Source organism: Hirundo rustica, chromosome 25, assembly GCF_015227805.2.
Source record: "Hirundo rustica isolate bHirRus1 chromosome 25, bHirRus1.pri.v3, whole genome shotgun sequence".
In the NCBI taxonomy this organism is placed as follows: domain Eukaryota; kingdom Metazoa; phylum Chordata; class Aves; order Passeriformes; family Hirundinidae; genus Hirundo; species Hirundo rustica.
Window position 1 is genome coordinate 3,757,627 of NC_053474.1, and position 107,321 is coordinate 3,864,947.

The 107,321-nt window shown below is 55.8% G+C and overlaps 6 protein-coding genes and 1 long non-coding RNA gene across 9 annotated transcripts; 3 read left to right on the top strand and 4 right to left on the bottom strand.

Moving 5' to 3' along the window:
• Positions 1–10,520: 10,520 nt before the first annotated feature.
• WASF2 (WASP family member 2) lies at positions 10,521–40,989 on the top strand. The gene is given in 10 exon segments (XM_040086343.2): positions 10,521–10,551; positions 27,221–27,369; positions 31,206–31,340; positions 31,834–31,987; positions 33,046–33,163; positions 33,946–34,076; positions 35,430–35,585; positions 37,386–37,749; positions 37,751–37,907; positions 38,325–40,989. Coding segments are annotated over 9 exon segments (1,503 nt in total). The 5' UTR covers positions 10,521–10,551; positions 27,221–27,239; the 3' UTR covers positions 38,483–40,989.
• A 6,697-nt stretch (positions 40,990–47,686) lies between these two features.
• GPR3 (G protein-coupled receptor 3) lies at positions 47,687–50,288 on the bottom strand. Its single transcript, XM_040086435.2, has 2 exons — positions 50,163–50,288; positions 47,687–49,694 (listed from the first exon to the last, which is right to left on the bottom strand). Exon 2 carries the CDS (start codon positions 49,547–49,549, stop codon positions 48,563–48,565), a length of 987 nt encoding a protein of 328 aa, XP_039942369.1. The 5' UTR covers positions 49,550–49,694; positions 50,163–50,288; the 3' UTR covers positions 47,687–48,562.
• A 395-nt stretch (positions 50,289–50,683) lies between these two features.
• Positions 50,684–56,711, top strand: CD164L2 (CD164 molecule like 2). Of its 2 annotated transcripts, none has more exons than XM_040086163.2 (6): positions 50,684–51,099; positions 53,620–53,724; positions 54,055–54,132; positions 54,308–54,373; positions 54,965–55,133; positions 56,385–56,711. In XM_040086163.2, the coding sequence occupies exons 1-6, from the start codon at positions 50,730–50,732 to the stop codon at positions 56,389–56,391; spliced, it is 795 nt and encodes a 264-aa protein (XP_039942097.1). In that variant the 5' UTR covers positions 50,684–50,729; the 3' UTR covers positions 56,392–56,711. The 2 variants fall into 2 exon arrangements, with proteins under 2 accessions (XP_039942097.1, XP_039942096.1); XM_040086162.2 differs by lacking the exon at positions 56,385–56,711 and adding an exon at positions 55,515–56,369.
• A 467-nt stretch (positions 56,712–57,178) lies between these two features.
• SYTL1 (synaptotagmin like 1) lies at positions 57,179–61,566 on the bottom strand. Of its 2 annotated transcripts, XM_040086227.1 has the most exons (14): positions 61,346–61,566; positions 60,902–61,047; positions 60,723–60,831; positions 60,098–60,137; positions 59,739–59,838; positions 59,504–59,592; positions 58,859–58,978; positions 58,605–58,771; positions 58,418–58,520; positions 58,147–58,308; positions 57,998–58,076; positions 57,829–57,928; positions 57,545–57,750; positions 57,202–57,446 (listed from the first exon to the last, which is right to left on the bottom strand). In XM_040086227.1, exons 1-14 carry the CDS (start codon positions 61,564–61,566, stop codon positions 57,307–57,309), a joined length of 1,782 nt encoding a protein of 593 aa, XP_039942161.1. In that variant the 3' UTR covers positions 57,202–57,306. The 2 variants fall into 2 exon arrangements, with proteins under 2 accessions (XP_039942162.1, XP_039942161.1); XM_040086228.2 differs by lacking the exon at positions 57,545–57,750 and having other exon boundaries at positions 57,179–57,446; positions 61,346–61,484.
• Positions 61,567–66,921: 5,355 nt separating this feature from the next.
• Positions 66,922–73,489, bottom strand: TMEM222 (transmembrane protein 222). Its single transcript, XM_040086378.2, has 6 exons — positions 73,363–73,489; positions 71,684–71,768; positions 71,322–71,353; positions 70,553–70,649; positions 70,121–70,251; positions 66,922–69,191 (listed from the first exon to the last, which is right to left on the bottom strand). The coding sequence occupies exons 1-6, from the start codon at positions 73,476–73,478 to the stop codon at positions 69,104–69,106; spliced, it is 549 nt and encodes a 182-aa protein (XP_039942312.1). The 5' UTR covers positions 73,479–73,489; the 3' UTR covers positions 66,922–69,103.
• A 5,107-nt stretch (positions 73,490–78,596) lies between these two features.
• WDTC1 (WD and tetratricopeptide repeats 1) lies at positions 78,597–103,503 on the bottom strand. The gene is made up of 16 exons (XM_040086120.1): positions 103,362–103,503; positions 97,549–97,696; positions 95,143–95,226; positions 94,075–94,121; positions 92,827–92,938; positions 92,223–92,410; positions 91,380–91,562; positions 90,988–91,082; positions 89,768–89,883; positions 88,614–88,689; positions 87,896–87,992; positions 86,410–86,583; positions 82,846–83,081; positions 82,303–82,471; positions 81,716–81,908; positions 78,597–81,582 (listed from the first exon to the last, which is right to left on the bottom strand). Exons 2-16 carry the CDS (start codon positions 97,654–97,656, stop codon positions 81,385–81,387), a joined length of 2,076 nt encoding a protein of 691 aa, XP_039942054.1. The 5' UTR covers positions 97,657–97,696; positions 103,362–103,503; the 3' UTR covers positions 78,597–81,384.
• A 333-nt stretch (positions 103,504–103,836) lies between these two features.
• LOC120763164 (uncharacterized) lies at positions 103,837–106,574 on the top strand. Its single transcript, XR_005704031.2, has 4 exons — positions 103,837–103,964; positions 104,273–104,339; positions 104,854–105,052; positions 105,154–106,574. It is a non-coding gene; the product is annotated as an uncharacterized LOC120763164 (long non-coding RNA).
• Positions 106,575–107,321: the final 747 nt, after the last annotated feature.

Sequence of the window (107,321 nt, forward strand, 5' to 3'; positions counted from 1 at the left end):
TTCCTTCCCCCGCCCCCCCCACCCCCCCTCAGCTGCCCTGTGCAGTGCTTGTGCTGCCCTGGCCAGAGGGGCCCCCCCGTGAGCCCCCCCGGCCCCCGCTTTGCCCCTCAAACGGTCTTTTTGTGTTATTTAGGAAGGAATTTTTAATAGGCACTTTTTTTATATTAAAAAGAAACCTATATATTGAGCGATGCCCGCTGCTTTCTTGCTTCTATTTTTTTTTTTTTGGGGGGGGGGGGAGCACGGCCTGGCTGTGCCGGGGGGTTGGGGGTTGGAGGGGTGCTCACCCTCCCTGCGGTTAGGGGGGATGCCAGCATCTGGTCCAAGGTGGGAATTGCCTCAAGAAAGCCGAATTTTTGGTTCGAATCGGGATGCGCTGTGACCTTGCGGGGAGGAGGGGGGGGGGGTCCCTGCGGATGGGTGGTGGATTTTTGGGCAGGAGGGGTGCCCGCCCCTCCCTGGCACCGCTGCCGGGGCGTGGGGGGGAAAGGGGCACGGGAATACCGGCGGCTTCCCGGTGATGGATGGGAGAAGCGTCACGGCCAGAAAGGAGAAAAAAAAAAACAAAACAAAAAAAACCACCACACACACACACCAAAAAAAAAAAAAAATAAGGACAAAACAAATAAAATTCAAAAAAAATTCCACCAACTTCCAGCCTGGGAAGATGAAGGCGGCAGCGTCCTCCGGGCGAGGAGAGGAGGAGGGGTCGCGGGGTGGGGGGGGCGCAGCTACCTGTGGGTGGGAGAGGTGAGCGGTGGCGGCGGGGTCAGGGCTGCGGCAGGGGGGGGTTTGGGGGGGCCGGGGGAGCAGGGGGGGGTTGCTATGGAGAGGAACACGCGGCGCATACTGATGGACGGGGAGGGCGGGGGGGTGTCGGGGCTGCCAGCGCCGCCGCGGAGATGCTTGAGGGGATGGGGGGATGCTGAGGGACCCCCGCTTTGCTGGGCTGCGAGGAGCGCGGCGCGATGCAGCTCCGCTCTCAGAGAGGGCGAGGGGCGCTCCCAGCACCCAGGTGGGCTCACAGGACCCCCCCCCTTCCAACCTCGGGGTGCTGGCGGGGAGCGGGGAGCACTCCGTGGTCCGGGTGAAGGTGGCTGGGAATTTGGGGGGAGGTTTTTTGCAAGCCCCCAATCCAAGGGGCGCAGACTGGGGGCTCAGGGCGGCTCCAGAGCCCCCCACGCCTGGCTGGGGCCGTGTGTGGGGATGGGGTGAGATGGGTCCCTCAGTACAGCCGCAGGATGTGTCCCCCCACCAGGAACCCCTCACAGCACCCTCAGGGTGAGCTGAGGGGTGATAGGGGAGGGCTGGGTGCTGTCCCTCCACCCCGGGGTGCCTGACACCCCCTCCTCAAGGTGGTCACAACACCGGGGGGCTGCTGGTGAGGGTGGGATGAAGGCTGTGGCTCCTCCTTCCCACCATCCTCACACACATCCTCCCTCCTTCCCTCACATCCTCAGGGCTGGGGGGAAACGGGGGGAGCACCCCGAGGTTGTGCTTCCACCCTGCTGGGCACCGAATGTCCCCTGACTGTCACACAACATAGATGGAAACCGAGGCATGGGGGCAGGTCGCGGGGTCCAGCCATCCCTGGAGCTGAGGGTGCATCCCAAGGTGCTGAACCCCCCCTTGGCTCCTCCACGACCCCTCTTGGTGGGTTTTTTGGGGTCCCTTTCATCCCCAGCTCGGCTCCAATATGATCCTTCCCCAAAGCGTCACATTTCCTCTTTCCCGCCCCGTTCTTCCTCTCTCCCATTTCAGGTCGCAACAAGCAGCACAGAAAGATGCTGAAATTCCGCCCTCCCCAGTGGGTAAATCCCACCAGGACGCATCACCTGGCACAGAGTACGACCGGCTGCTTGGACCACAGCTGGATTTCACTTATTTTATTTTATTTTTTTTTTTTTTTTGTCTTGTTTTAAAGCCTCAATTTTATATCTCGAGCAGCATGAGCCACTCCGGAGCCTGAAAAACCTCGTGATGGAGCTGATTGTTGGGGATTGATCGGCACAGCCCAGCATCGCCTGGGCTTGCTGGGGGGAAAAGGAGGAAAAAGCTCCAAATTTGGTGGGGGAAATGATTGATTTGCTATGATTTTGTTTGTTTAGCATGGGTTTTTTGGAAGGTTTCTGGGAGCTCACTCGGGGTGAGCTCGGCACAGCCACGTGGTGAGCAGGGATGTGGGGTCCTGGTGCCTGGCTGTACTTCGGGGTGGAAATGATGATTTTAATTAAGCAGCTCTGCCGGGAGGAGGGTTCTGGCCTCTCAGGATGCTGGAGCTCGGAGACCAGGGATGCTGCAGGACCACGGGATGAGGGATGCTCCACGTCAGAGGGCTCCAGGGCTGTGCCAGCACGGAGCCAGAGCGCTGTCCTCTCCATCCATGGGGATGTAAGGACGCTCACGAGGCTGTGCCAGGATCCAGCACGCACCTGGCAAAGGCAGCTCTGCCCCCATTTCCACTCTTCCCCATCCCCTCGGAAACACGGCAGGAATTTGCCCTCCTCCCTTCCGCTCCTGCCCATCGCCTGGGGCCGGAGCCGGGGGAATTCCTCATCCCCGGGACGATGTGCCGGGGCACAGGACGGTGCTCATGGACGCACACATGTTGCACATCCATGCGCACCGTCACCGCGGCACGGGAAGCACATGGGACGCCTGTGCCGGTGCCAGGCTCTCCGCGAGGGTCGTGCCCCCCACCCCAGCAGCGGGAGCCGCCCTCACTCCGCAGCGCTGGGGCCGGCGGATCCGCCGGCAGCCGCCGGGAGGTTTGGACACCCCCTTCTCCTTCAAATTAATGGCTGTGCCGTGAAGAAAATTGAAGCCATTATTCTTCGCTCGCATCCTTTATACCCACCAACTTCAACCACTTGACATGCTAATCACAGCTAACGAGGGAGGGAGGCGATTTCCCACGTCAGACCTGCAATCCAGCGCAGCCGGGTGGGGAACGGCTCCGCGCCGGGGGCACCGGCACCCCAACAGCGGCACGTCTGTCCCCACCAGCAGCCCCCCGGCGAACAGCTCATTCAGCCCCACTGGAGCCCCCCGAGGCTGGTGTCACCCCAGACTGTCCTTGTCCCCAGGCCAGGACAGCAGGGATGGGTGTGTGGGTGCCACGGTCCCCCCGCAGGACCGGCCCCTGCTCCGGCAGCGGGGGCGGACAGCCCGGCTGCAGCACCAGACCACCGCTGCTTTTCCCAGAGGAGCGGCCAGGCCCTCGGAAGATGCTTCCAACCCCCCGTGCGTCTGTGCCCCCCATCGTCCTTCCGCTCGGCCGTGTGCTCCGGGGTCCAGCTGAGCCCTGACGCACTCATTGCACCCGCCCGTCCATCCAGGGCTGGATCCATCCCAGCCGCCAGCCGGGCAGAAAGCTCTGGAGTCCATTAACATTCCCCGGAGCGATCTAATCCCCCTCTCTGCCCTGGCTCTGGCTTTCGCTTGGGTTTTAATCAAGCCCAGCCTGGCGCCTCTTAACTAAGGGGGGGGCGGATGGCACCCAGCTCCCCACATGGCACATGGGTGCTGCTGGCCCCGGGGTGCGTGCCAGGGAGGAGGGGGCAGCCGGGGGCAGGGTGTTCGCCGGGGTCTCCACTCTCCGGTAATTTTAAAAGGCATTTTGGAGCCAGAGGAGCTGAGCTCAGCAGAGCCAGGGCCAGCAAAGCCAGGGAATAAAAGCACAGGCGGTTTGCAGGGTTGTTATTAATATTTGCTGGATGGTGATGGAGGGAGGGCTCGGCACCGGGGGGGAAATAGCAGGCTGGGGTCTCCGGGAAGGGAGGGGGATTCAGCAGCTGGATGCATGGGTTCCTTCCCAGCACCCCAGGGATGGGTAGGGGGTGCAGGATCTGTGCCAGCGCCCCTGGGGACTCGGCTGGGGCAGGACGTGATGCTCCCCACACCAACATCCCTAAAACAAAGCACTGGGGCTCAGCTGGGGTGTCTTGGGGGGCTGCAGGACCCCCCCAGGGTGTCTCCCTGAGGGACAAGGAGGGTGCAGAGGGGGGACACCCATGGCGTTGTCCCTGGGCAGCGGAAGGCGCAGGGGCACCAGGGGTGCTCGGCTTCCTGGGGCTTTGCCACATCCCTGCTGCAGAGGACAGAGCCTCTATGGGGGTCTTGAATGGGGCAGAGCCTCCATGGGGGTCTTGAATGGGGCAGAGCCTCCATGGGGGTCTTGAATGGGCCCCCTTCGGCTGAGTTTGGGGGCTCTGCAGGGTCACCATGGCCTCGCCAAGGGGAAGGAACCAGGAGTGATGCTGGATCCTCCCAGGATGGCAGAGGGGCTGGATGGGGGAGTCTGGGGATGTTGGGAGAGGGAGCCGCAGGGCAGCACATGGAGTTTTTGGGGGGCAACGTGTGAGCCGAAGCGTTTGTTTTTCTGGGGGCCCCGGGTGTGAGTTATCAGCAGCGGCAGAAGCACGGTGCTTCCCGGCCGGGAGTGCACGCCAGCTCCTCGGGGAGGGATTAAAGGGATTATATTATTATTTGTTATCATGGAGGGGTGGGGGGGGAGGAAAAAAGAAGAAACCTCCGTTGCTGGGAACTCTGCCTAATCAGAGCACAGATTAGCTTCCTGCCTCCGACCAGCCAGGATGGGCTCCCCTGCGCCCATCCCACTGGCAGTGGGAGCCCAGTGGGGTGATGTGGGGTCACGGGGTGCCCAGGGATCCGCCTTGCCTGCGAGCCACGTGTGGGACCGGTTTTTGGACATGCCAGTGGCTGCCCAAAGTGGTTATCAGGGGGAATGATAACCTCCAGCTTCCCCCAGGACTGTGGGGACCATCACCATCATCCAGGCGTGGTGACACTCATCCTGGGACATCATCCCCACGGGTCAGTGCAGGGCCAAGCAGGGCAGGCTCTGCTCCAGGGATGATGAGAGCCATCTCGAAGGCTCTCGGTGAGGGTGAGCTCATGGCTGTGGCCAAGGTTTTCCATCTCCTCTGGTCGTGGTGGGGGGATCTTGGGCGGTTTGTGGAGATCTTGGCAGGCTCAGAGGGAGCTGGAGCTCAGCTTGGCAGCACGGGCAGGGGACTTGTGCCCCCCTCAGCAGAGGGATGAGATCCCAGCATCCCCAGAGGATGGGGACAAGCTCAGCCCTGATGAGTCCTGTGCTGCTCCCTGCACATCCTGAGCATCCCCTGCCCCCAGACACCTGACACAGAGGAGTCACCCTAGTCCTGCTCCATGGGTGCAGAGTGTCACACCACAAGGCAGAGGAGGTGTGGGACCACCCTGGGTGCTCCAGGAGCTGCTGCTCTCCTCTCAGGAGATCCAGCTATTTTTTCCTCCCCCTTTAAGCCCCCATCTCTATCCACAGGGCCAGGAGTCCCCCCCAAACAGCCTCACACATGTACATCTTGAATTTTCCTTCCCCAAACCCCCAGTTCCCAGCAAGCAGGGGCCGAGCCAGGTTCACACATGGGGTGCAGGCATTGGGACAGCCTCTCTCCGATCTTCCCTCGCCTGGAGCAAGGCTGAAGCCACCACCCCACTGCAGAGAGCCCATCATTAGAGCCCCTTCCACACACCCCATCCGCTGATGGACCCACGATTTCCTTTAGTCTTTTATTTACACTTTATTGCTCTTGTTTTTGCACTGGCAAAGCGCTGCTGGAGAGCACAGAAATCCTTCAGATCTCGGCTGGCAGCAGAGCTCTGCCTAATCATAGTCATTATCTGGAAGCAGGTAATGGGCATCTTTCCCATGTTAATTTGAAAACAGAATCAGCGAGAGCAGGACACCGGGGACGGAGCGTGTTCCCAGCACCAGCCACTCCCTTTGGATGGTTTTTTTGGGTGGATTCGTGGACGTTGGGGTGTGGGTTTGGGATGGGGGAACACAGAAACGCAGGCAGAACCACGTGCCGAGCCTCATGGCTCAATAAATCAGCCAGGAAAGGGGCTGCTGGCTGGAATCCCGCATGGATGGAGCCTGTCCTTGCTGCCACAGCAATAAAATCCCCCGGCCTTGTTTTTTTGGCGGGCGAGGAGGATGATGGTGGCTCTCCCTCCTCCCCGCACCACCGTCAGAACTTGCCCCCGTGGCTGGGTCCTTCGCTAACAAGGACTCGTCCCTTTTATCCCCAGCGGCAGGAGGGGATGGGGATGGAGGTGAGAGGCGAGGATTTCTCCCGGGGCCGGGAGGGGAAGGCTGGGTGGCGTTGGAGTTTCTTTTGCTGAGATACCATTAACGAGTGAGCAAAGGTTGCGGAGTCTCCATGGAGACAAGACAGCAAGAGAAGGGAGCGGGTGTTCGCTGGGTGAGAGCTGATTAGTAAATGTCAGCGGCACAGCCACTGCCCGCGCCACGCTGGCGCGGGGACGCGCCGGGCACCCCCGCACCCGGGCACCTCCTGAGCATCCCGGACAGCCCGGGCACTTCCTGAGCATCCCAAACACCCTGGGCACCGTGTGTTCATCCCGGACAGCCCAGGCACCTCCTGAGCAACCCAAACACCCTGGGCACCTCCTGAGCATCCCGGACAGCCCGGGCACTTCCTGAGCATCCCAAACACCCTGGGCACCTCCTGAGCATCCCGGACAGCCCAGGCACCTCCTGAGCAACCCAAACACCCTGGGCACCTCCTGAGCATCCCGGACAGCCCGGGCACTTCCTGAGCAACCCAAACACCCTGGGTACCTCTTGTTCATCCCGGACAGCCCAGGCACTTCCTGAGCATCCCAAACACCCTGGGCACCGCGTGTTCATCCCGGACAGCCCAGGCACCTCCTGAGCAACCCAAACACCCTGGGCACCTCCTGAGCATCCCGGACAGCCCAGGCATCTCCTGAGCAACCCAAACACCCTGGGCACCTCCTGTTCATCCTGGACAGCCCAGGCATCTCCTGAGCAACCCAAACACCCTGGGCACCGTGTGTTCATCCCGGACAGCCCAGGCATCTCCTGAGCAACCCAAACACCCTGGGCACCTCCTGAGCATCCCGGACAGCCCGGGCACTTCCTGAGCATCCCAAACACCCTGGGCACCTCCTGAGCATCCCGGACAGCCCAGGCACCTCCTGAGCAACCCAAACACCCTGGGCACCTCCTGAGCATCCCGGACAGCCCGGGCACTTCCTGAGCAACCCAAACACCCTGGGTACCTCTTGTTCATCCCGGACAGCCCAGGCACTTCCTGAGCATCCCAAACACCCTGGGCACCGCGTGTTCATCCCGGACAGCCCAGGCACCTCCTGAGCAACCCAAACACCCTGGGCACCTCCTGAGCATCCCGGACAGCCCAGGCATCTCCTGAGCAACCCAAACACCCTGGGCACCTCCTGTTCATCCTGGACAGCCCAGGCATCTCCTGAGCAACCCAAACACCCTGGGCACCGTGTGTTCATCCCGGACAGCCCGGGCATCCTGTCCATCTTGGACAGCTCAGGCATCTCCTGAGCATCCCGGACAGCCCGGGCACCTCCCATCCACCCCGGGCACCTCCTGTCCATCCTGTGCATCCCAGACACCCTGGGCACCTCCTGTCCATCCTGTGCATCCCGGACACCCCGGGCATCCCGTCCCATGTGGCCGTCCCCGGGTACCCCATGCCCCCCTTCCATCCCGTGTGCCCCACTGCACCCGTGCATGCCAGGCACCCTGGGCAGCCCGTCCACCCCGTGTGCGTCATTTCATCCTGCTTCCTCCGTGTATCCATGGCACCCTGCGCATCCCAGGTGTCCTCTGCATCCCAAGCACCCTGCCCATCGTGCGAGCCCTGTTCCACCCCCGCTGTCCCAGGTGTCCTTGTGCATCCCAGGTCCTTGGGAATCGATGTTTCCAAAGCATCCTCACGGCTCTGGTGCTGACAGCCCTGGCTCCTTTCCCACAGGGAGCAGGGATGCAGCTGTGCCTGCTGGGATAGGGGCAGTTGGCCAGGGAAGAGACATCCAAGGCTTCAACAAGCTGCCATCTCCTCCCTCCCGCGGAGAATGCCCCCTTTCCCAATCCCTGAAGCGTGCAGAGAAAGGATGAGGCTGGACCTGTTGGATCCCACCTGGTTTCCAGCAGAATCCAAGCCCAGGCTGAAGGAATCAGGACTGGGATGTGCCAGGGTCTGTCTGTGGCTATCAAGGGCTTGGACACAGCTGGAACTCACCTGGGAGGGAGGTGGGAGGCAGGAGCAGCCTGGCTGCCCTTCCCCATCCCCTGGAGCATCATTTACCTCCAGCAGAACACGGGAAAGCACCTGGCAGGCAAGAGCACCAGGGAAAAAAGTGTCTGGGGGCACGGCAGCGGGGAGGGGGGGCTGGATCCTGCAGTTTAGCAGGTTTTATTCAGCAGCTATAAACAGAGCAGGAGAGATAAAGGTTGCAGTGCAGATACAGATTAGGTAGGTCCCTCGAGGCTGTGACACCTTGAGATAGAGGCAGATCTTCTTCAAGGGAACGGCTCGCTGGCAGCTTGGAAAACATGGAGCTGAGCGGCCTCCAGCAGCACCTGAGCCCCTGGTCCACACCCACAGGTGAGAGCTGGGGGTGCTGGGGCAGCATGGGGGTACAGGGGCAGTTATCCCACGTACCCCACCCATCCCTCGTGCCCCCAGGTGCCCTGGACATCCCGTGTGTCCCGTGAATCCCAGGTGCACCCCAGGCTCTGCGCACCCCATCCAGCCCCTGCGTCGCATTTCATGCTGCCAGCACGCAGCACCGCGCAGCAGGGAGCGCCGGGAAGCGCGGACCATCCTACAGAGGTGGGACTCAGGGAGGAAAGTGGTGCAAAAAACCAGGCAAGAAATGGCTGTTTCGGTATGTCCGCGTGTCCATCTCTCCCAGCAGGATCCGGAGGGATGGCAGCGGTGCCAGAGAGACCCCCGGGGCAGGCACAGCCAGTGTCACAGGGCAGAGGAGGCACAGACACTCAGGTGAGCGACCCTGGGACGCTGGCTCTGCCCTCACGGCTCCAACATGGATTTGTTTGCTTCCCGGCGGGAGCGCCGGTGATTTACTCCCTGTGGTTTGGTTTAAAGCAGAAGCACAGAGCAGGAGGGAGATGGATGTCTGTGCCAGTGCCCTTCATCCCGCTCCCTCTTCTCCATCAAGCCCACAGGCTTGATCATCAGGCAGAGAGGGAGGATTTAATATCCAGGTGCACCAGCAGAAACATGGCATGCCATGTGGTGGAATTTCTCATCAGACCTCTGCTCCTGCAGTTTCTGGAGGGCATTAGCATCACCCCGGCTTTGCCGAGGAGCAGGATGAGTCACAGGATGGAACTGGAAGTGCTCAATGCCACACTGAACTGGGCTTGCAGCAACCTGGTCAGTCAAAGATGAGCTTTAAGATCCCTTCCAACCCAAGCCATGCCAGGACTCTGCTTCTACGCTGCATTGGAGACAGGGCAGGAAACAAAACAAGGCTTTTGGAGCCCTGGTGTGACCCCCACGTGCTGCGATGTCCCTGTGGGACTGGGATGCAGGACAGTGCCCACCCAGCAGGGCCTGTCCCCTTGCCCCCAACAGCTCTATACGCTGCCCCAGGCTCTTTTAATCCCTGACTCCGTTCCCAGCTTCATGAAGTCATGTGGGGAAATCCAGGCGGGAGCCAAAGCCAGCATCACACGGCGGATTCCAGCGGCCATGGCCAGCCAGGAAGGCGGGGGCTGTCCCCATGGGCCAGCTCGGGGACCCCCGCGATGGGAACCCGCTCTGGGGGCTGGGGGCGGGCAGCGGGCTGGGGGTCCTGCGGCAGGACTGGCAGGTGCCAGGCTCCCGTCCCGGTGGCCAACCCAACACTGTCCCTGTCACCTGCACCCACTGCCATCCCCCGCCTCTCCCCAAGGCCCCCCATCCCTCCAGCTCTTCTCCTGCAGCCCTATCCCCTAACCCCTCCTCCCCTTGTCCCGTAACTCCCACCCCCAGGCCCAAATGCCAGCCCGCAAACCCCCGACCCCACATCCCAGCCCGCAAATCCCCGACCCCAAATCCCAGCCCGCAAACCCCCGACCCCACACGCCAGCCCCCGCCCCGCCCTGGTTTGACACCCCCGCTCCCCCAGGTGGAACTTTCCTCCCAGGGCGGGAGACCATAGAGGCGAGAGCAACACCAAAGCGAAGCGCACCGGGGGAGGTGCGGAAGTGACAGACACGCCTTTCCTCCGATGCCACTTGGAAGGATATCAAGTTCTGACTTTCACAAACGAACAGAAATATTTTTAAGATGTCGTAATCGCGACTGGCGGCGCGGTTCTCCTCTCCGTCCCTGCAACCTGTCCCCAGACAGCCCAGGATTCCCCCCGTCTATCTCCCCTCATTGTACACTCCTCCTTATTTACTCTCTTTGCGCGGCCGGCTTGGGTGCGGTTCTTCCGCTGCGCCAGGTCCGTACGAAAGTGGCGTAGGACGGCTCTGATTGACAGAGAGTCGTAGCCAATGGCGCGGCAGCAGCTGCTGGCGGGCAGCCAATGGCGCGGCGGCCCGGCTGCCGGGGGAGGCGGGGCGAGGGTCCGCCAGGGCAGGGAGGGGGAGTCGTGGAATGGCGGACGGGCGGGCCGGCCCGCCCTGGTGGTAGTGAGACCGGGGGCGCGGAGGGGACAGCCGCGGACAGGGTGAGTGCGAGAGGGGCGAGCGGGCCTCCGCAGCCCCCCCGGGCTGTCTCTTCCCGGGGGAAAGAGGCAGAGGTGCTGGAGTGGGCCGCAAGGCCCTTGCCAAATAGTGAGTTTGCTGGTGGAGGCGGGCGGTGTTTCCTGCCACATAGTGAGCCGCTGGTGCTGTGGTCCTGGGCGGGGGTTTTGGGGGGGTTTATCCCAGTCTGGGGTTCCATCCCCGGCTTGACACTTCCCCAGCCCCTCCCGGAGGCCGCGGTTTGGTGCGGGGTGTGTACCCGGGCCGGGCTGGCCTGTGGGGAATGGGGGTGTAGGGGCGGGCTGCCCGGCGGCGCTCCGAGCCCCGTGCAGGGTGAAGGAAATGTCGCCTGCGGGGCTCTCCCGAGGCCTGGCCGGTGTCTGCTGTCCTGGGCTTGTCCCGGAGGTCTGGCATAGCGGGGAACGCTGGGGGAAACAAGGGCGTGCTGCAGGGTCCCTTTGAGGGGGAGCAATGGGACTCTGCTGGGGGAGCAGAGGGGGACCTTCCCTTTCCAGACATCTGCTGCCTGAGTTTGACATTGCGACTTGTGAAAACGTGTCCGGAGTCTGTCTGGGACGGAGCTGGGTGCCCTCAGTGCAGGAAGCCTCTCTGTTCCAGCCCCACTCCTGGGTGCGCCCCTCGATCTGTCTGGGAGCACTTTTAAGTGTGTGTGTCACCCCCTTGTCTATGAACCATGCACAGCACATAACATCCAGAAACACTTGATGCGACCCCCTGTGGGTGCTGGAGTGTGCTTAGAGGAATGTTTGGGGGGTTTTTTTGTTTTTTTTTTTCCCCTGGAAAGAAAGGTTTGGGATATGGTTGGATAGTTCGGTTTAGTGTGCTGACCTCCTGGTGGCCTCAGACCGTTTTTCTTCTAGAGAAGAAATAAGTTATATGGGAATGTCCTTGTGGTTGTACTTCACCAGCGTTTAGGTTAGTGTTGGGGTTACTTTGGGATACACGTAGTCTGGAGAAAGGTGAGTGTTGTTAGCTGTCCCCTGACTTCAAGGACCTTCCTATGGTAGGATTTTTTATTTCCCTGTCAGAGTTTCACATTTGGCCTTGCTGTTTTGCTTTCTTTAGAAGCAGCAACAGAATTGGGCACCTCTCCATAGGTCAGAGCACTGGTGGGGCTGAGGGATGTGCTGATGCTGGGAGTTCAGCACTAGGCAACACGGAACGTCTTAAATCTTTCAGCACTGCAGATGCTGGTGGATGTGAAATTCTATTAATAATGATAAAAAAACCTTCTGTTAAATACATCAGCTGCAGACAGAGTCATAATTGATGGAGCCCTCTATAACCCTCACACTTTTGAGTCCTTCCTGAAGACTCCTGAGAGGGAGAAGTTGAAATTCAAATATGTTGGGAGCAAATTCAGGGGTACAGATGTGCTTCCCTGAGACAAAACTGATGCAAAAAATGTTGCTTTTATAGAACCAAGGGAATGGTTTGGATTGGAAGGGACCTTAAAGACTCTCATTCCACCCCTGCCATGGGCAGGGACACCTTCCACAGACCTGGGAAGTCCCACTTTATGGGAAGTACCGAGTCTTGTGCCCTCGGTCACATGAGGAAGGGCAGTAGTTATGTTTTCCACTCATTTTCACCATCTGCAGAATCAGTTGCTGCTAAACACTGCAGGAATTCAAAACGCTGCGTTGCGACACTTTTCGTTCTGATTTGTCCCTTCCTGACCTTGAGTGGGTTTTGCCATAGAAACCGGCTCGTAGTTTAATCCCAAACTGAGTTAAAAACAAACCAAAACTCCCCACGAGAGCGCAGCCAGCAAAGTCAGGAGAGTGACTTGGAATCCTCCTCGTGTCCAGAGCCAGGCGGGAGCGTTACCCCAGCAGTGGGGCAGAGCACACCAGGCACAAAGTTCTGGGCTCTTCGGGGGTTTTATTTCTTTTTAAGGAATGTGCTTCAAAAGATGAAGTTTGAGTGACAGAGCGTGACCTGAGCTCGCAAGAGCCGCCTGACACTGATCTCGGCTCAAGCTGCAGTTGTCACTGTTATCCCTGGGCGTGTTGGCGATGGTGGGATCAGACTTGCTGGGATTTACCTTCCAAAGCCTCGATTTCTACACGATTTAAAGCCTGGAGGAGTGGGTATAGCAGCTCCCTTGTAGCCCACCTGACATGAGGTGAAGCCTTGCTGTGCTTTCTAAGCGTGCATTGTAAGAGGATAAAATTTTTCTATATATTTTTCCCCTGGTTCTAAAAAGATCTGTGATAATTTTTTTTTTTTTTGTCTTGTCTGGTAATGAGATCAAAAAGTAAATGTCCCAAATTCCATTATGTTAATTTAAAGAAATAAAACCCTCCTGATGGCTCATGCCAGTATAAAACTGGTTTCCTCTATGACTCATGTGACACACCACACAGAAATGGTGTATTTTTGTGAGTTACAACTCAGAAGGTATTTGCAGACAGTGATTCATGACAGGGAATACAACCGTTCTGATCAGTCCCAACCCAGTTTCTCAGCGTGCTTTGAATATATCTCATTCTTCAGGGCTGGTCTAGGAAAAGTTGATTTCATTCACCAAGGTTAGATAATCACGGTGTGTGGGTGGAGGGCTTAAAACTTCAGTGATTGCCTCATGTGCATTAAGTTACAGCAAGAAATCCCTCTCCTGGGTTTATTTTTTTTATATATATATTTTTTGTGGTGATAGAAGAACAAAGGTTGGTAGGATTAACGTTTTTCAAAAATTCAAGTTTTCTTTGACAGATTGTAGTAAAGAAGATTTCAGCCAATGTTAAGACTTGGCTTTAATCCTTCTGGATAGTTTCTCTCTGTGGGTTTTCTGGACTCAAAATGTTTAATAACGTTAAATGCAAGGTTTTGGGATTGCCTCTGCTTAGTGTGATGATAATACTGAGCCCTTGGTCATTCAGCTGAGTAAAAATATGTTGCTCATGAGTCAGTCAAAAACCAGGAAAGGGATTGAATAGCGATTGTGTTTGCATGTGCTGTGGATAAAGTTCCTGCTGTCCTCATGCAGAATGGGACACCAGGAAAAAACACTGCCAAAAGCTCCTTCTGAGGGTTCCAACAGCCACAACGGGCCCTGTCCAGTGGCTCAGCTCTGCCCTCGCTCCTTTGTACAGCTTCTACAACAAATGCACAGGAAACAACCCAAAAGTGACACGCTGTGAAAACCCAGGAAGGCAAAATGCAGCTATTTTCCCAGCCTGTCTTCTGGTGTTTTACTGTTTTCGACAACACTCTGGCTGAAATGGGATCTCTAGTAAGAAATTTGTGTATTTGAGTGTTTATTCTCACTGTGCAAGGATAAATATTTGTGAGATCAGGGCCTTAGTTACCGCAGATTAACATTTATTTAAATACTTTAGGTATTTATAAACACAGGATTAAAAAAGGCGTGTGGCAATGGCTTCTGGGTAATAAGCAAATGACTGCTCAGAACAGAACCACCCTGGTGACATTTACTTCCTTTTGTATTTTTTGCAACTCCGTGTAATAAAAAGATGTGTTGGCTCTCTTTTGAGGATGGGAAGCAGATCAGGCTTCCCTGGGAAGGGAGTGCTTGGTAGAAGGTGATCAGATTGAGGCCTAATTCCCATTTATATGACATTTCTTTTTCCATCTGAAGGTTTGCAGGATATTTTTTTCCCTGCCTGGGAGGCAGTAGGAGGGGAGGTCCCTTCCCAGAAGAACTTAAATGTGAACTTCCACGTTATTTTCTCGAGCAAGCAGCGTGAGCTGTTAATCACATTCTCCATCCCAGCTCCATCCCCACAGTAATGGGCCTGAGAAATAGTTCATCTAGATCCTCCCCTAATTCCTGAAATTGCAGGAAAGCTCTCTGGTGTTAGGTTGCTGCTGGAGAAGTGGTGGAGCTCAGATATCTAAAGTATGCATCTGCCAGGGGCTTTGATGGAGGAATTTAAAGCACCAGGGAGCTCTGATGGATCTCTCACAAATGGGTCAGTGGTGACCTGCTCTGTTCCTTCAGTGCCCTCTGTCAGCTCCCCTTCCACTGCAGTATCCCAGACTCTTTTTGGGGAGAAGTGGCGCTTTAAGGGCTGCTGGTGCTGAGAGAGGAAGGCAGGAGATGCCTGTGAGGCAGCAGCAGTTGGCATTGGCTCTTGAGGGCTGGAAGTTCTGCCTGGGAGGCTGTTGCTGTGTCACTGCTTCAGGTGAGCTGTTCCCAGGTCACTGGTGACTTGTCTGTGAGGTTTGGGTTCTCCTGCGTTACTGTTAGGAGCAGTGCACAGTCCAGAATGGGTCAGACACAGAGCTGGCCACTAAATATGGTTTGTTCTCACTGCTGCTGGAAATCGAACCTAAACCACGAAGTATTAGTTTGGTTTGTACTGAGAGGGCTTTGTAAGAGCTGAGATACTCTCGTATTTGATTATAGAACCCAGAACAATTTGGGTTGGAAGGGACCTTAAAGCTCATCTCCTGTGCCATGGGCAGGGACAGCTTCCTTAGAAGCTTGGTTTCTCCAAGGCCTGTCCAGCCTGACCTCAAAGATGCAGCCTGTGAACCCTCTAATGGGAAGGGGCTTGTTTTATATGGATGGTGATGAATTTATTTGGACAACTCCTTTGTAAAGCAAGGCCACAAATAGATTTGAGATGAAAATCCCCTAATTGTGAAGTGAAGGGCATAAAAGGAAGTGTCTTTCCACCTGATGTGATAAATACGGGATTTGCTGCCCCAGGATCTCATGGATACACTGTTCAAGATGAGTGAAGGAGCTGATCAGATCAGTTTATGGAAGTGAAATCCATGAAGGACAGTTAAATGATACTGCTTGTTTCCACATGGTCTTAAGGTGCCATGGGGTGCTGCAGCATGGAAAAGCAGGGAGCAGGGGAAGAAAGCAGGGAAAAGCTCTTACTCTGTGCTTGCCTTGTTCCTGTGCTCTTCTCCTGCTGCACCTGTTACCTGGCCATGGTGGAGAGAGTACACGGGGTGTCTGGAGGCTGGGTGATCCAGCGTGGCTGTTCCAAAGTCCTGTGACTTGTCGTCATTCACTGATGTTCCCAGTGATGTTCTAGAGTGCCCTGCCCCTTCCAAGCCTCCATTTCTCCCCGCTCATCAAACTGGGCTAATGACTCTGACCTTTTGTTTGTAAAGCAAAAGGAAAAGGATCAACAAAATACTGAGCTTATTTACTATCATTACTGAAATGATGAGCAATGCCACTTTGCAGCACTTCAAAGAGGCTGTGCTCATAAGATGCTGGAAGTCCCTTGAGAGAGAAAATGTTTCAGATGGAAAAAGAGGAGCGGGAGTATTCCTCACGTTCTCCTCTCCTAAGTGTACTCTCCTGCAAGGCATGGAGGCACCATCCCCCTTCAGCCCTCTCCCCTCTCAGCTGGGCACTTTAAAATAGTGCTGACAAAATTTGCTGGGTTTGGTAAATGTGAAACTCGCTGGTGTCACTGCTCCGAGTTCTGCATAAATTGTTCCCATGCTGTGGAGTTGTGCAAAGTACTCTTGTTGACCTATTGTATTACCACTAATAAGATTGAATGTGGTTTTAATTTCTCATTTCCTCTTTCTCTTGGATGCCCTTTTCCTACTACTTAGAGTCTTACTTCAGGTCTCTCTGTAGCAAAAGTCTCTTTCTGTTGCTCAAAGAATGAACGATGCTTTGCTTTCAGAGCGCTCTGCACTGGGGGGCTTTAAGTGGCATTCAGAGGAGGCTATCAGCCACAATATCTGATGTATTGGTGTGGCTGCAGTTCATGCATGGAGTGCAAAAAATGGGATTTAATTGGGAGGGAGGGGGAATAGCGGCCTTGGCTGAATGGATGGGTGAAAGTTCCCCGACCACCCCTTAGCCCAGCAAATAGTTGGTTGAGTGCTTGCCAGAGCGGAAGCGAGTTCCCTTTCAGGCACCCTGCCTTTGTCACCGTAAGAAAAAGCACACACGCACTCGGATGGGTTTGGCCTTGCAGCTGCAAAAAAAAAACCAACCAGGCGAGAGAGAACCGTGCACACACCCAGATCCTGTTCTTTCAATACCAGCAGCTGTGGAGCCGGTGCTTTGCTGGAGGAAAGCATAGAGCTATAAACACAGCTTGTGGAAAACCTTTACCTTCTGTCTAGGGCAGCATGAAATCACTGGCCGCTTCCCTTCTGCAAGCTAAATTAAAAACGGCTGTAATTAACTTATACAAAATAGCCTTTTGGTTGCTATTGAGAATTCAATATTGTATCAAGGAGGTTACATCTAGGGGCTGGCTTCACATGAGAGGTTTCCATAAAGCAGCTTATTATAGACCTTGTGGTAAGCATGGCTATAAAGGCCTGCATCCTTAACATCCCTAATGCGGTCTAATCTCTCTTTTCCCAAAATGATCGGTCCAGTAAAGTGATGATTCCCTCTGTACTCTGGTATGTGGTGCACTGCATCCAGCTCTGGGCCCCCAACACAAGGATGGAGCTGCTGGAGCAAGTCCAGAGGAGCCCATGGAGATGTTCTGGGCTGGAGCCCCTCTGCTCCGGAGCCAGGCTGGGAGAGCTGGGGGTGCTCACTTGGAGAAGAAAAGGCTCCCAGGGTGACCTTAGAGCCCCTTCCAAAGCCTAAAGGGGCTCCAGGAGAGCTGGGGAGGGACTTTGGGCAAGGGCCTGGAGGATGGTACAAGGGGGAATGGCTTCAAACTGAAAGGTTCAGGTTAGATTTTTGGGAAGAAGTCCTTCCCTGTGAAGGTGGTGATTCCCTGGCACAGGCTGCCCAGAGAAGCTGTGAAAGTGTCCAAGGCCGGACTGGACAGGGCTTGGAGCAACCTGGGACAGTGGAAGGCGTCCCTGCCCAGGGCAAGGGGTGGCATGAGATGCTTTTTAAGGCCCTTTCCAGCCAAACCATTCTGGGATTTTATGGTTTCAAACACCCTTGAATAGTTTTGGATGGTCCAGAGCCTGGAGTTTGCACTGGAGATTACATAAGGTGAGATCACTGCTGGGCTCAGAACATGCAAAATGGAAACAACTACAGTTTAAACTGAGTATTTTTCTGCCTGTCCCAAGGAGATTTCACAGGCATCTGTCACCACAGCCAAGCTGAAACCTGACCCTGCTCTGTCAGACCAGGGGGGCTGATTGAAACAGTGGGGCCTTGCTGGAGTCTGCTGGAAGGTTGTTCGGTCCCACTGGCTGCAGGGATGGAGAAAGTGAGTCCAGGGATTGTCATGCTGTTGAGCAAAACCAGAGGATTGCTCCTCGCAGCTTCCTGCAGCTCTGCCTGCAAATCCCAAATGGCAGCCCGGGATCCTGGGCCGTGCCTGTGCATTGCACAGATGGCTTGTGCACACACAAACGCTGCATTCAGCATTTCTGTGGGATCAACCCATGGAAGAGCTGCGTAATCCCAGATGTGGAGCAGGCCCTTTCTCCCCCAGCCCTGGTTCCTCTCCCCACCCTTGAACAGCACAAACCATAGGTGTGGGGGAAAAAAATCCCAGATATGTGATGGCTTTTGGTAGTGGTGTGATGGGATCCTGCTGGTTCCCTGAGTTCACAGAAGTGCCCATCTTGCTGGGCTGATGAGATCCCAGAAGCACATTCTGCCTCTTTGTGTGGCATCGTGTTTATACATTTATTTTTTCCCTCCACAGTGGAAAGCCTGTGTATTATTTTGATGTTATTAAGATGCTGTTTATGAACCATTTCGATTTAGATGCTCAAGGCTGTTCTCTTGGTTTTTTGTGACCAAAATCCCAGCAGATAGAACACTTCTGGAAAATATCAGGAAGTCAATGTCTTTTTTTTTTTTTTTTTCCCCTCTCCCCTCATGTCAAAGGTTGACTTAAAATATTAATGCTGCAAAGATTCATTTAAGATATTAAAACTGTTCAGGCAAGAATACATGTACATATTGTAATTACTTCCTTTTTCTTACAATTAAAGTAATTGGATTATATTTAATGAGCTATTTACATTTAATAATTAAGAAAAGACTTATCTTTCCAGTATTCCCCAAGTGCAGCAGAAGGGTGGGGGCACTCAGAGCTGTGATATAATTATCTAGGCGTGAGTTGAAACTGAAAGAGCAGTTGAGCTCTATAGAAAACACTTGGAACTGGTTTGTTCCTACTCTTTCATTAATCAAAATAGTTTAGTGTGTGGCAAAGAAGGGAAGGCTGAGCTTAGCTGCAAATGAGACAGAGTTTATCTGCTGAAAAGGAAGGTTAAAATATGCTCGAACTTAACGAATAAGTCATTTAGGGGGGAAAAAAAGCACACCCTCTCTTTCCATATTAATTACCGAGCGCTGCCCGGGAATGAGAATGTGCTGCTGTATTGTGAGCTGGGCTTTGTTAGTGCGACAGGCACAAGCCTTTCCTCTGCCTGGGGAGGCTGGTGGGAAGCAGAGGAAGCAAAGCCGCTGTGCTCATTAGCGGGAATTCAGGCCGGGATGGAGGGAGGCAGCTCCGTTCCGGCAGCGGGGCTGGATTTCTGCAATTCCCGCAGCCAGAGGCTCCTGCAGGACCTCCACGGGGAGCTCTGGGCAGGAGCGCTGCTTGCCTTCCCACCTACATTGTGTCTCTTCTAGACAAGATGCTTTGAAGTGAATTCGGCGCGGTTACAGACTGAGGCTCGGAAAATTCTGCCCCGCTGTCGCGCCCTGGTGACCTGCAGCGCTGCCTCCTGCTCCGGGGTGCTCAGCACAGGAGGGACGTGGGCCTGTGTGAGCGAGTCCAGAGATGTTCTGAGACTGGAGCCCCTCTGCTCTGGGGACAGGCTGGGAGAGCTGGGAATGTCCAGCCTGGAGAAGGCTCCAGGGAGACCTTAAAGCTCATTCCAGTGCCTAAAGGGGTTCCAAGAGGGCTGAAGGGGGACTTTGGACAAGGGGGAATGGCATCCCACCGAGGGTGGGGTTAGGTGGGAAATTGGGAAGGAATCCTTCCCTGTGAGGGTGGCGATGCCCTGGCACAGGGTGCCCAGAGAAGCTGTGCCTGCTTCATCCCTGGGAGTGTCCAAGGACAGTTTGGACAGGGCTTGGAGCAGCCTGGGACAGTGGAAGGTGTCCCTGCCATGGCAGGGGTGGCACGAGATGGTTTTTAAGGCCCTTTCCAACCCAAACCATTCTAGGACTGAGCCCTGCCCAGGCCTCTCCCTACATACTCCTGAAATGGTTTAGAACCTATTGTGGGTGTTCAGTACCCAAGTACACCAGAGCTACCTGTTGCTTCATGCTCGTGATGCCACTCTGTGTTGTCACTGACCTTGTATCCTTGCCCAAATTCTTCAGAGGTTTAGTAGAGAGCATTCTGCTCCCTTTGCTGCTCCTGTTTCCTAGGAAGCAACAAAGCCAGAGCTCTTGTGGTGCTGACGGAGTCCTGCCTCTCTCTCCTGATGTATACCCTCACAGCAAAGACCTTGAAACCTTTCTGTTCTGGAGCTTTAATTCCTGTTTAATCAATAGTTCTGTATTCTGAGAATCAAATCCCTGTGACAGCTCTCTTTAATTGAGCTAAACTGCCTTTCTCTTGTCACGTCTCTTCTAGAGTTTTATTTAAATGCATTTGTTCTGCCTGTATCCTAGTCAGGTATTGATAGGAGCACCAGGTGACCCTCTTTGTTTAACTTGTTTTTCAGCTAAATGAATGGAAACATTAATTAGTGCAATGGTTTGTTTTGTAGGAATTAAAAAAAAATAAAAGTCTAGGTCAAACTGCTGGCTCTATCAGCACTCCAGCAGAAGCCAGGAGGATCTGTATGTTCCCCATTAGTGACACCCCCATCCTTCCACCCCCAGACAGATTTCTGACAACAGCTCTGAGCGAGTCCCTCTCCAGGAGAGCAGCCTGGTATTTATTCCAGCAAGATCATCTTCAGCAAAGCTGATAACAAAAAGTTTAAAAGGAAGAGCCAAATTTTCAGTCACACCTGTGCAATCCCCTTGAGGGCAGTAAATGATGATGATAATGCATGAGCCAGACAAAAAAACCTGCAGAAAATGGCTTTCTGAGCCTCTTTTGCATTTTTCAGAGCCAGCAGACTGGAGGGGGGGTGGGGGGGGAAGAAAAAGGCAGGGGAGGAAAAAAAAAAGGTGTATTTTTACTCTGGGATTGGAGCGAGCTGGATGTTTGTTGTCTCAAGGACTCCACGCTGTACAGTCCTCGTCGTGCTGCGGGATCAGGGCTGACGTTCCCGGTGCTGGAACATCTCTGTGGAAAAGGGCAGCGCTGCTCTTGCCCCACATTATTGCCCAAACATCCTCTTTCGCAACGCCGGCAGATCGAGCCTGCAAAGTTCTCCACTCGGCGACTGGAGTATGTTATTAACACACAGAGGGCTTGTGGATGTGGATTTTTGGTGTTCTAAGTGTGTTCTCCCAAAGGTCCTGGATTTTGAGTAGATCCTTCTTTAGGAGAGCTTTTTACGTGACGGTGGGTGAAAACGCAGCGTGTGCTTCCCATCCCACCGGCTGCTGAGAGATGGTGGGCAATGTTTTCCGCTGTGCCCGGGGCGGGTTTTACCCGTCCGTCTCCCCCGTGGCTTTTTGGGAGAATAGACCACTGTGAAAGGAAGCAGCCCTGCAGCTGCCCTTCACTGCTGACTCCTGCTCAGCTGCTGGCAGGCTGGGCTGGTAATGACAGATGAGCCTGTGATGCGTTTTTGGGAATGAATACTTGTTACAGCTGGCGGGATGGAGTAGTTTGTGGCATCACATGGCAGTTTGCTCTATAATTTCGCTCCCTATTGCTCGGATGCAGCACTGATTGCTGGGTCTCTCTCCGAGCGTGGAACTGGAGCATTTCTGATTGCCGCATCCCACTTCTCTGTGGCTGCATTGTGAGCTTGGATATAGCCCTGAGCACTCAGCAGAGCTTTCTGCTGATTTTTTTTTTTCCCCCTCAGTTCTCCCTCTGTGTGTGTGTGTGTGTGTGGCTGCTGCTTCCCTTTCTGCAAGTCTTTTGGGGTTACATAAAAGCCAGTCTCTTTCTGGCCATTACAGCTACATGGGGGAGTAGTTACTGCTGAGAGAAGCTTGAAATTTGAAGCAGAGTTGTCACAGACATTAGAAAGAACAGTCGGTCTGCGTTGGCAAGCTACTGAGTTAAGTCTTATTTCATACTGATGGGAATTTCAGATCTGATTATCTCCTTTCCCCCTCATTCCCGAGCCTGCTGGTGTGTCTGGTCCCCCGATGGGCACTCCTAGAGGCGGCTCTCCAAAGCGCTTCGCTGAGGGCTCGGTCTCCTTGGCTGTGCTGCCTGTTTGTGTCCAGGCAGAGGATTTTGTAAGCCCTGCCGAGGGCAAGGTGGTTGGTCACCCTGACTCACTTGGAAATCAAGCCTAAATTCCCTTCCCTTCCCCAAAAAAAGCGCTCTGCCCTCCTTAGGTGCTTTGTGCTACACCAGACACTATGACAGATGATCTCACTGCTGGGGTCCAGATTTATTTGCAGATGGTCCCTGATCTAAGAGGTTGTGTGTCACATTGAGCGGGGAATTACCCAGGTGACTCCCAGTAACGCTATGCTAACTGGTCAAATACCAGTGAGGAGAACCTTGCCAGATCTCTCCCTCCAACTCACCTGTTATTTACAGCTCTTTGTGTGCGTTGCATCCGCAGGGCTCGCCTTGGAGTCCTGCCTGCCTTCTCTGCACCACCACAGTGACTGTGCTATCTGCCTGCTCTACAAAAAAAAAAAAAAACCAAAAACCAGGTCTGGTTCCTCTCTTGCTGTGCAAGGCTGTTTTCTGGTCCGCTCCAAACCACTTGTTAAGGAGTATTTGCTCCACGTTGCTGTTTTCAGTTGACAGAACTCGCCTTGGAAAGCAAACACTCAATCCTAAAACGCCCCTGTATTGCTTCTCAATGGTTGTAATCAAAGTCTGTCTCCTTTATTGTTCCTAACAATTGTTCAATTTTACTGTGCCAGCCCTATTTATTAAAAATAGTCAATAAGACGCAGCTTTGTGCGAGGGGTTTATGGACTGGCAGTCCTTGTTTGAAGCAAACCAATTGTACTTGATTCTAATCCAGAACTGGGATTCCTGAGTGATCTGCTGCAGCAGAGCTCATGGGGAGAGCGGTCGATGGCTTGCTGATAAGAAATCTTGGAGCGGCACGCTTATCTTGGATTTACCTCGGCTTTGCTTAAAGTGCTGGATTCCAAAAAGCAAGAATTGCAAGTCCCACATTTTCTCCCCCTTTTCGAGCCTGTGTTGGGCCACGCTTGTTCCCCAGTGCCCAAGAGTATTTGCAGAACTAATTGCCAAAGTCAGAATCCTCTTAAAAGCTGGTGAGCAGGACGTTCAAGGTGAGAGCTTATTGTGGCGGGAGCAGGGTGTCAGATCAGCAGCCATGGGAAGAAGCTCTACCCATGGATCCTGCTCTCTTGGAAGAACATGAGGCATCCAAGACCACGATGTGTGCAGTGAGAGGAGAGGACAGGAGTGGTCAGGAAGGATGACGGGGAGCAAAAACCCGGTGAATCCTGGAAACAAGGTGCCAGTTGAGGCTGGAAGATCAGTAGGAATGTAGGAGCAGTGAGTTCAGCTTCCAGGGCTTTTTCATGCTCGGCAAACTTTTTTTCTGGGCTGGAGCAGGCCAGGGCTCGGCAGTGCCTGTGTAAGCATTTTGGGAGAGGGGAAATTATGAGGCATCCTGGCAATGCCCAGCTGTAGGTGGGGCAGCAAGGGGAAAAGGAGCTGCGGGGCAAAGCTGGGCTTTTCACATGGTTTGGCTTTTAGTCACTGCCGTCACAACATCATCGAGGCTCTTGGAGCCTTCTGTGATTCAAGTCATGACTTGGAGGCTTCAGAGGAAGTGCTTGGGAGCAGGTGGGAAGGCTCTGGTTCAAGTGGGAGAGGGAGATCATTTGTTTCTTTGTTTTTAAGAAGGTGTGAAGCACGGTGGTTGGGAGGATGAGTCTTTTGAACGTGGATTGATGCAGCAGGGTTTGTGGCTTTTCTTTTCGGCTCTTCCAGCCAGCAGAGATCACTGAACTTCTTTCCTTGCACTGTTTCAATTTGACACTTTTCTTTGTTTTCCATATTCATTAGAAATCTGTTGCAGAGTTTTCTGTTTCTAGAGGCGGTTTCCTTTTACTTCTAACATACTTGATCTCCTCTCCTGTTACACTGGGATCAGGGCACCTCCTCTGTGCCCATCTCATTCTTGCAGCTTCTTTAAAAACAGTGTTTGCACCCCTAAAGTCTACACTCCTGAAACAAATCTAATCTCCAGCATTCATAAGCAAATGGAAACGTTTATCTTCGCCCCAAAGATAAAGATTTTCGGCCTTGCAATTCATTTAAGTTGCTTCTGAACGGTAGGATTTAGTTATAATATATGGTCTGCGGTCACTGTGTGACAGTGACTAATGCCTGATGACCAGGCTGGCCAGCCAGGTGGGATTCTGCTGTGCTGTCATGCCCTGAGCACGGGAGGGGAAGGGGTCCTGGATGGCACTGCGCTGTCAGTGGCCTCCTTAATGACTCTTAAAGAATAACAGCACAAACCTCCCAGAAAGCTTCTTTAGCTCTCGCCCTTCTTTCATTTACTGTGTCTCCTCCCTGCCCCCAGCTCATGCCTCGTGCTGCCTCCCGTGTTTTGCTTCCTCTTCCCCCTTCCCCCTTTGCTCTCATACCTTGTCTCTTCTCCACACCTGGTTTTCTGCCCTACCTGACTCCTGCTTTTGAAATACACCACTTATTTTCCAATCCACACTATTAATCTTTGTCCCACCTACTCACGAGGCATGAAGGTTTTACAGGAGCCCATTAGCTGTTATCTCTATCCCTACTCTCCAAACACTCCAGGAAGAAGCAAGGTCTTACAGTGTTCTCATGGGGGCATCACCTGCTCTTTTTGCAGGTCCCAGATTTCCTTCGTAAAGTCTGGAAGCTCCTCATCCTTCTGCTCAGAAGAGAGGAATTTTTGCTTTAAAATGCCTCTTATCCAAAAGCTGCTGGGAGAGCGGGGTGGTTGTCCACAGCCCATCCTGCCCTTCCTGCCTTGATCAGCTCTGATGCTCCACAGGGTTAATTTAATCCCTTCGTTTGCTGGATCCTGGCTGGGTTTAGGGGCAGCAGAGCTCTCCCCATGGCCTTGGGAAGTGCTGCTGTGATGACGAGGGCAAAACTCTCCTTCTGCAGCGGAGTGTGGCTGGGAGGGTGGAGGTGGCTGCCAGGAAGAGCTGGGCTAGAAAGGGAGTCTTTTTCTTAGCCTTTATCTCTGCTGTCTTGCACCAGTGCAAATTTGTGCTGTATGTGTGCTCTGCCTTAGTTTTTCTTTTAAGAAAAGCAATTCTTACCACTACTCCTTGCTTTTACTTTCAAAAGATGCTTTAAATGCAAACACTTCTGGGGTGTCTGTATACAGGCAACGTATTCACAGCCTTTTTTTGTTGGTATTTGAGGCACTGCTCCCATTTTCTGCCCTGTTTTCCCCATCCTTGCAGAGATCAGTGTTACCTGCATTTATCCAACCATGCTACCCATCATCTTGGGGGTTTTTTTTAATCTCCTCTTATACAGTACGCTCACATCTCATCCCCCACTTGCAGGCTTATTTTTCCTCTTGCTGTTTTCCTTCTGTCTGTCCTCCACCTTGGAAGGTTTCCAGCCAGGCTGTCCACTCCAGCTCTGCAGATCCCACCGTGTGTGCTCCCTGGCCGAGCCCTGGGGAAGCACAGGGGAGAAGCTGGATGCAGGCAGCCTGCAAATGCTGCCTTGTTTATGAGAGCTGCTTGTTGGTGCAGACTGCAGTCTGGTGGGAGCTGGGAAAGTTTGTCTGGCATGAGGCACTAAAGCTGACAAAAGATTGTAGGGCTTGGGCTGGAATCGATAAAACACGGGGTGTTGGGAAGGGAAGGTCAGAGCCCTTCCTTAGTTCACCCTGTTCTTTAAATATCCCAGCAGTTACCGGTGGCTGCAGTGGACACGGGGAAAAACAACACGGACTCGATCCTCGGAGGGTCTTGCTCTTATTTATTTGTCTGCAGATCTGGCTCCCCTCTTCCATGAGGTGTTTGGTTTTGAGGACCCTTTCTGTGCAGCCCGGTCTCATGGCAGGAGGTTGGAACAGGATGAGCTTTAAGGTTCTTTCCGACCCAAATCATACTGGCATCCTGAGATGTTGTGAAATCCCTCGTGTAGAGGCGTTGCAAAATGGTAGCAACCTACATCTGCTTGTCTGGGTGATATCCCAGCACCCGGGTGCTGCGGCTCTTGAACTCCTCTGCCTTAATGGGTCAAATTTAGCAATTCAAAATCTGGCTTCTGAGGTAATTAGGAGGGATAATGCCCACTTCTTCCTCTTAACACCCTGATAGAAAAGCATCCAGGAAGGACTCCTGGACCTCAAAGATAAGCTGCCAGCTGCCACAGAGACTATCAAAGGGTGGCTCAAAGTCAAGAGCAAACAGCTGATTTTTTATGGTTCTTGGGTTTTTGCTGGTGGTGACAGGAAGCCATGTTCCCCAAGCTGTTCGCTTCCTGTTTTATTTTTACACCCAGCCCGAGCAGATCCGCATGCCTATCACATGGGAGCTGCCTGCTTCTCTTGGGTTGTTCCTCAGCTGACCTAGAAAAGTGATTCTTTCCCCTTCTAAATTAATCAAGAACTTGGGATGTATTTGCTTTCACTTAGTCCTAAAGATTTCAGGCATGTATGATGCTCCTTGTAGTGAGCTGGGCACACAGGTTTCCTTCTCCCTCTTGGAGCTGCATGATCTGGGAGGGAGCTGTTTGATGCTTCAGCGTTTGGGCCTGTTAGCAAAGGAGATTTTTGTTACTTCAAGGCACTGACCTGCATGTAAAAGCGTTTTTTGTCTAAAGCATAACTTCCGGACACTTAGGTTTTTCTTCAGGTTTTTTATTTTATTAGTTCTTTTAAAGAACTGGAAGTTTGTCCTGCCTGTTGTACAATCAATCCTGACTTGTTTCTGAGCACACTCCAGTCCCGCATCCTGATTAGAGCTCCCTCAACCTTCAACTGCTCTAGCACGAAAACAATGGTCCAGTGTAAACCTCATCCCCGGGGGATTTCCCAAGGGAAGAGGAGTGCAGCCTGCAGGATAAGGAACAGTCACCAGAAAGTTTCCTGGTCAGCTGCAAGCGCTTCCTGTTGTTCCAGGAGAGCCCCGTGTGCTGCTCCAGGAGGGAGGCACCGCGCGTGCTTTGGCGTGCTGTTTTGTTCCTTCTCTCTTTTTTATTTTTTTTTTTTTTTTTCTTTTTTTCTTTTTGTATAACAACGTCTCCCGTCTTCATCTCCGTGGTTTAAGCAACTATCGATTGCAAGTTCAAAATGTTTCTGAAGAGGAACTCTGTAAGAGTCACGCCAGGCGCTGAGTGAGCGCGGGAGGCAGGAGCCCTGTCCGGGCAGCGGCCGGGTGGGAAGGGAACAACGGCTGCGGCGTTGCCAGCGGCGCTGGGAACGTGGGCGAGGATGTGGAGCTCTCCCTCTCTGCCTCTGTACCTGGGCTGGTGGGGCTCTGCTGTCACTGCAAGTCAGAGAACAGGAGGATCTTTATTTCTGATGAGCCAGTTTTCTCAGGGTGGGGAAGAGGGGGAAAGAAGGCTTATAAGTAAAGCCATTTGAGAGCAGGAAAAACGAACACCATGGCTCTGGTGTGCCTGGAATTTGCGGTTGAGTAATCCTTTCCTGTTTCTTTTTTGGGTTGTTTTTCATCTTTCAGAACAGTGCCTGAAGCAGGTCCACCATGCCGTTAGTAACGAGGAACATTGAGCCAAGGCACCTGTGCCGTCAGACGTTGCCTAGCGTTCCGAGCGAGCTGGAATGCGTGACCAACATCACCCTGGCAAATGTCATTCGACAGCTGGGCAGCCTGAGTGAGTACCATGGCGAGCCTGCGCGTTGCCCTCAGGAGTCGCTACTGCTCTTTATTTAGCTCCCTTTCTACTCTCGTGTTCCTATTTCTCCCCCATCTGCCTTCCCTGGGTAATGCTAAAATGTTTTCCTAAAGAAATCCGATGCTAATTTCATATCCCTGGTCCCACTGCCTTCCTATCTAAGAGAAAATGGGGAGGGGGGTGTGTGTATGTGTGTGTGCATGTGAGAGGCTGCAGTGAAACTGCAGATGGAAGGATGGAGCACAACTCAGGCTTGTAAAATGGGAGGCTCTTCGGAGCAGGCAGGATCTTGTGTCAGAGAACGTGCCTGTAATTGCATGCGCTACTAAATGGAGCTTGACTCTGTTGAATCTACACCATGTCAGTAGTCTTATTTTTAATGAAAGATAATTAAAGCCCCCACGCAGAAGCTCCTGTTTGTCCCTGCCGCTGTTTGTTGCGTTGTGAGACCCAAAGACCCGTGTGAGCCGAGTGGTGCCTCCAGAGCGTCGGTGCTTTGGGCTGCTCACTCAAATGGCAGCGTGAGCTGGAGCGATGCCTGGCTCAGCTCTCCAGTGGGCTGACCCGTAGCCTTGGAAAAGCTGGAGGGAAAACACAAGCCTCCACGCCACAGGAGAAACGAAGAGTTAATTGTGGTCTCTCCGGGATGACTCCGTACTGGGTTCTGATTAACCACCTTCGTCCTTGAAGCGAGACTTTGATAATCAAATTAATCTATTGTTTAGCTTCTCTGGGGTGTTTGCAAGCCCTTCTGCTTGCTCTGCAAAGCAAGCCCTTGCCTTCCGCCATGTGGCAGGCAAAGTTTGGGTGCAGGCTCTTTCCAGCAGTGCAAAGCATGGCTGTCACTGAAATCTGGGCCCGTGTTTGCTGCCAGTCGGTGTCACATTCTGTTGGGTTGGAGAAATGTCACTGCACAGGCGAGGCCGGGCTCTCTGCTCGTGTTCAACTGGCCCTCGTTGTTCATTTGTTAGGTCTGGTAGCCAAGATGGTTGCGGAGTGTGAGCGAAATCCATCTCGTGCATGTGAAATGGTGAGGAAGGAGGCAGTAAAGCTGTGCAAAGCCCAGCTGCAGGGAAAGCTCATCCCTGTTCAGAGACATGCTGTGGGTTAGTGTGACAGCCCTGGCCAGATCCCACAGGTTTAGAGCTTCTTTGCACAGATATTCAAAGCTGCTGTGCTTCTGAAGCGCTGGGAGCCGTATCACAGCCTGGTTTCTTCTTTGGGAAGGTTCCCTGGGATGTGGGGATGCAGGGAGAAGCTGTGAGCTGCTGCACCAGTCACAGGTACCTGGGGAGGCAGCTGAGGAGAGGTGCCTCCTGCTGACACTTGGTGTGAGAGGGAGAGCAAGGCAGGTGGGAGGGAAATGCTGAGCACCATCCACTTCCCCAGGATCTGCAGTATTTTAAATAAAGCGACGTTTAGACTATGCTCGCGCCCAAGTGACCAAACTCCTGCCCCCTGCCCTTTCCTCTCTCCTCCAAAAAAACAAATTCTCTCTCTCCTTGTACCTTGGCTATTACAGGAACGTAGAGCAGGTTCACTAGGCTGTGACAGCCCTGTCAAGTGAATAATCAGCCATGCCTGGTGCACCACAGTCTCTTTACAAAGATGCAAACATAAATCTTGTCAAACTTTCATATTCCAGTGAGTTTACCCTTCGTTACTATCGCAGCTGGGAGCACTTTGTATAAGTCAACTGTGCGGTTTTGTGTGATTTTACAGAATCCACAAGCTAAAGATGGAAGGACCTATTAAATCACGCCGTCTGTCTTCCTGCCAGTGCATGACAAAGATAATTCTGATTGTGAGCTGCACTTCTGCAGTCAAAGTAACTAAACTAAAGAATTAATCTGTGTCTTACCCCATCTAAAAGTGTTTGTGAGGCTCAGGCGACGTGTGAGATGCTGGGTGATAACTCCAGGTGCACTTACACAGGCAAGGGAACACAGACCATCTCTTCTCTCTTCAGGGTCAAACCGGTACAGAAAATGTTATATAATATATATAACATTATATATAAAATATATAATGTTATATATATTATTTTATACTTGAAATATACTTTGCAAACCAAAGACCTAATTTTTCCCCTAGCGCTTGTTGCGGTTCCTTGTGAAATTCAGAAATGTTTTTCACTTCTTGTGAAAGTAGAAACGAAATTACAACTTTTCTTTTTTTGAGCTATTTCTGGGAGGTTTCACATTTTCCCACAGATAAATTTTTACTCTCTTTAGGTAAATAGGAGAGCTGGTCTGTGCTGATGTTGAAAATGGAGATTGCTTCATGAAACATGGCTACAGCAAGAGCTATCTGGCCCTTAGATATCCAAACATAAAATCCTTCTCACGAGTTTGGGGTTGTTAATGGAGCCTATGTAGAGTCTGCGTTGTCTGGGAGGGTGGAAGGAAGAGGTCAGTTGAAGTTAACCTTCAGCATTTGCTTTCTACAAACACTTGGACCTGGCATTGCCACCAAAAGGGGTGGAGAAGGTTGAATTTTAACCTGGCTTGTTCCCCGTGCTTGGCAGTGTATAGGAGATCTCCTGGGAGCAGGAACAAGGAGTTGATATGTCGGGTTAGATAGCTGGGAGTGTTTGTGCAGCTGGGCTTTGGGGGATGCCCTCGCCTTGCCTCCTCGTGCAAGGGGCGCTTTGTCTTTCTGACTCTGTAGGCAACCACTTTTTCCAAAATTACTGCTGAAATCAGACTTCCAACTGGTTTTTCTTTCCTGAATGTCGGGGAGGATCTTTAAGAGTAACAGATTCCAGAACAAACTGTTGACCATATGATGATGCACTTCAAAACCAGACTGCTTATTGGGAGCAGCCTTGTACTCAGCAGCCGTGGCTGGAAATGTTTCCCATCAGTGGGAACACCACGGGCCCATGTCTGTGCCCGGCGCCAAGTCTGCTCTGCTCCGCGCTGTCCTCGGCGTGCTCGGGGCTCCCTGCCTTGGGTTGTTCCCAGGAGCAGAACAAAAAGACAGGACTCGCTGGAAGTTCTTGGGTTTCTTCCATCTCTCCCACCTCTGTCTACCTGTGGCCATCTCTTGTTGCACTGGAGGTTTTAAACTCGGTGTTTTTGTTACTCCTGTAAGCGGTGCAGCTCCTGATCTGAGCCCCGGGCGCTCAAATGGCCCAAACCATGGATGGTGCTTGTTGAAGCAGCCCACTGGGTAGTCCAAGATGTTCCAGAGAGAATGTCCCCGATTGAGAAGTTCCCCTTTGGTTTTGATGTGGAATCAATGTGAATGCATCAATTTTTCAGACACTGCCACCTGAAGGAACAGCAGGGTCAGTGCTGTCAGCTGCGGTTTCAGCTCCAGCTTTGGGATCCAGGACTGGGTCTGCTCTCTACTTCCAGAGCTCTTTGAGCTTGTAAATCTATGCCAGCTCCCCTGGAGGCAGGTCTGCTGGAGACTGGGAGCCTTTGAGATTCTCCAGAGCAATAAAAATCTAACTGTATTTCCTTGTCTAATAAACAGAACAGCAGAGAATCTTAAAGGACCTTCAGATCCATCCACATTCAGACCAGTGTAGTGTTGTCAGCCCTCTTTACTTTGTTACTTTAATAGACTTTAAAGTATGTCTCAATTGTTTCCGTATTGCTTGAAGATCCCTTGGAAATACCAGGTTTTGGTGGAACAAAGCACTTTCTTCCTGGATGTTAAACTCAGCCCTGATAAACTTGAAAAAAAGAGTGGTTGCTTCTTTTCTTTCTTGCTTGCTTGCTTGCTTTCTTCAAGAAGACCAGCTGGGAGACTGAGTATGGTCTGATGTGGTTCATGAGGGTAATGTGGCCACTTTAACATTGCAGGTAAATCTGCAGAAGACATATTTGGAGAGTTGTTTACTCAAGCCAACACCTTTGCCTCTCGGGTGAGCAGTCTTGTCGAGAGAGTTGACCGCTTGCAAGTCAAAGTCACTCAGCTGGATCCCAAAGAGGAGGAAGGTAATGGAGTGGAGCACGGGCCGAGCGTGGTGAAGGTTCTCCTTGAGTCAGCGTGGTTGGTTCAGCGCCGTAAACCCAGCGTGACGCTGCCGTGCCTGTTGGAATGCGTTCTCTGGAGCTAAGAGGGACTGTTTCCCTGCCTCCCAGTAGAACATTTGTGGACAGCCTTTTTGGCTTTGCTCTTCAGTGACTCTCCATGTGGGAACTCGCTCTGCAGCGGTTGGGTGGCAGTGGATGAGCTGCCTGGGCTTGGTTGCAGGGGTTCCAAAGCCCGTGGGCCCTCGAGGGAGAGCTGTGGTGATGGAGCAGTGGATCTTGGCAGCACACTGGAGATTTGATGGGTTTCCCAAGGGATCTGTGGGAAAAGGACCCTGACCTTAAGAACTGTAAAGCATGCCAAGAACTCCAACTGAAATCATGTTCACTGCTTGGGCTTCAGTGTCGTTGGCCTGAGTCAAGCTGTTCTTCACTTGTTCTTTCCTCTTCCTTACAGTCTCCTTGCAAGGCATTAACACCAGGAAGGCCTTCAAAAGCTCCACCACTCAGGACCAGAAGCTCTTTGACAGAGATTCTCTCCCTGTGCCTGTCCTCGAAACCTACAGGACTTGCAATACCCCTCCACCTCTCAACATGCTCTCACCTTACAGGTAGGGGTGCAATACCTTCTTGTTCCCTTGCAGAGAAGAATCTCTTCCTCCCAACCTGCTGGGGAGGTCCTTTCCTGTCCTGTGCTGGACTGAAGTAGCTGTTTCCACTGGGAAATTGAGGTGCTAAACAAATCCACCAGGAGATCTTTGGTTTACATGAAACTTTGCTTACGAGGTCATACAAATGAACGTAGCTAGAAGATGATCTCTTTGGTTTTCTGCTGTCACTTTGGTGAGTGCCTTGGGGCCAGGCGTGGCTGGCACTGCAGACCCGTGCTGGGTGTGCTGCACATGAGGCATTTTTCTTGTGCTGCTCCGTAGCCCAATGGCTCCTGTCCAAAGAGCTGCAGCGTGAGATGCAGAGCGTTCACCTGGAGGTGGCTCTGCCCCAGGTGGGTGCAGCAAGCACCAGGTGCTGCTTCCTGTGACCTCCAGTGCCCGCTCTGAGACATCTGGTGGGACCTACACTGGCTGTGTAACCACTTCTGAGCAGTCCCACTCTGATTCCATCTTGTAGGTAGTAGAAGTAAAGGGGGTCAGAATCCAGAGCCTTATCCCACATCCATAAATACCTTCTGAGCAGGTAAAAAGTAATTACAGATAGCTGGAGGCAGCTGTCTCCTGCCAGACGCGGCTGCACTGCAAAGTGGGAGGAGAGGGAGGCTGTGTGCGCTCATTCAGGAGCTTCAAGGACGCTGCTGGTCTGATTTAGGGTTCCTGAGCTGGAGGAGGAGGGTTTTTTCCCCCCACCAAAATACAGCACAAACAAAAGGGAGTTGAAGTGGGAGAGACCTGCTGCTCTCCTGGTGATTGTTCGGAGCAGTCGAGCTCTTCAGGTGCTGAGTAATGGAGGGTTTGTGTGAGGGCAGAAGGAATGGGTTGTGGGAGAGCTGGGATGACTGAAATGGGGGTCTCTTCCTGTTCTGAAATGGAGGGCAGAGCCAAGAGCAGCACTTGTGGCCATCTCATTGCACTTTGAAACTGTCGTTTCTTTCCTTCAAAGAAATGTGTGACTTGATCCTTGTCTGTGTGGTTTTTTCTTCCTCTCCCTGTTCTAGGGATGATGGCAAAGAGGCGCTTAAATTCTACACAAATCCTTCATATTTCTTCGACCTTTGGAAGGAGAAAATGCTTCAGGACACCAAGGATATCATGAAGGAAAAGCGGAAACATAGGGTGAGGAAGGGAAGGATAGGAAGTGGGAGGTGTTAATAAATGTTGGGCTCCAAATTTGCTATCCAAAATTCAGGCTTGCACTTTTGGACTCCTATGGGATGATCAATTCAGTGATGTTTTTTCCTGGTTTACCCACATCCTTCTTCATTAAAAAAAGAGAAAAAAGAGAACAAAGATACCTCTAACCGTTTTTTCTAAATGCCACTGTCTTTGGGCCTTAATGTTAAATTATATAATAGTATAAGAGATGTAGTCTTACATACTTTGCTTAGCTTTTGAGCAACTGGAGTATTAAGCATGAAAACAAATTGTGATTATTCAATAAAAATTAACGAAGAAGAGATTTAGGGTGTGTTAGAATTCTGAGCGAGTCTATCTGAAGCCCAGTTCTCTGTGGGCAAGTGTCCATGTTGCACCCCAGAGCACGGAGCACCATCAGGGTGAAGGTGAAATTTGGGCATCTGACACAGAGGCCAAAACCTAAATTGATGTGGGAAACCGAGCTTTTACTCTGCCCTTGAGCTGCTTGTGCCAGGGAGTGATGATGGCATTGTGTCTGGGCTGCACTGGGCAACCTGATGTTGTCTGGCATTTTTTATGTTGTCTGTGCTCCAGCTTTTTTATATGGAAGATCTTTGGTGAGTGCAGCAAATGGGAAATTCAACTAAAAATCCTCTTTGAGAATGCGTCTTGTTGTAACTGCTCCAGGTCTGTCCTGTCCCTCTCTATTCTCGGTGAATTTAAAGCAAAATAAAGCTTGTGTTTGATTCCTCCTCTCTTAGAAAGAGAAAAAGGAGAACCCGAACCGAGGGAATGTGAATCCGCGGAAAATCAAAACCCGGAAAGAGGAGTGGGAGAAGCTGAAAATGGGACAAGAATTTGTGGAGTCAAAGGACAAGCATGGCCCTGCTGGGTAAGCAGGTCTGGGGCTGGGTGATTGGGATGCAGTTCACCCTGCGCTGCAGCTCCTCCAGATCCACGGATCGATACCGCCGCTAATCAGATTCTCCAAAGCAAAATCCGTCTGCTGGTTTCAAATTTGCCAAATAAATCAGGGAACTGCGCGGTTGGAACAAGGTGGCAGGAACGGCTCTGGCTGCTCTTGCTGCCTGTGGGCACAGAGGTGTCGGGAGCTTTGGCTCTGCCCCGCAGCAGTGCCCTTCCCTCACACCCAGCAGAGGGTGGCATCTCGGTGCCATTGTGCGATGGCTTTGTTACATTTCACAAATGGCTCTTCACACCCTAAAGTTGAGGCGGGGGTTGTCCCCATCCGAGTATTTCAAGCTACAGATCTCTCTTTAGCACTTCTGGCTTGGGAATTCATTTAACTTTTGACACCAGCAAGGCTGGAAGCAGACCGAATTCCCCACAATGCTCTTCTTCCTTGCAGCTTCCTTTCATATAAGAAAAAAAAATCTCTCTTTAAATCACACTCTCCAGCTAAAAATAAAACTTGCTTTTAGTTTAATAAGAGAACAGGTTTGGTTTCTAGCAGGGGAATCGAGCAGCACAACAGCACCATTTTCTTGCTCCTCTCTTTTCTCATGTGAGTGTGTCCTTGCATTTGGATTCACTTGGGGTCCAGAGCCCCCAAAAATAGGGTGGTTCCCCCTCCTCACAGTGAAATGAGTCCACTGAAAGCATGAGAGTCTCTTTTCAGTACAGTTCCAGCTTTGAATACTTGTTTTAATGGCATTGCGGTTTCCATTTAGATATTCTCCAGCTTATTTTTTGGCATCTTTGAGTATCTCCTGGTTCTGCCACTGATGATACTCAGTGTAACTGCAAGTTCTTTAAGTCCAAGTTGGTCAAAACACTCTTAAATGTTTTTACAAAATCAATTGTTAAGAAAAATGCATTTATTCAGGTGTTTGCCTGTTTATTAATATATATACTCCTGCTGTTCTGGTGTGCAGCAGCCATAAGCAGGGCAGCACCTGGGCAAATTTTAGCCAAAGAATTACATAGAGCAAACACATACAGGTGTATGTGGTTCTCCATATAGGAGTGTTTGAGAAATAAAGTGGGGTTTTTTTTAATGGACTGATTTGGGTTGGAAAGGGCCCTGAAGTCCATCCAGTTCCACCCTCTGCCAGGTGCAGGAATGCCTTCCACTAAACCAGATAGCTCCAACCTGGCCTTGGACACTTACAGGGATGAGGCAGCCAACCTCTCTGGACAACTCTCTGGGGAAAAAAAAAAACCAAAAAAACGAGCTTTAGACATTGCCTTGAGCTCTTTAAACCGTTTATCTTGCTTTTCCCAGGTACCCCTCCAACATGGTGTATCAGAACGGCAGTATCGGCTCCAGCGAAAGCATGGATGGGAGCTGCTACCCGCCACCGCCACAGACTGACTCTATTGTGCCACCACCTCCCTCATTCCCAGATGACAGCCTGCCTCCACCCCCGGTGGAATTTAGGTAAGCCTACGGGATCCCTTCTGTCACCGAGGAGTTGTAGGTGGTGTAAAAGGATGACATGAGACAGGCTGAGATAGTTCAGCAGAACTTCCTAATGGGCGTTGTATGGGAACCAGAACGCTCCTGTCTGCAAAGGCAGTGCAACTGCAGGCAGGGACAGAGGCACAGGCAGCACAGCTCTCCATGGATCCCAGCCACTGTCACCATTCCCAGGCAGAAGGGGAGAACTCGAGCAGATTTATTCCACAGCGGTGTCCCAGTGAACGGTTTGGCTCCGTGGCTGTGGTTTTCCAGTGCGGTTGTTCCGTAGCGTGGACTGCTGTTCCTTATGTTCCACTTGGACAACGCTCTGAGGCACGCGGTGGAATTCTTGGGGGTGTCCTGTGCAGGGCCAGGGATTGAACACGATGATCCTTGTGAGTCCCTTCCTACTCAGGATATTCCATGACAGAGCTTTGCAAAAGAACAGCTTCTTTAACCTCTTTCACTCTGATCTGTGAGAAGCGCACGATGTGGGCACTGGAGATGGAGATGTATTTAAATTTCAAGGACTTGAGCACAGCAGCTGCCTCCTTCCCAGAGACTTGGGTGCAAGTTTAGGTCATTTACTTCGGACTGAATGAAATGGTGACTCCCAGGCACCTCCAGAGATGAGAGCTATGGTCCAGCAATGGCTTAAGACGCAAAGGACAAAACAAGAGTGGACTTTTTCTTTTTTTCTAAAGACATTAAAACAGAGTCAAGAGGAACAAGAGAAAGTCTGTCTGATAGACAGGGCTGCTTGGCTTCTCTCCATCTTATCCAAAGGCAGCAATGCTGCAGCTAAAGCTCTTCTGATGTGTCAGAGAGACCCAGCACTGCACTCTGCAGCCTCTGCCTCTCGGGCAGAGCAGGCACGAGCTCTCAGATAAAGCTCTCACTGCCTTATGCAGTTGCTTAGATCTTTGCCCAACCCCACAGATCTCCCCTCTCTGGTTTTGTTTTGATGGTTGTTTTTAAGGAACCCTGGGAGGCAGATTTGATCTTCAGAAGTCTGTTTTGGATCAGCACTGTTAAAAATTGTGATGTTTTTGTGGCAAATGCACCTTGTTTTTCTGTCATGCCATGGAAGGAGGTGTCAGTTTGGGGCTTCCCTTGCACAGGTTGTCACACGGGCACTGGAGTCCTGTGGGATGAACAGAGCCTCCACGATGGGAGATTCAGTCCCTCATGCATTGGTGTTTTCCATATGAGCACATTGGGTTCCCATGTCCTCCCCCTCACTCCCCACGGTGAGCTCTGAGATGTGGCTGCTGCACTCCAGCTCCGAGCCGTGGAATCCAGGGAGGAGATCTGTTCCCAGCAGGTGTTCAGAGCGTGCTGACCTGGCACCTCCACCCTCCTCGTGCAGTTTATCCTGACAGACATCCCTGATCCCTGCCTGGTGTGTCACGGGCCTGACCTTGGTGAGCTCCAGGAGCTCTGGAGCCGGGAGCCTGCTCCGAGCCAGGACGTGCCCACCTGGCCTCTGACGGAGGTGAGGTGGCTCACGTTCTTGTCAGCCTGGGAGACGGGATGGAGGTCAGCATTCCTGCCATCCCTAGAAGCTTTCCTTTGTTCTGGAGGTGTAGGCCAAAAGAAACAGTGTGAGTGAACTAAAACCAAGGAGTGAGGTCTCATGGAAACATCAGTTAAAGCTGGAACTTGGATTTTTTTTGTCTGGACTGCAGCAAACACACATGATTTGCATTAACACAGAGACTGTACAGTCTGATCTGGCCTCGGGGCTAATTCCCTGTCTCTCTCTTTCTGTTGCCACAGCTATCCTGTAGACAACCAAAGAGGTTCTGGTTCTGGAGGGCCCAAACGATCCAGCCTGGTCAGCCCGAGCCACCCACCACCAGCTCCTCCGATCGGATCCCCCTCGGCAGCCAGGCCGGGCTTTGCTCCCCCTCCGGCTCCTCCTCCACCACCCCCACTGATGGAAAACACCCCCCCTCCACCACCTCCCATGGGCTTCCCCTCCCCGGGAACGCCCCCGCCACCCTCTCCCCCTTCTTTCCCCCCTCACCCCGAGTTTGCTGCCCCTCCGCCTCCCCCGCCTCCCCCAGCAGCCGACTACGGCAGCGTTCTCCCAGCTCCGCTGTCGCAGCCGGGCAGTGGGATTGCTCCGCCGCCGCCGCCGCCCCCCCCCCCCCCCGGGCCCACCTCCCTTGGCTCCCGGCGGCCTGGAGGGCCCCCCACCCCCTCCTCCACCCTCCGACACCTCCACATCCAAGCCCAAGTCATCCTTGCCTGCGGTTAGCGATGCCAGGAGCGATCTGCTTTCGGCTATTCGGCAAGGTGAGCTTGTGTTTCCGTGCCAGCGCTCTCCTTTGCCTCTGGAAAACCCTTGGGAGCTTCTCCTGGGAGTGGCGTGGCTGCCTTGCTGCTCAAGGCTTGTCCCTCGTGGTCCCCCCTTGTCTGCCCACCCTCATCAGCACTTTGCTGGGTTTTACGCTTCCCCCCGCCGCTTTTGGAGACGGCAGCGCCGGAATTGGCGTGATCCAGCTTTGTTGGGGACCGCACAGCAGTGGGGTTACCCTGTGGAGGGGCACAGGAGGGATTTGCTTCCCGTTCCACCTGCCCACCCAGCCCGTCCTGGCTGTCACCATCAGCGTTATCCCAGCACTCCCAGCCTGCCTCGCTCAGAGCTGTGGCCAAGGGAGATCTCAGTGTAACCAAGGCCTCGGCGTGATCCCTCCTTGTTCTTCCCAACAGGCTTCCAGCTGCGCAAGGTGGAGGAGCAGCGGGAGCAGGAGAAGCGGGACGTGGTGGGCAATGACGTGGCCACCATCCTGTCGCGCCGCATCGCCGTGGAGTACAGCGACTCCGAGGACGACTCCTCCGAGTTCGACGAGGATGAATGGTCGGATTAGCCACGCTCCCATCCCCTCCTTCCCTCCTCTCCTGGGTTCGCTTCTTCCAGAATCAGGTGGCCAAACCTTCGCACCACATCCTTTTCATCCTGTAACCAAAGATGTGCCAAGGGTTTTTCAGACAACCAGCAGCATATCTCCCCTCTCCCTCCCCCTCCAGCTTTGGCAGGACTCCGTGCTCTGCCTTTCCAAAAGGTCTCCTCACACACACGGAGGATGCGGCGCTGGGATTTAGCTGGAGGGGGTGTAACGGTTGCTTATTTAAAAGAGAGCTAAACCTCCAGATTTTTGATGCCACCGGGCAGAGCACATATAAACCCTCCATCCTGAGGGATTTTTAAAGTAAAGATGGATGATCCTGTTGTGGCCGTGTGGCCTTTTGGATGAAGGACGTTTTCAGCTGGTTTTCTCAGTGCAACAGCAGACAGTTGATCTGATGGCTCTTCCTTGCCAGTGAATACTGGTAGTGCTGCAAGAAAATGGGCTTTAAATGTCAATTCTCTGCTGCATCCCACTGTCAAATAATCAGGGTTTTGGCAATAGTGCACAATTCTTTTCCCCCCTGACCCCTGAGTATTAATTCCAGATCGCCCTGTGTGGGGTGGACTTCCCAGTCCAAGGCTGCTGAGTGCCTTGGGTGCAGTGTAAGGAGGGACTTTTTCATTTTAGAAGCTGCCTTTACCTTCCTCAAATCTCCTGGACTGCTTTGCCAAGAGGAGACTTGCACAGAGGGATGTAAAACCAGGGCAGGATGCTCGCTCAGCTTCCCACTCTCGGGAAAGCAGAGCCACTGCCCCACTGAGACACATCTGTGGTCAGCTCCGAGCTGTGGCCAGACCTCGCCGGGCTGATTTTCTCCAATTCATGCTGAGATTGTGTTTTAAAATTCCAAATCCAGTGCCTAAGACAGGGAGATGGGGTGGGGAGGGGTTCTCTGAACACCAGGCACTGTGGTGGTCTTTGGCCTGCCAGGGCAGTTTGAGAGGTGCTTTTTTTAACGGGGTGACTTTTAACACAGGGACTTAAATGCTGGTATTGCCTTTGCTTCTTCTGCCTTCCCCCTAGGGAGGGGAGTTTGTGTGCCTAAAAACATCGTGTGTGTGAACTGAGTTGCCCATCAGTTACATCAGACCTAACCTACCCTAATTTTGTTATAATTCATTCATTAATTTTAAGAGAACGGTTTTTTTCCTCCTCACTAACCCTGTGAATTAATTCCCTGGCTGCTCACTGTAGATCCAATACTGGCAGGGGAAAACGGGGAATTTGAACTAGCTGACCTCGGTTTTATCGCTGTTTAATGTTACCTTACATAGAATATGAGCATATCTTGGAAATCTAACCCAGATAGCCCTGATGTGTATTTTAATTTGGACATGACTCACTAAGGGTCATGCAAAAAGCAATTCCAAAGCCTTTTGGAGGTTATGGGTCCAGCTGTTGTGGGATGCGTGTCCCACTAAGACCAACTCTCCCATCTTTTTGCCTTTCCTAAAGTATTTCACCAGCCTGTGCCTGTCTCTCTTCCCTGCCTCGCCTCTTTTAATGATGTTGCTGATACCTGGAACACTGGGCCCTGCCTGAGGCTTGCTGGAAATCCTGCTTGGGAGTTGATTGATGGCTTCAGCTTGTGCCATCGAGTTCTTACTGATTCCTTGTGCGTGCGTGTGTGTGTGTGTGTGTGTGTTAATCTTAGCCAGGGCAGAGATGGCCTGGAGGATGGGCTCAGGCGTGCAGATCAAGCTGAGGCCCCAAAGATCCCCTGGATGGCTGCGCCATCGGGTTTTGTCTGCAGGCAGGATGCAGAGGGCGTGGGCAGCCAGGCATCCCGATGGGCTGGGAACATCTGAGCAGCACTTCTGCCAGGTTCTGGAAGAGGGAGCAAACCCCTGGAGTGCAGCTGAGCCGTGGTGCGGTGGAGAGACCTGGAAATGGGAAGGGATGGTTGCTGCAAGCTGGGTGAGGGGATGAGAGAGGCCCTGCTTCGTTCTGCTGCTCTTTCTGAGAGCATCCTCCTCCGGCTGACAAGTTCCAGAGACGAGTTCCTGGGAAAAACGGGCCCTGAGCTAACCCAGGCTGACAGCAGGATCACGCAGGGAAGCGAGGAGCCAGCAAAAGCCAAACCTGGCTAAATGTGAGATTGCCTTAACTAGGCTTAGCCCTTGTTGGGAAAGGGGAGCAAGTATTCCTGTTGCCTGAAATACCAAAAAGTGCCATGTTCCCTGAGCCCCCGTGGATGGTGTGTGAGGCAGGGCCGTGCCCGGGGTGCTGGGACACATCCCTCACACTGCCTATTGCACAAGGATGCTGCTGTGTGGGCACGGCCGCGGGTGGAGGTGGCTCTGAGCAGCAGGAGGGACGCTGCCTTATCCCTGCAAGCCTGCTGGAAACACCCTCTGCTCCCAAATCCCATCCCAGGGCAGGAATCAAAACTGCAGGATGCTAAACAGGAGGGTTGGGGACAGGTGGGGGAGGTTGGTTGGCGAAGTGTTTTTGAAATCTTTGATTCCTGCCTTTTTTTTTTTTTTTTTTTTTTTTTTTGCCTAAATCTTTGATTGCCCATCCGGCTTAGCCTGTGTGGGGATCCCTGAGAAACAGCTGCTCCAGAGAGGAGCCATCTCTGAGTATGGTTGCAAAATCGCAGAGCTCCGGGCCACCAAGTGAGCTCAATGTTTTTAAGAACAGTAGGGGAGGAGGAGAGGTGCCAAAACCAACCTTTGCAAGGCAGAGCAGCTGTGCTGGAAGCGCAGGGCTGCCCTACCACCTCTGCCCTCCTATCGTGGGCTCTCCCTCCTTCCTCCCCTCTTGTGGGGAACCCCGAGCGTTTCCCGAAGCCCAGGGCAGGATCCACCGCTCCCCACCAGCAGCTTCCAGCTCTCCCTTGCAGCCATTTCACCCATCCTGGGAGCCGCTGGCAAGTCCGGGCAGGCACGGCCGCCATCCCTTCCCTTCCCTTCCCTGGTTAAACATTCTCCCGGTGTCCTCGCCCGCAGTGCTTGGCTGCTGCTCCCGGCAGCCTCTCCCCCGCCGCCCCCCTTCCCCTGGCTGGGAAAGCCTCGTCCCGGCTCCCCGGGCTCAGCCCGGAGCCGCAGCCGGTGACCTTCACTGTTCTCCTCTCCTTATCAGAGCCAGAGCACCAAGCCAGAGCCAGGGAAGGGGCTCCCGGAGGTCCCAGATGGCTGAGGGATCGTGCAGAGTGTCATTTCAGGGAAAGGGTAGATTGGATTCTTTTCTTTTTTTTTTTTTTTCAGAACATGTACTTATTTAACGTTGTTTCTTTTGGAATCCCTGCCCTGGAGGGGCTTTGGGACAGAGCTGCCTGGCAGGGCAGATGCAGCTGCCCCGGGTCAGGTTTCACTGCTGTTGGATTTCGGGGGGTGCTTTCTTCTCTTCCTTTTTAAACAAAACCTTGAAGTGGAAGTGGATCCGATGTTTTTATTACTGTATTAACATTCATTTTAATTCACTTCAGAAACTAACCCATTTTTCTTCCTGATTAGAATGTCATAGAATTAGACGAGCTGTAACCCCTCCTGAAGTGCCTTATTTTCCTACATGATATAAATATATTTATAAGAGTAATTATTCCACTTGTATCTTAGGGGTTTATTGCTGAGCAGGAGATGAGGTGGGAGAGGAGGGAGGGGACGTGCCCTCCCAGGACCCAGGCAGGCTGGGGGTCGGAAGGGCGACGTTTGATGGATACTCTCAGGGTGCAGGGGGTTCCTCGCTTCAGACCAAAGGAGTTTCAGCAGTGAAACTCTGCTTAGAAAGAAGAAAAAAAGGATGAAAAACCCCAAACTTGTGAGCAAAATACTGTAGATTTGTCAGGTTTTGTGTTTTTTTTTTTTTTTCACCCCTGCAAAATAAACACTGATGGCCGAACTCTGCAGGGAGGCAGCGGTGTGGGGGGCAGAGCCTGCCCCTGGTCCATACTTGCACATCCCAGTGCAGACTTCCTGCCTTCTGTATTCCCATGTAATGTCTGTGCTTTTCCCTTGTCGGTTGCTGTATAAGCCAGATTTCCTGCTGCTTTGTTTTGTTGTTTTTAATAATCAGCTCGGTAACCCCTGGATGAAGATTCCAATTGCAAATATTTTGTAATGTACATGTATAAAAAGAAGTAATAATTTTTTTTTTTTTGATTCTTTTTTAAAACTTGATAAAACCTTTCTATCCAGTCGCTGCCTGTGTGTGTGTGTTACTGTGGGGGGTGTGAGCCTGGGCCTGGCACAGTGGCTCTGTGTGTGACTGGAGTCGTGGGACAGTTTGGGCTGGAAGGGACCTTAAAGTTCATCCCATTCCATGGGCAGGGACACCTCCCAGTGTCCATGGAGGCTGAGGAAAGCTGGTGCATCCCGAGCTGTCTGGCAAACACCGTCAGCACAGGCACCTTTTCCGTGCCAAAGCGGGCTGAGGGCTGTTAACGGTGGGAATTTGGGGGTCGCAGCATCGAGGAAGCCGCCTCCAGCCTCCCTCCAGCACTCCCTGCCATAGGAAATGAATCCAGGCTCCATCTTGCAGAGCAGAGTTGCTGCAGCTGGGCTGGGAAGGGGCTGCAGCAGCTTTTTGCCTCCATTTCGCAGCTCCAGGTCCCTCGTGCAGTGAATGTGCCTGGCAGCGGTGGCTGCTGGCCCCGAGCTCAGGTGCCTCGTCTGGCCTCGCTCCATGAGGCTCTGTTTTCTTGCTGGTCGGTGAAAAGCAACAAAAGGCTCTGTCCCTGCTGCTTCTCGTGCCTGCTTTTACCACGGGCTTTGCTCTGCCAAATTCCCTTGGCTTTAGGAGACACCGGTGCCTCGCTCCGCAGCGCTGTGCCTTTCTTGGCTGACAATGGTCCCTGGCTGCAAAACCTCATTAGATTAATTGGCCTTGCCAGCTCCTGAACAAGCAAGGCCTTTAGTCGTGCTGGGGCACAGAGGGCAGGGGAAGGAGGGAGCTCTGGGGCTTCCACACTCCCTCGAGCTGCATGTCCCAGCTCTTGGCTCCAGCTGGAGCCTGGGAGGAGCAACTGGAGCTGCCTTTGGATGGGTGTGGCCAGGTGGTGCCTCTGCTTTTCTGGGGTGCAGGACAACGCTTTTGGAGCGACAGCCCTTGGAAATCATCGTCAGGGTTTGGAGGGGTGTTGGTGAGTTCTGTGCTGGTTTAACCCCGTGAACAACAGGGAAATCTTAGTCCCAGATTCTGGCTTCCTGGGTAACCCACAGGGCCCCACGCTCCCGCCCTCCACAGAGCCGGGAAGCTCCTGGAGGCTGTTTTAGCTCGGTGCAGGGAGGAGAAGCCAGCAGGGATTGACTTTGTGAGCCCCAGCCCCGTGCGTGAGCAGCACTTTGCTGCCACAGCTGGGGCGGCGTCACCTCAGCTCCGCAGCCTTGGCACAGCGACCTTGGCCCCGGCCTTTGATCCCTCTCCGTGCCCGTCTGTCTCTTCCACATGACTCGGCGCAGGATCACAGCTGGTCGGGCTGCGCCTTCACAGGAGCCCCCCCACCCCCGTCTCCAAAGACCTCTTTAATTTTCTCCTTCAAGGTGGTGTTAGCAACACCCAGAAGATGCTGCCTTGGACGAGTGGGCTGCGTGTCCTTTCCACCACTGACGTCAGCTTCTCTCCCTTAATTCCCCCTCTGGGACCGAAGCAAGTGCAGGCGCTGCCAGCTCGGATCAGCGTTAACAGCCTGCTCTCCCAGTGTGTGGCAGCGCTCCGCCGTGCCAATGTCACCCCCGACTCGCGCTGCTGTCCCTGGCCAAGCAGCCATGGGTGGTGGGAGAGCACTACCCTCTTGCAGCATCCTGGGGAGGGCCCGGTGCCAGCAGAAAGTCCCCGTTCCTCGCACGTAGGTGTGCTGAGATGGCAGCTCAGCCCCTCAGAAATGGCTGACTCCTCTCTCTCTCGCTCTCTCGCTGCCTGGTGGGTTTTTTTCTCTCCTCCTCCCTGCCTTTGCCGTTGCCTACGCGGTTGTGTGGGGAAGGCAATCGGCTCCCGTGCTGCGGATGGCTTTATCTGTAACTCTTCCATCTGCTCACAGCAGCTCACAAATAACCACGGGGTGCCAGAGGAATTATGTTATTTGGAGCTCAAGTTTCTGCAGTCTGGCAGGGCAGCAGCTCTGCGCCGGGCTCAGCCGCTCTGCAAAGGCCAGCGCCGGCACGGCCAGGGCTGAAGGCAGGAGCTGGGGATGTGGCCAGGGCTGAATTACTCGCCCCATCCAGTCAGACAAAGCCCCAGCCCTGAGCCAGGGTGGAAGCCTGGTCCTCTGGGAGCTTCCTGTGCAGAGCAGAGGGTCCTGCCGGCCCCAGGTCCCCGCACAGCCATGGGCTGGTGGCACGAAGCCGCCTTCCGCATCACACGCAGCGACGGGGATGAAATTGCAGGCTGCTGACCCCCTCTCCTTGAGCTTTGCCCTTTCAGACAGACCTCCCTCCCTCCCTGGGAAGCACCATCCGATGCCTCCAGAGCCATGGCCGAGGTGGTGGCCGGGGATGATGCTCGAGGCCGAGCTGTGCCGGGAAATGCCTCCCGCTGCCTCCGGCATTTGGTAAAACACTTACAGCAGGGCCGTGTTTTCTTCATTTCCTGCCTGCTCCCGCTTCCAAGGAAACAAAATCCCCCAAGCCAGGGCTGAGGTTTCTCATTTAAATGTAACCCAGGCCCATAAGTGGAGCTGCCAGCCCTCCCCATGGCCCGGTGGTCCCAGGGTGCTGCAGGAGGAGGTGCCTCAGCACTCGTGGTCCCATCGTGGGCGCTGCAGTAAGGCATTGAGAGCAGAGCCCCATCCCTGGGATGGGCTGTGGGGGAATGGCAGCTCCCAGCTGTGCCCCAGGCAGGGCACTTGGGGTTCAGGGTGCCCGGGGGAGGTTTTGGGGTTGCAGCAGCCTCCTTCCCTCCTCCCATCTGGCAAAACCCCCGTGGTTTTGGCACCAGGGCTGGAGCAGGAGCTGCAGAGCGCATGGTTTGGGACCGGCCCTGGTTCTGCTGTGGGTGCTGCCAGCTCTCACCTGCACCATGGCCAAGGGCAAGTGCCTGGAGCCAGATCTGGGCCCCTCTGCTGCCAGCAGGACCAGGGCTGCTCACACCGGGGAAGGGGAGCAAACCCCAAGCCGCCCTCCCTGCCTGCGCTGCAGCACGGGCAGGCCTTGGAGGAAAGAGCAGCCTGTGCTTGCGGCATCTGCTGGGAGCCTGGGAAGGGCTGGCCCTGCCAGATGTGCGAGCACAGCTGGAGTGAGGCCATGCCCACGTCTCTTAGCTCATATTTTAACCCCAAAGTTGGGCTGCTGGTCCCCCACGAGCCTCTCCTGCACATCCCTGGCGTGGGGGTGGCTGCTCAGCACTCTGGTGCCGTCTTGGATGGGTTTGACTCTTTTTTTATAGCTTCACTTCCTGCATCTTTCTCCACCAAAAAAGGGAGCAGGCTGAGCCCTGCTGGATCTTCCTGCTCCATCATCCCCCAAAGGCCTGGAGCAGCTGGGAATGTCTCCAAACTCGCTGGAGCACTGGAAGAGCGACCAGGTTGTGGCTTCCTCCAGCCCCTGCTCCACCTGAGCTCCCCTCATCCATCCTGAGCAGGGAACCGGACACAGGTAGGAGCCGAGGGTGCATCTCCCACCTGGGAATGGGGCACACGGAGCTGGGCACACGTGGTGGCAGAGGGGGACAGGGCTGTGAAGGTGACATTCTCAGGGTGGTGGCAACGAGGATTCAGCGAGGGCTCAGCTCCCGCAGCTCCCGAATTTCTGGTTTCTGGGGAAACGCCTTGGCCTGAGTTGTGATGGCTTTTGATGCCGCGTTGTCACGATGGGTCACCGCAGCTCCTGAGCCCTCTGCGTGCCCCGGGTCAATCTGGGAAGCTCATCAGCCACGGCACAGCCCTGCCAGGAGCTGGGGAGGGGGGGCTGCGGCCCTGTGCCCACCCCCAGCGCTGGCTGTGGTGGGTGGGAGCGTGAGGAGGGGTTCCAGACCTGAATGGTGCTGCCTTTGTGCCTGGCACGCTCCGCTGTGTCACCCTGTCCCCAGGGGAAGTGACAGGGAGCCCAGGGAGTGGGAGGAACTGGATGGGCTTGCACAGCGTGAGGAAGCTCCCTCTGAAGACATCAGCAGGGGAGGCACGAGGGAGAGAAAAGCTGTTTCAGCTGCCATGTGATGTTGACATAAGAATCACCAGGTAAAAAATGCCCCTGCATACAGAACGAGCTGGAAATTACGGCATTTTTCACTGCTGGGGGAGATAGGCTCGGGAATTATCTCCTGAGGGTGCTCAGCTGAGCCCTGGGGTAAAATGAACACCTCCAGCCTCTGGCTTAACCTCGCTGGGTACAAGGGGAGCCCGAAATTCCCCATGCCCAGCGCTGAGCCCACCCCTGGGAGAGCTGGAGACAATCTGTGGGTGCTTCAGCCCTCCCAGCCCCATCTCCCGTCATCGCTCGCTAACACAGCCCCTTGCCAGCGCCCGGCCCAGGGGAATCCTCATTTCCTTTGCAATAAACAGCCCCGGCCCTCGGGGCTGCCACCAGGTCCCCGAGCCCAAGGTGAGGCGGAGCTCACGTCCCCCGGCTGCTCCCCAGCCCCGGGCCCTGCCACATCCCATCCGCGGACGCACAAATGCCCGTGAGAAACCCCTGAGCGGGCTGAGGGGCACGGGGGGCTCCGGGGGGCTGCTCCCGGAGGGGCTGAGCTGCCCTAATTAGCTCTGCCATCATTAACCTCGCCTTCCCGGCCCCCGGCGGGCAGCTGGGGCAGCAGGGAAGGGTGTGCAGGATCCCGTGGGAGCAGCGACTTTCGGAGCACGGGAATCTCAGTGTGGGGGCGCTGGGCACGGTCCCCCCCGTGCCCCCTTCAACAGGAGAGGGGCTGGGTGGGCAGAGATGGGGGCAGAGGTACCGTGCCCGCTGGGTGGAGGGCCCAGGTTGCCACCCGCGGTGGGAATGAGCCCTGGCTGCGGGGACGTGTCAGATGTCACCGGCAGAGGCTGTGAGGATGAGGATGAGGATGAGGATGGTCAGGGGCCTCAGTGCCGCTCCCCCCGGGCCAGCTCCTGCTAACAGGATGTGATGGGTGGGGGAAGCGCTGTCACTCGGCATCTCTTATCCGGGAGCAGGGGGACGGCCCCGACGGGACTCGGGAGGCTCAGCCTTCTCTGCCCCCTCGGGAAACACCGTGCCACCCCCTCCGCAGCAACCAACAGCCGCACCTCATACCACAAATTAATTTATTCCCCTACCGGAGTTGTAAACAAGAAGCAGCCCCCCCCAACCCTGACCCGCCGAGAGGGGTCCCTGCCCTGAGGGGTCCCCATCGCCAGGGGTCCCCTCCACGAGGGGCCTTTCACATCCTTCCCCCCAGCCCAGAAATGTGCAAATCCAACCCCAGTGCAAAGAAAGGCTTTGGCAGGGGGAGCCCCGGGTGCCGCGAGGGGGGTGGCAGCACCCAGAGGACCCCAAAGCTTTGTGGGTTTGGGGGTGCAGAGCCTCCGGCGGCCCCCCCTCCCCTCCTAAAGGCAGCCAGCACTAGAGGGCAGCAGGGCCCGGCGCTGGGAGGGAGGCACGGAAATCAAATTAAATAATAATTCAAATACCAATAAATAAATAAATGGATGGACGGCTGGGAGAAGGGGGCGGGGGGGGGGGTTGAGTCCCTCCTCCTCCTTCTCTGGCAACGAGTCTCTCCTCCCTTTTCCCAAATGTATAAAATATATTTTGACTATCTGAGGTAAATAACGAGGTTGTAAAAAAAAAAAAAAAACCCAAAAAAAAAACCACAAGAGGGGGAGGAATGTTCCTGGTGTTTCCCCACCCTTAAAAAAATAAAGCGTCATAAATAGCTTTAAAGAAAATATGAGGATCACCCCTCTCTCTCTCACGCATTAAATATAGATTATATTATGAATTAAAAAAAATACGTTTTTCTCTCTGTTCAAAAACTGGAAAAATAGAGGAAAAAGAACGAGTTGTGCCCAAAAAGGATGAGGCTGGGAAGAGCTGCTTGCTTCCAAGAGCTCCTTCAACGTGCCTCTGAGAACGAAAAAGGGGAATCAAAACAAATCCCCGACTGCCATCGGTAAGTGAAAGATTCGGGGAGGGGGGGGGAACATCAGACGTCACTGGGGGAGCGGGAGCGGAAAGGCAGCGTGGAGGAGAAGCACCCGCAGCACACGGCCCACAGCACTTTCTGGATCTCCTGGTTCCTGAAGGCGTAGATGACGGGATTGAGCATGGAGTTGTAGGTGGCGGGCAGCAAGGTGACGTAGGTGTAGAGGGCCGGGTAGCTGTAATCCCCCAGCAGCCCGTACACGGCGAAGGGCAGCCAGCACGACGCGAAGGTGCCCAGGATGACGGCCAGGGTGGCGATGCCCTTGCGGGTGGTGACGTAGTGGGAGCTGGCCAGGAAATGCCTCTGCACGGCGATCTGGTGGGCGTGCCGGCACACGATCCTACAGATCTGCACGTACAGCTGGAGCATCGCCGCGAACACCGCCAAGAAGGAGACGGAGAGGATGATGAGGTGGCTCTTGGTCAGCGGTTTGACGATGCTGCAGGAGGAAGGCTCCTTCAGGCAGTTCCAGCCCATGACGGGCAGCAGCCCGTAGCAGATGGAGGCTCCCCAGGTGAGGATCAACATGATGTAAGTCCTGGTGACCGTCCTCTCCGAGTAGTAGGTCAGGGCGTTGTAGAGGGACAGGTAGCGGTCGATGGTGATGGTCAGCAGGCTGCTGACGCTGGCCGTGAAGGAGGTGACCAGGAGCCCCACGGTGAGCAGGCTGATCGCTTCCGACGGGATGAAGTACACGAAGGCAAAGTGCAGGATCAACCCCAAACCTGCCAGGAGGTCGGCCGTGGCCAAGCTGCCGATCAGGAGGAACATCGGGGCGCGGAAAGCCGGGGTGTAGAAGATGACCACCACCACGATGGCGTTCTCACAGGAGATGATGGTCCCCGAGACGCAGAGGACGACGTCCCACGGGTTCAAGGCGAGGGGTTGCACCACGGACTCCAGATCCAAGGAGCTGCCAGTGCCGTTCCTGGCTGAGAACCAGCCTTGCTGGCCTTCGCTGGAGTTGGGGGGCCCTTTCTCCATCATGATGGCAGAGGGTGGCTGCAAGAGCAGCCCCTCAGCACCTGCTGTCCACGAGCTGCCCCCGTGCCACCCAAAAGTTGTCCTCAGGAGGGTGGGCAGAGCAGTGTCGGTTGAGGCTGTGCTCGCTGTTTGCTCCGAGGGGATTTTTCTGGACGAGATGGTTTAGTTTTAAAACAAATAGGTGAATAAAGGGGAGGGAACGCACGCACACACACACACACACAACACCCCTGCTCCTGCCTGCCTTAGCTGCTGGGGGTTGGGCGCTGCATGATTTTGATGGATAAATCCAGGAGAGCGGGACTGGCAGTGGAAAACACCCTCCCCGGCCAGGAGTTCGGGGCCAAAGTGAGGGGATCCCGAGCAGCAGGTAAAGGGGGTGACCCCGCCCTCCCTCACCCACCCCCCCCGATCAGCACCCCAGCGGGAGCAGACACCCTCCTATCCCCTCTCACCTTGGGGGTCTACCTCTCCCCGGGCGGGCAGCACAGCCCCTGGACGAGCCTGGAGGGGAGGGGGGGGCACGGCCGCCCCTCGCCACCCTCCCCATAGCGCGGCGCTCTGCCAGAGCGGGCTCCCCCCTCTGCCGGTGCCCCCCCCGGTACCGAGCACTCACCTGCCGGGATGCCGAGCCCGGGCTGCGCTGGGCTGCCCGGCCGGGGCCCCGCTGCCATGGGCGCTGCCGAGTTATAGCGCCCGAGCGGGGCCGGGGGGGTCCGGGGGGTTCGGGGGTGACTCACGGCCCCCCCCCCCGGCCCGCTCGCCCCGCTGTGACGTCAATGGCGCGCCGGAGCCAATCAGCGCCCGGGCGGGCAGCGCGGGAGCGCGCGCGCCGCATAGTAATCGCAGCCCATTCATAAAAACAGCGCCCCCCCTCCCCCCGCCCCCTTTCCAGCCCCCCCCCTCCACCCACCCAGAGCTCCCCCGCCACCCACGGGACCCCCCCACGGGCCGGGGTCACCGCGCTGCTGGGCACCGGGGGCTGTGTCGACTCGGCCCCTCTCCCCGCAGTGCGGAGGTCTGGGGGGCTCCGCTGTGGAGGGGGCGGCCCGGGGTTCGGGGGGATGTGGGGTGATCGAGGATGGGTCCTGTCCTGCCCCCGCACAGCCGGGGCTGAGCAGCGCCCTCGCCTCTCCCCGTGGGTCCCCGCGGCCCGGCTTTCCCACACCGGGCTGAATAATTCATGGCCAGGAGAAGCGGGAATGCCCGGCCGGGGGTGCTGCGGGAAGGGCTGGCCGGGAGCCCTGCCCCGGAGAGGAGGAGGAAGGAGAAGGCTGCTCTCCTCCAGACTCTCCCCCCGCGCCTGTTCCTCGAAGCCCACGCCATGTCCCCGCCGAGAGAGGGGTCCGGACCGCGGCTCTGCTGCGACCCCGCGGGACTCAGGAGACCCCGGTGGTCTCGGGCACCCCGGACTCCGCTGGCTGCGGGGGACCCGGGCAGAGACCGGGGTGGGGATGGCTCCGTTCGGTTCGGTTCGGTTCTGTCCAGCCTGGCTGGAGCTGTTGGCGGTGCTGAGCGGAGCCGGCCCGGGGGGAGCGGGCAGCGCGTGTGCGGTGAGCGCGATGCGTGCGGGGTGTGCGGGCTGTGCGGGCTGTGCGGGCTGTGCGGGCTGTGCGGGGTGTGCGGGGTGTGCGGGGTGTGCGGGCTGTGCGGGCTGTGCGGAGTGTGCGGGGTGTGCGGGGTGTGCGGAGTGTGCGGGGTGTGCGGGGTGTGCGGGCTGTGCGGGCTGTGCGGGCTGTGCGGAGTGTGCGGGGTGTGCGGGGTGTGCGGAGTGTGCGGGCTGTGCGGAGTGTGCGGGCTGTGCGGGGTGTGCGGTGCGTGCGGGGTGTGCGGGGTGTGCGGGCTGTGCGGGCTGTGCGGGCTGTGCGGGCTGTGCGGGGTGTGCGGGGTGTGCGGGGTGTGCGGGCTGTGCGGGGTGTGCGGGCTGTGCGGGCTGTGCGGGCTGTGCGGGGTGTGCGGGGTGTGCGGAGTGTGCGGGGTGTGCGGGGTGTGCGGAGGGTGCGGGGTGTGCGGGGTGTGAGGGGTGTGCGGGGCACGGGGCGTGCAGCTGTGCGCAGGTGTGCGGTGTACACAGCATGTGCGAGTGTGTACAGGTGTGCGCAGGTGTGCACAGACGTGCGCAGGTGTGTACAGGGGGTGCAGTGTGTGCAGCCCGTGCTGCCCCGGCTTTCCCACGGCCCACGGGGGGATGTGGGTGCGATGTGGGGGGGACGCCCCTGGTGAGAGACCCCCGCACCCCGGGCCGGGCCTGCCGGGGCGGGGCGGGGCGGGGCGAGGCGGGGCCGCCCCCCCCCTCCCCCGCCGGCGGGGCCGCCTCCCGCGGGCGCGCATCGGCTCCGCTCCGCTCTCCCGGGAGATCCGCGGACACACCTCCCGCTGGGACCGTGCCGAGCCGGGCTGAGCCGAGCCGGGCCGGGCCATGGCCCCGCCGGGTCCCGGGGCGCTGCGCTGCGCGCTCCTGTGCGCGCTGCTCTGCGCGCAGGGAGCCGCTCCCACCCGCGCAGGTACGGCCGGGGGGCGCGGGAGGGGAGCGCGGGGCTTTACAGCTTTGGGGCAGCTGAACTTTTTTTTTTTTTTTCCTGTGTGTGGGGGTTTGGTTTTTCTCAGGGGTTCCTCTCGCCCTCAGGGGACTCGGTCCCTGAGTTCGGTTTGGAGGAGAGGGACCCCTGCTCCCGCTCCCAGCCGTGCTCCGGGGGGGTCGGGACCCCTCAAGGACCACGGGGGGTGCGCTGGGCTGCAGCGGGACGAACGGTGTGCAGGGCCCAAGCTCCTCTCCAAAAAGTGTGGGGATCTCGTGAACCGCGGTGGGGAGAGGGGAACGGAGCCGTCGCCTCCTTCCCGAGGTGCTGCAACTCCGGGCATTAATTATGCAAACCCCAGGCTTCCTTCTGCTCCCCCTCTCCCATCCCCCTGCTGCTGCGGGGAGACATTTCCACCCTGACTTATCCCAGCGGGACCCACGCGTGTTCCCAGAGCACCCACGGGAGTGGGGCTGCCCTCAGCCGGCCCCGCAGCCCCCCTTTATCCCCCTCCCTCCCCACACCTGACGGCAGGAGCGGGAGCTGGCAGCGCTGGGCTCCAACGTCTGTTCCTGCGCCTGCCGCGATAAAAATAAATTATAAACCTGCCCAAACCCTTGCGAACAAAGTCCTACTTTCCCATTGGCTCCCGGCAGGTCTCCAAATGCTGGAAGGGGGGGCCAGCGGCGTGCCCACCTCCCCCTCCCGTAGCCATGGCAATGGGGCCGCAGCATCTCCGCTTCCTGCCTTAGGCCGCCTGTTGCCCCCTCGGCTTTTCCTGGCAGTGAAGGGGAAAGGGCTTTTCTATCAGGCGCCCAGGGCTTCTAGGGAACGCTAAAAGCTGGGGGTTACAGCTGGTCCCTAAAGGGGAGCCTTGTGCTCGCTCCGTCCCCCGAGGAGCCGGTCCGGGGGAATGCCAGCTCCCAAAGGCCTCCTGAGATCCCTGAGAGCCTGGAAACACACCCGGCGTGGGGAATGGCTCCCGGCTCTTTCCCGGGATGGTGCAGACGCGGGCGTGGGACGCAGAGAGGTGCAGGCAGAGCCCGGCCGCAGCTCGCCGCAGCCTCCCTCGCCGAGAGTCAGCGCTGTAAATTAATGATGAGCGTGTGTGGGGAAAGAGCGGCTCCGCAAGCACCGGAGTGACTCACAGCCTCAGCGGGCCGGTGGGAACGGGGGTCCCGCGGGATGGCCGGGGTGGGCAGAGGATAACCCCCACCAGGCTGGAGCTGCCGCCTCATCTCATTTCAACCCCCGCCAAAAGATCCCGGCGCTGGGGCTGGGGGTGTTCCCTGCCCTGGGGGTGATGGGTGAGCCCCGTGTGAACCGGGGGGGTGCTGGGAGCTGTGGGGTGTCCCCTGGCTGGAGGGCCGGGGGTGCTGCGAGCACCCCATCGGCACGGGGCTGTTGGGTTTGGTGCTTTGGGATCTGCCTTCATCGCTCCCGCTGCATCGTCAGAATTTCCCCTCTGTGGAGCTGGGGGGGTCCAGCCCCCACCCCGCTGCGGCAGGGATGGGCACCGGCCCTGCCCTCACCGCTTTTCCCTGGCTTTGGCAGGAGAGTGTGGCAAGCTGAGGTCCTGCGAGATGTGTACAGCCAGCAGCCGCTCCCACAACAGCACCGACTGCGTCTGGGTGGGCTGCGGGACCCCCGAGGAGCCAGGTGAGGGGCTCGGCTGGGTGGGCACAGAGGGGGGCTCTCATCAGCCCTCCCCAGCCCCTGTCACTGCACCGGGGCCGTGCCCGGGTGGTGTTGGCACTCAGCACCTTTGGATGCCCAGTCCCAGCTGATTTCACGGTCCAGGTTCATCTCAGAGGTTTACAAAGCCCCTCTTTGCAGCTCTGAGCCCCTCCTGCCAGCCCCTCAGGTGGATGCTCACCCCTGGGAATGAACCCCCTCATCCCAAACCCTCAGGTGCCCGGGGCAGCCCCGGGCCTGAACAGCTGCACTGGTTTGGGATCCTCGGGACAACTCTGCTCCCTCTTCCCGCAGAAACGGGGAGCTGCGTGCAGAGAGGGTCAGCGGTGCGGGAGACCTGTGCACTCTACAACACCAGCACCCTGTGCCGAGGTAACCCCAGACCCCCAAACCCCCCCAGACCCTCTGACCTTCGGGACAGAGGTGCTGCTGCGGGTTCAGGGGCTATGGGGATGAAATCCCACTGGGACAGGGGCATGGCTTGAGGACATGTGGCAATGTCCCTTGTCACCCTTTACCTCCTTCCCTGTGTCCCTGCCCTCTCCAGCACTGAAGTCACACACGGAGGAGCCTCCACAATCCCACAGCAAGGAGCCAGTGACACACTCCACAAGTGAGTGGGCCTGGGGAGGGGCGGGGGGCAGTGGGATGGGGGTCCTGGGCGCCCCAGGGATCAGTGACTGGTCCCAGCAAGGCACTTCCCTCTATTTCACACCCCTTTGGGAGGGATCCGTGGATGTGCCGGCTGTCCCGGGTCACAGCTCTGTCCCTGTCCCCTCTCCCTGCGCTGGGCAGTGCAGTGACTCACGGCACCCATCAAGAGCAGGCCCTGGTTCCCAGATCCTTGCTGGGAATCGCCACCTCCGGCCTGGCTGGGAGTGGAGGGGCCTCTTCCAGCAAGCGGGAACTGGAGAGCGCTGGGCTCATTACAGTGGGTAACCAGAGCCTGGAGCCTGCTGAATTATTGATCCCACTGGGATCCTTTTGCCACTGGCTCCTTTCCCGCAGCTCCAGCTGCTCTGGCACGGGAAGGGGCTGATGTCCCCACATCCGTGTATTGGTGGGGACATCCCAGCCCCATTCCTCCCTGTGCCGCCACTGGTTCCTTCACGCACCCCAAACCCCCTCTCTTGTACTCACTGACACTCGGAGATGCCAACAGCGCCCATAACTCCCCAAACCTCCCCTTCTCCCTGGCCACCAGGGACCACCACCACCACCAGCGCCCCGCTGACGGGCAGCCCTGAGTTTCACCCTCCCGGCTTCGACACAGCGAGTTTCATCGGGGGCATCGTGCTGGTGCTGTGCGTCCAGGCCGTCGCCTTCTTCATCATCAAGTTCATCAAGTCAAAGGACAGCACCTACCAGACTCTGTAAGGGCCCCGTGCTCCCACCGGGATCTGGGGAGGGGGGACCTGGGCCAAGCCCACCCTAAAACCAAGTCTGGGGTCACCCCGGGGTGTGTCCTGTCTCTCCGCTGTGTCGTGGCTCTTTGTGCCAGTCCATCCCCACCCTGCAGGGGACGATTTGGGAGGTGGAGGTGTTCCTGTCCCCCTGTCTGTCCCCGTGCCGCTGTCCTCCTGTCCTGTCACCTCCTCTGTCTGTCACCTCCTGCTCCGAGCCCCGCAGGGAGCGGGAGAGCCCCAGATCCGTCCCTCAGAGCTGAGTCCAGCGCTGCTCCGTGCTGTCCCCGGGGATCGCTGTGGCTAACGCGGGGGGCTGTGCCCCCTCTCTCTTTCCTTCCACGCTGCCAGAGAGGACAATCAGTAGGTTCTGGGTGCCGTGGGGAGGGGGGTGTCCCCCCGCACCCCCAGAGCTTCACCCTTCGCTCGCACCTCCCCGGGCAGAGGGTGGGGCGTGGATTTTCCCTCCTGGCTTGCATGACGGGTGTTTTCCAGCTGGTTTCGCTGTTTCCTCTGAGCTGTTAGGGATGGAAGGGAAGGGAAGGGGGTCCCCCCGCCCCCTTTCTGGCATGGAGCCCCTCAGGGCTGTGGCCCCAGAGAGGTTCTTCCACCCGGGTGAGATGTCCCCAGTGCCCCCAGCCTCACCGCAGCAGGGTGCAGCCCCTCGCCCTGAGCCTCCTTGGCAGCACGGCAACTGCAGGGCTCCCAGTCTGGCCCCAGTTTGGCCCCAGTTTGGCCCCAGTTAGCACCCAGCAGCCCCTTCCCACTCTCGGCACCCCCTGCCTCCCCACAGCCTCGAGGCTCGGGGGCTCCCCTCATCTCCTCCTGGACTCCTGGGTGTTTTTCCCTCTGGCATTTTGGCTGGAGCACCCAGCCGTGCCCTGACACCCCCCTGCCCGCCAGAGGAGCGGAGCCAGGGCCTTGCTGTGTGCTTTTGCTGTGCCTCTGTGTGCTCCGGGGGGGCTTGGGGGGGGGGGGTGTCCCTCTCCCCCACCCTCTTTCTGTGTGCTGTTTTGGGGAGGGGGCTGCGTGTCGTGTGCCGTGGGGTGACGCTTGTAGCTCGGGCTGCCCCCCATTAAACTCTGCCAGGTGGTGTCTGCGTTGTGTCCGGGGGTGGCTGCGGCTGGGGGGGTGCAGGGGATCCCCGGGGGGGCTGCGAGGGGCCGGGTGAAGCCCCCCAGGACCTTTCCTGCTACGTCTCCTCTCTGTCCAATGCACCAGGATCTGAGCTCCCTGCGCCTCCAGGCTGGGGGGGGGTCGCTGTCCCCGTCCCCCCCGGGTGAAGAGGCCACCGTGGTGTCACCGTCCCCCCTGCACAGACCCCCCCCACACCACGACTATGCAAAGCTGGGGACACCAGGGTGGGACAGGTCACCCCGGGGTGCTCCCGGGGGATGCAGGGGGGCCCATCCAGCCCCGAATTCCACCTTTGGCCCCCACACGCCCGGGGGGCACGAGGCACCCAGGAATCAGAGGACACGTGGCTGTGGGTGGCAGTGGGGGATCATCCCCTGGCCCCAGCCCCGAGCCCGAGCTGGAACAACGGGGACAGAAACCAATAAAGGATTTTCCTGTAATTCCTGGTGTCGGTGTCATTGTCACCCAGCTCCTGCCACCCCAGGCGTGGGTGATGTCCTGGGAGATTCTGGTTGCAAAAAATCCTTTGGGGATGTTCGTGCCCACAGGCTGGTGTTGGTGGGTGGCCCCAAGTGACTCCAGTCCTCCCAGTACCCAGGAACCAGTGTGGGTGTCCCAGTGGGACAGGGCAGCCCAGGGTGGAGTATCCCAGTAAGAAAAGGGGGATTCTGTCAGAGCAGTGACCCCCCCAACCCCACCCAGGGCTGCGACAAGGCCACCAGAGTCCCAGGGCTGCCACCCCAGGGGCTGGAAGGACGGAGATGGGGGGCACAGCCCCATGCTGGGAGCAGCGCGATGCAGCAGCTCCAGCCCCACAGCAGAGGGAGAAGCCAGGGTACGGTGGCCAAGGCAATAAACAGCCACCAGCTGTGCCCACGGCAATAAAAAGCTGCCAGATGTGCCCTCAGGTGTCACTTCATTGCTGCTGGAAGGGGAGGGCACAGACCCCAGTGATGCCCCAGGTCTCCACCCCTCCGAGCCCACACTCGCAGCCGGTCCTTGGGGGCTACGCCCGGGGGATCAGGTTGGTCCGCAGGGGGAGCAGCGCTTCCACCCAGCGCCCGGGCTGCTGCAGCAGCTGCTTCCACACGCCCTGCTCCTCCGCCGTCGAGTCCATCCAGCCCACGGGCAGCCCGTAGCTGCTCCCTGCGGAGGGAGCACCCCGTCAGCCCCGAGCCGCGGCGCTGGGGACGCCCGGAGGGGCCGGGGACGCCCGGAGGGGCCGGGGCTGCCCTCCCGCTCACCCGTGCCCAGGCTGAGGCGGATGCCGCCCAGCTGGCGCTTGGAAAAGGCTTCGTGGTGCCAGAGGGTGAACTCGGCGCACGCCTCGGCCAGGTCCTTGGCCTGGAAGCCGTCGTACACCATGGTGTGGTTGAAGAGGGGGTTCAGGCTCCGCTTCACCACCCGCGTCTTCTGGCGGCTGGCCTTGCTGTCATCCGGCAGCACGTAGCTGGGGTGACGCCGGGGTGAGGGGGGCACACCCTGGCGGCCCCTCCGGGCTCCCCCGGGGTGTCACCCCCGCCCTTACCACTGCACGAAGGCGTCCACGGTGCCGCTCTGCAGCGGGACGAGGCTCTGAGCGTCCTTCACCCAGATGTGCAGCTCTCCCGTGGGTGGCATCCCCCCTCCTGTGGGCCAGAAGGGTCAGGGGGCACCCTGCCATGCCCGACCCCCGGCTGCCCACGGGCCCCTCTCACCTTCCGAGCCGGCGGGGATGAACTTCAGCGCCAGGTTGAGGTTTCCCCGGCTGGCGAGGCCGTCGGAGGGGATGGGCATCTGCGGAGGACGGGGGTGGGGTTACGGGGGCGGTGCGCGAACAGCGGGGCCGGGGAGGCGAGGAGCTCACCCGTGGCTGGAGACTGAACCACTCGGGGCGTGTGTTGGCCCAGTCCCAGGCGCCCAGGGCCACCTCCACCTCGCCCAGGAAGAGGTTCCTGCCCAGGCTGTCGTGGTGCCACACGGAGAGGTTCAGGGTCCGGCCCTGCAGGTCCCTCTTCTCCAGCTTGTACTGGCGGGGAGGGGACACGGGGTGAGATTATCCACGCCCACCCACCCAAATCGCACCACGGGTGGGGGTGGATAATCCTCCAGCTCCACGCCAAAGGAGCGTTCGGAACCTTGAGGGTCTCGTTGAAGACGGGATCCAGGCTCCTCTTCCTCACGGCGGTCTTGCGCTTGCTGCGGTGGGACTTGTCCGGCAGCAGGTACGTCTTGATGTACCTGGGGCCAAAAAACGAGCTGTGGGCAGCGGGGGGCCGGAGAGGGCATCCCCCGGGCAGTGCCAGCGGGGCCTGGGGCACTCACGGGTCCGAGCGCTGCCTCTTGGCCTCGGCCAGCTCCCGGCAGCGCAGGACGTGCACCTGCAGCTCCTTCTTGGCCGGGTCGTAGCGCAGGGAGAACTGCACGCAGCCCCGCACGGCCACCCTGCCCAGCTCCCCTTCGCTGTACAGGCTCATCAGGCTCCCGCTCAGCTGCGGGGGGGTGACACCGTCAGGGGGGCTGGGGAGGTGCCCCCCACCCACTCACCCCAGCCCCAGTACCCAGCCCCAGTCCTGTACCGTGGAGGAGCTGAGGCTGGACACGGAGGAGCTGGTTCTCAGCAGGCTCGGGGGGCTGTGGCCGTTCTGTGGGGACAGCGGGGCCGGGGGGGTCTGATCCGTCTGGGGCGTCTCTGGTCTCTGGAAATGCAAAGCGGGGTCAGCTCCAGCCCTATAAAACCCCACACACCCCCTCCAAAACTCCTTACAACTCTCTCCAGCTCCCCCAGTCCCATAGAGACCTCCCAATCCCATAGAGCGCCCCCAGTCCCATACAGCCCCCCAGTCCCATAGAATCCCCCAATCCCATACAGCCCCCCAATCCCATAGAGCCCCCCAGTCCCATCAAGCCCCTCCCAATCCCATAGAGCCCCCCAATCCCATAGAGCCCCCCAGTCCCATAGAATCCCCCAATCCCATAGAGCCCCCCAGTCCCATAGAACCCCCCAGTCCCATAGAGACCCCCCAGTCCCATAGAGACCCCCAGTCCCATAGAATCCCCCAATCCCATAGAGACCCCCCAGTCCCATAGAAACCCCCAGTCCCTTCAAGCCCCTCAATCCCACAGAGTCCCCCCAATCCCACAGAGTCCCCCCAGTCCCACAGAGTCCCCCCAGTCCCATAGAGCCCCCCAGTTCCACACATCCCCGCCAGCCCCCGTCCCACCTGCCCGGCGCTGTGGCTGCCGTGTGCCGAGTCCGGCTCCTGCTCCTCATCCTCCTCCGTGCTGCAGCAGCTCCCAGCTCCCGTGTCACCTGCGAGGACGAGGGCAGGGTGGGAGGGGGATCCCCTTTTCAGCCAGAGCAGTGAGGTGAAGGGCCGCAGTGGGGGGGCAGTGAGCAGTGCTGGGGGGCTCCAGCCCCCCAAAGCTCCCCAGCACCGACCCCCCCACCCCAGGTACCTGTCTGGGCCGGGCTGTCCTGCTCCCTCGCCGCGATGTCACCCTGCAGCAGGGGCTGTGACACCGGGGACCCCTCCACGGCCGGAGCTGGGGGGCTGGGCTGTGAGGGAAAGGATGAGAACGGGACCCCGGGCACCCCCTCCTCCCCCACCCACCCTCTGTGTTCCGGGGGACACGAGGAGGGATGAGCCACGGGACACCCCAGGGGACATTTTGTGGGACATTTCCCGTCACTCCCCAGGGCTCGGGATCGCTCCAAGCGCAGCACAATCTTGGGATGGCCCTGGGGGTGCTGCGGGGTGACCCCCACCCATCTCTGGGGTGTCAGGTGCTGCTCAACCCACACCCCAGGGACCCACCTGGGGCTCCGTGGGCTCCGGCACCTCCTCTGTGGGGGAACTGCGGGAAGAGAGCGCCATTAGTTTGGTCTAGATGGTGGGCAGCCAGACACCGGGATGGTGGGAGACACTGGGACAATGGACAGATGGACACTGGGATAGTGGACAGCCAGACACCGAGAGAGTGGGAGACACTGGGATAATGGACAGCTGGACACTGGGATAATGGACAGATGGACATTGGGATAGTGGACAGCCAGACACCAGGATGGTGGGAGACACTGGGATAATGGACAGATGGACACTGGGATAGTGGACAGCCAGACACCGGGATAATGGACAGATGGACACTGGGATAATGGACGGATGGACACTGGGATAGCGGACAGATGGACACAGGAATGGTGGACAGATGGACACAGGAATGGTGGACAGACAGATGCTGGGATCATGGGACACACTGATGGACAAATGGTGGACAACCAGACCCTGGGATGATGATGGGCACACACCAGGCCTGACTGCACCGACCCCTCCTCCAGGGGTCCTGCTCCCCCTCCAGCCCCCTGGTGCCACCCCCAGCGCGCACCGGTGGGATGTCACCACCCCCGGGGCCCCGGTGGGACAACAGCCTTCCTTCCCTCACCTCTCGTCCGTCTCCAAGGCACCATCCTCATCCTCCTTCTCCTCTGCCGACGGCTCGTCGATGGCCTCCAGCTCGCCCAGACTGGGGCCGCGTTCCAGGTCCCCCGTTCCTGGGGACATCAGGGAGCTCAGGCCCGGCTCCCACCTTCCCCGTGCCCCCGTGCCCCATCCCTCGCCTACCCCGGGGCCGCCTCCTGCGGCGGATGGAGGCTCGGACGAGGTCGGAGCCCAGGTGGTGCTGGTGGCGCTGGGCGCGGGCGTCGCAGAACCAGTCCCCGGTGAGGCTCCGCAGCCGCGCCGGGTCCGACACCGACTTGCGGAGCTTGCTGGTGGGCGGGAGGGGGACATTGGGACCCCACCCCGGCACTGCCATCGGCCCCTGCGCCCCGATCGATGGAGCCGCCCCAACAGGGCCTGGGGGACAGCAGCCACCGCCTGCCAGGGCCTTTGGGACCCTCGGTGCTTCTGCGACAAACCGGGGGCTTCCCCCTGCCCGAGGGCAGTGGGTGAGCAGGTGAAAAAGGGACCCTCGGCCTGGCTGCTCTGTCCCCAGGGGCTGACGGCTCCTGGGGGGTCCGTGCTGTCCCCAAGGCGCTGTCACACCAGCGGGGACCCCCAGCCCACCTGATGCGCCCCTCCTCTCGCCGGCGGAGCTGCCAGTCCCGGTGCAGCACCCGGGCGATGCAGCTCCGCTCCTCCTCCGTCAGGAAGCTCAGGTCCAGCAGCGCCTCGGGCTCCAGGGCCATGGCGGGGCTTGGGGACAGCCCGGGGACAGCCCGAGGGGCCGGCCCGGGCGGGGACACGGGGTGCTCAGCGTGCCGGGCGTGCACCAGCGATGCCAACATCGCGGCGGGCACCTGGGGGCCGCTGCGGAGGATCCCCCCCGCTCATCCTGCTGAAAGGACAAAGGGCGGAGGAGCTCAGCCCACGGCCGCAGCCGAAACCCCGCCGCCACCCCACCGGCGACAAACGGGGAGCGGGACCATGCCCAGGGTGCCGAGAGAAGGGCTCAGGCTCGGGGAGGGCTCGGGGACACCCGCGGCTCCTCCCGCTGCCGGCTCCGTGCCCGGCCGGCCCTGCCCGCCCATCCTGCCCGCCGCCTGTTTGCCCAGCGTGTTTGCTCAGGGCTGGCTCTGCCCCTGCCCGCTTTCCCAGGGCTTCACCGGGTGCCAGGACACACGCACAGATGGCGGAAGGGGCCTGGCTGCCCCCCGCGATGGGCTGAGACCGTACCCAGCTCATCACATCTCCCAGAGGGGTCTTGCCCCACGCCCGGCGTTGCCTCACCACGGCCCTTCCTGTCCCCGGCGTTGGGAAAGCGCTGCCTTGGTGTCACCGAAGGGCAGGAAATTGCAGCAGCCGTGGGGCAGGATCAGCCTGGAACCCCCCCGGGCACCCCCCGGGCACCCCCGGGTTCCTGGGCACCCACGGAGCCAAGCCTCGGCACGGCTGGGGTGTCCCACCCTCACCAGTGGCCCTGTCCCCGGCCCCAAAGGTGACTCTGACCTCACCCCACGGGTGGCCCTGTCCCAGCCCCGGGGGTGTCACACATCCCCCAGGGTTGGGGGACCCCAGCGTGCTCCAACCCCGGCACAGCCCGCAGCAATCCAGCACCAGGGACCCCCCATCCCACACGGGGGACCCCCGACACCGCCCGGCCCCCCCGGGGAACCCCGACACCCACCAGCCCCCTGCCCCGCCGTGGGGCTGGGAGGGGGCTCGGGGGGCACGAACCGGCTCTCCCCGGGCTGCGGTGATGCTGCCGCCGTCTCCCCGCCGCAGCCGCTCGTATCCTGTTTACTGCCGGCACACGGGGGGGGTTCCCCCCACCCCGGAACAGAGCCGCCACCTAAAAATGTCACCTAAGTGTGAGCAGGGCGCTGCGATTCGCCCGGATCCTTGTGGGGTCCCCAAAACCGAGCCGGGAAGAAGCGCACACAGAGGGGTGCTGGGCTGCCGGCCCCCCACCCTGCGCGGGGACCAGTCAAACCAGTCCAACCTCCCCAGCCAGCCACAGCCGGGGGTTGCACGCCCCCCTTTTTTCACTGCAGGCAGCCCGACAAGATGGAAGGGGGGGGCGGGTCCGGAGGGCCTGAAACCCCCCCACACCCCCTCCCCAAAACGCACCCGCTCCCAGCCCCTCCTGGGTGACCCCCACAGCGCCCCAGGAACCGGCGGACCCCAGGCGCCCCCAGCACAGCCCGGGGCTGCCCCACAGCCGGGACACCCTGGGCTCCTCCCAGCGCCAGGGACCCCATCACGGGGGCCTCAGACCCCGGCCAGCCCCAGGCCTCTGGCACAGCGTGGGGACAAGACAAACCACCCCTGAAATGCGTGACGCGGAGCCCCCAGCCCGCCCTTCTCCCTGGGGAGCAGAGCGGAGGAGTGGGGGGCGTGTGCAGCCCCCCAGGTGGGGCCGGAGCAGCCGGGCCGCACCCCCACCCCACCCCAGGCGGCCGTGCAGCCCCTCCGCAGCGGGTTCAGCCCCACGCCCCCACTTACCTGCACAGGTGGTGGGGTCTCCGCGGCTCGTTGCCCCCCCCCAGCACCCCACGGGGACCCCGGTGGGTGCGCGGTGCCCGCGGTCCCCGCCCCTGGCTGGGTGCTGTGCCCGGGGTGACTCAACCGCAGCCCTGCGAGCGCCTCCGCGCCCGGCGGCACGAAAGCAGGGACTGGAGCCAGCAGCACCCGCCGGACGGGACTGAACTGGGCTGAACTGGGCTGAACTGGGCTGAGCTGGGAGGCGTCAGGCGCCTGGGAAGGGGTGGCGCAGCGAGGATGCACCCCGGGACAGGGAGACCCCAAACCTGGTGGAGACTCCGGGGTGCGGAAAAGGGGATGGGGTGGGAGATGTCCCACCCTGGTGTCCCACGGCGGGATGGGGGCAGGATGTGCCTCTGGGGCTCCTGGGAGAGCGCCTGGGCTGTACTGGGGGGACTGGTCTGTGCTGGGCATGGGGGGAGCAGTACATGTGCAGCCCCCTGAAGCCCCCCACCCCAAAAACCCAGCGTGGAGCAACGCCGGGTCCCTGGGGCTTTGCAGGAACCCCAGGGTGTCCCCGGCTCCACGGCTGCCATCCCATAATGCATTCCCAGCCCACGGGACAGCCCCAGCCCCCTCCTCAAACCGTGGTACCCCTCAGCCCCCTCCAGCCCCACATTCCCTATCCCACGGATGTATCCAGCCCCACAACCCCCACCCTGGGGGGAACAATCCCATCTTGCTCAGGCCTGCCCTGGGTGCTCAGCCCCGGGCAGGATGGGGCCAGCAGTGCCAGGCAGGGACAAACCTCAGGCAGGAGCACCGCAGCAGGACCTGTGCCTCAGTTTCCCTCGATGCCGGAGGGAGAGCAGCTGGCTGCTGGTTCAGGCTCCCCCCCGCAGCTTTAATGCGAGGTGGCAGCGCTTACCGAGCACAGGACGGCAAGAAAAGGGGATTATTTTTAGCCTGGTTTCTCAGGAAATGAGACTTCAGCAGTGGCTTCGCGTGTCTGTCCGTGAGCAGCTCTCCTCTTCCTCCCCTTGCAGGGCGCTCGCTGCTCAGCTCTGGTGAAGGGGGGTCCCAGAGGAATGGGATCCCTGCCGTGGGTGTCCTGGGAACGCAGCCAGGCCTCTGCAGGGCAACAACGATGGGAGGACACTCGAGTCCCTCGTGGGCTGGGGGCTCAGCTCTGGGTCACCCTGGGTGGGCACCCGGCCCTTTCTGAGCATCCTCTGCTCCTGCAACACCCAGAGTGAGGAACATTTCTGGGATGGAGAAGGGCGCAAGGGGCAGTGGGACATCCTGCAGCGTGTCCCACCCTGTCCCTGCTGACCCAGAGGTGCAGAGTTTTGGGGTCTCAGCCACAGCCGGTGGGGTTGGGGGGACAGAGGCTGCCCCAGCCCAGTGACAGGCGGTGACAGCCGGGAGCGCCCTGGCCAGCAGCACACCTGGGCCAGGTGCCGGGCCAGCCCTCGGGGATGCTTTCCCTTGCAGCCACCTCCCGGAGCGGCGTCGGAGGAGCGGCCCCCGGTGCCGGCAGGGTCCGGGGCAGGCACGGGGCGGGTTCTGTCTCATTTCGGCACGCCGTGGGCAGCCCCGAGCCGGCGCTGCCGAGGAGCGAGTCCCGGCCTGCTCCCAGCCCTCTTCCCTCCAGGACTTGCTCCTCGGGTCCGGGAGGTACAGGCAAGTCTGGTTCTCCTGGGGGGAAACTGGGGCAGCAGCGTGAGCTGGAGCACGGGTGGAGGCCCAGCAGTGGATTTCTGGGCGGTGGGGCAGCCCTTGCAGCACAGCACCCCGGCTTTGACGCTGCTACGTGTTCCCCCGAAGGCATGGGGCCACCTGGCCCTGTCCCTCTCCGGGGATCTCAGCTTTCCGTGCCCTCTGCCCTCCCAGAGCCTTTGATGTGGCACTCAAGCGCTCCCCGGACACAGGAGCGGTGCCATAACCCGCTGGGACAGACCCCAGTTCCCACAGGGATGGACCCCAGCTCTCACGGTGACAGACCCCAATCCCTCGGGCTGGGAGCCCTTCGCTTGCACCGCGTTTAATTTTTTATTTCAAACCCCCACACCAGAGCCGGGACCCGGAGGCGATCCCAGCCGTGGCTCTGGCTGGGAATGACACTCGAGGCCCGGCTGGGAGCCCAGCGCTGGCTCTTACAGCCCCTTCCCTTCCCCTGCCTGGGAAACAAGGGCGTGAGGATAAGGAGAGATCCACAGCCTGGGAGGCACCGCAGCCCCCGGCAGCTCCCAGAGCTCCCAGTGCGCCGGGATATCGCTGCCGGGGGAGCCCTTTGATGCACCCCCAAAGGGGGTGACCCCTGGGACCCCTCCCCTCCTGCCAGCTGCGGGGAAGTGACCCCACTTCAAAGGCGGCTCCCCGGCGGTGACATTCCCGGCTCCAGGGCGGTGACATTCCCGGCTCCCCGCGGGGAGGGGGGTCGGTGGCAGACCCCCGGCCCTGCTGCCAGCCTGGCGGGGGTCGGTCACACTCGGCCGGGGCTGTGGGGGAAGCAGCGGGGTCGCTCCGCGATGAGGGTTCAGGTCATGTGGCAGCTGGGATGGATCCTGACATTCCATTCTGCAGCATTCCTGGCTCCCGGGGCTGGGCTGGCCGCGCTGAGCCGGGAGAGGAAAAAGGAGGAAAAGGAGGAAAAGGAGGAAAAGGAGGGGGGAAAGGAGGAAAAGGAGGAAAAGGAGCAGGGCTCGCACAGCAGCCTCGGCGCTGGGGGTGTCCGGGGTATCTGACCAGGACGGTCTGGGCACACTCGGAGCGGCCGCTTCCCTCTGTCCCCACATTCCGAGATCTGAACCCCTCGGCTCAGCTCCCACGCACTCAGATTCCCCGCAGCTCCCGGCAGCAGGAGATTGTTGGGAAAATCCTGCCAGGCTTGGGAGGCGGGCAGGGTCCCCTGCGGTCCCGGGGGCTTTGGCATCCTCACCTCGCCTTCCAGCGACAGATGTGTGCGGGATAAAACCCTCGCAGCCGCTTGGCATCCTGCAGGAGCTGAGGCTGCCTGCCCGGAGCGGCTGAGAGGGAGGATCCAGGTGGTTTTCCATAAAATGGCTGCACCATGAAATCCCCTGGCCTTGGACACAAGCGAATTTTAAGGCTGATGGACTCCCCCCCACCCACCAGCTCCAGCCTCTGGATATCAGATGGAACAGAAAATCAGTGGCTGCATCTGCAGTCAGCGGGCACAGCTTTGCCTGCTCTCAGTCCAGGCAGCAGATCCTGCTGGGAGAGGGGAAAATGAGTCTGGATCTTTGCTTCCAGCAGCCCCAGGGCCAGGACAGGCGTCCCCTCCCCCGGGAAGATGGGTCTGGGAAGGGAAAGGAGCTGGGAAAGCAGGAAAAAAGGACACAGGAGAGACAAAAGGGAAGCTGTTCACAGCGGAAGGGAATCGACCTTGGAAAAAAAAGCATCTCCCACCCCAGAACATCTGGCCGCCCCTGCCCAGGCATCGAGACCCGGCATTGAATCCCACAGGCTTTTCCTGCACTGCAGGGATGGGGAATTCTCCTGCCCCCCAAACCCCAAACACAGCAGGGGTGTGAGTTTTCCTTGGAGCAGGGAAAAGGGCGAGGTCATAACGCCAAAGGTGTGGGAGCCTCAGGATGCGGCTCCTTTGGGCAGGAGAGGGGCCAGGGCCCCGTGGGGCAGGGGAGATCCTGATCCCAACCCCGCTCTTGGCTGAGAGGAAGGAGGAGATGCAGCACTTGGAGATATCCACAGAAATCAGTTTATTTCCCTGCCGTCGGGATTATGAAACCACAGAAGCAGAGTTTAAATATTTACAAAGAAATCCAGCGCCCCGCAGAGATGAAGGGAACAAAGGATGAGGGATGGGGGCTCGCCCTCGCCATTCCAAACTCCGCTCTGGTAAAAAGCATCAGGAGCAAACGAGAGGGAATTTTACAGCGGGGTTTTGGAACTCCAGGGGCCCCCTGACACCCCCAAGTCTCAGCTTTGGCAATTCTTGTAGAGCTCGTGGATAAAACACGGACAGGATGGGCCGGGGGGCTCGAGGTTATTGCTGAGGGTGGATCCAGCCCCGGGGCCGGGCACTCCAAGGAATCAACACACAGGGAAAGCATTCCCCTCTCCCACCCGGCTGGCTCGCCCTGGGCAGCGGCTCCTGGGCGGAGCACAGAGCTGGAACACTCCGTCCTTTCATCCCGGTTCTCTTTGATGAGGATTTCGGCGTTCAAGCAGCCGCAGGCCCAGCACCCTCCATCCCGTGCTCTCGGCACAGGAAGGGAAGGCGTGCAGAGAACAGCCCCGGCGACGTTTCAGCTCCAGGTAGATGGGGAAGGCCACAGTGGGGTGACACAGGAACGAAAATGAGCAGGAGGCAGAGGAGGGGATTTAAAAGTGACCGAGGAAAAGGGGAAAAGACAGAAACGGGCTCAAGAGGAAGGTCCAACCCTCCCACCTGGCTGGAGGAGTCTGGGAAGAGGGAGAGGCACAAGGGGAGGGGTGTGAAAACCAGCAGGCTGACAGTGAGCGGGCTCCAGAGTCAGAGGAAGCTGCAGACGTGGCAGGGACCCCAGAAAAGCTTTCCTGCTGGCCACAAGCACTCGGGGAATGGATTCCTTGGAATCCGACAGGTACCGGAGTAATGAGCTGGTTTTCCAGGTGTGAGTGGAACAGCTCCTCTGCCCCTCTGCAGTCAGCAGGGACCTGCTCAGCTGCACAAGACCCTTCGGCCAGGCCTGCTTTTAGAACTCCCCCTGGCTCAGAGCCCCCCAAAATCTGCACCCACCCAGTTGCAGAAGAGGTTCTGGGTCACATCCAAACTCCCTTCCTGCACTCAGGACAACCCTCCTCCTACACCAACCCCTGCACAGCTCCTGTGCCCAGGGGTGCTCTCCAAAGCTCCCTAAACCATTCCTCAACCACCACCCGGGACCAGCCAGGAGAAATCCACTGCTCCAGTTTGCTGCTGCAAAGCCCAGCCAGACGGGCAGCTCCCAGGCCCTTCACCTCCTCTTTTCAGCTCCAGGCTCAGGTGCTGCTCCCACAGAGGTTTTCCAGCCCCAGGCTCAGCCTCTTTGTCCCAGCTGCCGCCCGTGAGACACAGAGCAGGGGGATCAAAGGGAGAACAAGCGCCCTGTGAGGATTGCAGCGCCAGATTTAGCAACCGGGAGCCCAAGGAGAAGCAGGGAAGCCCTATTTTCTCTGGCACAAGCTGAAAGGGATAAAGGGCTGCCTCCCCACACTGCAGCAGGCTCCTGAAGGGGTGCACCCTGCCATGAGCCCTTCCCAAGCCAGCCCGGGGCTTTCCTGCCTTTCCAGGCCCAGCAGCAGCACCAGGGGAGCTGGCCCTGCCACGGAGCGTCCCTCAGGAGCGTCCCACCTCAGCTCCCTCCTGCCACTGCTGGGGGCCATCGCTCCCATCCTCGCAGGCAGAACCCCACGCTTTCCCTCTGGAATGTGTGCTGCTGGAGAGGTGTGCCACGGGGAAAAGAGCAGCTCCTAAACGGAGACCCGGGGAATCTGAGGAAGCATCTGATGGAGAGGAGGGAAAGCAGGCGATCAGAGAGACCCTCCCAAGGTGTATCTGCTTGTGCAGGAGGCAGAGTTTGCTTTGAGGCTTTTCTTGGCACTAAAAGCAAAGGTGCCCACCGCTCTCCTCTCCTGATCCCGTTCCCACCTCCCCAGCTGCAGAAAGGGAGAGAGCAGAAGCTTCCAGACCCCTGACACCGAGAGACACCATCGACAGAACAGAAACAGGAGGAAAAGAAGCCAGCTCCAGGGGACAAAGATGAGCTGTCACGATGGAGTGGGGTTGCCACCTTCCCTGGAAAAGGCTCCCACAGTCCCAGGCCTCCATCCTGCTGGATCAGTCACAGTTTCTTCCTTTGTGTGCTCAGGCATTGGGGGGGTTCAGGGCTGCCATCACCGCAGGTGGAGGGTGAGAACCACGGTCACAATCACCCCCAGGAAGAGGACAAAGGGCAGCCAGGTCTTCACAAACCCCCCTATGCTGCAGGAGGGAAAGGGGGGAAGGTTTAAACGTGAGAAATCAGCAGGGGCAAAAGGACGGGGGAATAACTGGAGAAATCAGAGGGAGAGAGACGCCTGTTACCTGTTGCTGGCACTGCCATGCACCCCACCCTGGAAATTCAGTGTTAAAAACTGAGACTCAATCGGGACCACAATAAATATATCACAAACAAAAGGGCTGGAGTCTCCTTCGAGATTAAAGGAAGCCAAAGAGAAGCCCAGTTCACACCTCCACAGATAGGAACGGTGACAGGAGGCCACAGAAAATGAAACCCCATTACCACAGGGCTTGTTACTCCGACTGCTGGTGGGTTTAGCCAAGACAGCTGGAGCTATCCTTGCCCAAAAGCATGTAAAGAAGCTCTTCCAGAGCAAGGAAGACTCTACAGAAGTGGAGCTTTGTCCAGGGCAATCCTCACAGAATCTCCTCTTCAGGCACAAGGAGCTGAAATGGAGATTCAAAACCCTTTCCTTAAGGAAAGCTCGGGGTTTCTCTCCCCACTCCAGTTGGAAGCTCCACAGCAGCTGGAAATCAGACCAGTTTTTATGTAAACAAGACTCAAGAGAGGAGAGGGAAACCAGTAATCCTTGGAGAGAAGCCATCCCGTGACCTTATGTTCTGACCTAACCCAGCCAGAAGACAACACAGAGTGAGATTCGCTTTAGCCAGCATTTCCCAAATTCCAGGCACTCCAAATTAACAGCCAGAAACCGTATTTTGGGAGCAGCATCTAGTGCAACCCACCAAGCACTCCTGAGCACAGGCAGCGACAAAACCACCCACCAGCAACACACCCTCGGTTTCAGGGGACATTTCTCCCTTCTCCATGGGCCAGGTGATGCTTCAGAGGGCGCAGGAGAAGGAAAGAGCCCCTCCTGCTGCCGAATGCAGGCTGTCCCTCAGCTCACCTGACGTATTTCCCATAGAGGAGTGTGAAGAAGCACAGTTTCACCATGTTCCAGGAGGTGCTGTTATCGTATCTCATCAAGTTTAAGGCCAGAGCCACGTGGGAGTGGCAGTTGTCACAGCAAAGGTTGTGCTGGAACACAAAAAGAGATTAGAAATCCTGTCCCCGAGGTTTTCCAGTCCTGGTGGAGAGCCACAGGACTCACTCCCGTGGCAAGGAGCCAGATACTGGGGAGGGATCCCGTCAAAGCACCGCAGAGATACGGAATCGTGGAATGCTTTGGGCTGGACGGACTTTAAAGCTCCGTGCACCAACCTGGCCTTGAACACTTCCAGGGATGGGGTATCCAGAATCTCTCTGGGAACTCCCTGGAGCCTCTGGGGGGATCCTCCCTCCCTCCCTCCCTCCCCCCCCAGCAGGACAGGAGCTGTACCATGCGGTGTTTGTACTCCTCGGACGCGTCGTGCACGGCCGTGTCCCACGCGTTGGGACCGGTGGCGTAGACTTTGCTGGGATCCAGCTTCCAGTACCTAGGAGGATGAGAACAGTTCCCTTGGCTCTGTTCTACTGCTGCAGCTCCCCCACTGCTGGCTCCTCCCAGTAGGAAGTTGGTGGAATCGCAGCCTCCCGAGCTGCAAAGGATCATCGAGTCCGACTCCTTGCCCTGCACGTGCTTAAAGGATTTGGATAAATCCGGTGCCTCTGAAATGCACGGAGCCCAGCTCTTGGAGACAAGCAGAGGCTGCTCAGCACCCTCAGCACCCCAGAGAGAGAAACCACAGAGCTCAGGGGGTCAGCCCTGAACTGCTCCACATGCCAAAGGAACCTCCCAGCCATTCCGAACACAAACCCAGGCCCCTCTCCTGCCCAAAGCACTGACAGCATGTGAGGGACATCACTTCATCAGCACAGCCAGGCACTGTTTGCTCAGAGCACCTGCTAACTTCATCTGAGAATGGCTTAGCCTTTTCTTTTCCTTTTCTCTAACAAAGGCTCCACACAGCTCTGCTCATTAACACCACCACGCTGTTGTCACGCTGCTAAAATGATTTAATTTCTCGTGGTTTCCTGAAAAGCAGAGACACTGCGGTCACCAAGGTGAATGAGGGCAGCTGAGCACCAGGAAAAGCAATGTCACAGCACGTGTGTCCCCAGGAATTGCAGGGCAGTTGGTCAGTTTGATACAAACAGGCAGCACTTACTTCACAGGTTTCCCAAACGCCATGTTGTCTTCCTACAAAAAAAAAAATAAAGGAAAACTGTCTCAGGAGGATGAAGACAATATTCAGGGCATGGATGGTGCTGGAGGATTCACAGGCTGAGTGATCCAACTGCCCCAGACACCAACCCAGGGTGTGCCTGGAATACAAGGTTATTCTCCCCTTCTCCTCCCCAAACCAGCCGTGATTTATCACAGCCCCAAATGAGCTCCAGCGGAGCAACAGCAAGGAGAAAACACCCGAAGCTGCTCTTTGAGCTGGAGAAGGCTCAGAAACCGCCAGGGCAGGGAGCCCAGGGGGAGCAGGAGCTGCTGACGCAGGGTGTGGATGCAGGAGGGACTCACAGAGACGAAGTAGGGCCCCGCGAAGTCGCGGATGACGCCGGCGGAGGTGCAGATGCCCATGTGGCCGATGATGGGGAACAGCCACCTGCGAGGCAACGGGGACCCGTCAGCAGGGGTTTGTCCCTGCTCACCCCGCCGGGACAGAGCCAGGCAAGGGCTGGAAAACACACGGGAAACAGGGAAAACACCAAGGGAACAGCCCCAGCTCCACGGGCAGGAGGGCTGGAAGGGAACACCGCACTCCAAAGCGCCCCGCACGCATCCCGGGCAGGGAAGGGCCAGCCCCAGGCACACACACAAACCCCTTTGTGCAGCCAAGCACAAAGATCAGATCCTGGAGGAAATGCCTTGGGATAAAACCGGACTTTCCACTCCAGCAACCAAAAATCAGGTCACCCTGCCCACCTTTCCACAGCAACCTAGATTGAAGCTCTCCAGACAGAAAAGAGAGCACCTGGCTCTAGGGAGAGCATTCCCTCCCTGAAATGATGCCATTGTTCCACAGACCTTCTCCCTGGTGGATATTTACAGCCCCAGGGAGCAGCAGACCCATATCCCAACCCCCTTCCATCAGCAGATCTACATCCCAAACCCTTTCCCTAATCAGATCTATATGCCATCACTAGCAGATCAGAGAAAATACTCCAGGTCACGTTCCAACCCTCTCCCACATGCTCCAGCACCCTCAGGTTTGCTAATCTCCCTAATTCCTCTCTCCCTGAGGGACTGAGGGGCTCTGGCAGCTCCCTTCAGCACTCCCAGCTGGGGTTAGGAATGTTAAAAAGCTCTGGAAAATCCTCCAGGAAAAGGCTGGGGTGAAAATTTTAAGCAAACAAAAAAAAAAAAAAAGAAAAAAAAGACACGAGAGAAAAGAGATAAAAGAGATAAAAAAGATAAAAGAGATAAAAAGAGATAAAAAGAGATAAAAGGGGAAGTGTAGCCTCTCCTGGGCGAGGAGAGCTCCGGGCCGTTCCCGATCCCGGCACACCCCACACCACATCTTCTACCTGACTTGGAGCCCCGGCTCAGTAAACATCACCTGATGGGAACCCGAGGGGAAGAGGAAGGTGGAAAAACAAGCCTCGCTGTGTCCGGACAACCCCCACCGCCACAGCTTTCCACGTTCCCACGACCAGAACAAAATTCCCAAGTTCTCCCTGGAGCCTGCCCACACTTGGCTGCCGAGCCTGGGAAGGCAAATCCAGTCCCGACCCACGAAAAGCAGCGCAGCGAGGCTCCCCTCGGGGCACGGGCCGGTCTCACATCGCAGCGGCCAAACCTTTGCTCCGAAAAACGCTTCCCACGTTTCCCCGCATCCCTCCGCTCCCGCAGGGAACAAGCCCGTTCGGCACAGAGCCTTCCCCAGGCGGCGAGAACGAGCCCCTCCCCGGGACGGGGTCCCGCGGCAGCCGAGCACCGGGAAGGGTGGAGGGGACCGGGCAGGGCTCGGGGGACTCGGGAGGGGCAGCGGGAGAACCCGGGAAGGGCGGGGGGGAAGCCGGGAGAAGGTCCCGACAGAGGCGAGGGGGGACCCGGGAGGGGCCAAGGGGGATGCAGAGGGGCGAGGGGGGCCCGGGAGAGGCGCGGGGGTTTCCGGGACAGGTGAGGGGAGGCCCCGGGGGAGGCGAGGGGGTCCCGTCCCGGGCCCGTCCCCGGTGCGCCCCCGGCGCCTCGCTCACGTCAGGACGGGGATCGGGGTCCACACCACGCAGTGCGGGAAGCGGCCGCGCTCCGCGTCCGGCGCGGCGCCACCGCCGCCATTGAACTGCTTCATCCCGGGCTCCGCCGCCGCCATGCCCGGGGCGCGCCCGCAGCGCGTCACTTCCGGCGGGCCGAGAGCGCTTCCGGGAACCGGGAACGGGGAACCGGGAACGGGATAGGAACGGGATAGGGGAACCGGGAACGGGATAGGAACGGGAACGGGGAACGGGATAGGGGAACCGGGACAGGACAGGGGAACCGGGAACGGGGAACGGGATAGGAACGGGATAGGGGAACCGGGAACGGGATAGGGGAACCGGGAACGGGATAGGGGAACCGGGAACGGGATAGGGGAACCGGGAATGGGAACGGGACAGGGAGGGGAACGGGATAGGGGAACCGGGAATGGGACAGGAACGAGATAGGGGAACCAGGAATGGGACAGGGGAACCGGGAACGGGATAGGAACGGGATAGGGGAACCGGGAACGGGATAGGGGAACCGGGAATTGGAACGGGAACAGGGAACGGGACAGGGACGGGGGAACCGGGAACAGAAACGAGAAACCGGCACCGAGGAGCCGGGGAACCGGGAACGGGACAGGAGAACCGGGAACGGGGAACCAGCACCGAGGAACCGGGAACGGGACGGGGGAACCGGGAATGGAAAGAGAACAGGGGAACCGGGAATGGGAATGGGAATAGGAACGGGGAACCGGGAACGGGACAGGAACAGGGAACCGGCACCGAGAAAGAAGGAAAGGGAATGGGACAGGGGAACCGGGAACAGGAACAGGAATGGGAACAGACCGGGAACAGGACAGGACTGGGAACCGGACAGGACTGGGAATGGACCAGGAACGGGAATGGGACTGGGCTCCCAACCTCAGGACCAGACCGCATCCCGGTCCTGCACCCCAAAGCCCGGACCAGCACCCCAGATCCCCCGGTCTGGCCCCAGCTCCGGGCCCGGACTCCCGGGATGGCCCCTCCCAGTCCCTTTTGGGGGTCACCATGACCCCGTGGCTGTCCCCAAGGCCGGGAGCTGGAATTCCCCGGAAAGCAGAAATCATCATCCCACAGAGCCTCCCGGGACAGGGGAGGAACTGCCAGAGCAGCGACAGCAATTGCAGAGGGAAAACAAAGGGTTAGAAAAATAACAATTGCTTTATTAAGAAGTTAAATTCCAGCTACACAAGGAAGCTGGAGAAATGTGTTTATTCCAGATTTCCACCCTCCACAACACACTGGGAACACGGAGCGAGACCCACGGGGCGGGAGGGAAGCACAGGGCAGTCAGGGCTGCCCCAGCCCAGCCCACGATGGGGATATTCTGCCCCAGGGGTGCAGGAGAGCTGCCAGCATCCACCTTCCACCTCTGCATCCTTCCACGTTTTCCTTGGAAGCTGCTCATTTCCTCCTCACGCAGAGGCCGTGGCTGTGCTTCCCATCAAGGCTCTGCAGGAGAGCTGTGGAGTCACGCTGCTGTGCCAGGGGGTTGGGAATAAAAATCCACAGCCTTGGCCCCTTCCTGCACGTGGCACAGAGGCAGGGCAGAGGTGGCTGGGGTGGCCTTGGGTTTGGGGACAGGCAAACCCCGTTCTGACGCTCATCACAAACGCAGCTCCCGTTATTTACCAGCATTCCTTCACCAGAGGCTTCTCCCTGCTTTGTGTGCTGCTTTCCTTTCCCTGCCTTGTCCCACTTGTTAGGCTGAGTCTCTCCATGGATGCTGTCTGTTCCAGGACAGAGCAGTGCTTTCACACCGAGCTTTGGACTCCTGAGGCCTCCAGGGAAAGCCCAGGAGATGGGTGACCTCTGCCTGCCTTGGAGAGGCCACCACTGGGCGTCCTCCCATTTGGAAGGGAGCAGAAAATGTCACAAAAGTTCCCTGTCAAGGTGGCTTCTCCCCCCTCCAGCCACAGCAACTCCCCTTGAGCACTCAGCTGTGTGATGGAAAAAAAAAATCCACAAAATAATCTCTAAAAAGAGAGAAAGCTGAGGAAATCAAACACTTGAGAGCAAAGCCACGGCTGGTGCTTTGGTTTCTGCTTTCCTCTATTAGGACAAAGTAATGGGTACAAACTGAAGGAGGGGAAATTAGACTGGATAAGACGAAGAAATCCTTCCCGGTGAGGGTGCCCAGAGCAGCTGTGGCTGCCCCTGGATCCCTGGAAGTGTCCAGGGCCAGGTTGGATGGCACTTGGAGCAGCCTGGGATGGTGGAAGGTGTCCCTGCCCACGGCAGGGGCTGGAATGAGATGAGCTTTAAGGTCCCTTCCAACCCTTAACATTCTATGATTCCATTTTGGCGCGTGGGGTGGAAGATGCACACAAAGGTTGTGTTTCAGCGAACACTTTTTGTTCGACAAAGGAAAAAAAAAAACAAAACCCTGGCATTGATTTGCTCCAGGCCAACATAAATATCAGAGATTGTGAAAAAGCCACGACTGAGGGCCAATGTTCACATCAGCTAATGTGGTCCTGGCACGTTTGTCGGATTAGGCAATGGATTTGCTCTTCCTGCTGATGGCTGGGAGGCTGCTAAGCAGGATATCACCAGGGACCAGCTCCTTGGCAAAGCCACACAGCAGGGACAACGCTGACAGCCTCGGCGGGACGTGTCCCCGCAGTGCCACCTCCCGCCTGGGCAGGGGGCAGCTCAGACACTTCACTCCCTCCTAAACCAAGCGCAAGGAAGGCAAACCCAGCTGCGGGAGCTCGGGAAGAACACAGCTTTCCCCGGGCTGGATTAAAAAAATAAAAATAATAAAAAAATATATATATATATTAAAAAATAATAATTAAAACCAAAATCAATAGAGCCCTGGTTTGCTGTGCAGCTCTTTGTGTCTGTCAGGGAAGCACAAGGGCTCTCCAACCCCGGCAGAGCACGGCTGAGCTGGAGCTGACAGCAGGGTCTTCCTAGTGACAACTGGAAAGCCGCTGCCGTTGTGCTGCTATTGATCTAAGCAGAATACAAAACACCTGAAGTCAGCAGGGAAAAATAGCTGCAGTCGGAAAAGGAACTGTGGGGGGGAAGGACAGGGAGGGGAGAGCAGGTAAGAAGTTCTCCATGCATAAAATTAAAGGCCAGGGTTTTATTGCAGCTTCTTGCCTGACTACTGCACCAGATCGATGTGCAGAGCAGGAATGGTGCCATCATTGTTTGTGCAAGCTCTCATTGAGGAGAAACAAAAGGGGTTGCCAGGGGCTTGCCACCGATGGCTCCTCAGCCAGACACCCTGGGCACGGCGGGGACGTGTCCCTGCTCCTGGAGGTGCCAGCGTGCTCCTCGCACCCTGTGACCCAGAGGGGAGCGGATGGAGCTCTGTGCGTTTGTCCCAGCACAGCCTGGAGCCCAGCCCGGGCAGGATTCGGGTACCTCCCGTTCCCAGGCTGGCTCAGGGCAGAGCCTGGAAGCAGCAGGCGCCCAGCCAGCTCCTGTTCAGCAGCGCTTCCTTGGGAACCTTCCCTGTTGTGACAGCTCGAACATTAGAGGGACTGCCAGAACCAAAGCACTCCAGGAGGAGATCCCCTCCCCCGCCTGACATTGACAGCCGAGGCGGCAGCAGGAGCTGACTGGAAATGTCACCGAGGCTCGGGCTGATGGAGGACACCGGCCCCGTGTCCTTCCCCGGCCCCGCAGCGGAGGCTGGGCTGGGTTTTTGTTGTTCCCCTGCCCTGGTCTGTGCAGCCTGAGAGCCTCTCCTGCCTCCGCCGGTGCCACTCACACAACCCCAGGGGACAACGCCAGGCACAGACACCCTCCCAAAAACAGCCCTGAGCCACCTCAGCTCCAGCCTTCGGGGCTGTTCTCTCTCCCTGTCACCGGGAAGCTGCATTTCCTCCTCTCCCACTGACACAGCCAATCCACAGGGCAGCATCCACGGCTGAAGGAAAAGCCACCAGTTTCTCAGCGACAAGGGGCACACGTGGAAGCACTCCCAGAGCCAAGTGCTGGTTATGGAGGTTTCTCAGCCATGAAATCCAGGACAAAACCCAGCTCCTCTCCAGGCCAGCCCCTACAGAGGGTCCCCGTCAGTCTCCTCTCCTGCAGCAGCGAGGCCTCAACCAGCTACAAGGGCTGAGCTCCTCCCGGCACCCACGGCAGGCAGATTCCCAACACCCTGCTCCCATTTCGCTCGCACACGGGACCCATCTTGACCCCTTTGCAGTTTTGTTGCTGGCGCTGCCAACAGTTCCATCAGAGAAAAGTGAATTTGTCAGTCAGGCTGCAACTGTTCCTCCCCCCCACATCCCAGAGCATATCCCTCCTCTGCCTCCTCAACCCAATCCTCTCATCCAAATGACAAATAAAACTAATTTTCTGGGTCCTTCTACCCATTTCCACCCACAATTCAAACACTCAGCTTCTAACCACTCACTCCAAGAGCTGACCCAATTAGCTGATTGCCAATTCCAGCTATGGATGCGCATTGCTTTGTTACAGCAGAGCTGCCTTTTAAAGCAATAATTTATATCAGACAGGATTTGAAATGAAGAGGCCTCAAAAGACCTTCGGCTGAAAGGTGTCCAACAGGAATTTTTAAGAGTTCAAATGGATTCTGAAAATAACAGCCCGGTTTTCCAACTCTCCCTCAAGGCCTGCAGCTTGGAGAGCAAGGAAACATTTGGGAGGTTTTGCAGCAGGGAAGCCGGGGGAAGAAGCGAGTTTGTGAAATCCTTTAGCAAAGGACCACCTCTGTGTGCAGAGGTTGGCGTTGGACACACCACACAGGGCAGGGAACGCGCTGCTGCTGCACAGGAACCTCTCGGGAGGCCCCTCAGCATGGGTGACTCCGGCAGGTGACCCTGGGTGTGCAGCCCCAAGGCAGGACGGGCTCTGTGCCTGCAGCTGCCCCTCACCAGGATTTTACACTTCTGCTGTCTCCGAGAGCCCCTCAGACACGGGATGCTGCAGCAGCCCTCAGGATGTGTTTCTCTCCCCTCCTCCCCGCAGCTGTTCCCATCCCAATGCTGCCAGCTCCAAACCCTCGCTCCGCCGACAGCTCTGAGTTCCCAAACCTGGATAAATTAACTCAGGGTCACATTTTGGGCTCCCCAGCCCCCTTCCCACGCAAGTTTTTGGAGCTTTTATTTTCTGAAGAACAGACAGCACCTGGCCCAACCGGGCCACCCTCTGCCCACCCTCAGGAGGAGAAAGAACAAAGCCACAACGATCCCCCAAACAAAACGACACCAGGAAAGAACTAGAACAAAGAATTGTTTAATCGCTTAACCCTTTCTCTTCCAGGGACCAGAGAAACAAGTTTTCTGCTCCTTCTAATGAGGGCAGTAAGGCTCGTGTGTTACCTCTACAACTGCAGGGGCAAAGTTTACGAGATGATCGTCTTTAGTACTCAAAAAAGCGAGAAGCAATGGTCACTGCAACACTAAGAGAATCCTAGAGTCTCCTAACGGAGAGCCCATTGCTAGAATACAAAAATAAAGGAGGCATCCCTGCATATCCCAGGCTAGAAAGAGTTAACCAGAAAGAGCAGGAAGAAGCTTTCCCAAAGAGGGGGTTGAAGTAAACAGCAGAGGTCAATAAAGCAACATCTTCTCCTGACTTCCCCAGCATGTTTGTTTTTTTTTTTTTTTCCTTCACCAATAAATACAAATTCCTCGTTAACAAGCGACAAGAAGGTAATCTGCCCACAGCAAGGGGAAAAGGGGCTAGAGGCAGAGAGATTTTTCTCTCCCCTTCTCTCCTATTATTATTAATCTTCTTTTTTTTTTAACCAAAGCAGCCATTAAAAACAGCAACCCACTGCAGAGGCAGGGAATCTGGTTGCTTTCACACTGCAACTGGCAGGTAAACGAGCTGCACTGTCTCACAAAGGTAAAAAAAAAAACCCAAAAAATAGCTGCCACAGCAAAAGGTGAATGGGGAGGGAGAGGCCTGTTCTCTTCAGAGCTTTCCATCTCAGTCTCTCAGTTTAAAAATCAAAGTCTGCAGACATTGTCTACTGAAAGCTGAAAAAAAGTTTGAGTGGGAGGAGGGAAAAAAAGAAAAAAAGAAAAGAAAAGAAAAAAAAAAACAAAAAAAAAAAAAAAGAAGAAAAAAAAAAGAGGATGCGTCTGGTAGGAAGCCTTAAGCAAAAAAAGAAAAGGGCAGATCATGTCAGAAAGCCACCCAAGTGAGGAGAATTTCCTGCTGCCCCTGGGTTTGGAAGAGCAGCAAATGCCGGGGGTGCACCTGGCTCTGCCCCCAGCCAGGTGAGCTCAACAGTCACGGGCACTGCGTGGAAACAAACCAACCTGCCCCTGGAGCTGAGGGACACCTGGGCCAGGTGAGCTCTGCCTCAGCAGGAGAGGGGAGGCTGATCCCGCCACCACAGCCGGGCAGAGCACAGGGGAGCCGGACCCTTTGAGGGACCAGGGCGCGCTGGGGCTTCACCCTGGGACAGAGCAGGCGAGTCTCTGTCTGAGGGGCACCCTCAGCTCCCAGCCCTCTCTCCCTGCAGGGAACAGCGTCCTTGGAGAGAGGCTGCCAGCTGACCTCTCTCCCTGCTCATCTCCAGGATTGTTCTGGAAGGCAGAGGCAGCCCTGGCTCAGGCAGCCCCGTGCAGCTGCGCTCAGCAGTGCCTGGCAGCCAGAGGCAGCCAGGGGAGGAAAGGGAGGCCTCTCATCTTTCCACGGCAGCAACAGGAAGACCAGGGATTGCACCACATGGAAGAACAGCACACACACATGCGCACACACTCTCAGACACACACCTCACACCCCTGGGACCAAGGCTAACATGTTCAGACCTTCGGCAGGAAGAGACATGAGACAGCGCAGAGCGGTTCAGATCTCCAGGGGCTCTTTGGTCTTAGTTGATAGTCCTAGAAAAAACAACCTCCAGAGGTGGTTGTAGCACAGCTGTGTAAGATCTGCGGGGTATTTAGTGTTTGGCAACTGCGAGAGGGGAAAACAGGGCTGTGTTACAGGAGGGGGAAGGAATGGAAGTACAGTGCTGTGTTTCCAGGTGTGCTCCTGGCTTTGCAGCCAGTCAGGGCATGGGGAGTGGGAAGAGGAAGGAGGGTTCCTGAGAGGACCACAATTCCATCTGATGTTACACCGACAGAGGCAGGGAAGGCCCACCTTGGCCAAGACAGAACAGCCAGCTGCACAGAAATGCTGCTTCTGACAACTCCAGAGTGTAGCTGCATCATTCACACGGTGACAACGGCCTCAGCTCCTTCCTGCACAGGTGATGCGGAGAGGAGAAAGCAGACACAGCTACACACCTTGGGCAATGGAGAGGTGCTGTCACCTGCCCCTTTCCTCAGCAGCTTTAGCTACACAAGTCCTAGGCCTCTGATCCAACCTGTGCCCATCGCTGTCACCTCCCTCCGTGGGCTCAGGGACCTCAGGAGGGAGCATCAGAACTGGGCAAGCTCGTTGTGCCCCGTGGAGCTGCACACACCCAGCGCCTCCACTGATCCCTCAGCTAAGACAGGGGACAAGACAGGCAACCTCCAGTCCTCATTAGAGCACAGCTACATCTGCTGACGTGTCTGAGATGGAAGCCAGAAGGAAAATGTTACGGGACAAAACAGGTGTTTCATGGCCAACAACCGTAAACCGGGGGCCTCTGGACAGGCTGGTAGCACAGTCAAGCTTTCAAAATCACTGCAGTAAATTCATTCCATAACCCCTGCCCTAAGTTTGTATTTTATTCAGGAATTTAACATCCCCCCTGCAATGCAGGCAACAGCCCCTGTACCAGATCATACAGCAGCTCTGGAAAAATAATCACCAGTTACACTGCTCACAGACAACTCAAAGACCCCTGTTGGGACTAAATTCCACTAAAGGCAAACCCCAGACTGCACTGCCATGGAGGAGGAGGAGGTGATGGTTTAGAGACGGCCGCTCCTGCCCCTGCCAGCTGGTCCTACCCTGTGCATAGTGCGAAACAGTGCAGTCATTCACCAGAGAAAGTTCAGGACCAAGGAAACTCGGTTCCCTTTCAGCCAAACATTTAGAGGAAGGAGAGGCAGTTCTGTTTTAGCTGGGCCGGCATTGGACTTGCCCCTCTGAGCTGTCTTCATCATCTGAGCCTCCAGCCCCACCACTGGTCAGTCCTGTGATCCGGTACCCCATGTTCAGCAACATCACCTCCAGCGGGTCGGCGTTCATCCGCCGCTGGTTGGCTTGGGAAGCACCTTCCATGTCCACCACCACGCGGCCGTTGAGGGTCTCACTCTGCAAGACACCCAGGGGCAGCACTCAGGACCAAGGAGGGGCTGTTCCTGCTGCTGCAATGGGAGATCCCAGAGGGAAAAGACAGCGGGAAAGAGCATCCCACAACGAGGGAGGCTTCGACTGTGGCTCTTACCTCCGGCCTGGGGTTCCAGAGTCGCACGACCGGGTCGATGCCGCTGGTGGCCAGGAAGCAGTAGCTGGGATGAGGCTGGAGACAGTTCACAATGGACTCGTCTCCCTGCAGCACACGCACCAGGTTGGTGGTCTCCTTCTCCCAGATGAAGAAGGAGCCGTCGTCCGAGCCGCTGACGATGTACTGGGCATTGCTAGGGCAGAGGAGCAGAGCCCGGGGGTCACACCCGAGAGCCAGGCTCCAGCAGGCTGAGAATTTCACATGGCTTCTATCATCTGCAGGCTGACACCCCTCACACTTACACATCCAGATAAAGCTCTCCATGCTGGTTCCCTGCACCCCCAGCAGCCCTGTTTTCAATCCCAAATGGATTTCTGAAGTGCTAGCCCAACCACATCCTCTACGGATCTGCTCCTCATCAGCTGCTCATGCAGCAACACGGGAGGAGAGCTCCTGTCAGCTCATCCCAACCCTCCAAAGCAGCGTCCATGTCATTTTCTGAACAGTAACGCGAGGCTTCCGTGGAACAGATCATCCAGCTGCTGCTCACTCCTGTCCTGCAACACTGCTACCACCTGCCAGCATACCTGCCAAAGAAATTGGCCTCTTTGATGTCTGTCGTGGTGTTACAGTGGCCGCAGTATCGGAATTTGTAGTCGTAGCTGCGCTCCCTCAGCACCATCTCATCCTCAGAGATGGAGTCCTTGCGGCCCGTGGCTCGCAGCCGGATGGGGCCACCCCCCTTTTTGTCTTCAGCTGCAAGGACAACACATTTCCCTCAGCACCACTGGGGGAATCCTAAGCAAAACGCACCCCAGGAGACCCCAGCAGCCTTAGAGAAGAGTTAAGAATGATTCCGGCAGGGAGCTGGGCTCAGAGCACGAGCTTCCTTCCTTCCAGATTATCTCCTGGCTGCATCAGGCTCCTTTTATCACACTCTCACTCGAGAGCAAGCCAGGATCAGGCACAAGGAAAGAACAGGCTCAGGCCAGTTTTTGTGCACAGCAACAATCAATCTCTCTCACAAGTTGGAGCTTTACTTTAGAGGGGCAGTTTAAGGAGGAAAAGTCCTTGTGTGCTCATTAGATTTCAGTGTAACCTTGGAGAAGCCCAGGAGCAGCAGCACTCACCGTTATCACTCTTGGAGAAGAGGGCAGCATTGATGTCCCTGTCTAGTGCATCGCAGGCACTGCTGTGTGCTTGTTCTGGAAACTTCCCTTTAAAGTCATCCAGACACTCCAGCGCTTCTGCCACATACTTGAGTTCAAAGAGACAGCGGGCGAGGCGGAAATGGGCCTTCAGGTGGCATGGATTTAGGGATATAGCCTTCAAGCAGTCCCTCAGAGCATCGTAATGGTCCCCATCCCTGAGGAAAACAGCCGTGGATTAGCCAGCCCAGGCAGCAACAGCAAACATTTTCCACTGCTGCTTCCCAGCCCTCATTTCACTCCACAGCTTGTTGTTTCCAGCTCTCTACACAATCCCACACCCCAGGAGCTCACTGACAGCACTCACTGTGACTCGGGGGCACCACCTGACCCAGCCCAGCCTCCCCAAGGCCTCTGCAGACGCCCACAGGCAGCTCTGGGATGTGACCACACCAGGCTGCCCTGCCAGCCCTGACCTGCCATTTTAAATCCAAGAGAGCAGAGCTCCCTGCTGCAGCACATTTCGGGAAGTCCTTTGAAGATGGAGGATGCAGCAGCCCTCTGGCCAGGCAGCACAGCCCTCCCGTGCCAGGCGGGCTCCCTGTCACAGCTCAATCGTGCCCCTGTGTGGACACACGGCACAGCTCCGGCCCACAGAGCCCCCGGCCAGCGGCTGCAGGACCTCCCACCGCAAAGGGATAGAGGGCTCAAGCAGGAGCCTTTTCTCACCTGTATGAGAAAAAAACCCTGGAGTTTTAGAAGTGCTCCAGCAGATGGACTGAACTGGGTATCTGTGTCCTGTCTGCAGCCCGGTTTCCCTGAGCTCAGGGCTGTGGCAATGGGGCTGTGCCTGGCTCTGCTCTGGAAGCAGAAGGGACTTGTTGAGCCTTGTGTGGTGCTCAGCTCAGGCTGGCAGGGCTGACACACCCGGGGTACCAGCACTGAGCCTCAATGGCTCAGCACCAGAGCGCCAAGGCTCCATTTGATGGTTAATAATATTAATAATAATGATAATAATAATGTTTCGTACTTGTAACCTACATGCCCCACTGTGACTGCCCCATCCCTGGAAGTGTCCAAGGCTAGGCTGGACAGTGCTTGGGGCAATCTGGGACAGTGGAAGGTGTCCCTGTTCCATGGCAGGGAATGGGTGAGATGGGCTTTAAGGCCCCTTTCAACCCAAACCATTCCAGGACTCCGTGCACTGCACCTACCGAGGTCCAAAACACTCCCAAGAACATGATGAATTCACAGAGCACCCATTTTAGAACACGTGAAGCCTCTGTCAGGGAACCACAGGAAGGCTCAGGTTGGAAGGAACCTCTGCAGCTCATGCAGGACACGTTCCCTGTACAGACAGGGCTCCCTACAGCACATTTCCTCAGGATTGTGTCCAGACACTTTCTGAGTATCTCCAGTACAGGAGACTCCACACCCTCTGTGGGCAGCCTGTTCCGGTGCTCTGTCACCCTCACAGTAAAGAAGCTCCTCCTCACGCACAGGTGGAACAGGGAAGGGGTGTCCCAGTGTCTGGACTTATTAAGGGGAGCTCCAAATCTTGCAGGAGCATGTTTTGCAAACCATTCCCCCTGCAGCTCCCTCCTGTGCAGGTGGGTACTGGCCACTCCCCAGCACAGCCCTGCCCATGAGATCTGCAGCAGGAACACGGCTCCCCAGGGCTCTTTGCAGCACTGCCAGGGTTAATTCAGGACTCGCAGCAACAGGCCACTCTCAGTCAGGGAAGGAGGGAATGCAAGTTACCTGTTAGGATGACAGACAGATGTGTCACATTTGCACACCTGGCTGGGCTTTTAAACTGCTCTGCCACCCTCAAACATCCTTCAAGCTCAACTACCAGCACTGGCAGCCCGACAGGCTGGTGTGAAAATGGACATGCTGGGACGTAAAGCAGGCTCTGGCTTCTCCCTTTGTTACAGGATTGACTCAGCTTGTGCAAAACTAGAAATCAGCTAAGTACTGCCAACATGGACTGCTGAAAGCAATCCAGAGGGGGATGCAGTTGGCTTTTAAGAGCAAAATTTCAAAGGACAGCCTTGGAAGTGCTGGAAAATACAAGCAGCATCTTAAGGGAGATGAACAAGGGGAGATTAGGAAATTACAGACTTTCCTTTTTTCTTGCTCTCTCTGTTATTCAGAGAATGAGGCCAAAGCAGGAGCTGCAGGATTCTGAAGGTGGCCTGTACCTGTTCCTGCTCCAGACATCAAGAACACCTCAGAGACAAATGGTGGTTCAGCCTGGGTCACTGTCGGCCTCTCCTCCTGCTCAGTGACATCCCAGCCACCTTCTCCACACTCCACAAACTGTTCCTAGCAGAAAAGTGCCCCTTTTCTGCACCTGGACGGCATCACCTCAGTGCTATTTAAATCCTACCCCCTGCACGCCACAGTAACCCACTGTGTGTATATTTTTCACATCTTCCTGCTGCCCAAAACTGTGGCAAAGCACTAGCTGACACACCGAGAGGTTCAGATGTGCCAACGCCCTTCGGGAAAAACGATTCCTATAAGAAAAATGTCATGCATGAGATCAGCACTCAGCTTCTGTGTTCCATCCCTTAATCCCAACCTATTGTTCTTCTCCTTTGGAACACTGAGGTCTTTTTGAGGCAGCTCCCAAATCTCTGCTATTGCAAAACAGCCAGTAGGCCAGTTACCAACAGTCACAACAACTGCTGGCTGCTCTTTATCTTGGCAAGAAGAGAGGAGAATTCATAGTGGGGATTTCAGCAGGGAGAGGAGAAGGATATCCTCACAAAGCAAATGGAGATGAAGGACCACAGCTATTTTAAATATGTTAATGGCAAGTCATGGTACTCAGTCTTACTCCGCTCAAGGGGACAGGCACTAAAATAACTCAGCTGTATCTTGCAGATGCAGCTCTGGCCACTGGTCAGAGCAGACATTACCTACTGCAGAGGCTGACAGGGTGTTTTGCAACCAGCAGGGCAGAATCCCCTCCGGACTGCAAGGACCTGCCACCTCCCCAGATCCCTCCCAGAGGTTTGTTTCCAGTCAAAGGAGTGTGGATTAACTGGGGTAACACAGGAACCACCAGGTCTGAGTGTCTGCAGTGTGAGGTACTTGAATAAAGCGGCAACCAAAGCCACCCCAGCAGCCCTAAAACAACCTTCTGTCATGAGATGTTATAAAGCACAGTCACCATTACGTCATGTGTTGACAGCAGATTTAAGAGCCCTTCTTTAATGCAAATCAGAACCACCCAAATAAACACAGACACCCTTGGAGACACCCAGAGCGCTGTGAATCAGATGTGGATTTTGGGTTTCTTTCTAAACAGGAAAGGATCAGGATTTCACACAGCACATCAGCAGATGAAACAATGGGCTGCCCACCAGCTGTGCCTCCCCAGAATCTGTCCAGCACACACTGCTGCGCCATCCCTTTGTGCCAGAGGAGCCCAATTATGCTTCAATCTGATAACCCCAGCCCCACCTGGCAGAGGGACACCAGGCCCTTCACCAGGGTGGCCCTTGGCAGTCACCTGCAGTGGCACTGCCCTCTTACCACTTGCGCTTCATGTAGGCAGCAGCTCTGTTCCCATAGAGCATGGCATTGTTGGGGGCCTTCTGCACAGCTTTGCTGTACAGCTGGATGGCCTGGGTCCACAGCTGGCAGGCAAAGGCCTCGTTGGCTTGTTGTTTGATCCTCTCCAGGTACGGGGGCAACTCCACTTGGGGGCTGCAGGGGAAGAAGGGAGCAGCACAGGTGAGTTGTACGTCCTTCACTCCAGGTCAGAGTCTGCAGTGTTTAGTTCCAGCTGAGCTAATGCTTGCTGGACTTCCTAATTAAGGATTCAGGAAAAAGCGGAAGGGACTCTGGAACGGAGGAACTGAAGTTTAAGAGGAAAGTTAGGTTTTGACCACAGAATCCCAGAATAGTCTGGGTTGGAGGAGATTTTAAAGCCCATTTCATTCCACCCCCTGCCATGGCAGGGACACCCTCCAATATCCCAGGCTGCTCCCAGCCCCATCCAGCCTGGCCTTGGACACTGCCAGGGCAGCCACAGCTTCTCTGGGCACCCTGTGCCAGGGCCTCACCAGCCTCTGGCAGTCTCACTACACCACTGCGACCATCACTTGACTGTTTCCATCTTTTCTCCATCTACAGAGACACGCTCCAATTTGAGCAATGGGTATTTTAAGCATCAGACTTCACCAATACACGTCTTTGTTTCAACTGCATAAACAACGTTTCCAATCCTCTTTTAGCAATGCACAACAATGCACACGCAGAAGCTCAGTACTGAGCTCACCAGGCCCATGCTCTGCAACCCAAAATTCCAGCCCCATTCCTGCTGCTGCGGTGGAGGGGCCATCTAGAGGAGAGGAGCTGAAACAATCCACAAAGTGACTTTGGAGGAACCCAGACTACCCATATATGGTATTAAATAAGTGCCTTGACTTCGAACCAAGTCTCATCAGCTGGAAGAAAAACAGCCACCGAGATGTGCTGCTGCTCCTTCGCCCCAATTGCATTTTGGTCTTAAAGAAGGAAATCAGCAGGAGCAATTCAAGAGGCTCCATCCAGTCCCAGCTCCCGTGCTAGGAATGGCAATAGTGATCCAGTGTTGTTTTCACAGAACAATTCTGGCTGCTTCAGCTCAGTCTGCAGCAGCAAGTGCCCGAAAAACGGCCAAGGGAAGCAAGGCTCCTTCACCTGCCAGCCTCTGCCACTATCAACACACAGCTCCTGCAGGCCAGGAAGCAACCACCACTCAGGACACTTTGCTTCCAGGCCTGAAGAATCATTTCTTAGTTTTGTCCACCTTAATTCATCGTAAGAGGGAAGAGCCTCACGGACAATTTCTCCCAGGATGTTCTTGCCTGGTCTGACTCCTGCTCACAGCCCCAAGGACAGAGGCCACTTGGCAGCCCAGGAACAGGGGAAGGCACTTGCACTTCACACCTTTTTGGCAGCACCTCGCCCTGTCAGAGGCAAAGGACAAGGACAAAGCCACAGAACGCCCCCGGAGAGGCAGCTGTGCCCTCACCTCACGTGTGCCCTTCCCTCGGCCAAGCGGAAGCCGTTGCTGTGGAGATGGATCCCATTGGACACTCCATTGGTAGAAGTTTTTCCATTCTGCACTTCTGAAGGTTAGAAAAAGATAAACACAGACCTGCTAAATATCAATGTAGATTCTACAAACTCAGGGTTTATTTTACAGCAGGGCCAACCCACCACCATAGCCCCATTCAGTGCAGAGAGAAAACTTCTACGAATCCACCTGCTCCAGCCACTGGCATTTGATTTCTCCTCTTAGACTTACAAATCTATATACAGTGTCCTAAATCTACAATACAATTCTAGATCAGAAAACCAGACATAAACAGAACTAAGTGCTCACACACAGTGAGGACAGCTTGAGGGGAATTACCTTTGACTGATTTCAGGCCAGTTGGAGTATCATGGAGTCCTGGAACAGTCTGGGAGGTTACCAGGACCTCAACCACAGAAAAGTCTGCTTAATCCTTGAGCACAGCTTTAGGCACTCTCAACTCACACACACCCCCCTCTCCATAGGTCGTTCCTGCCCTCATGTTTTGTCCCACTGCAGAAGGATTTTGGAACTCAGGGTATGAACTGCACTGCAGAAACAGCCCAGCAACGCCCACACCCTGCTTCATTCTCCTCCTGCACCCTGAAAATGAGTTGTGTAGCACAGAACTCCACTCTGCTGTTTGCTCCCTTTGTGACAGCATCACACTTACCCCCTGAAGCGTGGCACTTCTTTGGGAGGAGAAAAGTGTATGGTCGCTGTTTGTATGTCAGATCAAACAAATAGACCTGAGGAAAGGAAAAATAAGAGCATGAGACAAGTCTCCATAACCAAGATGCTCAAGTCAGAAATAAAAGAGGTGCTCTGTAGGTACACAGTTCCATGATCGTGTTTGCTATTTCCAATTTTCTCACTGGGAATCTTTTTTATAGATGGATACCCAAGGGTTGGCAGCAGTAACTGGGGTGTGTCCCAGTCCAGCCCATTTCAGAGAGAGTAACACTGAGAAACAGGAAACTGGTCTTACTCCACAACTGCAGAACTTAAAAGATGACCTGATCACCGACAACCTGCTCAGAAAGCTTCATATTTCAATTAAGCAACTAAGATATGTCAGTTAATACAATGATAATGAAGAAACCAAACACCTGTTGAAAGGAAAGAGCTGGGACACTGAGGAAACGTCTCTCTAAGATGAAATCAGTATTTCCCAAGAAACTCCCAAGGCAGCTCGGTGAAATCCTAATTTACAGCTGTACTGGGACAGGAATGGACAGCCCAGGCCAGAACCAGGGCTCACCTTCTCCTAAAGGGAGTGAGTGCACATGTGAGAAAGAGCTGGAGAGGACAAACACAGTGCAGCCTGCCCACAAGCAAAGGTCCTGTTTAATCCACGCTGATTAATGCTGTCAGGAGGATTTTCTCATTCCATTGATAGGCTTTACAAAAGATCCATGAATATCACCCACAGCTTAAAATTAAAGCAATCAATATTCCAGGTGAAGGCCTTTGCTTCTCCATGTTCCTTACTCACTACATTCTATTACAGAAGCAGTTTGATGTTTCAAGAATGAGTTATGAAATCCTTTCTAGGTCAACAAAGGTCAGTTCCAGAACTGGTTTTGTTTGTTTTCTTTCTCCTCTTCCAGCGAGTGAAATGTGAACTGGAAAACCACAACAGAATGTGGTTTAACTCTGATCACTGACAGCATAACAAACATATCCCTAATCCCGAGTATTTTGTCTGAATTAATCAGAAAGCAGTTTAAAATCAATCACATTACCCACAGAGAAGTTGCTGTACCTGTTTTCAACAGCACACAACAACGTCCAGCGAGCCATTGTGAAGGTTTCCTGCCTCCTTACCTGCTCCCCTCCCATGTTGACCAAGAGCTCGGTGCCGTCGGGGCTGAAGGTGACGTAGGTGGCCACCAGGACCCTCAGCCGGTTGTTGTAGTCTGGAAGCTTCACCGGGAGGTGCCCTGTGGACAGGACAAGTCCATAATTATTGGTGTAACTCTTAACTGTTGTCTTTGTCCCACCCCAGCTGCTCCCTTTCATGAGAGCAAAGCCACGGAGCACAAGCGCCTACGGGGTTTTCCATTTCCCACTGTTCACTGGATCCTTCCATGAGGAACCAAAACATGCACAGGTGCCTCTTCACAGGTTCTCCACCTCTGGAAGCATCCAAGGCCTGGCTGGATGGGGCTTGGAGCAAGCTGGTCTAGTGAAAGGTGGCACAGGGTGGAGCAAGGTGTGTTTTAAGGTCCCTCCCAACCCAAACCATCCTGTGATTCCATGACTCCAATTCTGCACAGCCACCTCCACATGAAGAGAAGAATTATAACTGCCTTGTTAACAACGAGCCTGCAGAACCCAGCAAATCTCAGTTTTAGGGATTCACTAGGATTTGGCTTTTGTGATTTGCAGCCATCTGCAAATACCTCCATCCTCAACCCCCTAATTAGGTTTCCTTAATAAAGCCCTCAGCACAAAAGGAAACCAAAGCTCCTCAATATTCAGCTCACACACAGGTTCTGTTCTTCAGACAGCAGATGTGTTGCATGACCAATTCAGGGGACCTGAGGAATCCTCTAGTGGGACTCATCAGGAGCAGCACTGTCAGAACTGGTCTGCAGAACATGCTGGTCTGAGATATTTAAAAAAAAAATCACAAACATTTTGGGGTAAAAGATAGTAAATAATGAGCACTGGAGAAAAATGTCATCTAGATTGCTCAGATACTGCATCACTGATTTTTCATCTGCAGGACAAGGACAAGTCAATTCTGTGCCAAAAAGATTTTGAACAGCAGCTTTGCTGGGACCAGTTCCAGGAAAGCCTATAGAGCCCAGGTTACATCCAATCCTTCACTGTCCAGCAGGAGTGACAAGCACACATTTATGCTGGACAAAAAGCAGCAAGGCTAGCTCACCACGCCAGTGAAATAACCTGCAGCTCCATGGAACATCCCATGGAAGAGATCCTCTGAGCAGGGGGTTTGTGTGTGGTGGGGAGAACTCTGTTTCTTCAGGCTGTGAAGTGCCCCCAGAGCCCCCCAGTGCCCCCCAGTGCAGGGCCCATACCTGCCACGTAGTACTGAGCTGCCCCGTCCGGGAGGGGCTTCTGCCGGTCACAGAACGTGTGCACTCCAGCTGAAGGACTCTGCTTCATGCTTTTCCTACCCAGAGAGAGGAACAGCCTTATGATAACCACAGCATTCAGCTGCTGGAAGCCTCATCTGCGCTGGCTTTCCTCGTCCACCCACGAGGACCAGGCCTGCTGCCCACACAGCTATGGGGTCACCAGCCTCACACCATCCCGGCGTACTCATCACAAAGGCTTTGGGTGATAGAGAAAACAGAGCAAAACTTCCCAGAAGCAGGTGAGTGCTGGATGCTTGCAAGCCCCTCTTCCCAGCAGAGCCCTGCCCAGATGCCTGTACCAGAAATCTGCCCGGCCAGCCGGGTGCTGTTACCTGTGGTTGTGGATCATGCGGATGTCGTAGAGCCGCACGAAGGGCCCGCTGGCCCCCACGGCCAGGTAATTGTTGTCCTGGGGGTTCACTGTCAGGCACTTGGCCTCCACCAGCTGCCCACAGTACTCAGTCAGGTCTATCAGGACCTCGGAACGTTTGCTGTTCTCCCGCAGGTCGTACTGCCTGCGAAGGGAAGGGGGTGAGGCACGCACATCACGGGGTAAACAGAAGCAGCAGGAAGAGACTCGGGCAATGTCCTGGCTGGGAGGGATCCACAGGGATCAGCCAGTGCAGCTCCTGGCCCTGCACAGACACCCCAACAATCCCACCCTGTCCCTCAGAGCCTTGTCCAAATGTTCTTGGAGCTCTGGCAGCTTTGGGGCTGTGACATGCCCTGGGGAGCTGTTCCAGTGCCCCACCACCCTCTGGGGGAAGAACCTTCTCCCAACATCCAGCCGAAAACCCTCTTGACACAGCTGAGAGAGATGACACCAAGGACATGGACAGCAGTCATTTGTGCCACAGGTTATTGGAAGCACCTCAGTTCAATACACACTAGGGCTCAGCACCAGGATAATCATTAAGAGCAGATCTATAATGTGCACGGATTTATTCAAGTTCCAAATTAAACTCCCAAGTCACGACCTGCTTCTTTCCTCCCTTTCCAGCAATGAGGAAAATGGAGGAGTTGAGGAAAGTAAGACTCTACAAGATAAATCTCTCCAGTTGTAAGAAAAGGAGAGATGAGCTTAAGCTGTTTAGTACAGAGACAGCCTCTCTTCAGGTCTGTGCACAGCACACGTTGTGATGGTTCTCAAAACCAAACCCACTGGAATTCTGTACCTGATTAAGCCATCTTCTGCTGCACTCCAGAAGGTGTTTGGCCACATGGGAGCCGTGGCAATCCGCTTCACCCTGTTGGTGTGATCCCCAAACATGTGCACGGTCTCCTTGACAGTCAAGTCATGGACGTGCACCTTGGAATCTGCAGCTCCGGTGATGAGGATCCGATCCCCCGAGTGCGGCAAGAACTGCGGGACAGGGACGGGACTCACCTGGAGAAGCACTGAGGCTGCTCCCATGGACACCCTGGCAGTCATGGAGCAGGAGTTCTGCTTCAGGAACGTGGGCTAACCCATGTTATTCCCTTTACACAGGTCAGTATGCACACTCAGGAGTCACCAGCTACAGCAGGGCACACCAGAGTGTCTCCATCACACATCCCAATTTGCTACAACCATTTCCTTCCAATTCACAGAGAGAGTAAGCCTGGGATCTGTATAAACTAAGTGCTATATTCAATTTAATCCTTTTCCTCATAATTAGAAATATTACACTTTTTTTGAGGGGGAAACTGCTTGCAGGAAAATGTTTCCCTGCAAGGATTTATCCTTTTACTGCTCAGGTTGCTGCTCCTGTTAACTGTTCATTCCTTCTAAGCACATACCTTGACAGAAAAGATGTTTGCAGTGTGTCCTGTGTGCATAGAGAGGAGTTTCTTGTGGTGCAGAGGATCCCACACAATGGTATGCTGGTCATCAGAGCCAGAGGCCAACAAGCTAAAAGGAACAGGAGACAAACATGGACCATGAATTCTTCTGTTCCACACCGTGCCTGGGTCTGTGGAGCTGTTTGACCACACACATCCATTAAGTTAATTCAGCCCTAACCAGCCCATTTCCTCTCTTCCCTCAGCTCTCTGTTCTTGTTGCTCACCCATCCCTTCAGCCAGGTCTAGGAGCTAAAGCAGACAAAGAGCAATTCCACAGAAAACGCAGCAGCCTGAAGCACCTCACCCGGACTGTGATGGGAAAACAGGAGTGTTTGTCAACAACAAAATGCAGGGCCTCTGCCTTCCTTATCATCCTGGCTGTGTTAACTGCCCCACATCATCTCTGAAGCCCAGCCAAGGCATTCATTCCCAGGCTCCAGATGTGCCCAGGCAGTCCCAGGGCTCATGGGGTGAACCACAAACTGCTTTTAAAGTCATTGTAAGGTGCTCTTGGCCTTGTCCATCCATCTGCATCTGAACCAAAGGAAACTGACATCTGCAACCCTCAGCTCTTTTAAACTCAGATTTCCTTGTAGCTCTTCTCTTTCAAGCACATGACATTTCCACTGGTAAATAATTCTGAAGAGTATCACAGGGCAGACTTTGGATGTAGTAAGAGGCATTGTGCAAAAATACCCACTCTTCCTCCAATTCATTCATTTCTCACACAGCAACTCTTCATTCCACTTGGTTACTGGAAGTAGCTCTACAGTTTCCCTCTAAAACTGCAGAGGGGTGAATTCTCTACCTCCTTCCCTTGGATATGTGTCCCCCAGCAGCAGCTTTTAACAGCATGGTGAAGGGGGTGGGGAAATGTCACCACCAGCTGGGCAAATCCTAAAGATCCTTTATAATCCATAACACCACTTAAGAAAAGAGAAGCAGCCTTCAATCTCCACTTCTTAGTCTGACCATTTCCCTTCTGAACTCACTAAAGGGGCATTTCTAATAATATCCAGATATATTTAACAAAATAAAGCTTCTTTTGAAGCCTGAGCTCTACTACAGCTCAAAATTTGAGCTTGAGCTCCACTTTACTAGAAATGGGAAGCAGCTGCTTATGATAACATGACCTACATCCTACTCCTGGGAAAACCTGGGGTTATGGCTTTGCTGATTCCCCAAACGAAGCCACATACTTACTCTCCTTTTTCATTCCATTCCAGACAGTTGACACACCCAGAGTGACCCTGAGGGAAGGAGGCAAGGGAAGATGGAATTACTCAAACTTCAGATGTATCAGAGCTGTCCTAAGACAAGGACACAGCGAGCTCCTCACAAATAACAACTTGTTCCAATAAAAGCAGGGGGTTTTTATTCCAACCCTGCAAAGAGCTCCACGCACGTGGTAGATAAGCACCTCCAGAAAAGATAGACATGCTAGAGCAGTTGGGGTAGAAAAGGCAAAATGAAACAAATTAAAAAAGGTAGTGTTGAATAAAATGGCAGTTTAGTCTCAGAGGCTACAGCTGAAATCCTGCTGTACACACAGAAAGGTGACTTTGCTTCCAAAGCCCTTGGCTAGGCTGACAAATTACATGTACAGGCACTCTGGGAACACAGGGAAAATGCACTTTTGATAGCTCTGTTAGAAGCACCTTGCTGCTGGGTGACTACATCATCCATCTTCATCCCCATTAACCAACGATTGCGCCAGGAAGTGGGGGAGTGTTGAGCAGCATTGGATGTGGGAGGTGGGACTGAAAACAGGAACAAAAGAATCCTCTTCTCCCCCAGCCCAAGATCATTGATGTGTTAGAGGCTGGCTCAGTTGGGTAGAGCAGGGTGTTGCTAATGCCGAGGTTGTGGGTTTGACCCCCAGATGGGGCTGTTCACTTCAGGCTTCAATGATCCCTGTGGGTCCCTTCCAACTCAGAACGTTCTGTATAATCTTAAAATATTTTCTAAGGTGCCAGAGTTCACTACAATCCATTCCTTAGGGATCCCATTAGAGCTGAGTATGTTGAACAGCTGCCAGTTGCCTTCTCCAGGCACCGGTGCTGTGATTAGGTGGTGCCCACCCCATTAAAGTTCTGCTGTAGGTGCACCAGGGAGTGCACAAAGCTCACACAGGCTCTCACCGAGCTACTCCTGCCTCTAATGCAGTTTGGGGGACCAAGAAATCAGCATTTACCTCATGAACCAGAGAAGTTCACGCACTCCTGCAGAAAGGTGCACACCCAGGAGCTGGTTTGCTCTCTGCACACTCACCTGCAGCTCAGCCTCCAGCCCCAGGCGGCGGATGAAGGGGTCGGTGACGTGGTAGTGGCGCTCGAAGCCCAGCGCTCCCCTCTCCTGCAGGAGCAAACAATCACCACACTGACCACGGCAAGCACAACGCTCCTTCGGCCCTTTCACAGGAGAGTCTTGAAGTTTAAAAGTCACAACGGGCACTGGGGTGTCCACAGGTCCTGTACTGTAGTAGGGAGTCACAGAATCCCAGAATGGTTTGGATGGGCAGGGACCTTAAAGTGCCCCCAGGGTCACCCCTGCCATGGCAGGAACACCTCCCACTGTCCCAGGCTGCTCCCAGCCCTGTCCAACCTGGTCTTGGGCACTTCCAGGGTTCGGGGAGCCACAGCTCCCCTGGGTCCCTGTGCCAGGGCCTCCCCACCTTCCCAGGGAAGAATTTCTTCCCAATATCCCAACTAACCCTGTCCTCTTTCAGCTCAAGGCCTTTCCTCCATGTCCCATCACTACACATCCTTGTGACAAGTCCCTTCCCATCCTTTTAACATCTCCAGGTGAGCAGATCTTAATCTCTGCCCTTGAACTGATTTAAAATGCTGTGTAAGCCAGTGCCAGGCTCCAGCTGAGGAGCCAAAACCAGCTCTGAGAGGCCCACACCGAGGCAGAGTGAGCTCACCCTACTTTGCGCCTCAAACAGAAGATATGGAAGAACTTGGGAATGCCTGTTATTATCCCTTGGCAAGGATTTCAGCAGGACCTCAATCCCGAGCACAGCACTACTGGAGCAGAGCTGCTCAGAACTGCCCCAAGGCAGCAGCACCACGGGGTGAAGAACTGGGGGTGCAAGTGGGCAGCTGCCCTCAGCGATGGGCACTCAGGCAGGGGGCAGAGCTGCAGTGCCACGGCACAGGCTGCTCCAGAGGGATGGGAACAGCTGCCACAGAACTGCGTCAGTACAAATGAAGGTGAAGGAAAGCAGGACAGTTGTTTCCCCTGTGATCTCACAGGGCTCACAGATGCATCAGCAGATGGCTCTGATGAAAGAAGGCCAACTGCAGAGGCAGGAATGAAGGAGACAGAATGCAAGTCAGATTTTGGATGGAACATCTAAACGTCCATGGAGATTCTTCCCTAGGACCTGACCCAGCTGTGGTCCCAGTCCATGCCACACTCATCAACTTAATCCTCTGTCATCAGCATTTAGAGGTGGGAACACCAGTGTCTAAATCACCCTGGTGGTGCCCAAAAAATCACCCTGGTGGTGCTCGGAGCACATCAGTAGTCCCAGAGCAGACACAGAAGTGCTGAATTCCTTTCCCAGCCCAACGTTCAGTAATGAACTCCACACACCAAAAGCTATTTGAAGACAAAATGGAGACAGACATAAAAGGATTGGAGGCAAAACAAGCCAGGCTTTTTGAAGGAGCTTCCATGACAAACTTCAGACCCCTTGATGTATTTTTGTGGAGAGCACTCCTAAAGCACTGCAAGGCCCACGCATGGTGCTGCAGGTATAATTCTGTGCTACTGCAGTCCCAGTGGCTGTGGGGTAGGATATTGCTCTTCCTACAAGGAACTGCCTGACTTAGCAATCTTCCCAAGGTCACACATCAAAGTCTGACAGAGCAGACAGTCTGAGACAGTCACAGGCTAAGGCTCAAACCACAGAACCAGCCCTTCCTTGTTAGGGCAGCAAAACAAATCTTTGCACATGGATTAAATTACAAGCTTAAAACAGAGTTTGGTACCAAACTGCAAAGTGAGCACTCGAGCTCCCAGTTCCTTATTCTGGCTACTCACAGATCCCTTTCCTGAATGCTGATTATCAGCAAAGCTGCAAATGATTTCAGGCCTCTGAGTCCCAGCAATAATTGCCTATTGTGTCTGCTGCAGCCAGTCCTTTCACGTTGATATTCCACAAATGCAGCCATCAGATGACTGATCCCACCACTGCACAAGTTTTTTTTTCCTTACACAAAGGAACCAACACAGCACTCTCCAAAGAAAAGGAGACAGAGAGGCTGTGACAGAGATCATTAGCTTTACTACAGTCAGAAATACCTCTGATGGCAAGATCACACGGGGAGAACACAGAAAGCAGAGAGGGAAGCTGGCTAAGGGCCTTTGTGGTGCCCAAACACAAGCAGCTCTATTTCTCTCTTCAACTCAGAAGGAACAGAGCTGCTGATGGCAAACCAGCCCAGGGAGAGGAACTGTGCTCCTGTCACGCCAGACTTCATCCCAGCTCTCCATTAAAGACAGTGACAGGTCCTGTGTGTTTGTTCTCTTAGCTCCTTAAAGGGCTTATCAATATGTAAGTAACAGAGATCCCGTTCCCAAGCAAAGGCACCACCAGCAGTTTTTCCCACTCCAGCACTGACTCCCCTCTCTCCCCCAAACACCAGTGAACACGGGGCTCACACAAACCTTGATCTGCCTGTGGATGATGTCTCTGGTGATGTTGGCTTTTGCCATCTTCTTGCAGCGGGGCAGACAAAGAGAAGCTGTGGGAAGAGCTGCTGTGCATCCAAGCATTCCAGCCGAGGCAGGATCCACACCGAGGGTGTTCAGTTACCTGCAGGACAGCACAGCAGGGGACAGGGCAGGGACATCACACATTAGGCCACTCAGTGTCAACTCTGTTTCCCAGAAAGAGCGGTGCCTGAGGAGTGAGAAGTTTGGAATAAAGGCTGCCGAAGAAACTCAAGGAAGGAACAATGGAAGAATGAATGTCTGACTCAAGGCCTTCCCCAGCTTGTGGAGAAATTCATGATGAACATAATTCCAGGACTTTATCAGCCTGGAAAATCCATGTTTCTATCCCAGCAAAGACCTTGTGAGTCCGGAGCAGTGTCCTGTTCCAGGCTTCCCTCCCACCATTCCAGGGCCACTCATGGCCAATGTCATGTTTCCCAAACTCTACAACCAACAAAGGCGATGCTGTGAATAAACACAGTACTGATGCTTTTGGCCACCTCTTCTCTCTCATTTACTACATTGGATTATCAGCAAAACACCCCTAAAATATCCAGAAGGGCAAGACATTCCTTGGAAATCATGAGGTGACAACTGAACACCTAATTACCTCAGCAGGAGAAAAGGGGTGACCAGTTAAAATTGAAATTCCAGGAGAAATTAAGAGTTTTGCACACTCTTAATGGAGTTTGATGTACTAACCTAAATAATTGAAACCCCATGGAATTGGCTACTCCTGCTAAAAAAAAACATTCAAATTGCAGAAGGATGGTCCCAACCCTGAGCTGCACAGGCTGCCTAGCAAAGGATCAGTCAGTCCCTGAAAAATGCTGCAGTTCCCCCAGTTTCCATCCCACAGCCTGGCCCATTTAGACATTTCTACGGTTCTCTTTAAAGTAACTAAAAGAATAAAAATTAAATTTCGAACACTCATTTTGTCCTATGTAACCCTCCAGTTTAAAAATCCTCTTCAAAAAACATTTCCAGGCAGAACAAGCCAAAATTTTCCTCTTCCAAATGCGGAAATGCTGATTCACTGAAACAAGAGCATTTCACAGAAACGCTGCAACGAACAGGAGTCCTGGCAAACCTCATCTGATTCTCTGCTGCCACGGGAGGGCTTCCAGTGGCCCTCCTGTCCCACCCTGCCATGGGCACGGACACCTTCCACTCTCCCAGGGTGCTCCAAGCCCTGTCCAGCCTGGCCCTGGACGCTTCCCAGGGATGGGGCAGCCAAAACAACCACTTCCCTCAGGAATGGCTCCCAAGGACAGCAAGGGGAGGAAGCAGCAGCACCTGGGCACAAGGGCAGGCGGATCTGCCGAGCCTGCAGCTCCTGAGAAGTTTCTGAGCTGCTTCCCCAAACTTGAGGAGAGAGACTGAGGAGCAGGAGTGTGGCCAGGGAAGGGAAGGGAGCTGGGGAAGGGGCTGGAGCCCCAGGAGAGGCCAAGGGAGCTGGGAAAGGGGCTGAGCCTGGAGAAGAGGAGGCTCAGGGGGAATTTCTAGCTCTGCAAAACTCCCTGACAGGAGGGGACAGCCGGGGATCAGGCTCTGCTCCCAGGGAACAGGGACAGGGGGAGAGGGAACAGCCTCAGGCTCTTCCCAAGTCCATCCTCTAAAGACACAGGGACAATATCCCAGCACATCTCAGCACCTCAGTCTCGTCTGCAGCCTTCCACTTTTCTTAGGGCTTCCCTACAACATTCCCAGGCTCTGTCCACAGTCTCCCCTCTCCAAGCAACATCCAGCTTCCTCCTCTTCTTCCCTGCCAGGCAGATTTCTTGCCTTCCTCTTTGAGAGCAATTGAATTTTTCTCTTAGGACCCCTCTATGGCAGTGCCAGGCAGGCTGTCACCTCCTGGCTGACAAACACCCCGGTGCTCTTTTAGGAGTCTTTTTTGTCGCATTTCCTACCTCTAGTTATGGCTAATTTCTAATCAGCTGCTTTCTCTTCCAACAGCACCCAACAGCCTCAAGGACGCACGTGGAAAAATGTTTGTGCACAGAAAGATCCAAATCTCCAATACACAGCCGTAAATAACCCACACCAAGAGGCCAATTTAGACCTAAATAAGCCACTGCAAAACCATTAATACCCTGAAACCCCTCTGCATAAACAGGACGCCCAGAGGGAAGGAATATCCAACCCCCCTAAAACCACCACTCCTTAACAGACCCGAATTCCCTGGTTTTTCAACAAAGACTCCTCTGTGCCAGCATTTTCTACCCTGTGGAACTCTGACATCCACCCTGGCCGGGTGAGAGCAGCAACACACAGGAGCTGGCGATTTCTGGGAGTGTTCCTGGGATTACTGATGTATTGTGGAACTTCCCAGCTCTCTGGACAAGTCACTGCCAGCTGTGCTAACTCACAGGTGGCCCCAGCAGAACATTGGAGTGCAGATCTCAGGAGATCAGCACAACTTTGCCTCTTAAAAGATATGGGCGAGGAAAATCACCCATGAAATCACACCTTGGGTAACAGGCCTGGATAAACCCCAGACAAACGGGAATGCAGGAGCCTAAGGTGTCTCTCTTTCCAGGAAAGTGCTTGATTTGGCAACTGGATGCTGCAAAATGCTCAAAGGTCTCCCAGATCTTGTGCTTTTGCTTGGCCAGGAAGGCTCCAAGAGCCTTTCCTCCTTTCCCTTTGCTATTTTTTTGTTGCTCAACAGGTATTTCACAGCTACAAAGGCTCTGGCAACCTTTAAACTATCATGGAATCACAGAAAAAGGATTAAGAAGCCAAATTTCTCATTCCAGGTCAAATTTTGAGCATTAGCCACAAGTGATCACAATCCCAAACTTCCAGGCGCCATGGATATGACAGTTACCTCATTCAAATATTAAAAAAAAAAGTTTAAAATAAACAAATAAAATATATATTAAGTGTTCTTAACACTTAAGACTATTGATCCCACCACTGTACAGGTAGATCCAGCCTCCAGTTTCAAACTGACCCCGGAATAAAATAAAATCTCCCAAGATTTGTAGATCTCCTACAAAATGTATAGAATAAAAACCAGACCAAAAAATAAGCTGTGCCTCCCAATTTCTTAGACACAAAGACTTCCAAACATGAAGTCCCTCCAAAGAGTCAGTCTTTGTCACCACCAAAGGAATTGGAAATTCCTTGGAAATTGGTCAAGAATGTTCCTCTTTAGGCAAAACCACCGTGCAAATTCTGCTCTAACCCATTCCTGCAGTTTGTGGCTTTTAACTAACCTGGCACAACCAGCTCCTGGTGGAATGAGGGATTCAGTCCCAGAGTGAGGGACAATTTAGGACAAATCTGCACTGCTGCTACCAGAGCTGACCCCAAAAGCAGCTTCACTTTGGCTACACGTAAGAGAGCACCCATCCCTCCCTATCCCTGCAGGTGTTCCAGGACAGGGCTTGGAACAACCTGGGCTGTGAAAAGCGTTCCTGCCACTGCAACAAAATGATCTTTAAAGTCCCTTCCAACCAAACCATTCCATGATTCCCGTGACCTCTTTGGGGTTATTTCCTGGATGACGCCAGGGCACATTTCTCTACCACCCTTCAAGAACAACTTTCCCTCATCCCTCAATGCTCCAAGCCTGCCTGGAACACCCCAGACCAGGACTAAAAACCTGGGATCCCGTACCTGCTGTCACCTCCACCAGTGACAACCTCCTCTCAAACTGTTCCCGGGAGCACACAGAGGATCATCCCACCTGCAGCTCCCTGCACTTTCCTCCTGGGCCACACGGAACTCCAGGGGCACAAACAGAACTTTCGCAATGCCCAGCCTTTAAATCCACAGTCAAAAATTAACAAGGCACAGATTTCAGTGGGCTCCAAATCTGGCAGGCTCTGTTGACACTGACAGTCATTTAAAAGCCCCTTAAGCTCCTGGGAAAGTACACTTCCAAAGGGTACTCCAGGGCACGGAGAGGAGCACTCCCTCTGGGTCTGGAAACAAAATCTCAACACTGATAACACAGAGAATTCCATCAATTTAACATCAAATGCTCCCAGCACAGCTTGGATTTGGGGGATTGCTCCTTTGCTGGATTTTATTTCCCTCTCATGGAACCACCTGAGCAACCCCCACCCACAGCAACATCATGAGAGTGACAGGCTCTGCATAGAGGGGCGGGTCAGAGCCCCAACCTTGGCACCAGCACCCTTTGGAAAAGCTCCATCTGCCCCAAGGAACTCCACAAAGCAGCAGGACTCCTGAAATCAGCAGTTTTAAACAAGCAACCCCATTCCTAACTGCTTGGATGTGCCCAAGTTTCTCAGGCTCCAAACTCAAGGTCATTGGGAAAAAGCAGCACTCTGCACACCACGAGCCTCTGGATACACAGCTCATCCCAAGGGAAGAGTCCTCAGACCCTCCCCTTCAGCATCTATAAATTATTTCACCCATCCAAACACCACCCAGAAACCACCTTGAGAGGCTTCTTTATCCTCAGAACTTATTTCCCTGCCCTCTTTACCTTGACTTTCCAAGAGGTCACAGATCAAATTAAAATATTTAAGTGTATGTAGGAATATATTTATATTTTTTTTATTATTTTAGGAAACCCGAAAAACCAAGAGGGAATGACCTGGCTAGCAGCAAACACCTTGTTAAAAGAAGGTTTTGCTGCAGCTGAAGGAGTTGTCAGGAGCAGCAGTAGCTCCTCAGATGCCTGGAGCAGGGAGCCAGGAGAAGAGGTGAGATCTGAGCCCTGACAGAGCCTGCACGAGGGGACTGTCAGGGAAACTCTGACACACTCAGGCCACACAGAGCCTCCAGCTCAGCCTCCCACCGCAGCCCTGCCTCCCCCTCGATCCCCAGCTCACATATCCACCGGGAAAAGGGAAGATGCCAGGCAACCCTTCAGCCCAGCCCGAGCAACATCCCAGTGCCAAGTCCAACACAGCTCAGCAGCTCCAGGAAGGCATTTAACTGGCAAAGGAGGAGAGGCTGATCACCTCTCCAACAAAAGGGGCTGCTGGACACCCACCAGGGCAGGGAAAGTTTCTGTGAAGGCTTTAACAAGGGGACAGTGAGCAGAGGAGGGAGCAGGGCAGGGTCGCACCCAGGAAAGGGGAAAGGAATGTGAGGACAGGGCAGTGCCAGGAGTGGGAGGGGGAAAGGGAAGCCGAAAAGCAGGAGCTGTACCTGGCAGGGGGTGGCACCAGCAGATGATGCAGGCTGGGGGTGAGAGAGAGGGCCTGGGGAAAATAGGGGTGGGAGCATGGATAAGGGAGAGATCCTTAAAAGGAGTCAGGCTCCTGGTATAGAGAAGGGGGTGACACCTGGGGGGAATAAGAGGACACCTGACAGAGCCTGGGTTACGGGAACTGGTGGGAAACACGAGGGTGGGCGAAAATGCCAGGAAAGGGAGGTGAGGGGGGACAGCTGAGAAGGAAGGGGTACACGGGGATGTAGCTGTCAGGGCAGGGGCTTGGAGCATGTAGGGCAGGCAGCTGGCAGGGAATAGAGTACAGGGGCAGAGCTGACAGGAAAGGGCACGAAAAGGCTGAAAGAGGTGTGCTTGACCGGGAAGGGAATGGGGGCAATGCAGCTGATAGGGAAGGGGGGCACAGGGGGAAGAGCCGCCAGGGAACGCGGAACCGGCTGACAGAGAAGGGGCCCCGGCAGATGTAGCTGCGAGCGAAGAGGGCACAGGGTGCAGCTGACAGGAAAGGGGGCACCGAGGGGCAGCGGGCAGGGAAGGGGATCCGGGTGAGGGTGTCTGTCAGGGCGGAGGGGCGGCGGGGCCCGTCCGGCCCGCGGGGGCCCGTTACCTGTCAGGCCTCCCGGGCGCGAGCGCAGCGGGCAGGGGAAGCTGCGAGGCTCCATCCATACGGGGCAGAGCGGGACGCAGCGCAGGGGCCGCGGCGGGGCCCCGGCCGTGCCCCCCGCCCCCGGCCCTGTTTACCCCCGCCAGCTGTCCGGGGCTGCGCTGCGCCCCCCGCCGCCCAGCGCTGCGCATGCGCCACGCCAACTGCGCAACCGCCCCCCACCCCCCCCCGCCAGCCGCCGCGCCCCGCCCCGCGCAAAAGGCGTAAATCCCGTTCGTGAATTCCGCCCCTTCCTGCCCGCCGCCGCGCCCGAACTGACAGCTCGAGGAGCCAATGGTAAGGGAGGAAATGATCATGAGCGAGCTGCCAATCGGCACTGAGGGGGCGGGAGAGTAGCGGCGCGAAGGGGCTGCTGGGAGATGTAGTCAAGGAAGGGGGAGTGATGGCCGCCGGCTCCCTTTCCCTAATCTGGGGGTTAAAGCCCCCTGAGCTCGGACCGCTCCACAGCGGCGAGGATGGTGAAGGGCCTGGAGGGGAAGGCATAGGCTGAGGTCGCTTAGTTTGTCCAGCCTGGAGAAGAAGGAGCTGAGGGCAGAGCATATGAGGGTCTGGTGTTTCCGTGCCCCTGGAAGTGTCCCATCCCACCCCCTGTCATGGCAGGAACACCTTCCAAAATGTCCCAGGCTGCTCCAAGCCCTGTCTAACCCGGCCTGGGATACTTCCAGGGATCCAGGGGCAGCCACAGCTGCTCTGAGCACCCTGTGCCAGGGCCTCACCGCCCTCACAGGGAACGACGTCTTCCCAAAATCTAATCTAAGCTTACACTCCAGCAGTTTAAGGCTATTCCTCTTTGTCCTGTCATTCCAGATCCTTTTAAATAATCCCCTTCCCCTCTTTCTTGTTGTTTCCTTCAGGTACTGGAAAGCTGCAAATTAGGTCACCCTGAAGCTTCTCTCCTCCAGAGCCTCCCGAAAAGGAAAGGTGAGGTGGGACCCCTCAGGGAAAGGATGAGAGGTGCTGACCCCTGTCACCCTCCGGTGGCCTCCTCAGGACACTCCGTCCTTCCCTGCCCTCTCCACAGCCAGGCTGTCACCGAGCCCCTGCAGAAAAACTCACGGCAGCACAACTCCAGAAGCGAAGTGTGCGAGCAGCTGCTCGTCCAGCAGCACCGAGCCCAGGCTTTGCTCGGAAAATAAAACTCCCAGAAAGAGCCAGGGAAGAGCCAGGCGGTGGCAGTGTTTGCAAAATCCTCCTCCCTGTCCTCCCCGCGGCCACTGGCCCCGGGGACACTGAGGACAAGCCGAGGCTGGCGTCCCCTCCAGTCCCAATTAACTTAATGAATCCTCTCAAAAAGAGGATGCATATAAAAGAAATCAAAACTTACCAATTCACCTCCCTATAATTTATTTCCACAATTAAACACTCCTGAAGTCTGCTCATAAAGTGTAATGAATAGTTTAAATTTTCATTTGGAACTTAATTCCCTGGCTTGCAGATAATCCCAGCTGCGTGGCAGAAGAAAATTGCCACTTGATTATTCTAAAAGAAGGAGGAAAAGCCCCTTAAATCGGAGACATCAGGTAGAAGAAGCCTGAGGACTCTTCCTTGCACCTCATAAATGATAGCTGCAATGATTTGTCTCCATCTTGCAAGTTATTAACATATTCAGCTGTTGTCAAAGTTCTTTACAGGAGGTAATTGTTAATTGTTGCCTCTGCATCAGTCCAGACTCTTTAATTAAACAAATAATAATCGGGATCCATCCTCACAAAAGGGTTTTATCTTCTTTTCTCAGATGCCATCTCCATGGAGATCCAAAGCTCCACACAGAAAATCAGGCAGGCTTCAGATGCCCTTGACATGGAAGTTTTTCTCGCTGATAGAGGAAAAATTGGGGCACAGGAGCTTAATTTTTTTTTTTTTCCTTTTTTTTCTCAAGCTGGTGACAGTAATAACAGGGCTGGAGCCAAGGAGGATTTGCTGGTTCTGACTGTCAGACCTGGAGTTTCCTGATTCAGTCTCAAAGCTGGGGAACGCAAACAAGGTGTTCTCCCAGCAGCACAGGTCCTGCAGGATAACCACACCTTGGAGAGTATCCTCGTGGAACAGGGCTGTGGTGTTTCAGTCCAAGGAAAGGTACAGGGAGCAAGGAATAAATCTGCCTGAGAGCTTTCCCTTTTTACAATGTTGAAGAGAAAACAATTTAAGTCATACAAAAGGCATTTTTAACACTTTCAATATACCTGTCTCCTTTTCTATACTAAACCTATGCTACAAAGAAAAAAAAAAAAAAGAAAATTCAGTGTAAAAACCCCACAACACGCACATAAAGTTCAATTTTACCCCCTGTGCCATAGTTAGGGTGTCCCAGGGTGCAAATGCAGTTTCACAGACAAGGATCTCACTCTGTAAGTGGTTTGTCCTGCAGACACCTGGAGCTGGACCAGGATTTGTTTGCAGGTTAAAACGGTCAGGCCAGAGCAAGGAAATTTCCTCTTGGCCAAGAATCTGCACCAGCCAAAATCCTTTGCAGAGTTCAACAGGCTGGCAGGCCCTTGTCCAACCAAGACAAGCAGGAACCCGCTGCCAAAGCCACAAGGCCTTCCCTGGGTGCTGCATCCCCCCCTGGCAAACCCCCACCAGCCCTACCCCACCACAGCTCCGGCTGATCCAGGCACGAGGAGGGAGAAAAACCCGACCCAGTTACTTCACAGGAACATTGTACCTGTTTTAGCTTCTAGGAGCTGCTGCTGAAAGCAAAGCAGCCCCCGTGTTTTTGCCTCAAAGAGTCTCCCGTTGCCAGAGCACAGCCCTGCCTCAACCCAGACATCACCAACTGCATCGCACCAGCTCGGGCTTCTCACCCAGATATGACTAAGCCCTTTCAGAACGAGAAACACTCAAGATTTCTTGCTTAATTGCTAAAACAGATTAGTTTGACTATCCAACACATAGCCAAGCGGAAAAGAGGACCTGACACACCTAGCAGGTTCCTGCTGAGGCTGATGATCTGCTTTAGTTGATGGTTCACGTTTGGGGATGATTTTCCACGGCCTAGCTGCCACAGGGCTGCTGGGCTCCTCTCCTGCCCTCCACATTCCCTGCAGCCTTCTGGCCACTAGCGCTTTGGGAGGCTTAAATCAAGAATGTAACTGATGGAAAGTCACCTTCAAAGCTCAAGGTTTAGCTGCCCCATGTCATGGAAAGGGCCCTTGCCTTCCCTACCTGCGATTCTCCTAAGAATTAGGGGCTGCATCTTTACCCCTGGCTCCTAAAGGTTTAGGCAGCAAACCAGGTCAAAACTCGTTCAGATTTCTCTGGTCACACACATGTGACAGTCAGGATGTTGGAGGAGAACCAAGAAATCAGGGTGGCTGAGCCTCAGTGCCAAGCAACCCCCTCCACGCTACTCCAGTGATTTTATTGGAGCCTTATCAGATTTCCTGGTGACTCAGAGTAAACGGTCACCGGGGAGAAGGGCATGGCCATGGCAGCAAGCAGAGATGGGGTTACAGCTCCACGCCGGTCCAGAACAGCAGCCAATGCCCACCAGGCCCCTCTGCCCCCCACCACCCCAGAGCTCCCCCGCTCCTCACTGAGGACAACCAGAGCACGGCCGTGCCTCTGCAAGGAGCAAACACGGAGGAGGCCGTGGCTGCTCAGCTATTCCCAAGAGCCCAGGGAGCTCTGCCAGTGCCCCATGCCCCGCCTGGGTCCCCTCAGGGTGGCTGGGCTGGGCTGGGCACCCCCGCATGTCCCTGCGAGCCCCACGCTGGGCACAGCGCAGAGCCACCCCTCTGCTCCCCTACGGCAGCAGCCACCACCTCGCAGATCCCGCTTTCCTCCTTTTCTTTGGCACCGCCTGCCCTCGCTTTGGGGCCCTTTGGGCCCTGCACAGCACCCCTTCTTGCGTTTTCCCCCGCGCCGGCCTTGCATGAGCGCTCTCTGCCCCTAAACCCCCTT

Coding starts and splice junctions, on each gene's coding strand:
- GPR3 (XM_040086435.2), bottom strand. CDS start 49,549: ATGATGGAGAAAGGGCCCCCCAACTCCAGCGAAGGCCAGCAAGGCTGG.
- CD164L2 (XM_040086162.2), top strand. CDS start 50,730: ATGGCCAGGAGAAGCGGGAATGCCCGGCCGGGGGTGCTGCGGGAAGGG. Junction 51,100..53,619: donor GAGCGGGCAGCGCGTGTGCG/GTGAGCGCGATG, acceptor TGGCTTTGGCAG/GAGAGTGTGGCAAGCTGAGG. Junction 54,133..54,307: donor CACCAGCACCCTGTGCCGAG/GTAACCCCAGAC, acceptor TGCCCTCTCCAG/CACTGAAGTCACACACGGAG.
- SYTL1 (XM_040086227.1), bottom strand. CDS start 61,566: ATGTTGGCATCGCTGGTGCACGCCCGGCACGCTGAGCACCCCGTGTCC. Junction 60,138..60,722: donor GCCTTGGAGACGGACGAGAG/GTGAGGGAAGGA, acceptor CTCTTCCCGCAG/TTCCCCCACAGAGGAGGTGC. Junction 58,077..58,146: donor GGTTCAGTCTCCAGCCACGG/GTGAGCTCCTCG, acceptor CGTCCTCCGCAG/ATGCCCATCCCCTCCGACGG.
- TMEM222 (XM_040086378.2), bottom strand. CDS start 73,478: ATGGCGGCGGCGGAGCCCGGGATGAAGCAGTTCAATGGCGGCGGTGGC. Junction 71,354..71,683: donor CGGGGCCCTACTTCGTCTCT/GTGAGTCCCTCC, acceptor TTTTTTTTGTAG/GAAGACAACATGGCGTTTGG. Junction 70,650..71,321: donor GCGTTTGGGAAACCTGTGAA/GTAAGTGCTGCC, acceptor TCATCCTCCTAG/GTACTGGAAGCTGGATCCCA.
- WDTC1 (XM_040086120.1), bottom strand. CDS start 97,656: ATGCTTGGATGCACAGCAGCTCTTCCCACAGCTTCTCTTTGTCTGCCC. Junction 89,884..90,987: donor AGCTCAGTACTACGTGGCAG/GTATGGGCCCTG, acceptor TCCTGTCCACAG/GGCACCTCCCGGTGAAGCTT. Junction 81,583..81,715: donor TCTGGAACCCCAGGCCGGAG/GTAAGAGCCACA, acceptor GGTGTCTTGCAG/AGTGAGACCCTCAACGGCCG.